At 44.8% G+C, this 144,179-nt stretch overlaps 1 protein-coding gene and 1 pseudogene across 6 annotated transcripts; one reads left to right on the top strand and one right to left on the bottom strand.

The window, feature by feature from the left end:
- The first annotated feature begins 30,568 nt into the window (after positions 1–30,568).
- SEC31B (SEC31 homolog B, COPII coat complex component) lies at positions 30,569–116,164 on the top strand. Of its 6 annotated transcripts, none has more exons than XM_066600542.1 (27): positions 30,569–30,708; positions 39,893–39,974; positions 41,303–41,426; positions 43,799–43,994; positions 46,395–46,490; positions 50,018–50,158; positions 52,602–52,744; positions 52,933–53,032; positions 57,795–57,956; positions 58,935–59,087; positions 60,322–60,552; positions 63,175–63,249; positions 70,774–70,863; positions 71,909–72,011; positions 73,087–73,265; positions 77,576–77,702; positions 77,933–78,078; positions 82,311–82,484; positions 84,521–84,679; positions 85,419–85,617; positions 92,815–93,111; positions 94,584–94,622; positions 96,746–96,807; positions 100,657–100,800; positions 101,994–102,110; positions 103,118–103,189; positions 111,890–116,164. In XM_066600542.1, exons 2-27 carry the CDS (start codon positions 39,896–39,898, stop codon positions 112,067–112,069), a joined length of 3,588 nt encoding a protein of 1,195 aa, XP_066456639.1. In that variant the 5' UTR covers positions 30,569–30,708; positions 39,893–39,895; the 3' UTR covers positions 112,070–116,164. The 6 variants fall into 6 exon arrangements, with proteins under 6 accessions (XP_066456639.1, XP_066456643.1, XP_066456644.1 ...); XM_066600546.1 differs by having other exon boundaries at positions 96,749–96,807; XM_066600545.1 differs by lacking the exon at positions 30,569–30,708 and adding an exon at positions 30,785–30,802.
- On the bottom strand, positions 99,198–99,783 carry LOC136624971 (peroxiredoxin-2 pseudogene; annotated as a pseudogene).
- Positions 116,165–144,179: the final 28,015 nt, after the last annotated feature.

The following is a 144,179-nucleotide window of genomic DNA, read 5'->3' on the forward strand; positions in this document are numbered from 1 at the left end:
AAAAACAGGAAGAGATTTGTTTCTGAATCATCCAGTGATAATGTGATAGACCATATAGATTTCCATATATTGTGGGGACCAATCACTTGCTTTTCCTTCATTAACTCATTTTGATGGTGAAGTTTTATTACATCTGATATTGACTGAATTTGGTCTTCAGTGAGAATGGCGTTGGTACTGGTGCATCTTGACGCCACTGGAAGTGTGGGTGGCGACTAGATGCAACCAGTTTGACAGGGTGTTCACGCCCCCAGGAATGAATTGGCTGGCTTGGCAGCCCCTTCACGCCCCCAGGAGCTGATTGCCAGGTATGTTCGCTGCAGAGGCCGGCAAGCGGGTGCATAGAGTACACAGTGGCTATGGGGCCAGGCAGACACCCGGAAACCGAGCAGGCAGCAGGGCGGCCACATTGTGGCGGGGGAAGGATGTGGCTGAGAATCAGCAAAATTATTGTAATTTTTATAAAGTTTGTACACGATATCTACATATTATACATTTATTGTCTAAAGGAAAACACATTTTAAAAAGTTTAGACCAGGTTCACAACACCATTGGCCATTCTGTTTTGCTGTTTCCTCATGGGAGCAGAAAAACGAAATGCCGAAACCATCAAACCCAATGTGCAGTTTTCTACATTATTATAAAGTTTGTACAGTATTTGTTAGTCATGTGTCCCCACAACCAACTAACAATTACAGTTAAATCAAGCTGATGTTTTCCAAAAAAATTGAAGAATATTTTCCGTCATTCCAAAACTGTACAAATGACAACAAGACACCTGTGACCCCAACTAATTGGATACTTAGTCAGTAAGCGTACTTGCATCATGGCTTCGGTTTATGACATAATCCAAGATGCTGTGATGAATCCATCTCACATCACAAGCAGTGACTAAGAGACCCCGTTGGCTTATTTTGGGATCCGTTACGATTTTTGCAAAATTTTGTATAAATGACAAATGCTGATGGAAACGTGAAACACATAAAGGGGTTTTCCAGACATATACTGTTAATGACCTATCCTTATTTCTACCAGATCAGTAGGGTTCCAACTTCCAGTAGCCCCACTCATTCCTTGTTTACCAGGCAGAGCGCCGTACATTATGTATCCATATACTGTTCACTTTAATGGGACTGAGCTTCAGTATGGCCGTGTGAGCGATCAACATGACATTACTCACCTGAGAACTGCGGCCTCTTCAGTCAGCTGATGGACCTCCACTGATCGAGTGTTGATGATGTACAATCTTTTATGGATACATTATCAATATTAAGGGCCTGGAAAACCCCTTAAGTCTCTGCCCTATTTCTCCAACGTAGAGACCCCCATTAGGATGGAACTGGGTACACAACACATATGTAGAAGATGTGAATGTCCAAGGAATCTTCTGTGGGGAGAGCATTGCCCTATGTTTTGCAGCTCCTTTTTGTGAATCAGACGGCAATGAACTGATCATAATGCTTCTCAAACGAAAGGGTTGTTCAACTTGCCGACAGCTAGATGTTATTATTACTGCTGTCAAAGGGGCGTATTCCTACCCATCTGTAAAAACGCCCTTTTACCCTTAACAATTATTGTTCAGATTCTCACTGGATCGTGTGTGAATGCTTGCATGGTTTTTGGAAAAAAATCAAACAAGGATCGGCCCGAGTTAACAGGCAGTCCTCCATCTATGAACAACTGCCTGTTTACTGTGAATGGAGAGGGGTGGGCTAGAATGATCCCCAGTCCACTCCGCTTCCATTCACCGAGCGATGATTGCTCCTGTGTAAAAGCCGATCACTGGGACAACTGTTGGCGCTTCTATGCTCAACAGTCGTCCCATGTAAAAGGGCTCCAACAGCCAATAGTCAGTTTATTCATACATTTCTAGGCGGGGGGGGGGGGGGGGGTGAATAATGAGGTTTCCCATTGAAAACAAAGGGAAACACTTGCTTATACTCCGGTGCAGCTGACAGCAGTGTCAGAGGATCACTAAGTCCCTGAAGTGATGGGAGGCATTTTTCACACAAAAAAAATGTTTTCATCTGTGGGGAAATCGCATGTTCCTAAGTGCGATATATCGCTAACACATGTGTAATTAATTAACCTTATGGGCAATGCATGTATTTACAATAAAGCCTTAAACAGATGGGCGCATGCGCTAATATACTCACCGCTGCGAAGCATATTAGCGCTTGAATCAGCTTTATTTATTTTTTCTGACTATTGAAAAAATAAAAGCTGGAAGGTCCTGACCTATCTTTCTCACATGTATACACAGTAGATGCGAGATTGATGGGGCAAAACATGTTTTTCTCCCCTTCTACAGCCGTGATAAGGCTACTTTCATACATTTGTCATTTTGACGCTGAGTAAGTACGTCAAAAAAACGCATCTAAAATAACCTATGGTTTCCTATGGGTTTGTGCATGATTTTTTGGCACACCCAAAAAGCTGTGCGTCAAAAGCTAACGCAATTTGCGCAATTATTTTACGCTGATATTTCTCTACATCAAAAGATAGGATCTTATCTTTTGCAGCACGACGCTGGTGACTCTATAAACTCCTATGAGAGACTATGCAAACCGGCAGGTAAAGGGAGATAAAGGGAGTCCCCTGCTATGGGGATTTCCTTCATCCCCAAGGGGACTCCATTCATCTCCACGGGAATGCCTTTCATTGTTCTGTCGGCCGAGGGATTTCGGGGCTGTGGCATCAATGCATTGCAAGATACCGCAGCCAGTCGTGTAAACTAGCGGGGAATAGCCACAACCTGGTGGCCGCTATTCTTCTTTCACACGATTTAGCGCTATGATAGCTGTCGAAGTGCTAAAACATCAGATCTCAAGTGTGAACTTGCTCTTATCTATGAAGGGATCGGGGAAGCTGCCAAATCTTGTCTTCTCTGGCAATTGCAATTGAGGCCGCACGGTGCTGGGCTGTGAGCACAGATGCCACTACAGGATGTATGACAAAATAACGCCCATGTGTTACAGGCCCGAGGTCGCTATTGCACTCTACTAAACATTGCTACTGGTATTAGCACTAATTGCAATGCGGCAACTGTGCTCAGAGATGACTGTATGTGCAAATATGCTCGTGCAGCGCAATGTATTTGCGCATGAATGAGGTTGGATGTGGTACATTTGCGCACATGTCTGTATATAGTACTGTACTTTTTGCACACGTAGGGCCAGTTCACATTAAGGATGTCACGGTGGCACCATCTGGAAACCACCTGGACCTCATTAGGCTAAATAACCTTTTAATCCACAGAAAGGGGATTAAAAGGTTATTTAGCCTAATGAGGTCCAGATGGTGCCACCGTGACATACTTAATCGCTACCCCGCCATCCCCTTAGTGGTGCACCCTACGGCTCAGTCACTGCAGACTACCTCTCTCTTCTGGCGGCATGAACAGGATAAAATCTCTGAGCCTACAGTCTACACAAGTGTCCGCCATCAAAATGTCTCATCCCAGTACCCAGAAAGATTCAGGAGAGTCGGGGCTGAGTTAGCTGCCAGAGCAGCAGAGTGTTCAAGAAAATTCCTCTCAAACCGTCGTGGCAAGAATGTGCTACGTGATGAGAGATGATATTGTGTTTTTGAACCGTGTACAATTGCTTGACTTTCTTACAGAGGCCAAAAAAGATTGCAAGATGGACACTCAAAATGGCGCCCAGCTGCCTTCTTCTTCGTCTTCTTCAGTTACTTCAACTGGGAAAGTTTCCCGCTCTTTTTCCCCACATTGACTACAGAGAAAGTAGTGGGGAGCACAAACTCCACCAAGGTGCTTTGGCGCGAGTCTCAGGATAGCCGTCATGGGGAGAAGTCTTCTACTGATGAGGAGCCTCTGGATCTCTCACCACTCTCGACTTCCTGCTCTCAGCCTGACAAGATGTCTTCTACCCAAAGGACTGCTCTCTCAACAAATTCAAGGAGTACCTGCTTTCCATGGGTTAAAAGGCTATTTAGCCTTATGAGGTTCAGATGGTTTCTCCTCTTCTTGCGATTTGCGCTGTTTCATGCATCCTCTTGCATATCTGCACACTATAGTAATAGTAATGGGTAGTAGTGGTCGTAGTGGAGTAGAGAGTCTTCCAGAGAGTTTGAAGTGAGAGTGCCAGCCACATGGAGGTATCTTCAACCTTCATGTGGTGAAGTATGGAAGCTTAAGAGAGAGGTATCCTGGAAGTCGGTATTATTGTATCTAGTCACCACCAGGAAGTAGGGGTGGAGACAAGATTGTCTGTGGTTGACAGGCCTGTGACACCACCTCTTTGTGATTGGCTGCACGGCTGCCTCCCCTTCCTTGGCCTGCAGTGGTAAGTGTTCTGCTGACATCTACCCTTGCGTGCTGGCTGTTGCCGCCAGAGCCCTTCCAGCACCGCTGTGGTCAGTGTGTCAGCCCATCCCCCCGTAGCATGTCCCCTTAGCTGCCCCACTGTCACTGTCCCTGGGGGCTATAGTATCGCAGCTGCGGGGCCCTTCACCCGGCGCTCTGTAACTGTCCGTGTCAGCTGTAGTCTCCTACCTCCTGGCCTGCTGTCGGCTGTCCTGCTCCTGATGCTGTGGAGTAGAAGCCACCAAACACAGCCAACGGCTGTCATATGTGAGCGCTGGTGAGCGACGCTGGGTCACCTGATGCAGTGGTGGAAAAGTGTGCAGAGTACAGCAGGAGGAGGACAGCAGGGAGTCTGTACAGCACAGGGGAACGTCACTCACTGCCCGTGGTCGCAGACTACAGGAGGAGGACAGCAGGGAGGCCACAGCGGCGGGGAACAGTGAGTGACAGATGGCACACACAGCCAACTTACACTGAGGCCGGGGAGGAGACTCACACACCTGAGAAAAAAGCATCCTAGGACCTTCAATGACCTTTCGCTATTGCACCAATCGAGAGATAGGGGTGTGACAGGGGCGTTCCTCAATGGAAGCCCTGTCAAACCCCTAGCTTCCGGTGATGACAAGATACAATAATACCCTGGAAGTCTATGCCCAGGACCCCTACCCTGATGTGAGTGGAGAGAAGGAGAGAGAGTATTCTGAGTCTACAGCAGCGAGTGAGTGACAAGTGGAGTGTTCTCATCCTCCTACAAGTGTTCAGGAGCAATGTCTTACAGATAACTTGGACTGTAGGCCCGGGGTCATCCTGTGTTTCCTCCCTGACTTCCTTGATATTTTCCTGCACTAGTGTGTGTATTTTCTACGGACTGTAATTACGTATTCGAGTGTCCTCTACAAGTAAAGTTCGGTTGCTGACCCTTCCCAGCAACTGAGTGTTTTCAAGCTAACCTGTGTGTGTAGACGTTATTCTTTAATGTCGGATTCACCGCGGAGTAAGGAATGGTGGCGTCTCCCGTGGCAAAGTCTAAAGTTCATCTACCTAAGAGTACGCAGGTAATTACTGCACCAGCGTTGCCCGGAGAGGCCTGTCAGGATTTGGTAGTGTCACTGTGACATTCCTAATCGCTAGCCCGCCATGTACCCTGCACCTCAGTCACTGCAATTGCATATATACATTTTTGTGTGTGTTTGTATATATTGTGAGGATATAGCTCAGTAGGCATGCGGGTTTCTTGATACACAGAGACGGAACACCAGCGGATGCAGTCCAAATACAGACGTGGCCTGTGTTTATTTTTTATACCAGCAACATAAAAACTCCAACCTTAAAGGGGTTGTCCCGCGCCGAAACGGGTTTTTTTTTTTTTCAATAGCCCCCCGTTCGGCGCGAGACAAACCCGATGCAGGGGTTTAAAAAAAAAAACGGATAGTACATACCCGAATCCCCGCGCTCCGGTGACTTCATACTTACCTTGCGAAGATGGCCGCCGGGATCTTCACCCACGGTGGACCGCAGGTCTTCTGTGCGTTCCATTGCCGATTCCAGCCTCCTGATTGGCTGGAATCGGCACACGTGACGGGGCGGAGCTACGAAGAGCCGCTCTCCTGCACGAGCGGCCCCATTCAGAAGGGAGAAGACCGGACTGCGCAAGCGCGTCTAATCGGGCGATTAGACGCTGAAAATTAGACGGCACCATGGAGACGGGGACGCCAGCAACGGAGCAGGTAAGTGAATAACTTCTGTATGGCTCATAATTAATGCACGATGTATATTACAAAGTGCATTAATATGGCCATACAGAAGTATATAACCCCACTTTGTTTCGCGGGACAACCCCTTTAATTTCAGGCAAACAAAGGATAGTCCATAACCCAGATATCAGGTAAACAGGCAATAGTCCAGAGCCCAGCGCTCAGGTCGCACTGAGCCGGTGCAGCGCACAGCAGGGCTTCTCCCTCCAAGCCGGTCACACAGGCTGCCAGGGTCCAGCAGCCATCTTAGTCCCCTCTGTGTCCGTGCACCTGCTATTTAAAGGCACCTTTAGTTTGGCTCAGCCTCCGCACCTGGGCTGATTGGCCTTGCCCACACCCTGGAGTGGAGGAGGTGAAATGGACAGCCCCACTACCAACTTGCCATCCATTCCAAAAAAAAAGGATATTTTTAAACAACAGATCTCCAGCAACTACTTGCTGGAGACCACATTACATTCCCAGTTTCTTATGTCTCTGAGAGTGAGACATGACCCTCCTCCAGTCCCCTTATGCATAATACCGGAACCGAGGGGCGACGTAGCGACCATCCACCACTACACCCCTCAGTACCTCACAATATATATAGTAATTAGGGAATTATAGTACCAGTGTTCCTACCAGCTACATGCTACATCCATTCTGATCTCCAGACCTCACACACACAGCCCTACTACATCCGTTATAACCTCACACATCACACAGCTCTACTACATCCATCCTGATGCCCACACATGACACAAAAAGCTCTACTACATCCATACTGATTTCCACACATCACATACCGTTCTACGGACCTACTGAACAAACTGTCAACTGTAGGTCCCCTCCCCAATGGCACCATCCTGGCCACTATGGATGTGGAATCCTTGTATTCCAACATCCCACACGAGGATGGACTGACTGCCTGCCAGGCGCACCTTGAGGCCAATGGGGTCGCCTCTGATGCAGTGCTACAGCTCACAAGATTCATTCTCACACACAATTATTTCTCCTTTGGCAAAGAGAAATTCCTGCAACTCACAGGGACTGCCATGGGCAGTAAAATGGCACTGCAATATGCCAACCTTTTCATGGCAAAACTGGAGAGTGACTTTCTGGCCTCTTGCCCCAGCAAACCATTGGCCTACTTCCGCTACATTGATGACATCATGATCATCTGGACCAACAACGAACAAGAACTAATAAAATTCCATGAAAGATTCAATGCATTCCACCCCACCATAAACCTCACATTAAGCTACTCGCATACAGAAATCAACTTTTTGGACACCACCATAAAGATTTCAAATAACTCAATACAGACATCCCTGTACCGAAAACCGATTGATCGGCCCACATACCTCAGATGGGACAGTTTCCATCCTAAACACATCAAAAAGTCCATTGTCTACAGCCAGGCCATCAGATACAACCGGATCTGCTCCAACCCAACAGACAGAGAGGAACATTTGTACCATCTTAAAAGAACATTTATAAATCAGGGCTACCATCCCACCTCAATTGATGACCAAATCACCAGAGCCACCAGGATACCCAGAAGTCAACTACTCCAATACAAGGAGAAGGAAAGAAACAATCGTGTCCCTCTAGTAGTGACCTACAATCCGCAACTAGAGGTACTAAGGAAAACCGCAAGAAAACTCCACCATACCCTGCACAAGGATGACCGTCTGAAAACCATATTCCTGGACCCTCCGCTTCTGTGTTACAGGCAACCTCCTAACTTGAGGAACTTTATAATCAGGAGTGCATTACCCTCTGACACACAAAAAGGAACTTATCCCTGTAATGTAAGGAGCTGTAAGACCTGCTCACATGTACTGACTGCGGACAGGATACGGATCCCCAACACACAGCAGGACTATAAGATCCCAGGGACATTTACATGTTCCTCGTCCAATGTTGTGTACCTGATCATATGCAGTAAATGTCCTGTTGGGGGTCTTTATGTTGGAGAAACAGGACAGAAACTGAAAGCCAGGATGAGATCTCATCGCCACACGATTGAACACAGAAGAAGAGAATTACCTGTGGCCGAACACTTCTCTAACCATGGACATGACATAGGAGATATGAGAGTTTTGATATTGAAGGGTGGTTTCAAGTCACAAAACCACAGAAGAATTTGGGAATATAAATTGATAACAACCTTTGACACGCTGAATACTGGGTTAAACTATTCCCCAGGATTTATGCGTGAATGGGAAGTGTGAGACTTGATTGCACAGATAAGACCCCCATCAACAGTAATTCAGGGACCATAAACTTTCACTCCCTTATCAGTATTTAGCTAAAAATGTTTGTGTATCTCTTATAACAATTCGAGCCTGTTGACCTTTTCCCCCCCTCCAACAGTAATTTAGGGACCATAAAACTTTCACTCCGCTATCAGTGCCTAGACAAAAAAAGTTTGTTTTCTGGTTTGCAGAATTCCTTTTAAGTGCGAACCAATCACATCCATATCTGTGCCTTGTCATAAGTATGTATGTTATAAGTGTGTATAAATATGCATGCCTCTTCAGATCCAATCCATTTAAGCCGGAAGAAGTACCCTGCGTTGGTACGAAAGCTCGCTATTATTACATCATGTATTTTTGTTAGCCATTAAAAGGTATCATATCTACAAGATTACGTCGTTTCTCTTGCTGAGAACAATCACATACCGTTCTACTACATGCATTCTGATTCGCAGACATTACACACATAACTCTACTACATCCATCCTGATTCACACACACACAGCTGTAATACATCCACATCCATGCTGATTTCCAGATATCACCAACTCAGCAGACTCCTGGATACAGTGATCAGCCGCTGGTCATGTGATCCCTGACCCCAGCCACACAGGTGATCACATGACGGTGACGTCATCACAGGTCCTGGTAGCTGCTGTATGCTTATCCAGTATTCAGTACTTTCTACCAAACTGCAGAATGGCTCCTCCCACAGCAGTGGCATCACCATAGGTCCTTCAGCCCACCAGATCTCTGTGGTGGCAGTAGGTTGGTGTCTTCTGTCAGACTCTGAGTTGAGTCTCAGGTAATAATGGCTTAATTGTATTCTCATTTTGTTATTTTCGTCCTCCCCTTCCAAGAGCCCTAACTTTGTTCTTCTTCTGTCAGCCAGGCTTTGTGTTTTATATATGGTGTAAGAACTTCGATGGCGTCACCAGGGGCGGAGCATGAGAAGCACCCACACACATATATACATATAACGGACAAGTGGTCATTAGCAGTTTGATGTATCTACACTGTATATATAAAATACATACATATTAGGGCTTAAGCAGACAAATGCAGGCGCAAATATGCGCACAACAACAAAGTGTTTTTGTGCTTGAACAAGTTATGTCTTCATCAATATATTTTACTGTTCAAACCAAGCGCTATAGTGCGCACAAAAAGAAAAAGAGCAGAAAGATAGGGCAAAGTCTATATTTTCTCGCACGTAGGAACTAGGTACAAGATACATGCTCTTGAGCACGGACCCGTTGAAAACAATGGCTTCGCTTCATCGCGTTTTGTGGGCCTTTTTTTTATGCGTACAAAAAACTCGTAAACTTAGTGCGTTTAATGGAGCCATCTGTCTTCTTTTCCTAGCCTTGGATGCAGCTAAACTCCCTCCCCCTTCCTTTTTCTGCAGCTTCCATAGGAGTCTATGGAGGCTGCAGCGATTTTCGGGCCAAAGATAGGCCAAGACCTATATTTTTCAGCAGCAGGAAATTTCAGTCGCTGATTTCGGTCTCCAATGGGCTATATTTTGGGGTCCGATACTTTTGCGCGGCTAAAAATTGTTCATCTGAATGAATCCATTGGAAACCAGTGCTTCAGATGGTCGTGATTTTATTGCGTGGCTAACTTAGTTAGTGGATACTATGTGCAGGAAAGATAGAGCAGACCCTATCTACCTGCATTTTTTTTCAAACTCCTGCGCTATGGCACGAGTTTGAACAGTTGATGAAGAGGAAGAAATTTCTCTCATTCATGTGTAACCTCGCTGTGTACCGGCGAGGGAAGTTGCATGTATGGCTGTCTGTTTTCGCCCTTTACTAGAGCCGAAAACTTTAACAGTATGTTCACGTGTTCTGAAAATTTGCACCAACTGCAGACTTTGTTCCCTCATTTGAAAGAGTGAAAATCCGCAATGTGCGTCAATCACACAGGCATATTTGGTTATGACCACGCCTCAGTGCATCACATTTGCGCCATGAACAAGGCGCTTTTGCGCACATGTCTGCACATTGTGCTGTGCTTCTGCAGAGTATTCGCAACACGTGAACACAGAGCATGTTCATATGATTTAAAAGGCATTTTAGCCTAATGAGATGAAGATGTGTTTTTTTACTCCCGCAGATTTGAGCTGTTTTTTGCGCATCCCCTTGTGTGTTGCATGCTATTTTCACACACCCCATGGACTCCTATTGGACCCTTTGGTGTGCATTTGTGGCCAAAATACAGCATGTTCTGTTATTTGCATTTGCGAGATATACGCAAGCAAAAAAAAAAAGAAAATGTAAAAGATCCCATTTCAATGGGTTCTATCCACTGTGTAACTTTTGTACTTGCACATATGCTGAAGCAGCCCTCAAAATCCCATCCACAATGTTTGTATTGTAAATGTAAAATCTGCAGGAATTCCCACTTGAGTGAACGTAGCCTTAAAGGGGTTGTCCCGCGAAACAAAGTGGGTCTATACACTTCTGTATGGCCATATTAATGCACTTTGTAATGTACATTGTGCATTAATTATGAGCCATACAGAAGTTATAAGAAATTTTTCACTTACCTGTTCCGTTGCTAGCGTCCTCGTTTCCATGGAGCCGTCTAATTTTCAGCGTCTAATCGCCAAATTAGACGCGCTTGCGCAGTCCGGGTCTTCTTCTTTTCTCAATGGGGCTCCGTGTAGCTCCGCCCCGTCACGTGCCGATTCCAGCCAATCAGGAGGCTGGAATCGGCAATGGACCGCACAGAAGCCCTGCGGTCCACCGAGGGAGAAGATCCCGGCGGCCATCTTCAGCAGGTAAGTAAGAAGTCACCGGAGCGCGGGGATTCAGGTAAGCGCTGTCCGGTGTTCTTGTTTAACCCCTGCATCGGGGTTGTCTCGCGCCGAACGGGGGGGGGCTGTTGAAAAAAAAAAAAAACCTGTTTCGGCGCGGGACAACCCCTTTAACCCCTTCTCCTTTGTGACGTGTGGATAGATTTTGCTATGTAGAGGGTTAAAAGTGAGGACGGATTCAGATGAACGTGATAATCACACCCGCATAATGGAACAAAACAAAACCACTGATTTCAATTGATTTCAGTGATTTTGTTTTCACTATTGGGATTTCTTAGCCATTAATTGTACAGCCCAAAAAAATGTGAATGCATCGTGCGGGGAAGATTGGGCAGCCGCTATCTTCCTGCTTCTTTTTTCAAACTCCTGCGCTCTGGCAGTTTTTTAGGATGGGAGTAAGGGCCCATTTCCACGGACATAGTTCCCATCTGTGTACTGTCCATGTATTTCATAGGCAGCACACAGCCCCTTTATAGCCAATTAGGCTACTCACATAGGCGTTCTCTTACATGGACCAACGGTCTCCATGGAGAACATTGCAGCAGGTCCTGTTCTAGTCTATATCACAAACCAAAATCAGACCTGCAATGTCTATTGCCTGTGACTATCGGACAGCACATGGATGGGGGGTCTGTGCGCTGTCCGATGTGTGTTGTGCCCAAGAATATCTGGTACAACTCGCATACACCGATGTGAAAGGGCCTTATAAATAGGAATCCCCGAATATAATATAATAGAAGTGTTTTCTTCAGAAGAGTTTTATGTTATTCTTTATAATTTTAGAAATGATTGTATATTTTTATATATATAAGTGGTGCCTAATAAGGCCTTCATGTGTTTCAGTTCCTTTCTCATGTGCCACTCACCTTGGACTGGATACCATGTGTACCCCTCACCCCTAGAATGGGCACAGCATGCAGACATGAACCTGGCAGCAACACATCCATAGTGAGGTTAGTCCATACTTCCAGCTCCCAGTTATTGGGGTTATTGTCCAAAGCGTAGGATGTGCAATGGGCATAAAGTTGAGGGTCTCACAGGGGCCTTTTTCTTTGTGACGACCCTTTGTGGATAAACTGTGTATGTCTGTATGTATTAGGAACAGTAAATGAATATTTATGGCACTTTGGCTAAATTCACATCTGCGCTAGGGGTTCTGTTATGGGAGCAGGAAAGCGGAATATCCTGGAGGAACAAACCCCTCTCATAACGGAACCAAGCTCTGCCGAACAGACAGCATTGCCTATTATGGGATCTGTTCGGATGATGCATCTGTCCGACATTTTTAGTAGATGACAAAGTCCTGCATGCACGACTTTTTCATCCCACATCTCATACCGGATCTGCGCCGGAGGCTCCCAGCTTGTGACGCGGATGTGAATAGAGCCTTATTTAGTTACTCCATGCTTTATTTTGGTGGCGATTTCATAATGAACTACAGGACACAAAAGAAGACGCAGACACCGTGAATAGACTAAATGACTCTTTATTCCTACGTAATATTATATTTAGACTAATTATTACCATCCAGGACAATTTATAGAATTTACTGCATGTAAAGGATGTGAACCAGAGGAAGGCGAAACAAAACCCCCAAGTGAGGGAAAAATAAATTCCTTCCTGACCCCAAGTAGTGGCGATCGGCTGATCCCTGGTTCACTGCAGTGTTCCCACTGGATGGGCTGTCACACATATATGTAATATATTTCCTATATAGCTTATCTCTATATCCAGCTTCTATATGACTTATATCTACTAATAATCTTATCTTAGATTATCTTATGTCTTATATCCACTTAATAGCTTCTTATATCCTCCTTCATTCTTATCTTATATAACCTTAACTGGTCGTAGACACGAGAGGGAACTGGCTGACGGATGACTTAGCTGTTCATTCGTTGTATTGGGCGGATGACATTATAAAGCTATATGAGCCCCCACGGACAAGAAATATATGATGTCAGGATACTCTCCTGTGTGCTGGTTTATAAGGTCTCATCAGACCCAAACTGACCGGATACGATTCATACTAGATTATAGCCAACTAGCAGCCATAACTGCGGCCCATGATGTTGGAAGACAGATTGTTGGTGGTGGAGGAAATTCATAAGTTCAAAAAGAGTCAGAATCGTATGTTTTGCAGAAAATGAACATGTCTACGACCAACTTTACCTTCTACTTGTGTATTTATCTTATATTTCCTTTATTCTTGTTCTATAATTATCTTATATACTTCATGGGGGAGATTTATTATCTGCTCAGCTTTGGTGTGATTATTTGATGTGACTTTTTGGCTGATGTCTAAGATGCGCCTAATTCTTCATAATGTCGCACGCAGCTTGTTAAATTAGGTACAAATACCGTCTCTCTCTGCGGTGTGAAAGTTCATGCTGAAGACAACCTCTCAGCACTGGAGGAGTTGTGCGACTTTTTATACAACTTTTTAAAAAGTTGCACATTATAAATCCGGTCTAAACCTCGGCACCAGCTAAACCTCCTCCACAAGGTTAGACTAAAAGGAGAATGACATGACAAGGCGCAAAGAATAAATAAATAGGTGTTTGACTTTCAGAAATTTACTTTTATGTCATTTAGACCAAAAAAAGTAGCATTATGGGCCGAAATCGTGCATGAGCTTCCATAAATCTCCCCTTATCTCTAGTTTCTATATAACTTATGGCTCCCCTTTGTTTTTTCTCTAATTTACCTTCTATCTTATACTTAAAAAATCACCGAGAGGCGGTATCTTAATTATCAAAGGGCCCTTCACAGAGAAACTCTCTAAAACCATACCTTTATTAATGCAGTATAACATTGGGAGTATTATCCTTCTGTGGAGCAGCGTACAATATAGAATTGGCTCCTACCTGCGTTTGGTTTGTGCTCTTTGTTGTATTTGCTCTTCTCTGTCCTGTAGCCCAAATTTTTACTGTATTAATAAAGTTATTGTTTTAGGGAGTTCCTCTATGAAGGGCTATCTTATACTTACATGTATATTCCCATCGTTACACATTTCTGGCGCACCTCCAGCCTGACGGGTGCAGTTGGCACCTCTGGGACCTCGTCACCCATTCAACAATTCAGACTGGATGCTTTTTCCATTACAAGTCAATGGAGAAGAGTGGAAATGCCAGAAATGTTTAAGGGGGTAAAATACCTTTATTATATACTTCTATCTATCTGATATCTAGCTTATATCTGAATGAATATTCCTCTCTTATCTGCGGTCTAACTTGTTCATATCTTATAACTTTATGTTTAGTATTTATCTTATTTTGCACCTATAATGACGCTATAATAACTTTTATCTTACATCTAATATATTTATATTCTAACATATCTATCTAATGTCTAAGCTTTTTTTAATTTCATGTCTACGTTATCAATATCCTATCTTACTATGATACATCTAAGCTTTTTTGTGTTTTTTTGTTGCTTTTCTTATATTTTATGCCTATATATGCATCTTATCTTACTAAGTTACATCAGAAATGTACCATAACTCACATAGATTGTCTAATTCTTATATAAATAATGTTTTTGCATTTTAATGTTTTAATTCTAACATATCTATCTAATGTCTAAACTATTTTTTTTTAAGTCTACATTATATATACTTTATCTTACTACCATATATTATATCTAACCTTTTTATTCCCCTTTGTTTTATGCCTATATATAACTTATCTTACTATGTTGTATCGGAAATTTACCATTACTCACAGATTTTCTAATTCTTATATAAATTACATTTTGATCAATATATATTTTTCTATTATCTATATTACCCCAATCAACTTACTGCTTATGTAGTTTATACCTATATTATGCCTTATCATATTAAAGCGAATCTCCAGTCTTTCCTATTAGAAATGTTTTCGTTTTGAAAATCCAAACATCATCCTGTATGTAGAAGTAAAATGTAATAATATGTGCTGCAAATTACTGCTTTTCCCTATGACCGAGGGGGCTGAAGTATTGGTGTAAAGTCATGACAACCCCTGCGGTCACAATAACTGCTGTATGATTTATATGCATATTTAATGTTATGGCTGAATTTACTTCCGCAGTTCCTAGCATTCTCCATAAATGTGCCCCCCACCCCCACCCCCAACACTGGAAAGTCACTTTAATTCAGATAAGTCCATCCCCTACCTATTGTTATTATCTTATAATTACCATATACCTATCGTTAATCTGTATTAGTCCAGTCTCACTCGGGCAGATGCCAACTACAGAATCCGTGATCGGCGGCCCTACGGAGGATCCACGGCAAGATGTGGGAATTGAAAAGCATGTAAATTCGCTTTTTCGTTCACAATTGTGGATACTAACTGTGTTCTGCGAGTGGAGAAAAAATCGCAGCATGCTATATTTCGCTGTGGATTCTGCATGGACGGCCTCCATTGAAGTCGATGCAGGCCGTCTGACCCGCAGCCCATACGCAATTAACATTACGTATGGACTGCGTCTACCCACATCATCGCTAAGTGATGGCACTGGAAGTAAAAACAAAGGAAAAAACTGTACTGTACATTGACTATTGATGAGCTGCCGCAGTTATCTGCATTACAGTAAATTCAGGTATGCATGCGGAATCTGGTCTGCCCGTGTGAGCTCGGCCTTAAACTTAGTTTATAGCTATACTGACCTGTTTTATGTCTAATATTTTATACTTTTTTATTATACTTATTTTTACTTTATCTTCTATAAATATGTAATTTCCTTAATACCTATAAAGGGGAGTCCTAGTAATGCAGTATATTACATGGCTGCGCACTAACACTACATGTTCTGCTGTTATCCGGCAGCTCTGACCTCCTCGGACCAGTTATTTAGTGAGGTATAGATATGATGACATGTATATAATACAGCTTGCCCTGCTCTAATGTATGCCAGCCATACACTGCATTACCTATAATTAAGATAAATTAAGACAGATTTTTTTTAATTACTCTTTTTCACCATAAATACAATATTATCTATATATAATTTTTTTTTCTTTTTTTTTTTTTAAGCATATTCACTATACATATCACTACAGTATACTTCACATACTTATCCTTATCTATACTTATCTGAACATGGTGTTTATGAAGGAGGTGATCCCGGCCCTCACTCTTCTAAGGAGTCTTCTAACTGGAATATGGGGCCAGGCGCAGCAAGATGTTGTCTCCTCCTCCTCTGTAGGGGCGCTGCTTACCTCTTCCGAGTCCTCCATCACCGGCTCCTCCTCCCCAGTAGCAGAGACGTCATGTTCTGCAATCGTCTCCATCTCCAGTTCCTGGAAACACAAGTACGATTAAGGACCGTGTGATCTTCAGTACAAGAGAATATAAAGCTCATCAGCGCTGCGGTGGATCCTGTTTAGCAGACTAATAATGGGAAGAGGGGCATTTATTACACCAATATATAACTAACAAGGATAAATCATGTAACGGGCTCCATGTGGTTATATATGCTGTATATAGTACTGTGCAGTCTGGGGTACATAGTGCTGGGGGATCTGGGGTACATAGTGCTGTGGGATCTGGGGTACATAGTGCTGTGGGGTCTGGGGTATATAGTGCTGTGGGATCTGGGGTACGTAATGCTGTGGGGTCTGGGGTACATGGTGCTGTGGGGTCTGGGGTACATAATGCTGTGGGGTCTGGGGTATACAGTGCTGTGGGGTCTGGGGTACATAGTGCTGTGGGGTCTGGGGTACATGGTGATGTGGGGTCTGGGGTACATAATGCTGTGGGGTCTGGGGTATACAGTGCTGTGGGGTCTGGGGTACATAGTGCTGTGGGGTCTGGGGTATACAGTGCTATGGGGTCTTGGGTACATAGTGCTGTGGGATCTGGGGTACATAATGCTGTGGGGTCTGGGGTATACAGTGCTGTGGGGTCTGGGGTACATAGTGCTGTGGGATCTGGGGTACATAGTGCTGTGGGATCTGGGGTACATGGTGCTGGGGGTCTGTAATGCAAATCATGTAATTTCAGACCAGTATGAAGTGATGATCTGATCACTGGTGATCTCACTTACTTCATCCTCAGGGATCCTGATGCCGTCATCCAACTTCATGTAGATGTGCTGCAACAGAACAGGTAAGAATTAGTGTTGTTATGTTCATTTTGTTTTCCGTTAGCAGTGCTTCTGATTTCTGTCACTTTAATCCACTGGAACTATAGAATAACCTTAGGAAAGTATTTGAAGAAATGCGATCAGAAAGTCCCGCTATACAGGGATTGTCTGGTAATTAATGAAATTACCCAGTAAGAAACCTCAAACTGAGATTCAGTCTCTGATCAGTCAGTTCTGGTTAAAATACTGTTTTGGGATATTTTCAACAAAGGCTCTTACCCCATCATCATCTTCATCATCATCCGAATGTTGGTCCTTATAGAAGAATAGGAAAATAAATTAATTACCACAACAGTAAAGTTTAGCTGTTATTGTATTTGGTTATTTTCAAAAGGTTAATTGAAACTTGGGGTTTAGAGATGTTGGTGCAAATTCTATTCTAAGTGCACGTTCTACAATGTAACTAATGGAGTCTGTGAAAGGAAATATTTAGGTTGCTTTCTAGTTTTTCTACAAATTTTGGATGGAGAACTGTAACAATTTAGCTACAAAATGTACAACTTTTCTGGTTGTTCCTCGCTGTCAGGTGAACAGGCATCACATCTAATAAGAGACTTACAAACTTTTACTAAATCTAGCGCCAATCACTCCAGCTATCTCCTTTATTCAGACTGTATGTCAACGACTGCGATTTCTTTAATTTCCATCTTTTCTAATGTCACCTAGAGGTTTTTATCTGATACATTGTAATTAATGGCTTTACATATTCTGACTTGGAAATAATAAGATTTGCTCATTTCACTCACATAATATTCATTGATGCGATATCCGTAGACTCTCATCTGCGCCAACAATAGCAAGAAGAGAAAGAACATTGTGAGCTTTATGTTATCTGGTAACATTTATTAAAGGACAATACAAGATTATGGGCGGAATAGTTAAATGGTAAAATGACCCACAAAGTAATCACTGTGATCTTGTAAAGCTGTAGGGAGAAGCGTAGTCGGAGACTCCTCATACACCCCGGTGGAGGCAGTACTAGTTATCTGTAGTGTAGTGAGTGTAGTAGATGTAAGTAGCATTAATTTACATGTATCTGCCCTCTCACTTCCGGATTATCACTATAGACCACTAGCTATGTGTTGTGCATGGTAAATATAGGATAATGGGGACCGCCGAGTCGGGTGACCTGAAATCCACATTGTGGTCCATTAATTTACAGACTACTATTAAGTGACAATTCTGTATAGAAACCCCTTCACTACTAATAGCCTCGGCTGATCGCTCATGCGGATATCTGGGATTTGTACTGCCATTCTGTCCTGTGTTTAGTACTGATGTCTTCCTGCCCCTATTATACCATATCATGTGCAGTAATGCGTCTCTTACCGACTCCAGGGTGATGTCTTCCTTGTGCAGATTCTGGAAGAACTAGAAGGATAATACATCATTTAGATATCATGCACCAGAGCCGGGACAAAGGGTAAGCAAAAGTATGATGCCCTCACCTAGGGAGCCGTACAACTTTAATATAAGGGGGCACAGTTTCATCAAGAAAAAAAATGTTTTACATTTTCCCTTCAGCTGCTCTATGCTACGTCCCAGCGGATGGTTATACAGTGCAGAGTGGAAAGTACTTCCCATGCACTATAGCCCTTCCCTTGCATTATAGCAGTGTATCTGCACTATAGCACTTCCCCTGCCCTTCGCCTGCATTGTAACCCCTCCCCATGCACTATATCATTCATCTGCGCTATAGCACTCCCCTTGCACTATAGCCCTTCCCTTGCATTATAGCAGTGTATCTGCACTATAGCACTTCTCCTGCCCTTCGCCTGCATTGTAACCCCTCCCCATGCACTATATCATTCATCTGTCCTATAGCACTTCCCTTGCACTATAGTACTTAACCTGCACTATAGTACTTCTGCAGCACTATAGCACTTTCCTGCCCCTCCCCTGCACTTCAGCCCTCCCCCTGCACTATAGCCCTTTCCCTGTACTTTAACCCCCTCCCCATTAGAGCCCTTGCCCTGCACTACAGCCCATACCCTGCATTATAGCCCTCCCCTTGCACTATAGCCTTTCCCCTGTACTATGGCCCTTCCCATGCACTGTAGCCCTCCCTGCATTACAGTCCTCCCCCTGTATTACAGCCTTTGCACTGCACTATAGCTCTCTCACTGCATTACAACCCTTTCAATGCATTATAGCCCTTCTCCTGCACTATAGCCCTTCCCCTGCACAATAGCCCTTCCACCGCATTATGGCCTTTCCACTGCACTATAGCCTTTCCCCTGAACTATAGCCCTTCCCCTACATTACAGCCCTTCTCCTGCACTACAGCCCTTCTGCAGCATTATAGCCCTTCCCCCGCACTATAGACCTCCCCCTACATTACAGTCCTTCCCTTGCACTACAGCCCTCCCCCTGCATTACAGCCCTCCCCCTGCATTACAGCCCTCCCCCTGCATTATAGCCCTCTCCCTGCAGTATAGCCCTTCCCCTGCATTACAGTTCTTCCGCTGCATTACAGCCCTTCTGCTGCACTAAAGACCTCCCCCTACATCACAGCCCTTCCCTCACACTTTACCTCCCCCTGCACTATAGCCCCCCCCACATTACAGTCCTTCCCTGCCATTACAGCGTTTCCACTGCACTATAGCCCTTCTCCTACCCTATAGTCCTCCTCCTGCACTATAGCCCTTCTCCTGCACTATAGCCCTTCCCCTGCATAATAGCCCTTCCACTGCATTACGGCCTTTCCACTGCACTATAGCCCTTCTCCTACCCTATAGTCCTCCCTCTGCACTATAGCCCTTATCCTGCACTATAGCCCTTCCCCTGCACAATTGCCCTTCCACTGCATTACGGCCTTTCCACTGCACTATAGCCTTTCCTTTAAACTATAGCCCTCCCCCTACATTACAGACCTTCTCCTGTACTACAGCCCTTCTGCTGCATTATAGCCCTTCCCCCGCAATATAGACCTCCCCCTACATTACAGTCCTTCCCTTGCACTATAGACCCCACCCTGCATTACAGCCCTCCCCCTGCATTATAGCCCTCCCCCTGCAGTATAGCCCTTCCCCTGCATTACAGTTCTTCCGCTGCATTACAGCCCTTCCCCTGCACTAAAGACCTCCCCTACATCACAGCCCTTCCCTCGCACTTTACCTCCCCCTGCACTATAGCCCCCCCCCCACATTACAGTCCTTCCCTGCCATTACAGCGTTTCCACTGCACTATAGCCCTTCTCCTACACTATAGTCCTACCCCAGAATTATAACCCTTCTGCTACATTACAGCCCTTCACCTGCATTACAGCCTTTTCACTGCACTATAGTCCTACCCCTGCACTATAGCCCTTCCCCTGCACTACAGTCCTACCTCTGCACGATAGTCCTACTCCTGCACGATAGTCCTACTCCTGCACGATAGCCCTTCCCCTGCACTATAGCCCTCCCCGTACATTACAGCCCTTTCCCTGCACTTTACTGCACTATACCCCATCCTCTACACTCTGCTCTACTGGATCACTTAATGTGATTCTTCTAAAGCTGTGAATAGTTGTAAACATGCACTATATGGCTACATTTAGAAGCAGATTGGTAATGACCCATACTATAAGACTTATACAATTAATGCTCCATTTGCTGCGCACGGACGGGTGCAACAGATGACAGCAGTTTAGTTTTAGACCACGCCTCCTCAGCACTGAGATAGTGTGGACTGACACAAAACTGTTGTCATCTCTCGCACCCGTCCGTCTCTGTTCCCACTAAACAATGGAGAAAATAGCCACAGCATTTTAATTACTGATGAAAGCGTCAAAATATTTCCCTGGATGTGTTGAAAACCAAGTTATTACTACGGCGACGCAAAAACTAATGGATTTTTGATGATGTTTTTATTGTGTAAAAGTAATAAAACATAACAGATAGGTGCGCTTGGTATTTATAATGGTACAGACCCAAAGAATGAAATTACTCTGTCATTTATGGTGAATGTCATAAAAACAACACTCAAAAAGAAATTTTGAAATTGCCATTTTTATCAATGCCCACCCAAAATCTTTTTATTTTTTTAAGTACACTATATGCCCCCCTAAAGCTGCACTAATAACTAGCAATCATCTTGCACAAAACAGGCCCCTTTCACCCCACACAGCAATTTTATAGCTAGGGGTTACATCACACGGCTCTGTTTGCACACGTATTTGCTCGCGATAAACACAGAGAATAGAACCTATTGATTTCAATGGGTTCGTTCTTATTTTGTGCGCATTTAGTGCATGTGCAAAAAAATAGGACCTGAACTATTTTCCTGCCATAAGTCTATAGCAGGTGCAATATTATGCAAGAGGAAGGGTGTGACATTGTGCAAAATGTAGGGAAAAAGAGGCAGCTGGACCTAATTAGGTTTTAGATAGCGAGTAATTTCCACGAAAAAGGTGTGTCATGCATGTGCGAACTGGCCCTTCACGCAGAAAATTTGCAGTAATATGTGCAGATATACACGCAACAGGCCAATTATGGTCCTCTGCAACCTTGTTCATGCCCGAACATGCTGCGTTACCCTTAGACTTGCAGATTTTGAAGCAGAATTTTCCGCACTAGGTGAACTTGCACAACGTCCGGGTGCGCAGGGTGCATGCAGGTCTGCAGATTATGTATGGAGTACATGCGGGTGAAGAGTACTTGTCTACATGAACTGTCACAAGGTACAATACCTTGACGCCACCGGAAGCTAGGGGCTGAGCTGAGTTTTGAGGAGTTAACGGCCCCTGTCAAGCCCCTAGCTTCTGATAGGCTGTTTCTGTGAGTGCTGTCCCGTCACCCCAGCTGCTTCAGTAGGCGGACACCATGCATTCTTTCCTGTATGGAGCGATGTCGGCCGACCTGTCGGCACTTTTCAGCTGCTGCAGCCAGGGGAGTTGCTAGTGCGCCAGGGAGAACAGAGTAAGAGCTGAGCTCCTGGGGCGGCAGCATGTAACATTGACAGTGGGGCCAACAGCAGCAGAGCCACGGATTATGGTCCGTAGTACAGCATCGGGGACAGTTAGAGCCACTGCGCTGGGGTAAAGAGTCACAGGAGCGGATGACCAGAGCACACCGCCAGGGAACACTGTGAGGCACAGTGTCAGCGTGAAGACTGGCAGCTGCAGAGGGGCGGACTACATCGCGGACCCCTGTGTTTGCAGCAGCAGCGGCGGCATGCTGAGTTACAGCAGTGGATCAGCGGAGCACAGCAGCAGTGAACACTGTGAGCCACAGCGTCAGCGTGCAGAGTCGCATCAGTGGAGGCACATAGTACATCACGCCCCACTGTGTTTGTAGCTGCAGCGGGGTGGTGATTGACACAGCTGGGGGGACGGGACAGCGCAAACACAAATATCCAATCAGGAGCTAGAGGCGTGACTAGGGGGGGTTGCTCTATCTAAGCCCTGTCAAACCCATTGCTTCCGGTGGCGTCAAGGTACAATAGTACCATGTCACGATATACCCTCCTTGTCTGATGCCGGCATTGTAGAAACTTATTGATAACTGATGTGTAGGAGTGTCTGGCTCTACAGATTTGTATGGTGTGTTATCTGCTATCACTTACCTTGTCCTCGGCGGTCCTCAGGATGTGCTGCATGATGAAGAGTGGTGGAGGCTGCAAGAGAACAGGAAATACTTGGTTTTTCAGACATTTTTAAAGAAATTCCACATAGTCTACAGTCCACTTCTTAGATGAGAGACTGGACACTTGCATCATCTTTAAAACAGGCCAGCAATACTGAAGCCATCATCGTGGATACATCGTACAGTCCATCGTCCTGCGGCTGGCGGTCCATCTCTCCGTTGGAGGCCATCAGGCTGGCCATCGCTGCTTCCTGGGCAGAATATATAGTGTCCTTATAGGAGATACAAAGGGAGGTGAGAAGTTGTAGAGGTGCGGGCAGTAATGTACATGAGCCGCAAGGAGTTATATTTACCCCTCTGATGTTCACTACAGATAGTGGAATATAAGGCTGGGTTCACACAGGGTGGAATTGCAGTGGATTGGCCTCAGAATTTCCACGCAGTCCTGATGTGGACATTCCACAAGATTATTGTCCTGTGTGAACCCGGCCTAAGAGATTCACCGGAATATTTAGTCATTAACCGTTCTTGGTGACTGCATAGACGTCTTTCTTCTTGCCCTACATACTATATTACACAGCGGCTGCTCCGGGATTCACGGTCTCAGAAGACTCAGCCCTCAGTCTCAGCATTGGGGCTTTTACCCACTAGGGTTTTTTAACGCTGCAATATCGTTGTGTTTTTTTTTTACTGCAAATGTCAATGGGACTTTCTAAGGTGAAAACTGCATCGCACAAAAATCGCAGAAGCGCAAACTTATGATTTTTGGGCAATGCTATTTTAATATTAGAAAGTCCCATTGACATTTGCAGTAAAAAAAAAAGAGCGCAGCGATATCGCAGCATTAAAAAAACGCTAGTGGGTAAAAGCCCTTAGGCAGCAGAGCCAATATTAGCGGAGGGTTCTGTGCTGGTGGGATAGGACTGCTATATTTCAGCACCTTCCACCTTTAGGGCTTTTTCCGCATGTCAAAAAATTTGCACTAGATAGAACCAATGCTTTTCAATAGCAGCGGTCACATGTGCGAATTTTACATGCGGAAAAACACCTGCGGCGAAAATTATAGGAAACAGGTTTGCAGAACGCATGTAACTGCGTTCTGCGGCAAACCGGTGTTCTGTGTATGTGGAATCCCTGGATGCTGTTGCATCCAGGGGTTTCACCTTGCTCTCAGTGGGGACAACGGCAGCAGAGCCGACCCCATTGAGAACATATAGTGAAGATCGCAATCCTCTGCCACAACTGTCACAGCTGTGGCAGAGGAGAGCGATGTTCTCCCATTGAATTCAATGGAGCCGACAATATAGCCGGCTCCATTGAAAGCAATGGGGTGGCGGCAAGCACTGCAGTGATTTTCGGGGAAGGGCTTAAAATATAAGCCCTTCCCTGAACATGAATCCAAAATGTGTGTAAAAAAAAAAGATCTATACTCACCTCTCTGCAGCTGCCGAGGCTCAGCCGTGTCCAGCCGACTCTTCTCCTGCACAGCTCTCAGTAGTATACAGCAGGCGGGGATTTAAAATCTGCTGAATGGGCTGCCTCTGATTGGCTGAGCAGTTTGACCAATCAGAGGCAGCTCTCAGCTATTGAATGACAGCTGAGAGCTGCCTCTGATTGGTCCCTGCGCTCAGCCAATCAGAGGCAGCAGTCACCCATTTATGAATTCATTATTGGGTGTATGTATTTGGGTTTTTTTGTTACTGGGATGTGAAAAAAAATTGCAGCATGTCGTATTTTTGTCCGATTCGCGGATGTACATTTGCAGGCGTCCCAGACATTGAACAGCACATGAACACTGTCCGAGCTGAGCTGCGCCTGAAAATGTCAGGTGTAAGGCCTCATGTCCACGGGGAAAATCAGGCCCGCTCCGGATTCTCCATGGAGAATCTGCAGCGGGTCCTTCCTGCTCCGCGGACATGAGCGCTGAAAAGAAGAATTTAAAAGAATTAACTCACCCGCAGCGGGCCGGAAGGGTCTTCTCTTCCTCATGGCCGGATCTTCTTTTTCGGCCGGCGGATGAATTCGGCACGCCGGCGGCACGTCGCCGACGTGCCGCGCGCATGCGCCGGGCACATCCGCCGAGCTGAGGCACGAAAGATCCGGCCGTGAGGAAGAGAAGACCTTCCCGGTCCGCTGCGGGTGAGTTAATTCTTTTAAATTCCTATTTTAGGTCTCCTGTGGATCCGGACGGCTTCCATAGGCTTCAATAGAAGCCTGCGGGAGCCGTCCCCGCGGTAGACCCGCACGAAAATGGAGCATGGTCCAGATTTTTTCATGCTCCATTTTTTTTAAAATCCCTTTTATTGACCATCCGCGGGTATTTATCTACCCGCGGGTGGTCAATGCATCCCTATGGGGTGCGGATCCGCGTGCGGGAGAAGAGTTAAAATCCGCTGCGGATTTTAATTCTTCTTTTGCCCGTGGACATGAGGCCTAACTGTTCTACAGTCCGTGTACAAGTAGCCTAAGAGCGCGTTCACACAGCTGATTGGCTGCAGATTGTAAGATTCTTCAGACGTCCGTATAACCAAATCTGCTCGCCTCGGCGCAACATTTCTGCACATGAACAGGTCACTTTTGCTTGTGTATCGGGTGCAGTACTGCAATTGTTTTCAGGTTTCACCCTTTCACTTACATTTTGATATGGATTCTGAAGCGGCTCCACACCAAAATCCACAGCGCAAATTATGGGGTAGATTTTGGAACAGATGTGCATCACAACCCCCATGTGTGATCGCACTCCGAGACCCTGTTGTTTTATGCCACAATCTACTTATTAGTGATATTTACATGAAGCTTTCATGAGGCTCTGCAGTTCTTCAAACAAAAACCATTGTGACCCCCGAGATGGGTCCTCATTACCGTTCACATAGAGCTCGTATATATTTATGTTTGGAGGGGTGGAGGCGGGTGGGGGAGCAGTGAAACGTTTGGGGTAATATATGGTACAATTTAAGGAAAGCAGTGTGTATAATATACCAGAGTGTGTACAACACACTGGAGCGTGTATAATATACTGCAGCGTGTATAATACACTAGTGTATATAATATATCGCAGCGTGGGCCAGCCTGTGACCAATATACCGCAGCGTGTACAATATGCCGCAGCCAGCCTGTGACCAGGAACGGTCGGTTACACGCCGCTCCCGGGACCTCTAACGGATATCTATACTAATCTACATTTTCTCTGCACTATGACAACCAGAGGCCAGAACTTCCTTCCCTGCTCACACAATGATTTATTACTTCTCTGATTTATAGGTTACCCCAGTTATGGCCTCTATAGAGTCCAGACACTACATGGGGGATCTATATCCTAGTAGATGGGAATATTCAGTGCTCTGTATGTAATATAGTGTGTAGAGACTGACACCTACCCAACGATGATCAGTCACGTATGATGTTATCCTGTAAGGAGGAAAAAACAGCAAAAACACAAAAAACAAATAGGGAGAGGGAAGAGTAAAAGGGGAAAGTGGGGAAAAACTGGGAAAACGGGGCTTTTCAGGCTCAAAACTCTCCAATTGCTCCTTGTAGTAGACAAGTCACTGCGGTCGCTCTGACTGCTGAACTGGCAGTTAAACTGTCATCTGAGCTGCAGATTCAAATCATAACACTGGTCACATGATCTTGACATTCAAAACTTTATTGCTTCAATGAATGACAGTGTCTCTATAGTCTAATGCAATGTACTAGTTCTAGTTGGCGTGATACACTGATGGAGAATTGTATGACTATACAGGAAAGTGATCCTGATGGTCACATGCCTTTCTTCAATATGCTGTGAAATGTCTGGTTTTTGGTTATTGTAATTTGTACTTTGTACTATTTAAAAAAACCTAATAAAAAGAGTTATAAAAGAATGAATGACAGTGAAAGGAAGTAACGGAGATAAGGCGATGCCATGTGTGACCTATAACACCCACCGCCTACATACTGCGCCCACCGGCCCGCTAGATACAATTATACCTCCGACCTCATCCTGAGCAGACATCCAAAGGCCGGATGTCCAGTAATCTCTGGAGATCCCACTGGTATGATGGCAAACCTTACCCCACGCAGCATTTATCAGTAAGGTGAGGGGTGGCAATTCAGATATTTGTAATTCCTGGCCCCCCGAAGCTCGCTGGGTCTGTATGTCTTTTATATGTACGGACTTGTTTTATATAAATGGTTTATCTGGTTATTATTTAATCTTTGTTGTTTGTTACTTTTGGTTGACATTTTGGGAGCTTTGGAACCAATTACCAGTTTTCAATAGAGTTCTGGTTTCCACCTACAATATCTTCTGCATACAATGGTCGTCTGGAACCAATTACTATTGTATGTGGCAGAAACACTTTGTAGTCTAAATACGTTTCAGAAATATCATCTTAAAGGGGTTGTTTGGGACTTTGGGTATTTTTTTTACAAATGTCCTATTCTTAGGATAGGTCATCTATAGATGATCTTTGGGGTCAGCCACTCAGGATCCCTGACGATCAGCTGATTCCCAGTACCGCTGTCAGTGTGGACAGTGCTGGGAGCAGATAGCATGGACAACATTGCAGCCGCTCGGTTTGGTACAACATGCACACATCCATTGTGCACTTGTTGTACCATGTACTTGGGATCATCTATATCCTGAGGATAGGTCATCACTAAAAACCACCAAAAAGTCCTGAAGAATCCCTTTAAGGCCGCCTGCAGACGAGCGGAAATCCCGCCGCGGGATTTCCCGCGGGATTTCCGCCGCTGAAAGTCTGCATAGGAGTGCATTACAATACGCACTCCTATGCAGACGGCCGCGGTTTGGCCGCGCGAAATCTCGCGCGGCAAACAAACCGCGGCATGTTCTAATTTTGTGCGGAGCACGCACTCACCTGGCCGCCGGCTCCGGTCTGCGCATGCGCCGGCTGCGCGGCAGCCGGCACATCAAAGAGCCGGGGCCGCCAGGCGCGGGTGAGTACGCGCTCGCCCCTGCAGGCTCTGGGGTCGGATCGCGCGGCGAGATTTCTCGCTGCCGGATCCGACCCGCTCGTCTGCAGGCGGCCTAATGCTGGAACTGTGTTATTGGGCCTATTTGTATAGTAATATACAGCATTGCTCTTTTTCTTTCCTGTCATTGCGTTTGTCTACACAGCAGTGCTTCCAGCCACCCACCTCTAGAGGGAGCTAGATGAATATCTCAAGTTATGCAGCAATGTTTATTCTTCCACTATATAAGGCACTTGTCAGGCCTCACATGTATACTGCGTACAGTTCTGGACATCAGTGCTCAGGAAAGATGTAGCAGTGCTTGAGGGGGTTCAAAGAAGGGCAACTAAATTAATAAACGGAATGGGAGGACTAGAATACCCAGAGAGGCTATAAAAATTGGGATTATTTACCCTGGAAAAAAAAACGGCTAAGACCAAATAACAATGTATAAATACAATAGGGGACAATGCAAGGATCTCTTATGATCTGTTTACACCCAGGACTGCGACAGTAACAAGAGGGCATCCTCTATGGTTGGAGGAAAGAAGGTTACATCACCAGCACAGAAAGGGGTTCTTTACTGTAAGAGCAGTGAGACTGTGGAACTCTCTGCCTGAGGATGTGGTGATGGCAAAATCCATAGAGGAGTTTAAGAGGGGACTTGATGTCTTTTTAGAGCGCTATGATATTACAGGATATAGACATAAATAACCAGAAGGGTTGTTGATCTGAAATGTTGATGCAGGGATTATTCTGACTGCCATTATGTAAGGAATTTTTACCCCCCAAAATAAAGGGCAAATTAACTTCTGCATCACTGGGGTTTTTTGCCTTCTTCTGGATCAACAAGAGGGGTGAAAACAGGATGAACTGGATGGACATTTATCTTTTTTCAGCCTAACATACTATATAACATATGGTGACCAAAACAGCTTAAAGGGGTTTTCCAGGCAATTTTAATTGATATCCGATCCTTACGATGGGTCATCAATAAGTGATTGGCTGGGATCCGCCACTCGGGACCCCAATAGATCAGCTGTTCACAGGGCAAAACACACAGTACGGAGCGGAAGCAGATTGCTCCAACCACTGTGTAGTGGCCGATGCCAGGAATTGCAGGCACAGCTGTCTTAGAGCTTCTTTAGACGGACGGGTTTTAACATTTTGATTTTCACACTTGCAAAACTTGATACAACAAAACCATTGATTTTTATGGCTTCGTTTTCAGCAGCGAGTCTCACGCAATATTCTTACACGCGAGAACAAATAGGCCTTGCCCATCTTTCTGGCTCGTAGTTATCATATGTGTGAGAACAGATAGGGCAGGACCGCTCCTCCTGCTTTTTCTCCCCGTGCGCAATAGTGTTTGAACATTTAAAAAATAGACTTTTGACAGGTTCATGTGCAAATACCCTCCGTAGTGGCGAGCGTATTTGTGCATGTGCCCGTCTGAAGAAGCCCTCAGTGCGTATTACCCACAGAGATAACGGCGCATTGAATCAGTACTTGTGCACCTGCTGCGTATTTAGGTAGGAAATCAATGCGATTTCATGCGGGGTTTTTATTATGCTCGCAAAACAACTACAAAACAGGAAGATCGGTCCTCCCCCATAGAAGAACTACGGGCGGGAAAGGCGGAGCGGGTCCTATATGGTCTCACACGGAGTATTACCGCGCGAGAATCTCGCCAGTGAAAACGAAACCATTGAAATGAATGGTCTCACTTCTTCATATTTGCGCCGCAAAGCGGGACAAAAATACGGCGTCTGAAGAAACCCTGAATCAGCGTATTTCAGTGTGTGCATACGCTGTGTATTCACGGACTGAAATACACATACGCCCGTGTGAAAGAGCCTTTAGACCGGTGCCACATGAGCGTATGCATATTTACGTGCGCATGAGTGTGGCGGTTTTGCAGAATGAATGCTTTTTGGCTCGCGCATCGGCGTATTGTACTGTACTTTTCCTGCGCACAAAACAGGGAAAATACGTACCGATTGATATGGCTAATTAGTCTAACGAGTTCCAAATGTTTTTGTTTCCTGCGCGATTACACAGCGTATTACGCACCTCCTAGAGTATTTGCGGGCATTTGCACCCCTGTGGGGACTTTGTGGGCAGAAAAATAGAGCGTGCTGGTTTGTTTTTTATGGCGTGAGTGACATGCGCAGGAAAATCCGCGCATATGAAGAAGCCAACTGAAATCAATGGGTTCTATCGTCTGTGGATTTCACGTGAAAATGTTGTGCGCAGAAATACCCCCGTCTAACGCCGGCCGTGGGGTATTGTCACCCGGGGAAGTTGCCCTGGAATTTTCCCCTCATAATCCGCCTGTAAAACCGCGACACAATCCCCCACCTATTCCGCCGCACGGTTGTTGCCCCCGATTCCTGTCAATTAGACGAAATCCGTGTGCAGAATGGCACTTTGTCGCACGGATCCCTTCAGAACCACGTCGGTGATTCCGCGCGCACATTTGGCTCGCTGATAGGCTAAATCCGCGTGCGTATCCGTGCGGCAGTAACACAGTTTTCCGCAGCGGCTTTGCAGGCGGACTCTGTTGTCTGAACATCCCCTCAGGGGCCACTGACATGTGGCAGCCATTCCTGTGACTGTCTGGAGCTCTTGGCAGACCTCCCTGTACCCGGCCCCCTCAGAGTCACCCTGTGGCAGGAACTCTATCCCGCCTTAAATGCGAGCAGAAGACAGGTTGTTGCTGGGTGTTGTGGCGCCTGGGTGCCAGCAGATGGCAGCAGCTCCCCGTCCTCCTCCCTTGGCCTTGACCGGCCAGCCCCGGCACACAGCGCAGGCAGGGCAGCGGCTCGCTGCGCTCTACTACAACGCGTTTGTTTCGGTGCGTCCCGTTGCGGCCGCCGTAAATCCCCGGAGCAGGAGAGCTGCCACACCGAGAGCGGTAAGTGACGGCCGCGGAGGATGACGGGAGTAACCCCGAGTACTCCGGAGTTCTGCTGGCCGCGAGTGACGTAGTTCCCGGGCCTGTCAGAGGGGTGAGGTGTGCCCGGGGTGCGGGGGGCATGGTGCCCCCTGGCATGCTGGCTGTGCATGGAGTAGTGCTGCGTGGCACATTGTTACCCATACATGGGCATCAGTACGTTAGGAGGTGGCACACGGGGTGGTCTGCCTGCTGCCCACCTCCAGACAGCCTTCCTCACAGGGCAGTGCCAAGCTACTAGTCTGCCATCCAGTAATCCAGAATATTTGTTAATCTGGCACCAGAATGCTCTATTAGGATATGTTTACACATAGTGGAAATGCTGCACAATGTTTGCTATGTGTAAACATACCCTAAAGAGGCTGTCAGTGGCGATGGAGCGCAATCTTTGGCGCGACCGGCTTGTCATCTGACTTAAACGGGTCTCGCCAAATGTGTGCCCTACCCTTGGGAGGTGGGGGCTGACTGCTTGGACCCCTGTTTGCCCGTCCCATGCCCCTCTGTATAAATGGAGCCCTGGTGGAGTTTTGCGCTGCCGTGTCATTTATCGCGATGGAAGAGAAGTGAGCGCCATTCTCATCAGTCCATAGAGATAGAGTGCAGCGAATACTTACCCACGGCTCCGGAGGGGCGTGGGACCCCCAACAAACATGATCGCAGTCAAGATCCCCGTGGAGAGGGTATGTCATAAATTTGGCGCAGATCCTTTAAATCAGAGGTGTCAAACGCATTTTCATCGCGGGCCGCATCGGCGTTATGGCTGCCTTCAAGGGATGTTTATAAGGGCTCATTCACACGGGCGGATTTGCGCTGTGTATTGTTTACACACATAATACGGATCACGTAAACGCCATTGATTTCCATCGGGGGAATTCGGACGCGACCTGTGTATTTTACACACGTGAAAAAAATCGCAATACATCCTATTTGCTGCGGAGCGAATTTGCGCATTGGCAAGTCAATTTTTTTTTTTAGTTTCGTGTTTTTTTGTGGTTTTTTTTTTTGCACGCCCACAAAACATGGCAAAGTCCTGCTCATGTGTTTAAGCCCCTACAGACTGATATGGGCCCTTAAAGTTAACGGGATCGCTTAAATTCTATGTGAGTACTCTGCGTATTTACGCACGAAGGCAAGAAAAATCTATGGGACCGCCTTACTTTGCGCATGTAGAAAATGCATGCGCCCGTGTGACTGCGCCAGCCGTGTCTAATACTTCTTACACTGCCCTGGCACTCTCTGCACTATGATGGGGTTTCTCCCCTTCCACCTCTTTAGCACTGAGCTTACTACCTTGGAGGGTTGCCCGGTTAGAGGGTCGGAGCTGTGCTGCCCACTGTAAACGGCGTGGAGCTCAGAATCCAAGATGGCACCCGCTCCCTGTGCTGGCGCTGCCCCCTCTGCCAAGTGCTGGCTGCGTCTTCCGGGAAAATCGGAAGAGCCGGTACTTCTGCATCCGGACTTTATCAAAGGCCACATAAAATGTATGGAGGGTCAGATTCGCCCCGCCGCCCCCCTTGAGTTTGACGCACATTCTTTACCGGAAAAGTGTCCGGTTGTTGCCGGATTATCGGACTTTTATAGCAATTTTACATCAGCAGAAACTAATCTCCGCATGTGTAAACAGGGCATGATTGCATATCTGATGATCGGCCGCCCGGGTGACCGCAGGACCTCGCCTCGCAGTAAGTTATCCCAAAGCAAATAAGACTTTATTTACCGTCTGGCAATGAGGAGATGGCGGTGACATAACGGCAAGGTTTGGAGGCCGCAGTCACCATGGAGGTAACCGCACCTTCATCACCGCTCACAGGGCAGAAGAGAAGTTCCAGCAGTTAGATATCGCCTCTGCTCTTAGGCCGGTCTCACACGGACGGGTCGGAGCCGCAGAACAGTAGAGATTTAAAAAAAAAATTAAAAAAATTAGTATTTCCCGCGCCATCGCTAGGTGATAATGCGTTACCCGCAGCCTATCTGCAATGTTAGTTGCGGATGGGCCGTGGGTCGGATGGCTTTCATGGACTTTAATGGAAGTCGTCTGTGTGGATGTTCTATCTTCTTTTTAATGTATGCAGAATACCACAGATCGCCTGTGCGGGTGACGATCGCAGATTCCACAATTCAGATGGGGTTTTGGACAACGCCTGTAACTTTGTCGCGGGTCTGATGGTTTTCTTATATATATATATATATATGCTTACGGTTTCTTGGAAGCGATCGTTGTGCATTTATAGATGTGATGATTAGTTGATTAGTGAGAGCGGCTCCTATTGGCTGTGAGACAAAGCGAATGTCTAGGACTTTGGGTATTTCTTCTTTTCATGACCTTATTAGGTCAGGTCGTCAGTAGATGGTCGGTGAAGGTCTGCTGTTCGAGATCCCCGCCATTCAGGCATTTATTTTTTTGCCTTTTTCCTTCAAGCACCGCTGTCAATATAGTCAGTGGTGGAAGCAGATAGCGTCTTCAATATCGCAGCTGTCTAGTTTTGGTACTACAGGCAGAACTTGTATTGAATGCATTGCAAGCTGTGCCTGCAATACCAACCCAGGCCACTTCGCTATGGACAGCGCAATGGCAGGGATCCTGAGCGGCAGACTCCCACTGAACAACTATTGATGACCTATCCTCATGGATTACAAAAAAAAAAAGTTCAAAGTCCGGGACAACCCCTTTCAATCTATGGTTTTTGTTTGTTGGAAGCCCCATCGGGTGATAGGGGTACCCTGTATTAGCACTTGTATTCACTGCAGAGGGGCTTTTGAAAGCTTAGTGAAAACAATGGCTACTAGTGGTGGTTACTGGGTAGCCCCCTACCTTTATATGACCTGATAGGACACGTCACTGATCCTTATTACAGACCTATGGGGACTTCTTGTACCTCTGTAAGGTGCAATATATTGCGCTATAAGCAGTGCTTATCTGCCAGAGTAACGTCACTTGCTTTGTTGACAGCCTTTGGATTGTCTGGGCTTCAGTATGGTGGCCCATGTTGTTACATCCCCGCAGCCTATAATGTTAAGGCTTCTCTCACATCTCCACTTGTTTCCATTGTGCGACTCTGTTATACGAAGCAAACAATGAAGATAACCTGAAATGCCGGATCCAACCTGATGGACCCCATTGACCATAATGGGGTCTCTTGGGTTTCCGTCATGCCACTCCGAACTTTCGTTTGACGGCTAATGAAAGCGTATGGGCACACTTAGACACCTATGATGTATTCATAGGATATGTCTGAAATGTCCTAAAGACACAGGTCCTACTATCTGGTCACAAACGTCTCTCCAGAATGGGAGACCTGCCTGTTGAAGTGGGCGCTGAGAAAAGGGAGATGACCAGGATTAGCGATACAGCCGAGCTGGCGGTGTTACACAGTTTCCGTAATCCCGCATTGATCAGTTATTTATGGCAGAACCCTTTTAATATGAAAATGGTGTCCATGCACATACATAATAGAGTATTAATGCATATGAACGTCATAGTGCGGGGTCCCGAATCTGTGGGAGAGCTGGCCCGGTCCTGGCTGACCTGCTGCTGTCCTGTAATACTAGGTTTCCCCTGCAGTGGCGATATCAGGCTAGTTGCAGAATATCCTGATAATATCCGCTGTTTGCCAGGGATCATCCACACAGGTTGTGCATCTTCACACAACCCCTTTAAGATAAGAACATCTCTTTATGGAGGATCTAAATGTCTTCCAACAACCCGTTCTCCAAGACGACCCGCAATCTTAAGGCTTGTTGTAAATTTTAAAAATGAACAGAAACGGCGCTCCGTCGTACAGAGGGATCCGAGTAGAAAGAATAATCCTATATAAGGAGTATTGATGCCTCCTGAAACCGTGCAGCACTTCTATAAGCCAGCCCGGGACGGAATAACAAAAACCCTCCGTAGATACAGGAGAAGGGATAAAGCCAGACCGCGGTGCACTTGGAAAGGCAGGACCAAGGCTAGGAGATGTGGTGGAAGAAATATATTCAGTGACGCGTTTCGGTGCCAGAATGGTAACTTTCTCAGACCAGTTAACCATTGTAGAAACTCATTTTGGTGCCTGAATGCTAAGCAGCCTGAGGAAGGTACCAAACATGTCGTTGAATACATTTCTTCTACTACAGCTCCTGGACTTGGTCTTCCCCTTGAAACACGTCGTGGCCAGTTTTACCCATTCTCCCATTTCCCACCTCTTGTCTTGAAAGACTAGGAAGTGTTCTCCTCTTATGCCATTGTTATAGTAGTTGCTCCAGGAAGCCCCTTGTTCATCGCCAGAGCAATACTAGATGTCGCTCTGACCACAGGCTGTGAATGAGATGGACTATCTGCCTACCATCTGCTGGAATCTCCATTGAGTATGTAATGGGGGTGGAGTGGGTTTGCATGGTCCCCCCCACACCCCCTTGATTACACCTATGTGTCGGGACCTGCGACCGATGACGATCTTGTTTTAGTCGTTAGGTGGAATTTTCTTTAAAACTCCTCACGTAGGGAAATAACGCTGACATTTGTGACTACTTGCTGGTTCTCCTTGATATTTCAATTTTTGCAGCGAAAAGGACAAAATAAGAAAGTAGCAGCCGACGTGTTACAGCCCTCGTCGGACTAAGAGGTGAGATGAGAATCACATACAGAATTACTTATTTCCCTACCCATCAAAAGCAGTCGGTAAAAGGACCCCCCCGCAGGAGAGCACGCGGCCCCCGGGCCAGGACTTCTACAAGAATGTCAGATCTTCATCTCTCAGATAAGATAAAAGACATCTCTGACTGCTGCGCTTTCTTTGTACGAGCCAGAAAAAAGCACATTTCCTCCAGCAGAGCTTCTGCCTCCGGGTCGGCATGTGACAAATGTGATTTATCGGAACAGTTCGCCGCGTTGGTGCCTGCAGCGCGCTGACTCCCAATGAGCATAGCCTCCCTGTCCCAGGTATGAATGGCGGCTGTCATCCGCGATGAAGAAATGCCGCCACTGCACAAAGCAGAGCGTCACGTTACATCTCTATCAGTCAGTAGGCGACAGATGGAGATAAAGTGACACGTTTTCATTTACGTTCTGTTATCTTACGGCAATGACAGGAGCGGAAATCAGGCCGATGCACAGCAGGAACGCAGGACTTCTCTTCCAGTCCAGCGTCAACGGATAAGACTCGGATACGCGGTTTTTGTCAGGCGGAGGAGCGATGAAGCCTCGGGGCGCTTTTCGACGGAACGATTATTGTTCACATGAGCGAAAGTCAGCGTTAATTGTTTAGTCTACACATGAGCCAACGACCAAAAGAGAATCATTCGCTTCTCCTTCGTAAATCAGCTTTGGCGCGCTGACTCGTCCTTTTGTTTAAACACTTCTCACTCACTGTTTCACATGGGGAATGAGAAGTGAGCGATTCTCGTTGAACAGGTCAACGATGATGAGTCTGTCTAAGCGGGCTGCGGGAGCGAGCTGGTGATGATGTCACCAATCTGTGCAAACGAGAATCGTGCAACGTAAAAGCGCTGGCGCATTTTAGAACACCGTTGCAAGTTACAATGCAGGAACGACGCTGATTTGTGTTGTCCAGCATTGTCCTCTGCATGGAGGTGGGTGGAGGCTGGCTCGTGTGTACTACTTGCCTCCGCTACTTCTGGCCCTGGCTAGTGAGAATAGGAAGATGGCGGCCAGTCCATAGGAAAAAGATTCAGACAATTCATAGGGCTCCATTCAAGTGTCATTTTGGCCTCCATCGATGTGGTATACTAGCGTATGCTTACACAGTGGCATACGTCAAAGGCTTCCTGACCGCTACGTCTGACAATAGGCTCTGTGCACACTACATCCGAGCCTACAATAGGTGTCGGCTTTTACTGTACTTGTATTTTGTTTCTGAGCCATGAGGCTGAGAGGGAGAAAAAAAATCTATTATCACCTTAAAGGGGATTTCTGGGACTTTAACTATTGATGACCAAGATAGCTAGCTCATCAGTAGTTGATCAGCGGGGGTCTGCCTCTTGGGATCGCTACTAAATAGTTGGCTGCTGAGTCGCAGGTAGCGCTGTAAACGTTGTAGTGGGCCGGTCTGGTACTGCAGGCGCAACTCCCATCTGATTCAGTTCGGAAATGGTGCTGCAGTGAAGGGAAGTGCAGAACAACTTGTCAACAAAGTGGTCAGATGAGCGTTCATTACAATTGTATATGTGTGTGTTCTGTTTTGGCGGATTGATACATGTGTGTGGTGTATTGTACAGGTCTGAGACCACTTGTTTATTAGAAGCCTTATTCTAATAGTGGAGAGTCTGTCCATGAGAAGATCCTGAGTCCCTCCTTGCCACTTATTACATGTGTGAAGCCGAGTGCCTCCACCTTCTGGGACTCGTACAACAAGTTTGGACACTTCTTCTTGTACCACTATAGAAACTGGGAGTAAACGCTGGAGCTCATTGTCTGCATTTCTATACATCCTCCTCACTTTCTTTCATGATGGTAGGACGGGTGTCGCTTCAGGAACCGCGGTTATCGTGTTTTGACATCCATCCTTTCTGCTTAGTGGCTGAACAAGCTTTAACCCATTCCAATCCTGTGTCGGACATCATCCAACATTGGGAATTCCCTGCATAGCTCCTGTGTTGGGCGAGGTCCGACACATGTTTCTAATGCTAAGCAGAGGTGAGATCTGACATCGGAGTCGTGTGTGTGTGTGTGTGTGTCCTGTTTAATTTTTAAAAAAATTCCTTTTTTTTTTTCAATTTAAAATCCTCATGACGGATCGTTTTTTTAATGTGTTTTCTGTTGAGTAATTCCAAGGATTTTTATTTATTTCAAGCTTTCTTGTTAAAAATAAGTAAGATCTGGGGAGCCTGCGGGTGGCAGGGAAATTGGATTGGAAAGGGTTAAATATTTGTAGTGAAAAGAAAGCTGGATCTTGAAATGAATGTAACCGTGGAGGACTTGCCCCCTACCAGGGTCGTCTGCTTGCTTCTGCGATGGGGTACATTCACGTGCAGCAGATTTTATTACGTTTCTGCACCAACTTTGATACGGATTATCAGACTGTATTTGACTCTTATTTTAGTAGGGTTTTTCCATCTGCGGAAAATCCACCAATTTCGCTGTGTGTGAACGTATCGGGTGCCTTCATACTTGCGATTAAAATCGCACAATGCGAGAGTCAGTGAAAACGCATAAAACGCATGATTTTTCAGTGGTCTCATTCCCATTTGGGATATTTTCACCCATGTATTGTGGAGTGGAAAAAAAATCGCGGCCTGTCCTATCTTTCTAGGATTTTTTTTTTTTTTTGTTCCTTTTTTCTCCCATGGTTCCCTATGTGGCCTCTTCCTTTTTTTAATTTTTTTTAATTCCGTCGCAAAGCACGAACTTGCGTTTTTGTTTGTTTGTTTTGTTTTGTTTTTTTTTAACATTAGAAACTCCATTGTCCACTGGGAGAAAAACGCCCGAGAAAATCGCAAGCAGTAACGATGTTTTTGCAAGACAAAGCATCACCTGATGTTCGGACATCTCATGAGCATAATTGCAACTTTTTTCACGATTCTCTCTAGGCAAAATCGCCAGTGTGAAGGGGCCCTCGATGAACAGTCTTGTAGAAATCTTGCAAAGAGAAAGGGAATTTTTCTTGCACCGTTACTTTTTTTTTTGGGGGGGGGTCCGCGCACGAATGAGAAGATGTGGCTTGGCTACACGGTGGGGATTATGGGTAATAGTCAGCCTCAGAAATAGCAGTAGGGAGAGGCTCCTGCTGCAGCTAGTTCTCCTGTAGCCAGCCACAAATTGGGGGAAAATGTCTGATATCCTTCAACAGAATTCTTTATCCGTTTCTCTGGGTAAGACTATACATTGCATGTGAGGTTACCATTGATTTCACCCCTGTAATAGAAGAGTGACAGTCCATGCTTTTCAATAAAACCCTGTCCACATGTGCTTGCTGTAACCTACTGCGGGCTCATGAACTTGGCCTAAGGGAAGATTTGCTTGGTGTGTTTTTGTTTGCAATATATCTATGTTTCTTGGCGTTTTGGCATAGTGGCGTATTTATCCAGTATAAAAAAAAAAAAAATGCGTCTAGATAATTGCAGAGGGTCAATTGTAAAATGAGGCATGTAAGGCCGGTCTCGCACAACTGGATTACAATTGCGGTTCACGATCGCTGTCCACCGCGGGCATTGAAAGGCATGCATTTTCAAATTTTCCTTCACACTCACAGATACGAATTGCGTATTCTGTGAGCGGAAGAAAAATCAAAGCGTGCTCTATTTTACCGTGGATTCTGCGCGGATGGCCTCCATTGATGTCGCTAGAGGCGTCCATCTTGCAACCCACACACAATTAACATTGTGTATGGGCTGCAATTACCCTCGTCATTGCCAAGTGACAGCATGGGAAGTACAAAGAAAAAAAAACCCAAAAACCTGTACTGCATATGACCGCCTGCGAGCCTCTGTGGTGATACGCAATAAAGTGCCGTACGCAGGGTGACTGGCCAGGCACACAGCAAGAAATCCGTGCATGCGGAGTCCGACCCGTTTGTGTGAGCCCGGCCTTACACAAAGGTCGCTGCGTGCCTCTTCCACTCTGACCTCTGTGTAATTGCGGCGCTGTCAGCGATTGTACAATCAGCTGATCGGTTGGGGTCCTAAGCAACAGACCCCAGCCAATCAACTCTTAATGACCTAACCTCAGTATTGTACCCGGAAAACCCCCTTAACATCCAGAATGACTATCTTTAGATGGTCTGGTCGTAACTTTCTACCACCTATTAGCTGGCTAAGTGTGTGCCAAAGTTTTGACACAAATTTTGGCAAAACTTGTGGTAGATGCTAGCCACGCTCCTTGTCCAACGACTCCTAAAAAGTGTTTAAAAACACATAATAAATGTAGTGCAAGCTAAAAAACTGGTGAATTTTCATCAGTAAGTCTGCCCTGATGTGTCTGCAACAGAAAAGCGCTCGCTCTGCAATCTGCATTCTTACTGACACTTTCTGCCGGGTGTCGGTTTCTGTAAGCCTCATTTCCATGCGTTGGAGCGTATTCTGTTATGAACTGCTTGTGGATTTGCATTATAAAGCTGGAGGAGGATCAGCGCAGCATCCCGGGTCCTTGAGGACGGAGGGTGAGGAATTCCATTTCTGAAAATATAAATGGATTTCTTTTTATCTTCCCTAGAAAATGAAGTTGAAAGAAATAGAACGATCTGCTGTCCAATCCTGGAGCCCAGCCAAACAATACCCAATTTATATAGCTACAGGTACAAATTTTAATATGTTTAAAATGTACAACATGAGTTAAAGGGAACCATCACTTTGAAAATTCAATCTTGTCTGCAAGCGATATGATATAGAGCCAGAGGAGCTGAGCAGAGTGATATATACTTTGTGGGGAAACATTCAGTACATCTTGCATTTATTCCTCCAACTTCCTGCCCTATATATACTTAGGAGTCCGGTGGGAGGTCCTATCAGTGATTAACAGCCTTCCCTGCATCAGTGTACATACAGCTGCAGCTGTCAGTCACTTATAGGACCTCTCACCGGACTCCTAAGTATATAAAGGGCAGGAAGTTGGAGGAATAAAATGCAAGTTATACTGAATCTCCATAAAACTATATATCAATCTGCTCAGCTCCTCCTGCTCTGTAACATCATGCCTGCAGTTTGGATTGCTTTTTCATCATTGCGGTGCATTTAAATTGAAATGAAATATTTATTAATACAGGATTAACGTGTGTGAAAATATTTTGCTATTCTGAGATCTCTATATACAAATATATTCTCTCCAGAGAGCACTGACCTGCTTTTAGTTAGTATCTTAGGCGTCATGTCCATGGGCATAATTGAATTGTGGAATCCGCGTGATTCTCCCGCACAGATGATCCGCAGTTCAATATGCCCATAGAGTATCATTGGGCATCCGCAGGTATTTAAATACGCAGCGTGCTCCATTTTTCTGTGGATCCTGCAGGGACCGCCTTCATTGAAGTCAATGGAAGCTGTCCGCCTGTGGCACGCACGCAGCTGACACTGTAGACGTGCCGCGGATCTGCAGGAAAGCAGGAGATTTAAAAAAGGCATCCGCCGTGCAGAAGAAAAAAAGATCCAGTTGCGACGGAGGAGAACCGCGTCGCGTCCGGACAGGTGAGTAAATTTATATTTTTCCTCATGTCTGCGGGCACATCAGGAATCCGCTGCGAGATTCCACACTCAGAATCCGTGCGTGCCCGTGGACATGAGGCATTAGGATGCTTTTACATCCACGTTGGGACCTCCAGTCGGAGGTTCCGTCACTGATCCGGCACAAGATATCAGAAGAAAAAGCGCTGCATGCACTGCTCTTTCTTCCGGCTCAGAGACAGGCAGCTGAGCAGAAAGTGAACGGACCCCATTCTAGTCAGTGGTGTCCGTTCGGCGCTGTTCAGTTCTGTCCTGAGACAGACCTGTTCGGCCACAAAGGACCCCGAGTGCAGATGTGAAAGCCCATAGTGCTTCATTATGGACTGTTCATAAACCAAGTGAGTTACTTTATTGTTCTGCAGCTCTTTCCATAGTCTTTCTAAACGCTGCTCTCCATTTCTCCAAGGTACATCTGCACAACAGCTCGATGCCACCTTTAACACAAGTGCAGCTCTTGAGATATTTGAGGTGGATTTTGGGGACCCTCACCTTGAAATGAAACGAAAAGGTATCTTCCCAGCAGACAACAGGTATAACACTGAATTCATGGACTCCATTATCGCATCTTTTGATATGTTTGTGACTTATTTGTGGACTTTTTTTCTCCCTTTCTTGCTCATGTGTATCACCCCAGCGCACAAATCTTGCACGATTTTTTTTCGCCCGTGTGAAGACAGCCTAAGGCAGTGATGACGAACCTTTTAGAGACCAAGTGCCCAAACTGCAACCCAAAACCGTCTTATTTTTCGCCAACTGCCAACACTTTAGGGGGCGGGGCTTATCACAACATATGATTTTTACCCTCGTCGTGCAGATTTTGACTGCTTTTTGGATGCAGAAATGCTGCAGAATGTCCTCAGTGGAAATTTCTGTGGAAAATTCTGCAGCATTTCTGCATTCAAAAAGCAGTCAAAATCTGCACGCTGTCTATTTTGAAACAGCGGTGTCCATTTCCGCCACAGGTAAACCTTCCCCAGTTGTAATAGTGACACAGCAGCCCCCAGAACAATAGTGACACCCCAGAGTGGCCCCCAGTAGTAATAGTCACACCCCATGCTGGCATTCACTCAGCTGCACTGCTAGCGTCGCTGATCCCTGTGCACACTGTAACGTCAGTGTGCTGCCGGATGCCTCCTCCCCCCGCTCTCGCAGAATCTAAGAGGAGACGTTGGGGGGGGGGGGGGGGAGGATCCTGGCTGCACAGTGTGCCCCAGGATCAGCGCCGCTAGCAGCGCAGTGAGTGAATGCCGGCAGGGGAGCTGCCGGTATTCACTAAAGTGTTGAGCAGTCAATGGCGGCGCGTGCCAGCAGGGAGGGCTCTGTGTGCCGCCTCTGGCACGCGTGCCATAGGTTCGCCACCATTAGCCTAAGGGCTCGTTCACACTGGGAAGTATTTCACACGTCGCATGATGCAAAAAACCTGCACGAATATGAAATCCATTCTTTTGAATGGACGTATTCACATGAGGAATATTCCACCCCACCCCTTGATGCGAGGAAAAAAAAATTGCTACATGTTTGATCTTTGGGCGTTCGCCTTGCTCATTGTTTTCAATGGAAACTTAAGACCTCACATGCCATGCGATGTAATGTTATGATCCTCTTACTCGCGTGAAATACGCGCCTGTGGATCGCAATTGCACAGAAGTGATGAAAGGCATTTTTGAATAAAAAAAACGCACGTTGGCAAGCACGATAGCAGGCCTGGTTTTTCGGCCCGATATCGCGCTCACCTGTGTGACTGTAGCCCAACTTTGAAAATAGTCTGGAGGTGAAAGAAAAGCTGAAAAATGTGAACGCCACTAACAAACTTTTAATGTGATTAGAAAGTGAGTGCTAACACCAGTTTACTGGAGTGAAATGCAGCTGATATCTTGTATTGTAAGGCCTGGTTTTGACGGACTTTGATATGGGTATTTCTGCATTGCAGTTTTTAAAAAAAAAAAATTGTCGCCCCTTTTCCTTCCCCAGTCATATACAGTTACTCCCCGACTTGCTAACAGGTTCCGTTCCAGGAGCCTGTTCGCAAGTCGATTTGTTCGCAAGTCGAACAAATGCTTGTATGGAGCAGGATCGCGGGTGGATCCCGCTCCACACAACGTCGGGTGCAGGCTGTTTTTACAGCGGGCACCCGGCGGCAGCAGTTCCGACAAGCCGCGCTGCTCGTCTGAACTGTTAACACTTTAAATACCGCTCTGACAGCGGTATTTAAAGTGTTAACAGTTCTGATGAGCGGCGCGGCTCGTCGGAACTGCTACCGCCAGGTGCCCGCTGTAAGAAACAGCCTGCACCCGACATTCAGGGGGCCCGTACAGCGTCCTACGATGAGCTTGCGGGACGCTGTGCGGTTGCTAGGCAGCCGGGGACCTCCTGAAAGGCCCCAGGGCTGCCTATGCAGAGCGCCTATCAAGCGCACGGCTTGCTAGGCGCTCTGCATAGACAGCCCTAGGGCCTTTCAGAAGGCCCCCGGCTGCCCAGCAACCGCGATTTGACCGGACAGGCTTCTATCAGGCTTGATAGAAGCCTGCCCGGTCCCTGCACAGTATGATGTAATGCCATAGCATTACATCATACTGTGCAAAACAGGTAGTTCGTATCTTGTGAAATTCGTAACTCGAATTTTCGCAAGTAGGGGACTATCTGTATAAGCTTTTACTTTTTTGTAAGACCTATTTCTGCTGTTAAACATTGATCCGCACCCTGTACAAATTCACTGTACTTTGGAAGCTATAAAAAGTGTCGTAGAGGTCATCGCTCACTGCTGACACACAAAACTCCCCCCCCCCCCCCTTTTTTTTTTTGCACTATGTGAAACATTGATATATACCAATTGTGCGCTCCTCTTTATTGACTCTTATCTAGTGAGCTGCCTGCTGATTTCCTGTATCGTATTCTTTTTCAGATTTCATAAGATCATCTGGGGTAGCTTCGACGGAGATTCAGTTGGCCCGTCTGGAGTTATTGTAGGTGGAGGAGATAATGGAGAAATAACACTATACAGCACGTCACAAATTTTGACTTCTGGGAAAGAACCAGTTATCACTAAGAACGGGAAGCATACAGGCCCTGTCCGTGCACTTGATCTTAACCCATTTCAGGTACTACAATCCTTTCTTGCAAGTAGTATTACTGATGACTTCTGGAAGGGTACTTTCACACTTGCACTGGGGATTCCACTTTCCTGTTCTGTTCAGGGGGTAGGAAAGGGGAATCCCCGCAGCCGAACTGTTCAGTCTCTGACCAGAACCGAACAGCTCCGGGCGGACCCCATTGACTATAATGGCGTTCACCCAGCTGCCCGGTTTTGGGATCCCAGTATTTGAAATCCATAACATAAGTTGTTTGGCGCGTTATTTCAACGCCAAAACTTCTTTATGTGCTAGAAGATAGGACAAGACTTATCTTAGGATCGCACAATGCAGGAGGCCCCATAGACTACTATAGGAGCCATCTGGAAAAGGGAGGGCAAGGGAGCTTACCAGCAGCTACTGCTGCTAAACACTGACAGGTGCCTCTAGTTGAGGGATTTAAAAGTCATTAAAGTAGTTCTGCCAACCAAAGGATTTTGGGGCTGCAGCGTTACTTCACTGCAGCCAGACTTAAATGGACTGAAAAATAGCTGCGACTTGGTCGTGGCTATTCTTTGTTAATGCTATTTGCTGCTCTGATGGTCACTTTTTTTTGACTTGGCTAACATGGCTTCAAAATAACGCTCATGTAAAAGAGGCCTAAGAAAAGAGGATCCACGGAGCTTACTGGAGGAACAGGACCCGAAGGAATTCTTTATTGATATTCCAAGGTGTTCTACTGACGCCTTCATCTGGTACATACATCACTGAAACTTGTGGTCCTTAGAAAATTCCACAGGTAATTGAACATTCCTTCAGGTCCTGTCCCTCCAGGAAGCAACAATGAATCCTCTTTTCTTACCCCTTCTTATTGTGCTTTTATCCGTAACGATTATTATTCAAATGAGCGATAATCGTTCAGTCTGAACATGAGCCAACAACTGAATGAGAATCCTTCGATTTTCATTCATTTTATGCAGGCATAACAATCTTCGTTGGCTCATTTGTTTAAATGGCTATCATTCAGTCCCTCCCATTCGTTTCTACAGGGACTAAACGATTCTCATTTGATTAAGCTAATGATGCATTTGCCTGTCTAAACAGCACGCAGGGTTTTCTTTAAGGCATCAGCAGACCCTCTTTAGAAGTAAAAAACATAATTTTATTTAATCCATTTCTTGCTTAAAGCCCGCAACGGCAATGATCAGTCTGTGATGTGTGAGATGCACTGCAGTGCCATATAATCAGTCTGTGATGTGTGAGATGTTCTGCAGTGTTGTAGGATCAGTCTGTGATGTGAGCTATTCTGCAGTGTTGTATGATCAGTCTGTAATGTGTGAGATGTTCTGCAATGTCACATGATCAGTGCGTGATGTGTGAGATGTTCTGCAGTGTTATGTGATCAGTCTGTGATGTGTGCGATGTTCTGCAGTATTGTATGATCAGTCTAAAGTGTGAGATGTTCTGCAGCGTCGTATGATCAGTCTGTGATGTGGGATGTTCTGTAGTGTTATGTGATCAGTCTGTGATGTGGGATGTTCTGCAGTGTTGTATGATCAGTCTGTGATATGTGAGATGTTCTGCAGTGTCGCACGAGCAGTCTGTGATGTGTGAGATATTCTGCAGTGCCGTATGATCAGTCTGTGATGTGTGGGCCCATTATCGAAGACTACTGACAGCGGGATATACTAATGTAATCAGTCTTTGCAGCTGAGGGGTAAGTCAGTCCTCCAATAGTGTCGATGATCCTTTTAACAAAGGTGGTATTGGTGGTGGTGATTGGTGTTTTTAATTAGTGTGTTTAATTATATATACCTCAGCGTTGTCTGTGGTATATACTGGCTTGATAAAGACTGGGAGCAACAGTTGAAACGTTGCGGGCTTTAAGCAAGAAATTGATTAAATAAAATGATGTTTTTTACTTCTGAAGTGGGTCTGCTGATGCCTTAAAGAAAACCCTGCATGCTGCTTACACATAGGTTTTATGGAGGTGACGTTTTTGGATATTTAGTCCATATTCGGGTAAGCTGACATTTTATGAGTTATTCTCCCACCTTGTGTCAAGCAAGGGCAATTGAGTGCGGCAACCATATATTGATATATTATTTGCCTGTCTAAACGGGCTGCACGAGTGCGAACAATATAGCAATGACCTCACTCGTTCAAACGAGAATCAGCTTGTCTAAAAGGACCCTTAGATATGGCTCTCTAGGTCTGCTATACAGTGGACAGACAATGGATGGACTTGAACCCTTCTGTTAAATCCCATTTCTGCTTGCTTATTTGAGACTAATTTGAGTATCTTGGCCGTGCCAAGCACACTTGGCAGGACCTACTTTGGATGGTTGATTTGTGCGAGGATTTACTAAGCAATAAAGCATTAGGATTTTCACTGTTACTGTTTGAAAATAAGTATATTTCCATTTACAGAATAACCTCCTGGCCTCTGGTGCCAATGATTCAGAAGTTTTCATATGGGACCTAAATAATTTCAGTGTGCCAATGACCCCAGGAGCAAAATCCCAGGTAAGCCGTTAATGATGCATAGGACTCTGCCTTGGAAAAAGAAAGTAAAAAAGGCCTTTTATTCATTCTCCTGAGAGAGAATTGTACAAAAAGATACAATGTTTTTTCGTAGTGACGTAAAACGTAACAAAGTTCAACTAAAGCGGCTGTTAAATAAAGAGCTATCGTTTACTAATGCTGTGTATTCTCAAAAACTTCTTCCTTGCCCAAATTTGAAAATGTGTGCAGAATGCGAGTTCCTGAATACAGCAGGGGAAGGTATGGCACCACAGCCTCTAATACTGCTGCCAATGCTCACACACCCCATCCCGCAGCATTGTGTGCTGACATGTCCCGGCAGGTCATAGACGCTGGGTGTGAGCAATGAGGCCCCGCGCTGCTCAGATAGGAGTGCACCCATGTTTCACATGTGCACTTTTTGCCCTCTGATGGAGCTTATAGCAGAACTCCCAAGTAGGGAAATACCCTTTTCTAGCAATTGCAGCTCTCTTCCTAGAGTCATTTCCCTCTTCTTCACCTCATTCGGCTTCAGTCAATAGCAATGGAGTTTTGGTCTTTCACAAAGTAAATGGGCTGAAATGTCCACAATCGCTAGTACAAAGTGTGTGCGTGCGTGCGTGTGTGTGTTCGTGTTTTTTTTTTTTTGGTTTTTTTTTTTCCCCCTGTAAATTCATTATTCGTTTTTCAAGTTAGAGGAACATTTTAACATTGTCCAATTGCAACTACAAAATGCAAGGTACATATTTTCATAGGCTTGCCCCTACGGCCATAGACCAGGACAAGGGGAAGGAAAGAGAGAGTGAGAGCAAGATGAGTGCATGGTCCGAGAAAGATATGTTGTTTCTGTGCGCAGATGTGATGAGAAGGAGACTTGAATGTTGGACCAGGAAATAGTAGTGCTAGAATATGCGTTGTGTGGACGGGAAAAGAAGGTGTAATCTTTAGTGGAGGGATGGAGGGTTCTCCAAGCATCTACCAATTGATGTTAATATAATTTCTTGTGGAACCGACTATGTGTGGACGCAGGCCAACTACTGCCCCCCCACCGTGCAGGTATCTGAAGATGGATTTAAAGGTATGTTTAGGTCACCTGCCCCAATATAACTATGCCCTACCGGAATTCCTCCAGATCCTCCAAGGCTCCCTCAAGGAAGGAAACCTGGGCGGAGTTGGGGAGATAGAGTGACTGCAGTGTTTGCCTGCTTACCCTTGATAAAGAGATATCTACCCGCACCATCCTCCCGCGTGTCCATGTGCTTCCAGGGGGTGGAGGCAGTAATCAGGATAGCGACTCCTTTGGTTTTGGAGACGGGGCAGGCACTGCGGTAGGTGGGTTCCTGGAACAAAAGCGACGTGGGCTCTTTTCTACCACAACAGGCGAAGGAGAGGGGACCTTTTCTCTGGAATATTCAGTCGCTGTGCGTTGATGGCAACAATATTAGGGTTAGAGGTGTCAGAGGACATGACTAGGATGGAGGAAGTATCTATATTAGACCCTACAGCAGGTCATTTAGAAGAAGGGAGAACAGAGCCCACCTCTACTAAAATAAATAACAAAGAAGAGACCAAACAAAGGAAAAAAAAATTGTGATGGGATTGAACACACTGGGATACACTGGAGGACAGGAAAGAGTTGAGGGGGTAGGGTGTAGGCGAAAAGGTAGCAGGAGAGCAGAGGTAAACAAGCACTACCTATTGGCCAACTCAGATATCAGACAATCCGTCCTGGGCAATGGGTGCTGGTTAAGTTGTCTTAACTTTAAAACTTCTTAAACTGGGTACATGGCTCCAGCCAAAATTGGGTGGGGTCCCGACCCAAGTACCCTACATGCGTAACGTAGAACAGCAAAACATTGCCCTGGAAAACGGGCCCATATGCTGAGAAAAATCCAGAGAAATGGATAGCTCCGCAATCCACTAAAGAAGAAAAAGAGAGAGAACAGAGCAGTAGGCCCAACAAGAGAAAGAAAGAGAAAAAAGAAAGAAGGGACAGCCCATCCAGAGGTGAAGAGACAGGATGGAAGTGCGGAAGGACATCTCAAGATATCCTCTCCCCCCCCCCCCCCTTTTCCTCTCGCCTCAGGAAAGATGAATCGTGCCGTGTAAGATGGTGCAGAGCACAGTTGCCATGCTTAGGTCTGGGATTGTAGAGATCTTCCAGACTCTCCTCTTGGTATCCTGACACTGGGGGCAAATTCTTCCTACGATGGCCGGTTGAAATCAGAGGGAGGAGTCCAGTTCGGTTTAGGGACAGCTGGAACCTCCAAGAATAAGAATGCACCTTCTAGGTCCGCTGGGGACCTAACTGTGAAAGTGTGGCCCTGTCTCCTAATAATGATATAGAATAGGTGGCCCCCATCTATATGTGGCATCCTTTGATTGAATGGCTTCCAACAGGGGTCTAACGACCATCCACATGTGTAAGGTTAGTCTAGAAACATCCAGTAGAATGGAAATCTCTGAAATTGACCAGACCTCTTTCCCAAGCACAACGTTGATGTCTTCCTTTTGTCTATAAAAGTGTACTCAACAAATAACATCTCTTGGATAATTAGGGTTATGCTTCTGCGGTCCAGTCCCCTCACCCGCCCAAGCAGTGGACTCTATCTAGCTCTCTTACCCTATCCTCGGGTCTGTTTAGGGGTTTGTTAAAGATGGAGATAACAGTGTCATTGAGGGCATTTGGTGGAATGTCCTCAGACAGGCCTCTGAGCTTTACATAGTTTAGACGGATCTGGTGTTTCAGGTCTGTCTTAGTTGGCAAGGCGCTGACCATTTTCCACAGTTCCTGCATAGTGTGAGTCAGGCTGGAGGGGACTCTGAAGTGGGACATCTGTCATCAGTGAATCTGGCTGGAGGAGAAAGGTCGTACTTCTTGGGGGAGATGTAGTCTCCGTATTCTGTGGGAAGTTTATGGTGGAGGTATAGGCACTTCTGTCTACAGAGAGAGCGCTCTGCGAAGGATCTGGTAATAAGGGAGCAGTGGAGGGCTGGAAACCATTCTGTCCTGTCTGCCCATTAGCGTCCATCTGGTGGGGGGGGGGGGTACATCAGTCTGGAGGGAGAAGCTGCTGGGACCTGTAGTGGCACAGTTTCCAGTGCCTTCATGGCCTCCCCCCCACCACCACCACCACCACCATCACCACCACCACCCCCGTGCGGAGGAGGGAGTATGACACCATTCTGCAGAGATTGCGATGAAGCATCTTGTCACCCACACAGGGGGGCAGAACTGAGGTCCCCTGAGGGTCTCCCTGCAGTCTGGCAGGCTTAGTGGGGAAGGTGGCACTATGTAAGAGTCCCTCTCTCTTTTCCACTCTGCAATGCCTCCGTTGTGCTGGTTGCTATGAGCAGTGAGGACACTGCAGTTATAAGTTTCACTAACCCCCCCCCACCCACCCATAACTTTTTATGTATCAGAAAATACAGTACTAGTGCCTTTTAGAGATGGGGATGAACTGCAGTGGGGAAAATCATGAGCATTTCTTCTCTTATTAATGACATTTGTAATATTGTTATACATTCAGCCCGTAGAAGATGTCAGTGCGATTTCCTGGAACCAGCAGGTGCAACACATATTATCCTCCGCTCATCCTAGTGGTAAAGCTGTGGTATGGGACCTCCGTAAGAATGAACCAGTGATTAAAGTCAGTGACCATACTAATAGGGTAAGTGCATGGCCATAAAACTTTACATAGTGTTTTTTTTTTTTCCTGTCTTTCATGTAGGTGTAGTATTTTTAAAAGCATTCAATATAACAGAAACTGATGACATCCCTTTGATATGCCATAACTTATTTGGACCTCCATACCACCCCCCCGCCCACCTCCCAATTCTCAAAATAAAGGCGTTGCAGCATTGGTTGAGTGCTGTTTCACTATAGAGTTTCTTGACCCCTAACTGTGCTGAGATATATGATACAGACCTAGTTTATTTAAAGAGAGCATGTCAGCAATTTTGGCAACCGTACGTAGGTGACGGGAAGAGAGATGTAAACGCATTTGGAGTGATGGGCCCTAAACAGGAAGGGACTACCTGGAGGCCATGGCGCCAGGTGGGTGCCTGGAAGTTGGGCTTTTCAGTCCTGCAGCCCGCACGACCATCACCTCAGGTGTGTTTATACTGCTTTCCCCGTCGTATAATATATATAAAGCACTGCCGAAACTGTTGAAAACCTTTTTTTTTTTTTTTTTTTTAAATTGTGCTTTGTACCTGTTTTCTGCACGGCAGATGCCCAGGATTACTACTGTACAAGAAATGGGCAAGGGGAACCTTCATTCGTGTGATTGACACAGGTCTGAGAGGTCGGACCCTCAGTGATCATAATGTTAGGACAAATCCTAGTGATTTTTCCCGACCCGACAAGGTATTGCTTAGTCGTCGCTAGTGGCGTTGTCTCCACTCAGACATGAAGTGACTAGGGAGCGACTACTCGCTCAGTGTATACCGACAGTTGGGGGGTCGGAAAAAACATCCGGCATGCTCAGTTCACTGAACTACTGCCACTCCTGTGTCAAGGCGCAGGAGCGATGGTCATCCTGTGTAAAGACGCCCTAAGCTCTACTGCCTGTTATAAGGTTGTGATGTTTAAAAGAGCTTGGCAAGAAGTGCAGCCATATTAGTTGTCACTTTTTTGATCTAAAGGGGTTATCTGGGGACATCATTTTGTTCAAGAACTTCTGCAGCCTACAGTAGTAAAATAAAAATCATATTTGCCCCTCCACGTCCCCACACCTTTATCGGCTCTCCACTCCACGTTGAACTTTTACTTCCTGGAGGGGACTGCTGATGACCGGACACTGGTCACGTGAGTGCAGCAGCTGTTCACCAGCTGATGTGACCCAGTGATTGGCTTCCTTCTGTCATGTGGCCCTTTTGTCAGGTATGACATCATCAGCTCCCTGCATGGGAAGTAAAGACTGGTGGAGAACGTCAAGACGGCAGTAGCGGGGGGGACGTGGAAGAGTGAGTATGACTTCTGTTGTTTTACTACTGTAAGTTTTTCAACAAAGCTATGTTCCCGGATAACCCTTTTAACTTCTCAGACACAAACTCAAATCAAATTCTTTGTAATTCAGTCCCTATATATTAGTTTGTTAGATAGGCTCTGTTTAGGTTTCTATCATTTTGATAGATCTGCCAGCTGTCTTATTTTCACTTTTTCTGGTCCATAATGGAACAAAGGAAAAGAAATGTGAACAGAGCCTTAGGCGGCCTGTCCACGGGCGAATTTTCATTGTGTTCCCTGCGGCGATGATCCGCCCGCGGGGAATGCAGTGAACACTTTCTATAGCGTTGCTATGGAAAGCGCAGCCCCCCTTTTCACGAGCGGAGAACCATATCGGGCGGCAAATCGCTGCATGCTGCGATTTGCCGCTATTCTCCGCAGTGAGCCTATCTGTCAGATTGGCTCAGTGTGGAGAACCGTCAGCTCTCCCCTGCTCCTGGGTGGCGGAGATCCGCCGCGGGATATCACTAGGCTCGTGGACAGGCAGCCTTTGGGGTACATTCGCACGGCAGAATATTCAGCATAAATTCCACCCCTAAAACAGTGACTTTTTGATGCACATGGATCTAGGCCTATCAGTTGGGCAAAATCCGCTTGCAGATTTCCAACGTGCAGATCATCGCCAAGCAGTAACATGTCACTTTACGTGGATCTGCGCTGAAACACATCGCATTCCGAAAATTGATTTTGCCCATTAAAAGGAGTAAATGCACATGCAAATTTGTCAAAACAGCTGCGATTTCCACAATGTGAACATGTCCTTAGAGGATGAGCCAAAGTTTGTTTTGGGTGGAAATATTCTTTTAAAGGTTCCAACTTGCCCAATACATGCATACAAGGGGCTGTCCGGACAAAGGGGTGGTCCAATTGTAAACTATTGAACTAGCCTTAAAATAGGCCATAAATAGTAAATCGGTGGGAATTCACCGCCTGGGACTTCCACTAATCAGTTGCCTGCCGTGTCTGTGCGCTCGTGCAAAGTTGGTCCTACAACTGGACTTCTCCTTTTACTTGGTGTTGTGTTTTTTGTGTTTGTTTTTTCTGTGTCCTTTTTGAATTTTAGTCATGTGTAGTTCAATTTTTTTTTCTCACCCTTTTTAAAGATGCACCTTTCAGGAATGTTGTGGCACCCGGAGATAGCGACTCAGCTTGTCCTTTCATCTGAAGATGATCGGTTACCAGTTGTTCAAGTTTGGGATCTCCGCTTTGCTAGTTCACCACTGAAAATGCTAGAGAATCACACAAGGTAAAGAATAAGGCCTCATGCACATGGCAAGTCTGGATTCCAGCTATGTAATCCCGCACGGAATCTGGCCCTGACCGCAGCGGGTGACCATGCGTACCTGTCGTCTTCTTCGCCAGTGTCTGTGAAGCATATAGTGCTATATTGCGAACTACAGCGGTTTGTAACTGTTTTATATTTCCTCTCCATAGGGGAATTCTGTCAATTTCGTGGAGCAAAGATGACCCAGATTTACTTCTCAGTAGTTCTAAAGACCATCGTATACTATGCTGGAATCCAAGCACAAGTGAGGTTGGTTATTCCCTTTCATTCTTGATCTATGTTTGTATGCCTTCTCTGAGTAAGAAGAGCTGTGCCATTGTAAATCATATCTTTGGTATTGCTCACTTAAAGGGGTTGTCCGCCGCCGAAACTGATTTTTTTTTTTCCCCATGAATGCCCTGCGGAGGAGAAGCATCACACACTACAGCTTTACCCATAAAAAATGATATTTTCCTCACCTTTTAATTCCTTTTGTTCCCCTTATAAAGTTTGCCTGAAGGATTTTTCAAAGATGGCGCCGCTGGGTAGTTCCCATGATGCACTGCTGCCTCTCTCTCCTCAGTGCGTGCTCCCGATGACACCGGTCACATGACTGGAGGACCGGCGTCATGGAGACGCACGCTCCACAGCAGTAGGAGCAGATCGTGATCTCTAGCAGCACTTTCAATAGCAGATGATGGTCTGCTATTGAAAGTGAAAGTAGCACCAAGCATGCCCCCCCCCCCCCACACACAGCCTCCCCTTCACAGTGCCCACATACAATGCACCCCCAAAGTGCCCACACACAGTGCCCCCCCCCCCCCCCCGCCCCCGCGCACCTGACAGCCTGGCCGCTGGCACTACTAAGCGCACACACACTCCCCTCTGCCCCCTTCAGGTTCTTACCTTACCAAGAAGATCCAGCAGCAGCGCGTCCCCTGCAGGCAGACCAGAGCTTCCCAGCCGCTGAAGCTCTACTGCACATGCGCAGTAGAGAGAACAAGAAGCGCGTCCCCAACGTCCCGTCAAGACCTGGAGGCGGCCCGACAAGAAGAACAGAAGACTTGTCGTAACCATGGACGACAGAGGAGCAACACGGGGGGGCACCCCTAAAGGTAAGTCAATAACTTCTGTTTGCATCATTTTCCATGCACAATGTATATTACAAAGTGCATGGAAATGGGCAAACAGAAGTAATGAGATGTAATGTTTCTGGCCGGACAACCCCTTTAAGCGGAAACGTTAGAGAACTATTATTGTAATGGTGGCTGTATTGAGAAGCTGGCCACAAGGCCAAAAAAGACATATGTCCATTTAGTTCAGCCTATTACCCTCCAATGTTAATCCAGAAGAAGGAAAAAAATGGTGAAGTAGAAGCCAATTTTTCCCATTAAGGGAAAGAAACTCCTTCCTGACTACCTTCCTAACTACTCCCAATGGTGCAGTTATGGTTTACGGCCTCATGCTGATTACGCCATATATTGATCTGCCCAACCATATGATTCAACGGGTAATGGGACTCCTCATGTGAGACATTGTTGGCAATAATGCAGGGGCGCCCTTGCTGGTCTTTTGGCTATTGAACCCCACTTAATGCAAGATACACCACATGATCACTGTGGAAATTTTTCTAATATCCCCTCTGGACACCAACAATCTGCCTGTGGCCAAAGTCACTCAAGTCACCACGTCTACCCATGACTGTCAATGTTTGCGGTGTCAGTTGTGTCTTGGGTTTCTAGGGTTGAAAAATTCCATTGGTGTGAATGAGCCATCGCATTGTCGGCTTACTACAGATTGTGCTGTACAAAATAACGTCATCTGGCTGAGCATCTTGAAGACATATTAACCCTTTCCAATCCAATTTTGGATTCAGGTTTTCCTAGAAGGCTTTCTTTTTTTGCTGTTATACAACGGTGCCATCTGCTGGCTAAAGCCAGTGTGTGTGCGCCACAGAGGCTCCGACAGCGGAGTGGCTGGCCATGTAGGAAGACGTCAGACAGTGGATGGGAAAGGGTTAAGATGTAACATTACAGCACTTCATATGAAGAGTACAGCAGCGGGCTGCGTCTGCCTTTTGTCTCCCAGCTATGTTTTGCTTCAACCTTCACATAAAGCACCGTTATGTAATAAACTAACAAATGTGTTCAAAGCTATTTTATATCCAATAGTCCAAGTATTTTCTGTGTTAAATGGAATCCTGTTAGCGAGCAGAAGTGGAAGTTGGTTTTACTCTTTTATATAAGCCTTACAATCACAAGAATGAGCAGGGAATTGAATACAGAACTGTCATAACGTCATTTCCCCCCCCCCCCCCTTTTTCAGGATGATTTCTTTCCATATATTGAGACGACTATATTGAACACTTCGGTGCTCTGTGCTTACAATGACTTGTACAATAAGCGCTCATGCCTCCCTGGCGTAGTGCATATTAAAAGCCGGGGGCCAAGGTTGGAGATGTCTATTAAATGGCGTTAGTCATTAAAGTACTTTTTAAAGGGAACCTGTCGTGTCCTCTAACTGCGGTGTACAGTGACCGACCCACTGAGTTCTGCTTCATGTCACTTATACTGATTGGCTTAGTGCTTTTGCAAATATTACTTTTTGAAGCTTTGCCGAGCCAGACTGGAGTCCAATGAAGCCGATGTATATTCATACATGCACGTTCTCCACCCTCCAAATGCTGATTGCCAGGTCCATCCATGTTACCGTGTAGTCTAAACCAATCAGTGCAACGCCGGGTGCACACGAGTGGGTCGGATTTTATATGCAGGAGGTCAGTAGCAGATTCAGTCTGTGAGCACAGATGTGGACCCTGTGTACGGCACTAACCTGTATTGCAGATGACCGGGGAGGCTCGCAGGCGGTCATGTCCAGTACAGGTGTTTTTGGTTTTTTTGTTTGTTTTTTTTTTGTCTTGTATTTCCCACACCTGCTTAACGGTGACACAGGTACCCACAGCCCATACGCAATGTTAATTGTGTATGGGCTTCGGGTCGGACGGCCTCCATCGACATCAATGGAGGCTGTCCGTGCGGATTCCGTGGCAAAATAAAGCATGCTGTGATTTTTTTTTTTTCTTCTACTCGTAGAATATGCAATTCATGTCCGCAAGTGTGAACAAAAAATCGAAAATTCATGACATTCAATGCCTGCGATTTACCGTGGATCGCCCATGCAGACAGCAATTGCGGAATCCGCAATACAAATCCGCTCTTGAGAACGGCCTAAGTGACAAACTGCTGAAATTAGTGTGTCTGTTACTATACTGTGCTGCCTACAGCCCGGGCAGCTTAGAGGACCTAGCAGGTTCTTTTTTTTAAAGGGGTATTCCCTCCCATTTTCTAGCGTTATGACATTTCACTACAATAGTCCATAAACGTATGATTGGTGGGCATCCACTTATAGGATTACATTCTGAGTTCCCTTCTGCATTTCTCCTGCAGCAGGGTACTCAAGTGAATGGAAGTCTGCAGAGATCCCGCATAACGAGTCTCCCAGCCGCCTGTAGTTTCTGTAGTTAGGACCTTACTGATCATGGAGGGATGTTCTATTCATAATGATATGCCAACACTTTCTGAGGCACCGTATACTAGAAACCTTCCATAGAAATCCATGGGATCAGAACTAGCATCTGTATCCCTCTGGTGTTTCTGTACCGTGTCAAATGGAAGCTGCTTTAGACATATGGGAATCCAGCCATAGAAGACCTTCATGTTAACGTTAGTTATACTAGTAGGAAATAAGACTTAGACTAATGCTTCACAGACTTTATTAACCCATCAAGGACATGGCCTTTTTTGGCCATAAGGACGCAACGATATTTGGGGGATTTTCATTTCCACATTTCAAAAGCCATAACTTTTTTTTTTTTTTTTTTTTCCATCAACAGGGATGTATAGGGGCTTGTTTTTTTTTTTTTGTTTTTTTGCATCGCGAACTATAGTTCTTATTGGTACCATTCCTGGGTGTATATAATGTATTTTTTTTTTTGTGTGCGAGCAGGAAGAGAAAATACATTAAATCTGCCATTGTGTTTTTTTTTGTTTTTTTTCCTTTTATTTATTTATTTTTTTTATTACAGCGTTGGTCATGCAGCATAAATGACACAAGACTAGAGATGCGCGAACCTACTCGGCCACGCCCATTTTTTGCCCGAGCGCCGCGATTTTCGAGTACTCGGGTGAAAAGATTTGGGGGGCGCCGTGGGTGAGTGGGGGGTTGCAGCGGGGAGTGGGGGGGAGAGGGAGAGAGAGAGGGCTCCCCCCGGCGCCCCCCCCCCCCCCCAAATCTTTTCACCCGAGTACGGAAGTACTCGAAAATCGCAGTGCTCGATCGAGTAATTACTCGAAACGAGTATATTCGCTCATCTCTACACCAGACATTTTTCTATGGGGCAGTATGATTACGATACCAAAAATCTACAGGTCACAGTAGTTGATTCATGGGGGTCTGTCGCTTGAGATAATTTAATAATAATCTTTTATATAGCGCTAACATATTCTGCAGTACTTTGCAAGTCAGAGGTAGCATAGACAAAAGAAGACCTAACATACAGTATTAGTTCAATAGACAGTTTGATAAGCATGTGGGCCCTGCTTACAAGAAATAGGGGTGATAGAAGAGGTACAAGTGCATGTTCTGTGTGATGGGCCAGCTAATTAATAAGGCAGTTTCTATACTGCAGGCACAGCTCCCATTGTATTCAATGGGACCTGTGCCTACAGTACAGAACTGCTGTAATATGGGCAGCACTGCCTCTAGAACTCGCAGTACCCTGGGAATCGCCTGATTGGCAAGGGGTGACCCCTGACCATCATCTGCTGAAAACCTATCCTGAGAATAGGTCATCAGTAGAAAGACACAGAAGTCCCGGACGGCCCTTAAAGTGAACCTGCCACATTCTGCCGAAACCCTTGGACAGTGTGAACCCAGGACAGGTTTCCATTTAACCCTGTCTTGTTGTTACTTAAATAGTGCTAGCTGTATGTAAAGTCTAACACCTCATTCCTGTTTTCATTTGTAATTTTAGGTGGTGTATGAACTGCCGGTTGGAAACCAGTGGTGCTTCGATGTCCAGTGGTGCCCCCGAAATCCATCTGTGTTTTCTGCTGCATCGTTTGATGGTTGGGTCAGCGTGTACTCCGTCATGGGGGGAAGCCTAGAAGCTCAGCAGAGGAGCCAAGCTGAAAAGGTGCGTAACAACATGCACTTTTTTTCCACTGACTATTATTAATTTTTTTTAATTATTTTTTTAAAGTTTTTATTTAAAGTATTAGGTGTAAAAAGCTGTATTAAAAAAAAATCCTTTTTAAAAAAAAAAAAAAAAAAGTATATTTATGCTAACATAAGGATGTGCCCCAGTTACAGGGGAACAACGCACACCCCACCCCACCCCCTGTAATAACAGTAGCGCTATGTAGCCTGTGAAGGAGAAGGCACAAGCCGTTAAAAACCTCTTCTCCCTACTTCTCTGGGTCCACAGCTGTGACTAACGGCCAGGAACCCGGGCTGCTCCTGCTTAATTGCAGGAGCTTTAATCCCGTGCCGTTCTGATATCGTCCGGGAGTAAAGTCCCGGGAGTAAGGGGTTAACAAGGCATAGGCAAGTATTTAAAATTTTTCTCCTATGACTTTTGGCCAGATTCAAGTGCTGTGTGATATTTCCTCTTCCGCATTGATGAAGGTGTCGGTGTGAACAGAAAGGTGACCAATGCTGTTTTTACCAGCAGCAGTAGGAATTAGCAGGGTGTTCAGGTCACACAGGACACGATTTCTTTCCTATGTTGGTAGTTACTCCCAGAATGACTAGCTTGCTATTACTTGCATTACCCCTGTGAGGTGCCACCCAGCTCTGGGTGAGGCACAGCTTGGAAGGCAGTTTTCACTGAGTTTCCCCGGTATTTTCACAATACTTTCTTTGGTTAAACCTCATAATAGAAGCAACATTTTACATTATGGCATGAACTTGGTGAGAAAGTTTGAAAAGCTCTGCTTATATAATACTTCTGTGACAATTCCAGCCTCCGTGTTCTGTAGCATAACAAAGCTAGTGTAGCTCTCCTCGTTCCTGCTCCTTTTGTGCTGTCTTAAGGCTCATTCTAATTTGCCAGTATCAAGCATTAAGCGGCTTTTATAATTGGTTTCATTGTGATTTTATTTTATTTTTTTAGATATCTTCCTCTTTCAACAACTTGGATCCGTTTGGGACAGGACAGTCTCTACCTCCTCTCCAAGTGCCACAGCAGGCCACACAGACCACTGTAATTCCTCCATTGAAAAAGCCTCCTCGCTGGGTTAGACGACCAGTCGGAGTCTCTTTTGCTGTGAGTTAGTGTCCTAATACATGGTTTTTAGTTTTCAGATTTTTGAGAATTTTGGTATTTGAGGAACACAAATTTATCGGCACTTATAATTACACATTTTATCACCATCCGTATGGTTCGATCTGTTTTGACCATGAAAGAAGCATTTTTTTTTTTTTTAGATACCGGCTGTACTTCTTCAGTCCGTTTTACACAGACAAGTTTTATGCCTGTTAACCATTGGCGCTCAGTACTTCTATTTACATGCTGCAGATCATTGCTAGCATGGGGATGAATGATGACTAATACAATCATTCGCCCCCGTTTATCAGCGGCTCATCGTTTGTTTGCCAAATGAGCATTGTTTTTATTCCCTTCTGCATATACTCTTCAATCAAATGAAAAACAACCATTGTTGACGTGTTATGCACCATTTACACGGGATGATTATCAATCAAAATTTACTAGTCATTATCGCTGACTCCCGGTCAGCATAAAAGCCATTGCTGGCTTCTCGTTCTGAGTAAACGCTCCCTGCGCAGCGCTTCAAGTAGAAAGTGAAGTGCAAAGAGAGAAACCCACAATCCAGCAGTGAATCTACCTTTCTAAGAACTCTACACGAGCGCTAACAAACTTAGTGGTGACCTTGGTGCTCCTTGAGTTTCTACCTGACTGTCGTCCCGTGTAAAAGGGACATTTATTGGGAATGAACATTTTGCTTGCCCAGTCATTGGCGTGTGTAAAAGCACCTTTTAGACATGCAGTATAGTTGCATTGCTCCTCCAGTTTTGAATATCCCCAGAGGTTAACCCTTTCCAATCCATTGTCTGACGTCTAAAGACATTCTGATTGAAGGCTGTACAGCTCCAATGTTGGAAGACGTCCAACAGGGTATTCTTACTGTAGATTACTGGCCGCTCTGTTGTCGGGGGGCCTCTTCAACATGTCCCATACCGCAGTACTGGCTTTAGCCAGCAGATGGCAGATGGCGCCATTGTATAATGGCAGAAAGAGAAAGCACCCTAGGAAACCCTGAATCCAAAATTGGATTGCAAGGGTTAAAGTAGAAAACTTGATCCCCACATACTTGAAGTTGTTTTTTTTATACAACAGACCCTTTACAGTGTCATTCACCGCTGTCATTATTTTCATTCTTTGTGGATTTCATGCTGATTAGCTTCCATGGTAAATATTTGTAATGCAGTTTCATAATTTTGCTATATTTTATTTTATTTATTTTTTGTTATTCTTGCAGTTTGGGGGAAAACTGGTTACTTTTGACTGTCCCAAAGCAGCGGTACAACAAACGCAAGACCACACGCCTAGTAAAGTGTACATCAGTCAGGTGACCACAGAGAAGGAATTCCTGATGCGCTCCAGTGAACTACAAACCGCTCTGCTGTCTGGCAATCTGCTGAGCTTCTGCCAAAGTAAAGTTCAAAACGCTTCACAAGCTTTTGACAAGAGTATCTGGAACTTCCTCAAGGTATTGTAATAAATAATACATGCACAACAGTTAAGGAAATTTATCAGTGCTTTTCCATGTCGCTCTAACAGCCACTTTAAATCAGACCATTACTGTGATGCCCTTGATGTAATTCATCCACTGTACAACCTTGTGTACATTGTTTGCCTGAAATATGTTGTGAGGGTTTCCCAGTGTATATCTCAAGCGGATGCCAATGTGTAGGCTTTGGGGTTTTTTTCTCTCCCTTTTTCAGTCCCCACTTCAAAGGGATGGTTATTAGAGTCTGTTACCAGCAGCGAAGTTCTATTAGGGTGTCATACTGAAAATCGCTCTGTGATGGTGACAGGTTTTATTAAAATGATGAGAACCTATTATGAACAAAGTAAAAATGTTAATTATATTTATTGGCATACAAATTCCCACTGACGGATTTCTGTCGTGTTTTCACACGGTGGAAATCCACAGAGTTATCCTGGAGCTATTAGGTTCTATTGAACCTAATCGCTTTCTGCCTTGCAATGTTCATGTTGCGGAATTCCACGATAGAATTCCGCAGCGTGAAAGAGATCGCAGCATGTTCTAATTGCCACGGAAAAACGTGTGTTGTCTGTCCCGCGATACTTCCACCGTGAGCACAGCGGAAGTATTGCGTGATTACGTGTCACCGCCAGCACGTCATGAGCTACACTGTGCATGAACGGTGGCCCACTGGAAAGGACCCTCACAGCGCATCCGGAGAGGTGGGTATGGGGTCCTTGTGGGGCGCTGTGTCGGACTCCGCTACGATATTCTGCTGGTGGGGTCTGCCACGGCCGTGGGCAGGGTGTTTTAGGGTGCTTTTACACGGGACGATCTGTCGGACAGCATATGATTGGCAACCCATCCCAGCGACAAGTGTTCATGTGCTCTTACACAGCAACAAGCATCGCTTATGAATGGAGGCGAAGTGGGCTGGACCGCCTCCGTTCATAGTAAGCTGGCAGTCATTCATAAGTGACCGACTGCCTGTTTACACGGACCGATCTGTCATTCAGTCGGTGCTTGTATTTACACAGAATGATGATAGTTTAGATTCTTGCTGTATCGTGGGAATCCAAATGATGATTGCTCCATTTAAAAGCACCTTTTTACCATTTATCATGCAATGCTTGCAGTCAAAAGTTCTCTCTTAACCCCTTAACTGCCCTACGGTGGTTTTGTGGTGGCAGTGCATGGTAGTTCTTCTGATGCACTGTTTTCTGTACACCGGAGACCGCTGTGCACCCAGAGGAGGAGGCACAAATGGTTTTTATCGATCTGCCTTCTCGATCTCCATAAACGCTGTGTGTGTATAATAGATGCTGCAACTGTAACATGACTACTTTTGGGTCTAACTAGAGGCACTGCCCTAATTGTGATAATCCGGGCTGGGTAATATACAGTGTAAAAAATATAGGTCTTCTGGGGGACACGTTAACTCACGAAGGGCTCCTATCCACGGGCATTTTAGCGTTTGTGATGCCGCCAGAGAGCTGGCAGAGATTGCGTATGCGCAGCGAGTGTAATGCGCCTGCCTGCGTATCTCACACACGTGGTCATGTACAGTGTGACTTTGTCTTTTTTTTAATTTTAATTCCCTGCTCTTTCATAGTGTGGTTGCATATTAATTGCTGCTGATACGCAATGTATTGTGTACAGACAGCGTTTGCATATGCTGCCTATGCAAAAGTACAGGGCTCGCTTTGTGCGGTACGCCGAGAAATAGAGCATGCTGCAATCTATTTTTTTGCATATGTCTACATCCTCGTGTGCATGGATCAATGAAAGTTCACTGACTTTCACTGACTCCATTCACCGCGTATCACGCGTCCGTGCAACACGTAATATGTGGTGAAAACGCCCGTGGAGAGCCTTTAAGAAAATAAATGTAAGGTATTTACTGTGATATAGCAGTTTCACACAAGCGTATTGTAATATGGAATTGTGACAGATGATATTGCAACTGTGTCTCAGTATTTGATCTGCATTTCTTACCGTTCTTACCGTTATTTTACCGGGCAAATACAGATCTGTATTTGCCTAGTGGAAAGCATTACCAGTGAATGCAAATGCGGACCATAAAACAGATTGTGGGGTGCAAACAAATCTTAAGCCCTAGTCCCTATGTAACTCCACTGACAGGTAACACCTATATGTAGATAACACGGGATTCACCATTCACAATAGGTATAAGCTGTGACTAGCTACTCCCTTCCTGCAAAATGGGCTTTAAGTAGGTCGCAGAGCATGTCTAGAACTGTCTCCCATACAACTCAATGGGTTTCCTCCTGTCCCTTTTGTGAATGGCCCATGAAGCTGCTGTAAAGTTTTGCTCTAAATGCATTTAAATGGAGCTCAGGAAAGATGCCCACTCCCATAGTCGGCTACAGACAACAAAATAAAAAATTCTAACAGAAAATAAAAACCAATTTGAAAAATAAAATGTTTCTCTATCTGGTTTTACTTAATAAAAAGAAGCCCACAGGTGATATTCCTCTGTATTTATGAAACCGTAGTATGCCTGTAATAGTTAGTGGATCTGTTCATGACACTGCTTGGGTTTGGGGGGTTACCAGCCTTTGTTTAATTCTGTTGTATTTACTTAATCCTCTTTTATTTCAGGTTAACTTCGAACAGGATGCAAGGGAAAAATTCTTAAAATTGCTTGGCTATAGCAAGGAAGAGCTGGATAAGAAGGTCGGGTTTGTTGTGTTAGATAAATGTTTACAAGAACTCCCCTTTTCTAATATAGATCAGGGGTGCACACCATGCAATTTGGAATTCACATGCAGCCCACAATGCCTTTCTGTGCAGCCCCAATCATCTGGAGACAGAAATATCAATGCATGAGTGCCCACATGTAGTTTCCATGTCAGAGGAGTGGCACATAGCAGGGCAACAGGAATGGATAAGTGCTAAGGCTGCTCTGTGTAGCCATGTCTGGGTCCTATATATTAGGACAAGTACTAGGGGTGCATTGTGTAGCCATGTCTGGGTAGCTATATATTAGGACAAGTACTGAGGGTGCACTGTGTAGCCATGTCTGGGTCCCCTACATATTAGGACAAGTACTAAGGGTGCACTGTGTAGCTGTGTCTGGGTAGCTATATATTAGGACAAGTACTAAGGGTGCACTGTGTAGCCGTGTCTGGGTCCCCTATATATTAGGACAAGTACTAAGGGTGTACTGTGTAGCCATGTCTGGTTAGCTATATATTAGGACAAGTACTGAGGGTGCACTGTGTAGTCATGTCTGGGTCCCCTATATATTAGGACAAGTACTAAGGGTTCACTGTGTAGCCATGTCTGGGTCCCCTGTATATTAGGACTAGTACTAAGGGTGCACTGTGTAGCCGTCTCTGGGTCCCCTACATATTAGGACAAGTACTAAGGGTGCACTGTGTAGCTGTGTCTAGGTAGCTATATATTAGAACAAGTACTAAGGGTGCACTGTGTAGCCATGTCTGGGTAGCTATATATTAGGACAAGTACTGAGGGTGCACTGTGTAGCCGTCTCTGGGTCCCCTATATATTAGGACAAGTACTAAGGGTTCACTGTGTAGCCATGTCTGGGTCCCCTGTATATTAGGACTAGTACTAAGGGTGCACTGTGTAGCCGTCTCTGGGTCCCCTACATATTAGGACAAGTACTAAGGGTGCACTGTGTAGCTGTGTCTAGGTAGCTATATATTAGAACAAGTACTAAGGGTGCACTGTGTAGCCATGTCTGGGTAGCTATATATTAGGACAAGTACTGAGGGTGCACTGTGTAGCCGTCTCTGGGTCCCCTATATATTAGGACAAGTACTAAGGGTGCACTGTGTAGCCATGTCTGGGTAGCTATATATTAGGACAAGTACTGAGGGTGCACTGTGTAGCCGTCTCTGGGTCCCCTATATATTAGGACAAGTACTAGGGGTGCACTGTGTAGCCATGTCTGGGCCCCCTATATATTAGGACAAATACTAAGGGTGCCCTGTGTAGCCATGTCTGTGCCCCTATATATTAGGACAAGTACTAAGGGTGCCCTGTGTAGCCATGTCTGGTCCCCTATATATTAGGACAAGTACTAAGGGTGCACTGTGTATCCATGTGTGGGTGCCCTATATATTAGGACAAGTACTAAGGGTGCACTGTGTAGCCATGTCTGGTCCCCTATATATTAGGACAAGTACTAAGGGTGCCCTGTGTAGCCATGTCTGGTCCCCTATACATTAGGACAAGTACTAAGGGTGCACTGTGTAGTCATGTCTGGTCCCCTATATATTAGGATAAGTACTAAGGGTGCACTGTGTAGCCATGTCTGGTCCCCTATATATTAGGACAAGTACTAAGGGTGCACTGTGTAGCCATGTCTGGTCCCCTATATATTAGGAGAATAACGTTTCTTGAACTGTTTTGGCACTACAGAAATGAGTATGAGTTAGAGGCATCGTATATACATGTGGCCCTCTCCATTTGTAGTTTATAGGACTTGCGAAACTCTAGACCGTTACCTTGACATCCATCATCTACAATGGAGAGACACACAATAGGTGGGAGTCCTGAAAGGGGAACTTTGATTTATTATGGGATGCACCATAAGTGTCTCAGATGGAAATACTCTTTCGGCCTTCGGTGGTGGTTCAGTATGGAAATGTGTTCCTCGGACCAGAAAAAGTTGTGCACCCCTGTTCTGATGATTGAATTGTAGAGACCATGATAAGACTTAGTGTTTGAATGTTTTTGGTCTTGGAGAGAGGGAGGTCGATGGCTGTTGGCAAAGGAAATAAGCATTGCCGTACGTTGTATAGCAAAGAATCTGGCTTGTTAAAACCCAAAAATGCCTGATGCTTCCTTTCTCCAACTGCACATGTTGAGATACAGTCTTGCTGCCGCACACATGCATTAGATCCTCGGGGGTCATTTAATGAATGTGTATTACAAACTGAAAGGGCCACTCTGGTGCAAACACATTTCCCATCACCTCATTGCCTGTCCTATGGATATTGCAGTCCTTTTCCTGCAGTGCTGCCTCCTGCCTGATAATTATCAGGCACCATCTTGATGCTGAGATATCTACCTGCTTACTTACTCTACGCTCCAACACTCCCATAATGCATTACCACAGTATCCCATAACCAGCTACTGCCATTACCATCTCTGCCTGCTGGTAGGACACTGCCATTACCTTCTGTATTTTATATTCACGTTAATAAACTACAGACCATAATTATACAGTCAGGAGGATGAGCTCTGATATCTTTCATTATAACTGTGTGACCTGAACCTTTAATCACCAGTAGTAACTGTTATAGGAGTCTCTGTCTCCTCCTATGAAGAGCTTGTATGATGGAGTCACTGTAATATCACTCAGGAATTACGCTGACTGAAATACTGACTTCTTGAGAGAATATAAAGCCAAGTAATTCTCAGGTGGTCAGAATGAGATCACATGACCCTACAGAAGAGAAGAACTCCAGGAAGTAGTAACTAATTACTGATAGAGTAACTAACCAATGTAATACTAGCCGGCTTACATATACTGGGGACTAGTTACGAAATGAATGAAATTAATTAATTTTATTTATTTATTTACCAGACTAGCCCTCTAAAAGCTCAAGTTGTCTTTGCTGTCCAACATTAGCCATTGAGGGCGAATGAGGACACTGGCCACCCACCCAGCATACATATTAGATGGCTGATTCACTGAATTGTTCAGAGCTCCATTGTAACTTTTCCCTGCAGCTGAGAAAAGGCCGCATGCATGGTAAAATGCTGCTGATGTAACGTTCCCCTCCCCCCCAACCTTTTCTTGTTTCCCGCTAGTAGTCCATTATATCTTGGGGAAATGACTATTGGGTTTTCAGTTAGGCTAAGTAAACCTCACGTTCGGGCCAGGACACACGTCTGCATTACAGACGCAGAAATGCAGCTGTAATATGCTAGTCTGAACCTGGCCTAAAGGGTTTTCTGGCCCAATACTACTGAAGACCTACCATCAGAATAGGATGAATCCTCAATAGCAGTTCGGCAGGGGTTCACCACTTGGGACCCCCACCGACCATTTTAAAGTAGCTGTGCGATGACCAGAAGTGTCAAAATGCTATCTGCAGCTTGGTGGCCCGGTATGGAAGTGCATTGCTCTTCCATTCACCTCAGAGAGTGAGCGCTGCACTACCATACCATGCCACTGCAGTTGGCATTTTCAGCCCACTGGCCAGTGCACACCTACTTCAAGTCAACTGGTTGGTAAGAGTCTCAAGTGGTGAAGCCCTGCCAGTCTATTGATGACCTATTCTGAGGAGGATAGGCCATCAAAAGTATCAGAAAATCTCTTTAATGGTACAATGCCTCTAGGCTGCCACCTATTAGAGTGCTTTTTAAATAAGGTACAACTGAGTGGCGATGACAGCTGTTTACTGAATGCGGTGGAACGCATCGGAGATCTCTTCCGGCCGCCTCTATCCAATCACAGTAAACGGGCTGATTGATTCTCGCTTACTTACCCTGTTGGGTCCCGTGTTTACCTGGGATGACTAGCTACAGTAATCGCTCATTTGAGCGATTATTCATGCAACTGCCGGTACGCGTAGCAAAACTGCGAGACAGTGACTTGCAATAATGCTACCTTCTAATAGATGGCGCTCTAGAGGCATTGTAATTACCTTGAGACATTCAAGGACAGAATTACTCTGCAGATTAGGAAATGACTGACTTGCACATAAATTCTGGGTAACTTGAAAACTAGGACTGTTGAAAAAGCTCTTTCTTTTGATTTTGTGACAGTGAAAACATTCAGACGGTGCTGGATCTAAGGCTTTTTATCCACAGAGACATATATTCTTTCATCTTGACAGTGTGAACTCACAAAGATATACATGTCACTGTGCTGGGGACCACAGAGGACATAAATCAGACCGTAAATTCCTTAGCCGGTACACACGGATTAGTCCATTGCTTTGTAGCACAGCGGAGAGATATAAACATGCTGTAACACCGCCAAACATAGTCCTGCAGCAATTCATCAGCACAGCACTTTCCTTGTAATGCTATCCAGCCCAGCAGAATTTAGATGCAGCTGACCTGGAGATTGGATGGACTGCACTGATCCTCATAACGTCATCTGTCACTGACTGCCTGCAGTAGGAGTGCATCTAAGTAATAAGACTTTGTGTGCTCCTATACATATATTCTTAATCCACTTATTATCTAAAGGGTCACGCCACTGAAAACACATTTTTCTCTCTGTGCATCCCTCAACTGATTAACTGTTACACTCTGGACGTCTCCTGTGTATATAGCATATTAGATGGCTGGATTGTTATGCTCTCCATTGTAACTTTTTGGCGCAGCTTCTTGATGCTGAGATTTCTACCTTCTCACCTCCTCTTCGCTCTAACACTCCCATTATGCATCAACACAGCATCACATGACCACCTAGAACAAGTACCATCTCTGCCTACTGGGAGGACACTGCCATTACCCTCTGTATTCTTCAGTCCCCTAAATAAGCTGCAGACTATAATTATACAATCGGGAGGATGAGCTCTGATCTCCTTTATCATAACCGTGTGATAGCAGCCTCTAATCATCAGCAGTATAACTGCAATGGGAGCTTCACCCCCTCCTATGAAGAGCTTGTGTGGTAGAGTCCATGTAATATCATTGCACAAGAAGTATACTGATTTGAAAAACTGACTTCTTCAGAGAATATAAAGCCAAGTAATTCTCAGATGATCTGAATGAGATCACATGACCCACCTGAAGAAGAAGACTCTAGGAATTTTCAGATAGAGCGGAATAACTAACCAAGATAATAGTAACCAGCTTGTATATACCGTGGGGCTATTTGCATAACGAATTGGGGGGAAAAAAATCACAACTCGCTGGAGTGGGTCTTTGTACAAATACATCCAGTTGACGAGTCCTACGGGATGGCCATGTAGTGTTTATGGGCGGCCCTACCAACTAGTGGGTTTGTCCATTTCAGCCAAAGACCTTGCTAATGGGTGCATAATGTAAACAAGAATTGACAGGGTAAAGCTCATTCTACTACTAATATTTGTCATAGAATACCACCTGTCTAACACGGCAGGCCGTCGTCATTCTGCTCCGACAGTACTGCATTAGTTAACTACATATGCATAAAAGCAGTAGGCCATATATTTTAATATAATTGAACAGGCTGCTTCTGGAGACAACATCGGCGTGAGAATCGCTTGTTAGGAAGTTCTTCAATTGGATTTTCATGGCTAAGGAGCCATGCATAGAAGCCTGATGTGTGAGTAGGAATGCTGTAAAGCACTTTGTAGTTGCAGCAGTGGAAAGTGTTTCTGTGCAAAGCAGCATGGTGTATTACTTTGGCAGTCTGCATCATAGTCTTGGACCATTTGAGTAGACGCTCACGAGCCATAATCCCGACACAGGTGCAACTAGTGTTGGACAACATATGGACACCGGACCATGGGCTGTCCAATATACATGGACACAGCACATTTCACATGGATTGACATGTCCTAAGACATAGAACTTGCCTTGAGTGTTTACATGCAGACCATGCCATTGGCTGCAGCCGTCTGTGACCTCCCGTACACAGGCTGACTGTAGCCTGTAAAACACCAGGCACGGAGGAGCAAGCACTGGCACAGGAGATGCAGGGAGCTGGGAGAGGCGAGTGTTGGCTGTTATGTTGTTGCATGGAGAACATTTTATTAAATTTTTTTTGTTGTGTTTTGTTTTTTTTTTCTTGGACAAGCCCTTTTAAGCGGGAGTGCAACAAGTTATCCACACATGGCGTATTTGGGGCATATTGTCCACCATGAATTTGTGTGTAGAAAAAATGATCAAACTACTAACAACGACCTGTCCGTCTGTGCGTGCATGAGTGGGTTTGTGAGTGACTTACATGCTCCGCCCCCAATTACATGACGGTCTTGTAAGCACATGACTGCTGTCCGGCTAGGTGTTCGTTAATGTTCCATAGCAACCGAGGCTGCAGGCGTTTTTTTTTTTTTGTTTTTTTTTTAAGTTCGATTGTAATCTGCACAAGAATGCAGGAACTTCGACATCCCTATCATATGATAAGAGGTGGACCATGTAATTCCCACACTGGCGATGAAGGCTCTATAATGATGTCGCCCTCATTTGATCAGGGGCGGAGCATGTAAGCCATTCACTCGGGATGATCGTCACCATCATGTGATCAGGGGCGGAGCATGACAGTGACATCATTACAGTTCCTTCATCTCTAGTGCTATGCTGCTTCTGATCCCTGTTGTATCGGACAAACTGTGTGTGTGAGTGAGACATGCATGTAGCACAGCTGTGTGGAGCATTGCGCCACCAGAAACACTGGTACTATAATTTCCTAATAATTAGGCCAAAAAATAGGCCAAGTAGTTGAGATTTAAAGGGATACTCCTTACATTATATTAGAGGGCAATACCTCACTGTACATAGTGGCTGGGAGCATGGAAACACCTGAATGGACTTTTGGGCTGTTTCCATAGAAGTGAATGAGAGGTATGGAAATGTAGTTTCTATGGGACTTATGAAAAAGGCCTAGCTCACTGTGCTACGTCTAGAACTGCTGCGAGCGTTATGCAGAGTAAGGCAGCCCATTCAGCTAATTACGTACTCCCGGCCACTGCAGACTGCCAGGCTGAGGAGGTCAAGTCTTGCGATGGGTAGAAATGCCATAAAAGTGCGAGATGGGAATCTTGTGTACATACCGCAGAGAAGTCCACTTTGTAAATTGACCTGCGGTGTGGATTATAAACTCGCAACATGTCAATGTATGCTGTGGACTTCACCCATTTAAATGAGTAGGAGGAAATCTGTAGATTTTGCTGCTAAATCATTGTGAATTTTACTTTGCGTAAAATGTTTTGTGTTGATGTACTCCGAAACGTTGTATCATCACTATTATATTACACCTGGCAGCCCACACTATCCAGACCCCCACAGCAGCGTAGGAAGGGTGCAAACAGGACAAGTACTGCAAGATGTTTAAAGGACATTGAATGAAGATTTAGATTTGCCTTCTTCTATCTGTGACATTCAGCAACGTTTCACTCTGTTCACAATTACTTCTGACTTCCAAACCATTTCAGTTACATACTTTTATTATCTTGTTTCTTATGTACTTTACTCAACAGCAATATTTGTATACAATCATTGCATGAGTTTAAATCTCCCTCCTGTGCTGAGGCATGAAATGCTGCTTTTTTTGGTCATCAGATCGCCATTGCTTTGGGGGATGCTTTGCAGAATAAGAGCCCGTCAGAAGGCGAGGATCTTGCCCAGAGTATCCAGTCCGTGTCTAGCCAGGTAACATGTTTTTACTGCAGAAGTAGAGAAACTGGACCCTCCAGACTTGCGTCATCGGCCTGTCACCCTCCCAACCAGAAACCTGCTGTACACTGACTAGGGGCAAAAACCCAGAAACAGTCAGGCTGGGCTCACACGAGAGTAAGATTACTGTGTATTGCGTGTGCAATATGCGGTGATTTGCAGGCAATCGAATACATTGCCTTACGCAGTTCCCCTCACATTTGCGTGTAAGGATTGCGTAATACGCAAGTGCAACATGTTCTGATTTGCCATGTATTACGCGCCAGAGAGCCCATTGTTCTCTATGGCACATAATCCACACCGCCCATACGTAAGTATATTATATACACCTATATACACACCATTACAAAAAGACAGCATGGAAAATTTAAGCAAAAGAATAAAAAAAACAGGAAGACTGCACACAACAGCATTCGTGAGATGCGGTATAATATCTCTGCCATACGCGGTGATAGGCCGGCTCACCACCGGATCTACAGCGGGAAAATGCTGCGTGACTCGCACATGGTTTTACGCATATGGCCATGTGAACCCGGCCTTAGGCTCTGCCTTTGGCTAATCTTCCCAGTCATGTTTCAAGGCCTGTAAAAAGGTGAGATATTGACCAGTAGTAAAGCTGCTTTGAAATAGGTGGCGCTGCAGAGGCATTGTACCGTCTGCCACTTGATAAAAATTGTCTCACCGCTTAATGCAATCTTGAGTACAGTGGAAGCCGCCCGATCCACAGCCCTTCCACAATTAACATTGCGGAAAGTTCACAGCTGATGCGGGAAAAGCAGGAGTTTCAAAAAATCATCTGGATTGCGCATGTGTGACGGCGAGCCGTGCGGACCATCCGCAGTATAGAGAAGATACAAAAAGGCAGGTACACACCGATGCCACTGCTGCCAGGGCCGGATTCCGCATGTGGAATCGGACCTGCCCATGTGCAGCGGGCCTTAATGCTTCTTTAATATAGCCTAGTTTTGGTCTTATGCATACATGGTAATATTGTCTGATATTTTTTTTTCTTTCTTTAAAGGCATCAAGTAGCTTTACTGGGCAAACTGCATCCTCTTCCTCCTCCATGGAGTTTTTTAATCTACCTCCTCAGGAGACCAAGTTTGATATCCCTGTAACATCAGGTATGTGCAAATGTAAATGTTTTGCACCAGGGTTATGACAGATCTTAACCCCTTAGGATATGTTCACATGGTTAGTTTTAAGTGGAAGCCGCATCAAATCCTGCAAATCCACGTGTCCTAGTGCTTTTAGTAGGAATTTGTTCCACATGTTGATTTGAAAAGAGGCTTAATCAACATCTGATCTGCAGTGAAATGAAGTGTAGATCTATGGCTCATTTTGTAGATTTTGAGGCAGAATCCACAAAGAAAAAAACATGGTTTTCACTTTCTGGATGTAGCTTTAAAGGGCTTGTCTAGCAAAATTAAACGTTTCTATATCTACTTCTATTCCTATCTCTTTTTAAGGACTGGGCTCAGGTTAGGCTTCAGGATTGCACTTATTTTTGTTGTCGCTGTTTGGGTAACTATTGTAAATTCTATGTTTTATCTTGTACTGACTTTTAGTTTATTATGTCCACACAGTAAGCTAAATTCAGAATTCTGCTGGATTCCTGAGAACGGCGAGTGGTACATTTTTGGAAGGCCAGAGAAACATTACCATTGCAACCAATGCCCCTTTAAAACCGGGCGATTCTCATTTGAATGAGCGCACGAGTGGGTGATGTCATTGCTGGTTTTTGCCTAATCGCGGTATAGCCACACTGAAAAAGGCAACCCCATGTCGGTACTAACCCTAATTAAGTAGCCCTAAGAAGGACATTCTACCAACAAAGTTATTAAATACTAGGACTAACCAACAGCAATCAATTCCTACCCGTTTCACAAAGCAATGTATGTGGGTTCATAAGGGATCAAAAGTTGAGTAGGGGTTAAAAAGATGTAGCACCAGTGCGCATTATGTGTGTATGTACATTTCTGTATATAGTTTCCATTTTTCTAATGGCCCACTGTAAAGAGTAGAGCGAGGTCCTGACTGAATCTGCTGCACTCATGAGAATTAATGCTCCTGCCTCCGCCTGCTCTTGTCTCCTAAGTAGCTGCTGCTGTATAAGCCTGCATACATCTTTCTTCATTTATTACGTTTCATTCCTGTTTTTGTTTACATCTTGCATTACAGTCTTTGTTACTCTTTCAGACACGGATGGCCTGATAAGCCAGGCGCTGTTATTGGGAAACTTTGAAGCGGCTGTGGACTTGTGCTTGAAGGATGGTCGTTATGCTGATGCCATTATATTGGCTAATGCCGGAGGGGAAGACTTGTTAAGAGAGACCCAACAATGGTACTTTGCTCGCCAGAAAAATAAAATCACTACGGTAAGGAGACAATATCTTCTTATTACAGAAGACACATTTCCATAATGAACCGTTAACATTAGCTTGTCTTATCGAGTGCTGCAAAGCCTGAGAGCTTTTATACATAACCAATCGGCCACTGCTGTTCACAGAAACAGGTATTTCTACTTCAGGAATTGGATCTCCGTTGCTGCTGTCTTGTGTGCATACATGATGCTAAAGTATGAAATGTATGAAAACACATGTGCAGATGATACAGACACCAAACAAAAGCTCAGCGCTTCATGCTATTTGCATAGCTCATTGTCGTCTTCTGCTTCCTGGACTAAGCAAATGGCGAGGACGCACTATGTGATTGGTAAAGATCTGTTACATTCTGTACTATGATCAGAATTGTTCCCTTTAGCTGCTTGAGCATTTTAATAGTTAACTGCTGGATTATATAGTTACATTCTGCTTCAGAGCGTGATGCATATGAAACCGCTGCCCATATGCAATGTGTTGCGTTCTGGACAACGTATTATACGCAGCCAATACAAATGTATGGGGATCACACTGCGAAGCATGCTGTGATTTATTTCTCTTACGTATCGGTACGCAGTGTCTCCACGCCGGTGTGCATGGATCAATGAAGGTTCATGGACTTTCATTGACTCCATTCACCGTGTATCACGCGTCCATGCAATGCACGCATAATACATGGTGAAAACACGGGCCTGAGCCCTAAAGCTCCCCACGGGAGAAAAGCTGATTGTAGCTAGCACTTGGACTTGTCATAATCATTGAACTGAAAAGACCAGGTGTCAGTTGCAATCAGTGTGCCTTTACTTCAAATTACCAATTACATACAGTCTCCTGTGGAAACGGCACCAAGCCAATCCTAAAAGTCCAAAGGATCCTGTCAGAATTCAACAAACCCAACCCTACCCACAGGTCTGTCATTAGGCAGTCCATGAGCACCTAGGGATTCTGGAAGTTGGTCAACAGGACCCTTTTGTCAAGGTGCTTTCTTGACAGAAATATGCTTGACGTATCCTCTCCAGAACTATGGTAGCATAAGCCGGATGATGCCCGTGTGGCAATCCTTCATTTGCCCTGCTGTCTCCCATTCCTGGAAGAAAGAGCGGAACCATCCCCAACAGGAGAATACTCTCAGAGGAGCCCTTTCTTGCCATATGTTGACTATAGATACCCCCCCCCCCCCAGCCTTTTTATGCGGTACATGACATTCTCTCCTAATTAGGTTCAACCTACAACATTAAGAAGAACAGGTCTTTCTTTGTCTGTATTGAGACGTGCTATGGGTTGCCAGTTCTCAATACAACTCTGATCTCTACCCTATGGCAGAAGGGATCAATGCTGACCTCCTCATTGACTTTGACAGAGTGCTCAAAGAAAGACCGTTATTGAATACCTAAGTCAAGAGGGGACTCAAAATGTCCTTTTAAAGGTCTTCTAATACCTAGGCGTTAAGCCATCTACACCTGGTGACTTTTTGAGCCGAAGCCCATTCATCGCCAGTCTAACTTCCTCTTCCCTGATCTCTTCTGTCAAAAAATTTTAAGAGCTATGTCATCCCCTGACTCAAGAACAGTTTTGGCCAGGAAAACAGACATCTCATCCTAATCGAGATTCTTCTTTCTCAGAAGGTGCAAGTAAATCAGTCCTGTGACGACTTTACAATTATCTCACATTTTGCAGTTTCATGTAAATGTTGGGTGAGTGGTACTGCCCACTGATGCATGCCTAGTATACTGGCACCCTTTTAAGTAAAGGTTTCACTCTGGAGATAAACATCTCGTTTTGACTGGAGGTAGCCATGAGGATGAGTTTCCTCCTCAGGCCTTGATACAGGTGGTACCTGCTCAGAATCTTAAAGGGGTTGTCCTGCGCCGAAACAGGTTTTTTTTTTTTTTTTCAATAGCCCCCCCCCCCCCCCCCCGTTCGGCGCGAGACAAACCTGATGCAGGGATAAAAAAAACAAAAACAGATAGTACTTACCCGAATCCCCGCGGTCCGGCGTCTTCATACTTACCTTGTGAAGATGGCCGCCGGGATCTTCACCCTCGGTGGACCGCAGGGCTTCTGTGCGGTCCATTGCCGATTCCAGCCTCCTGATTGGCTGGAATCGGCACACGTGACGGGGCGGAGCTACGAGGAGCCGCTCTCCGGCACGAGCGGCCCCATTCAGCAAAGGAGAAGACCGGACTGCGCAAGCGCGTCTAATCGGGCGATTAGACGCTAAAGATTAGACGGCACCATGGAGACGGGGACGCCAGCAACGGAACAGGTAAGTGAATAACTTCTGTATGGCTCATAATTAATGCACAATGTACATTACAAAGTGCATTAATATGGCCATACAGAAGTGCTTACCCCCACTTTGTTTCGCGGGACAACCCCTTTAAGGCTAGAAAGGGAAGCTGGCAGAAGAATTTTACAACCCTGGTCTTGAACCTCTCACAATACCGACTTACTGCTACAAAGATCCAGTAATGATACCTGGCTCTGCCGAAAATCCTCTATGGACCATCTTATCTTTGATTCCAACAGAAGTCACAAATTCAGCCTCCATAGGCCTCTACATATTCGGGGGGGGGGTCTCTGCAACATTAATAGAAAACAAAACCGGTCAGTGGTTGGAAAATTTCACCTCAACAATGGACATGAGTTATTTTTGAAAGAGGAAGCCATATCATCACCACTCTATCTCAGACCTAAAGCTCCTTTTTCTGGTCTGGGGTGTGCTGAATGTGCACATCCACAAGACTAGCTGTGCTATTAAGTGTGACACTATTGTAAGCCAGCCTATCTTGGAAGCCTCCCCTGTCACCAGTTCTCATGACTGTTAAAGTGACCCCCAAAGATCACCTGACGGCTGGTGAGAATAAAGATCCTTCTTGTCTCGCTTGCTTTGGGGACCGCAGATACTAAATAGCTGAAGCTCTTGTCCTTTCATGAGGATATCTAGGATCAGTCACCTCCCTATGTCTAACTCAATCTGTTGGCATTCAACCTCTGCAGTAAAAAGGACAGCCACTCCGCTGCATGGCTCGGCCGGAAGAGACCACAAAGATGGACCAGACCTCCCCTCCCTCTTTGCCTTTTGTACAGTTGCCAAATCTATTGTCTGCTTCAGTGCAGCCAAGAAGATCTGGCTGCATGCAGCACCTTATCTTCTGTCCCAAAACCATGCAGCTGGGAGGAAAGTGGGCATTTGGGGTTCCAGGACTCCCTGTGGAAACAAGAGGGACAGCAGGGGTCATACCGTTTCCATCACTTGCTGGACCAGGACCTGTTTTATCTTTAATTTATTTAATGTTACCACTCCCAGAGGGCAAGCCAAGGGCGTCTTCAGCTGACTAAGGCTGGAGACGCACACCAACAACACCTCAACCAAGTCCTGTAGCATTTTTTACACTATCTGCTTTAGCGTCTGTAGCTCTGCCCGCTTCAGCCACTGTAGGATTTGTAGTTCCTCTGACCTCCTTCATAGCAACAGCAGGACACTCAGGAGGGGTAGGAAGATCGGCAGGCCTGGCCACCACCCACTGCGTTGCCTCTACACATCACAGGCGTTTCAGGGACATGGGCAGGTCAACCAAGCCGCCAGAGATGCAACCCTGCACTGAATTGCCCCAACCCCAAACTGGGTGGTGACCAGCAGCGCCAAAAGCTCCCAATGGATTGTGACCCTTTATTCTGCTTTTTACATTGACTGAAACCTTCTCTGCCTCCTTAACTCCGCCGTTCTTACTACTAGTACAAGCTGGTAGGGAGTTTGTGGCTGCATTAACACTATCTTCCTCAGTCCACTGCACCAGACCCACCACAGAGCTCGGACCTAGGGGCATACCAGGGCTAGCACCCTGATTTGACTTTGCAGCCATACTAGAGTACTTGGTGACAGGAATGTACCTTTCTTGAACAAAGGCTTCATTCTTTTTACCAACTGGTATCTCCAATGGCTCTTTGGTCCTGTTTAAAAAAACAAATGGAACAGATTCAAACTGAAACATTCATTTTTTTTCCATCATTGATTTCAATGGGAAAAAACTTATTTGTTAAAATGAATTTAAACTTAATTTTCTCTGTTCCAAAAAAAGGACCAAAGAGACGGAAAGCCCTAACCGAGCCCAAACACAAATGTGAATGGGGCCTTAGTTGTATTGAGCTGTTTAAAATAGTTTTTGTTTTTTGCAAACAACTGAAAGTTTGTAAGTTTAGCAAATAAACCTAATTTCCAGTGGGTTTTGAATAATTTTAATTGCAACAGTAATACCTAATTTGTAAAGGTTCACTTACTGTAATTATTGTTGTCCTGTTTGCAGCTCCTCTCTTCAATAGTCCAGCACAAGTGGAGGGATGTGGTTCTCAACTGTAACTTGCAGAGCTGGAAAGAAGCATTAGCATTACTGCTTACATATTCCAAACCAGAGGAATATGCTGAGCTTTGTGGTAAGCACAAAGAAATATTCTACTGCTTTTATTGCGTTGCCTGCAGATCAAGTAGTTGCGCTGAATGTTAAACCTTATCCCCTATCCTCAGGATGGGGGGGGGAGTAAGTAGCTGACTGGTAGAGATCCAACTGCAGGCTGCAATTATAGGTGATAGAGAAAATGTGAGATATGATTTGAGTATTGGAATTTGTGCAAATTTGTTAACCGTACAAGTACTTTGCCTTTAGATACTCTTGGAAACCGCTTGGAATCCGAAGGAGAAGGCAAGATGTCCTCTCAGGCTTGCTTGTGCTATGTTTCTTCTGGAAACGTGGACAGGCTGACAGAGTGCTGGGTCCGAAACCATAAAACCTCAACTTCTCTTGCACTGCAGGTAAGAAAAGTGACGTTGGTGGGGGAGCGTGCGTGCGCGTGCGTGTGCGTGCGTGTGCGTGTGCGTGTGTGTGTGTCAGTCAATTTCAGTGGTAGTGCCATTAGTGTAAACTTTTAGTAAATGGCTTTAACATTTTATAAAAAAATAAATGTTCCAACAATAAATTGTTTCTCGTCCATTGCATGGGAGGACGCAGCCTAGGACCATAGTTATAGTTACTGCCACTAGGAGGTGGACACTAAGCAAAGAAAGTATTAGCTCCTCCTACTGACACCAAGCTAGCCAGTTTTAGCTTATTGTCCACAGGAAGCAGACTACTTCCTTCTGTAGTTTTTGGACCCCCCTGATCGGAGGACTTCAGGGCTGGCACTAGACTCCCCCTGATCACAGCCAAACCCTCAGAAGACAAGGAGGCACGGTCAGTATTAGTTTAACCTCTTCCACCAGCCATAGTGACTCCTACATTGAAGCACTTGCTTCCTCAAAGGCAGACGAGAGGTGGAGGGTACACGGCTGTAAATCTGAAGTTGGACTCTTTTCGACAGAAAGGTAAGTCTTTTCTCTGGCGGGGCAAGTATCCTCCTCCAACACTCTATTCTTCTGGAGCCTTCCTCTGCCCCTATCACCCCACAGGTGTCTCCCTCTTCCTCAGCACATACCTGTTTGCTCAAGGCCTCCTCTGCTACAAAATCCACTTTCGGGTCCTGTTTGTTCCTCTCTGTCAAAGCATGTTGCTTTCTGCTGCTGAGGATCGTTAGTGCACCTCACAACCTCCTGATTCCTATTCCAGGTTGTCATCAGCATCACAGCTGCACATCCACATCAGCCCAGTATTGGGTAAGCTCTACTTAGTGCCAAGCTCCCTTTCTCCTTTGCTCTTCCTGCAGCACTCATAGCAGCAGGCAGATTTAAAGATGCAGTGTAGCCATTATGCCCCAACTGTCTTTCACCAACACGGATGGCCAGTAAATCAGCGACTGGCACTCATTCTGTCCAACCTCCTCCATGTGCTGAAGCGAAATGGGCACGCTCCCTCTCTTGGGCAGTATCCAAACTTGCCAAAGCGTGCACCGCCATCGGACAGACTGGACCGCTCTTCTCATCAACCACCACCAAGCATGTCTGACTATGATGATTTTGCCACACACGGCTCTCCACACGGTAGATTTTAGAAACTGGCTAGGCCTCCTTGAGGCATCCTTCCAGCCGTCCCACCCCCACCCCCGTCCCAGCCTCAGGTGGCCCCTGATGCTGCATCTTTTAAGGACCTACAGGACAAAAAGCTTGAAACCCTTGCAAAGGCTTCCTTTTGAGGCTGTGAGTTTAGCACCTTGTCCTGTATTTGCCTCTATCTAGGTTATTGACGTCAGTCATAGGAACTCTCAGCTGCATGGATCTGGTATCTGGGATAGCTCACCTCCACTCTAAGGGAATAGTGGCCTTTCCTACCTCAACCACATTGTGGGAAAATCTCCAACTTGGTCTTCACATCAGTCTAGACACTTTGCCCCATTTTTTGCGATTTCCTACAAGAAGGCTTGGACTTGGGACTGGGCCTTAGCTTCCTGAAGGGTCAGGTTTCAGCATTGTCTGTTCTTTTTCAACGTTCTCTGGCCTCAAAGTCAGCTGTCCATACTTTTCTACAGGGAGTCGCATCGCTCCATACCGTTCTCCTGTCACTGCTTGGGACCTTAATCTGGTACTGGACGCGCTGCAGGTTCACTCTTTTGAGACGTTGCTGACCAACCCAGCTCGTTGTTTGTCCTGGAAGTCATTGCTGCTAAAATGGCTACCTTACATCTACAGGGTTTCTGAGTTAGTAGCCTTGTTGACCAAGCCTTCTTTCACTGACTTACATCAGGACAAGGTGAACCTATGTCCCATACCCTCCTTCTTACCTATGGTGGGTCTGCCTTCCACATCAATGAGGACATCATTTTTGACTTCCTTCTGTCCTTCAGCTATGCACCCGAGGGAATCCTCTCTCCATAAATTGGACTTGGTTTGATCCTTGAAGATTTACCTCTCCCAAACGTCGTCTTTTAGGCGCTCGGACGTTGTTTTTGTGATATCCGACTGCTCGAGACGTGGCATAGCGGCTACCAAATGCATTATCTCACATTAGATCAGATCCACAGTAGTGGAGACTAGAGATGAGCGAACATACTCGTTTAGGGCGATTTCGCAATCGAGCATCGCTTTTTTTTGAGTAACTGACTACTCGAGCGAAAAGATTCGGGGGGGTGAGTGGGGGTTGCAGAGGGGAGTGGGGGGGGGGGGGAGAGCTCCCCGCTGCTACCCCCCCCCCCCCCCCGCTCCACCCTGGCGTCCCCCGAATCTTTTCGCTTGAGTAGTCAGTTACTCGAAAAAAAGCGATGCTCGATTGCGAAATCGCCCTAAACGAGTATGTTCGCTCATCTCTAGTGGAGACCTATCACACCACAGGCAGGTAGGCTCCCTTCCATGTTACTGCACACTCTAATCAGGCGGTAGGTGCTTCTTGGGCGGTACGCAACGGCGCCTCCACCCTTTAACCCCTTGAGTGGCACGCCCGGAAAATTTCCGTGGACGAGCTCCACTGCTCATAGCAACATAGCCCGGAAGATTTCCGGGCTATGTATCACTATGGGAGCTGCAGAGCACAATGCCACAAGCTGTGGGAGTGTGCTCTGCCTGTACAGACCCACACAGAGCAGTGCAAGGGCTTTGAAAAACCAGCAGAAGATATTGCCGACATGTCGGCAATGTCCTGCTTTGTTTACAAGTTGCCATAGAGACCATCAGCTTGTCAGAAGCAAGCCGATGGTCTCTGTGGCACGGAGAGCTGGTACTTGGCTGTCAGAGGACACCTAGGTACCTGCTCTTACAGCAGAGATCAGAGAAAACCTCCGATCTCTGCTGTGTTAACCCTTTACATGCTGCAGTCTATGTGACTGCAGCATGTAAAGGGCTGTCACTGCAGCATGTAAAGGGCTGTCACCATCGGACCCCCGGAATGTGATCAGGGGTCCTAATGGGTCCCTGTGGAAGTCCCCTAAAGGGACAAAAAAAAAAAACATTTAAAAAAATTAAAAAAAAAAAAAGTAAAAAAATTAAAAAAACACTTGTCTCCCTTTACTTTGTAAAAAATCAAAAATACAATCACACATGTGGTATCCGTGTGCGTCGTAATGACCCAGAGAAGGAAGGTAATACATTATTTAACCCTTTAATGACATGGCCCCTTTTTTTCTTTTTTCCCCATTTCTTTTTTTCCTCCCCCCTGTTTAAAAAATCACAACTTGTCCCGCAAAAAACAAGCCCTTATATGGCCATGTCAATGGAAGAATGAAAACGTTATGGCTCTTGAGACGCAACTGCAAAATTAGTTGAAATTCAATGATTAGACCATTTTAAAAAACCTGCCCTGGTGGGCACGACAGGGTGGTAGGAAACCTGCCACTCAAGGGGTTAAGTGTGTAAGGCCGCTACTAGCATTTCTCTGCATACTTCTAAATTCTATTGGGTGCACACTTTCACATTTGCTGACACCTCTCTCGGTCAAAGACTCTTGCAAACTACCATAAACTGACCATGTATTTCAGTTTGCTCTTCCCACCCTAGAAGGATTGCTCTGGAATGTCTGATGGTCCTAGGCTGTGTTGCTCAATGCATCAGAGGAAAAAATCCAATTTTGTACTTGCTGTAAAATCTTTTTCTCGTCTTGTTCATTGGGTAACACAGCACTCTCCCAAAGCGATGTCAAACCTTGACCACCTATTTACCATGTTCTCGCACGTTCTGGAGTGTTCTCCCTGAAGTTACACCAGTCTGAGCTCTGTTGCATTGTTTATGGTTTCCCTTTTTTTTTCTTTTTCAATGTTGTTTAACCTGTTTTTATTCTACTTGCTGCTCCTACTGCTGGCATACAAACTGGCTAGCTTGGTGCCTGCAGGAGGGTTGTAGCTGGTAGGAGGAGCTAACACTTTCTTTCTAGTGGCAGTAGCTATACTCTTGGTCCTAGGCTGTGTCCCCCAATGAACGAGATGAGAAAGAGATTTGAAGGTTAGTACAAAAGTCTGTTTAGTTTTTTTTTGGTTTTTTTTTCATGGTGGTTGTTCTGCTAGTAAAATATTAGTTCTATGGTTATCAAGAAAAAGCGGTTGCAATAAAAATGTTAGGTACTTTTCATTACTGTTTATTAATAGGACTGCTTTCATATATTATGTAACTTCTTCTTCTTGTTTATATAGGATTTAGTGGAGAAGGCTATGGTACTGAGGAAATCCATTGAATTACTCCGAGGTTCAGTACTACCACCGCAAGGGCCTGTGTTAGCAGAGAAGGTAGCACAATATGCCAGTCTCCTGGCATCTCAGGGGAACCTAACTGCTGCCATGAATTACTTACCCAGTGACTCTGAGGAGGTATGTTATGTGATCAAATTGTTAAAGGAGTTGTCTCGCGGCGAAAGCGAAAAAAAAAATTTTTCACTTACCCCCGCATTCTGCCCTGTTAAAAAGAAAGCATAGGTTAGTTTTTAAAAAGCACATTGCACTTACCTGCATCAGCGTTCTGCAGCTTCTTCTATTCTTCTTTTAAAGATGGCGCCGCTGGTTTTCTCCCACGGTGCACCGCGGGTCTTCTCCCATGGTGCACCGTGGATTTTCTTCTCCTTCCTTGCGTTCCATTGCCGATTCCAGCCTCCTGATTGGCTGGAATCGGCACACGTGACGGGGCGGAGCTACGATGACGACGCGGTGAGCAGCTCTCTGGCACGAGCGGCCCCATTCACCAGGCAGAAGACCGCACAGCGCAAGCGCGTCTAAAAAAGCAAGAAGCGAGCGAAATTAGATGGAGCCATGGAGACGAGGACGCCAGCAACGGAGCAGGTAAGTGAATAACTTCTTTATGACTCATATTTAATGCACGATGTACATTACAAAGTGCATTAATATGGCCATACAGAAGTGTATAACCCCACTTGCTTTCGCGAGACAACCCCTTTAAATATTTTTCTCTCCATACAAGAGTTGTCCCATCAGGACAATTCCTGCACTTCTACCCTATTACATTATATGGATGTACTAAAGGGAGAGCAGCTAACAGGCAGCAGAATGGCCATCATGTACTGCATGTAGTTGGCAGTAGCTGAAAGGTCTTACAGGCTGCAGTTTCTACTGTGGGCCTAGTTGAGAGATCATCTAATTGCAGAAGCGGTCCCAATACAAAAGGGGTTGTCTGTAGAGATGAGCGAGCGTACTCAGCCACGCCCCTTTTGGGGCGGGAGAGAGGGCTCCCCACTGTTCCCCGCTGCTACCCCCCGCTCCGCCACACACCCCCCCCCCCCCCCCCCGGCGCCCCCAGAATCTTTTCACCCAAGTACGGAAGTACTCGAAAATCGCGGTGCTCGATCGAGTTATTACTCGAAACGAGTAGGTTCGCTCATCTCTAGTTGTCTGTGGCTTTTGAGCGATCATTTTGCATAATCTACTAATTGGTACTAATACCAATTAGTAGCATGTGAGCCGCCAGGAGCTAAATTTATTCAGAGGACCACCGGCTGTTTTCTGAATAAATTACTTTTGTCCTGCCAGCAGGGCTGACAGCTGGGAACAGCTGAGACAATGCAATCAGCTCTCCCTGGACAGAACACAGCGTGCGGTCCGTCTTATGAGCTGTTCTGCTGAAGACTGATTTCAAGGCAAACTGACATCCATCAGTATACCTATGAAGGTAAATTAGGATGGTTTCACACCTGAGCTCAGGGTTTCGCTTTCCTGCTGTGTTCTGGGAGCAGGAAAGGCGAATCCTTGTGATCGAAATATTAAGTCTCAGGACGGAAATGGACCGCACTGAACAAATCCCTTGACTGTAATTGGGTCGGTTCAGTTTCTGCTCAACTGCCCGGCTTTAAGACTAAGGAAAAAACGCTGCATGCAACGCTGCTTCTTCTGGGATTTTGACCGGATCTGCGGTGGATCCTCCAACCAGAGGTTCTACTGCAGATGTAGAACCGGCATAAACAATACTTTTTCATTGAAACTGGAACCTGCTAATAGATTGTATGAAAATAAACCGCTTTATGTGTTAGGACGTCATAATAATCTGTTTGGTGGGGGTCCGATCTCTGGTGAATGGCTTGTGTTGCAGTTCTCTGTGCAGCCAATGCCCATGAACGCTGCTTACCTAGCACTATGGCCCCTTCATTCTAAGGATTTCTGGGGTCCCGGCAGTCAGGACCTTGTGATCAGTTAGTGATGGCATATCCCATTGCTGTGTCATTACTTACCAGGCTGGGAAAACTCATAACTTTATGAGAAGTTATTACTAAACTGAATTTTTTAAATGTCTCAAGGTGGCTCAAAGGTAGGAAGTTTCCTAACCCTTTCTCTACAACTGCCGTCGTTCAGTGTTCTGGCACTTATTCTAACAGTTTACAATTTGTTCTCTTTCCTTTCAGAGTTCAGTACGCGCACTACGAGAGCGACTTTTGCACGCTCAGGGACAGGTTATAAATGGGCAGCGATACCCTTTAAAGACATCCAGTAGCTATCCATCACCTACAGCCAAACCAAACAAAGCATCAGAGGGCTTCTTGTATAAGGAAGGACACAAACAGGTTTGTATGGTAAATCTGTATACCACATATGTTCAATTTTTAAAACCATAGGTGAAATATAGCATCACATTGCGCTACTGAGGTTATAGCAGTAGGTGGCAGTACTGTGTCACATCATGCTGCACCGCCCTTATGTTCCACACCGATAAGTTTTATATGTTGGGAACTTTACATCCCAGCAAGCTGCCTGACTTTGAATACATATACAATTCAGTGGCATAGCCACTTTTGCCTTGAAAATCAGACTTCTTTTTTAGCATTCCCACCTTCTTATGGCAGCATTATGCACATTGCACCCAAAATCTTTATATTTGCATGTAATACTATATTAAGAGAACCTCTCACGTCTATTAGGTTCTTTGCCATTTCCATAGTCTCACAAAGCAAAGTCAATTCAATACATCATTTTTCTTACTTCTTATCAAAACTCCATAGAACACGTAACACTGGTTGTCATTTTATTATATAAAACTTCATATAATGTTCTATGTACTTTCCTCATCTACACTATTTTCGAGATCTACGCTTGCTGTTGTGCAATAGCTTGTAATCACCCAGGTGCTTGGCTTGTTAGTTATAGTGCAGTCATTGAAGCAAACCTGCAAAATCCTAAATCTATATACTATTTCACATGGAATGGTTTTAAAACTGTAATATATACATATATAGGAAATATTTGTACATGGGGTCATGTGTTTAACTGAATAGCATTAACTGTTTTTATTTCCAAAATTTGTAGGCTTTATCCCATTCTTCAATTAGCACTGTATTTCCGCCTTCAGTGCCTTCACAATTCATACCTCAGCCAATGCCTGCTCCAGTGCCGCCTCCTCCATCCATTCCATTCCAGCCTTCCTCTGGCTCATCTTCTAATATCTATCATAGATATGGAGCCTGGCAGCCTTATCCAGGATCACAGCCCCAGCCAACTGTGCCAGGTGAGTGCAGCCACAGGGAGTAGAATAAACCATAGAAAGGAACCACTATCAGGAACCTAATGCACACCTACATCTATACTATATTTTATATATCTTGGGATGCAGTAAAAGGGTTATTGCCATCTCATAAAATGATAGCATATTCTATTTTATATGCGATCACTTTGATCCTTGCTTATCCTGTGAATGAAGGTGCCACCATGCTGGTTCAGCGCTGCTTTCTCTGCACTGTTCTTTACTGTATTGCTGCTCCAAGGCACCCAGTTTTGTGGGAAACTATAGCCGGCTTCATTCACTTGAATATAGCTGTGTTGCAGTTTCCCTGTACAGCGAGTGGCCAAGGTGCAACTGTGCATTGAAAGACTGAAGAGCTTGCAGCGCAGACTTCGGCACTGAGATTCTCGAGATGGATGAGGGTCCCAGACATTGTTCTATCACCAGTCATAAAGTGTTTACATGTCCCATCAATGTGCTGTCACGTTTTGAGTTGTGAATACCATTGTAAAGCAATACCTTCAGTGATCCATGTAAAAAAAAAAAACTATTAGAAATCCGAAATTTAAAGGGGTATGCCCATCTCTGACAATCATGACTGAGATGAGTATGCCTTTCTGTATGTAGTTGCCGGACTAGTGGAAACTGCTGAGTTGACTGTTTCAGTAATTCCTATAGAAGTCATGGATAAAGTAGCACAGAAAGCTCATCTGTTTCGGTAATCCCGGCCATCTCTGGCTACCATATTGCTTTACAAATGATTAATAGAGATGAGCGAACGTACTCGTTTCGAGTAATTACTCGATCGAGCGCCGCGATTTTCAAGTACTTCAGTACTCTGGTGAAAAGATTTGGGGGGAGGCGTGGCGGCGCGGGGGGTAGCAGCGGGGAACAGGGGGGGGGGAGCCCTCTCTCTCTCCCTCTCCCCCCCCACTCCCCACTGCAACCCCCCACTCACCCACGGCGCCCCCCGAATCTTTTCGCCCGAGCACGGAAGTACTCGAAAATCGCGGTACTCGGACGAAAAAGGGGCGTGACCGAGTACGCTCGCTCATCTCTAATGATTAACCATTTTGAATCCAGTGTCGGATGTTGTCTAACATTGAGATTTCCATGCGTAGCTTCCATGTCGGGCAAGGACCAACACATGTTTCTAACACTATGCAGGACAGCGCTCCAATGTCAGAGCTCTCATCTACACAGTGTAATATACATTTATAGAAGAGAGCTCTTACATCGGAGCTTTGTCCTGCATAGTGTACGAAACATATGTTATACACATTGTATGCAGTTATAGGATGCCTCTGTATGGCACTGTATTACAGAGATATCGATCATTCGAGAAATTAGAAAAATGTATGTATTGTTTATAGAATTATTGCAAATGATCTTCCCGATGTGAAACACTGATACAAGTTTTTAATTTTTTAAAAATTGCTAATAAAATCATCATGATGGGTCACTTTTATGTGTTTCTGTTTACTAATTCTAGAGGAATCCGCAATGCACTTTCCCACCCAAAATAAGTAAGAGCTGGGGAGCAATGTGGTGGCAGGGAACTTAGATTGGAAAGGGTTAATCCCATCTCAGCTATGTTTGTCTAAAATGGAAATGCCCTCTTTAAAAATTGAATGCTCTTTGATATTTTATCTACTTGCAGGTTATTTCACTATAAAGCATAATAGGTGATCTGCATTATTTCCTCTGTGGCGGGAGATGGCTTGTAATTCTCCATTTTGGCAAGAATGCTTGTTTGTTCTATTTTCTTGTCTGTCTTTCCCCATCTGTCTGTAGAAGGCACTTGCTAGTTAATAATAGCCTGTGTTCACAGCAGCATCAGCGCTGACTATTAGTCAGTGTGTCTCATGAGGCCTTCAGGTAGGAGGTGTGTGATGGGAGGCAGCTGGCTTGTAGACACAGTGGAGCTGCGGTTTGAGAACAACTTTCTCTTTGTGTGTGTTTACTGCTGACCTCTCCTTCCTAAGGCCGGTTTCAAGGCGTCAGTCCAGCCTCACTAACAGATCTAGTAAGAGTTAGACTGCGGTTTATAGATACAGTGATATGTAGAAGCTGCAGAAGACAAACTACGCAAAATTTTTAATTAAAGCATATTGCAAACATGACTGAGGTTTTTCTCTTAAATGCATGTATTTTTGGCTGACAAAGATGTCCATAGCCTTTAATTATTGTAATGTTTATTCACTGTTTTAATTGTGTTTCAACTGTGAAGTGGTGAAAATTTCTAATATGTACAGTGTATATTTTTTTAAAGGGGTTGTCCAGGTATATATAAAAAAAAAAATAAGTGGACAGGTGATAAATTAACTAAAGAAACAGTACTTGCCTCTCTTCTTTTCCTGGGAGACAGCTGAGTGGAGCCAATCAGAGGCTGCAGTGTCACCACCCATTTAACTGGCATCAGCACTTGTACCTGGACGCCATGATGCTAGGAGTTCAAACAGTGATCCAGCTGGCTCTGATTCAGCGGTCGCCTTACTTCCGGTTTGTGCTGACAGCAGGATCTTCACCGGAGATGCTTTGCTGTTTCCCAGAGGAGAAGAGAGGGAAGTACTGCTTCCTTAGTTATATTATCATGTGCCAGGCCAGTTAAAAAAAACATTTTTTTTTTAAAAAATGGATACTCTAACAACCCCTTTAAATCAATCCTTTTTCAAGTTCTGTTTGAAGTCATTGAACAGGACACTTTCTTATTTACATGAAGGTGAGAATCTGTCCAGGGCTTGTGATGACTATATGGCTACATGGTTTGATACCAGACAGAGCTATGACAACGGCTTACCACAAGCTGCGTACCAGGACAGACTTTCATCCTACCATTCACTGACTACAGATTTTGGAAACTTTTAAGAAACTTTATTTAGGGAAAATTAACCATTGAAATATTAAGTATGTTGTTTTGCTACAGCGTATATTGATGATTCTGCTGATTGACATTGGAAACAGTAAACAAGACTGACAAATATATGGCAGGTGGACCACATTTTTATCCCTTTTCAGATTACTGTACAGTGATTGATGCAAGGACTACACTTCATACGGTGAACTCGTGAGAAGTGCAGTTCTGACATTGAACCAGCAAGAAATGATGGGAGATTTCCGCTCTGCAGTCTACAAAATTGTGAATGCAGCTCTGTACTAGAATTCAGGTTGTAATTTAGGACGAGTTTTTGAAAAGTAAAATATTTACAGTTGGGGTGTTTTCACTCCTGCCTCGGGGATTTTGCTTTCCTGCTCTGTTCAGGAAAGGGGAGGAATCCCCACTGTCATCCGGAACGGAACAACACTAGACCAACTCCATTGACTTGAATGGGGTCCGTCCACTTTCCGCCCAGCTTTTGGATGGAAGAACTAGCGCTCCATGCAGCACTTTTTCTTCTGGTATTTGGAGCCAGATCTGTGATGGAGTCTCCAACACCAATGTGACACCAGTACTCCATCTTTTCTGCAACTTACAGTAATTCTAATTGTTAACTAGTGTCCAAAGTTGTGAGCTTCCAACTGGATCCATGCAGAGATGGGCCTTATTCCTTCTGTAGGGGCAGCATTCTGCGTCACACGTGGTAACTCTTTCTTCGGCGTTGGTTAATAAAGATTAGCCGTGACTTGTATGTGCAGGTGCCACTTCTTTTGTTTGTAATGTAACACTGAAAGAATATTTTTTTTTATTTTTTTTTTTAAGTTGTATTAACGTCTGATTGAAAAAAATGTCGGGTTTTAATCCTTTAAATTTCTCCGCTCAGGCAAGCTGGGCTCCTTTTTCTAGTTTAATGCTCACATAATTGCTTTTACTTGCTCGGAGTAGACGCTCTGTAATATCGGTTTGATTCTAGACTTTTGCATGAAGTCTGTCACTCTTTGTCTGCAATCCATTTAGATCGATGAAAGACCGGTGGCAGGTGGGTGGGGAACTGGTCACATCTCAAGTGCTTAATCCGCCAACTGTTGCCAAACACTCCAGCGGCTGTGGGAGATTTCTGCAGGTCCTCGGTGCTGTTTTGTTCGAATACAATTCTCTTGTGTTGGCTCTTTGTGGCCTTCTCTATACAAGGAGCTGGCTATATAATAGCAATGGGGGAAATAAGTTTCTCCTGGCCTGTGACTTTGAGGCTGCTGACAAGTATATTAGCAAGGGAATTTCACTGCACTTCTTTATTTGACTCCCATAAAGATTTTGTTGCATGACCTGTGGTTATTGCAAACTTTCCTTGGGTGTGGGATTCTAATAGCAAAGAGGACTGTGGTAAAAGGGAAAGTTATAAGGGGAGAAAAAAAGTTTAAAGTTTTTTTTGTTTTTTTTCTTAACTTACTTTCATGGGTATAACATAGCCCTCAGTGTGTACAGCGTAGAAACTGTACTCTTCATGAGCCAGTAATAATGCCTCATGTGACCTAATAATTATACATGGCCATAATACAATTAATTGCATGAATACCTTCAAATAATTAAAAATGGAACAACTTTGCAATAGGTCCTCATAAAAAATTTGCCAGTTTTTTTTTTTTAGCAGCTCCTATGCAGACTGTCTCCATTGTAATGGGCAGAAAAAAATCTGTATAGTATAATCCTGCAGTCTTGCAGTCTCCTACTTTCTTCTATTTATAAAAAATAAATCTTGTTATTTGTAGAGCGCCAACTTATTCTGCAGCGCTTTCAGGTAATTCATTATATTCCCCACTGGGCTGGGTACTAATTTTACCGACCTCGGAACGATGGAAGGCTGAGTCAACCTTGAGGCGGCTACCTGAACCATGCAGGGATTGAACTTGTAACCTTCAGGTCATGAGCGATCGCTGCATTTCTGCTGCCTTAGCACTCTGTGCCACAAAGGGCTCTTTTATTTATCCCCTACTTTGTGCATACATGAGGTACTTTAGCCTAGGTTCACAGCGGTGTTGGTGGCTGTGTTTTTGGAACCTCAGGCACAGATGCGGCATGAAATCAATCACTGAAGTATTGCAGTATATTGTATAATCAATCAAATGATTGTAAATTCAAATCCCTTTTAAAAGATAATGTAAAAAGTGAAATTAAAAAATAAATAAATTCTAAAAAATAGAGATTAAGTCTCCCCACTCCCATATTTATCATAAAATAAAAAAAAAAAAAACACATGGTACCAGTGAATTCATAAATGTCTGGGATGAATAATGTGCTGTTTTAATACATCAGACAGTGAACGTTGTCGTAAAGAAGAGCCCGAATTGCAATATTTTGCGTGGTTGGTTTTTGGTCACCGTGGCTCCAAGAAAAAATAATAAGTAATTTAAAAAGTATCTACCAGTAGAAACCACAAGTTGTCCTATTAAAAAAAAAAGCCTCCACTCGGCTGCATGCACAGAAAAATAAACTTTTGGTCATCAAAAAATAGCAACAGAAAATGATGATTTTTATTTTTAAGATTTTAAGTTTTTTTAAAAGTACTACAACAAAAAAATGTACATATGTATTTGTATTACCGTAATCGTACCAACCTACAGAATAAAGTTATTTAGTGTCTGCAGTTTCCCTTGCATTATGCAGTATTTTAGCTTGCAACATTCTTAGAAGTAGGCTAGACTTTTCATAGTAACATAGTATGTTAGGCTGAATGAAGACCATGTCCATCTAGTTCAGCCTGTCTCAACCCCTCCCCCTTGTTGGTCCAGAGGAAGGCAAAAAAATGAGCCAATTTAGCTCATTTGGAGGAAAAAAAATCCTTCCCGACTCTGTATGGCAGTCAGAATATTCCCGGATCAACAGCCCCACTGGTCTCCTAATGTCTATATACTGTAATATCATAGCGCTCTAAAAAGCATCTAGTCCCATCTTAACCCTTTCCAATCCACTGTCTGACGTCTAAAGACATTCTGATTGAAGGCTGTACAGCTCCAATGTCGAAGGACGTACATCAGGGTATTCTTTCTGTAAATTACTGGCCGCTTTGTTGTCGGGGGCCTCTCCGGCATGTCATATACCGCAGTACTGGCTCTAGCCAGCAGATGGCACCATTGTATAATGGCAGAAAGAGAAAGCCCCCTAGAAAACTCTGAAACCAAAAATGGTTTGCAAAGGGTTAAACTCCTTTATGGATTTTTGTCATCACCACATCCTCAGGCAGAGAGTTCCACATTCTCACTGCTCTTACAGTAAAGAACCCCCTTCTGTGTTGGTAATGAAACCTTCTTTCCTCTTGATGTAGAGGATGCCCTCTTGTTACCGACGCAGTCCTTGGTATAAACAGATCATGGGAGAGATCCTTGTATTGTCCCCTAATGTATTTATACATAGTTATTTAGTCGCCCCTTAACCTTCTTTTTTCCAGGGTGAATAATCCCAATTTGGATAGCCTCTCTGGGTATTCCTGTCCCGTCATTCCATTTATTAATTTAGTTGCCCTTCTTTGAACCCCCTCAAGCACTGCAGCACCTTTCCTGAGCATCGGTGACCAGAACTGTACACAGTACTCCATGTGGGGCCTGACAAGTGTCTTATATAGTGGAAGAATTAGGTTCTCGTCACTCGCCCCCTATCTCTCTTTAATGCACCCCAAGACATTATTAGCTTTTGCAGCAGCTGACTGGCATTGATTGCTCCAGTTGAGTCTACAATCCACTAATACCCCCAAGTCTTTCTCCACTTCACTTTTCTCTAGCAGTATCCTATTTAGTGTATATTGGTGACACCCGTTTCTCCTGCCCATGTGCATAACCTTACATTTATCAACATTGATCTTCATTTGCCATTTTTCTACCCAAGCCCCACCAGTTGGATCACCCCTGTTCATATACTCCCTATCCTGTAGATGGGGGATAACTTTATAACTTGGCACAACCCCTTTTAAAGACTGATAAAGAGTTCCCCCACTTTCAGATGAGATCAATGCATTAATTAGAAACTCTCTCGTTTGGATGAACTGAACACTTGTAATTCTAGGAGCATGATTCATAAGGCAGTTATGATGAAACCTTCATATTGGTTCTGTTCTAGGTTTGGTCTTTTCCTAGCTTGTTATGGAACTTGGCAGAAGCCAGTGAAGTCTTCCGAATGATGGCGCTACTTGTAGGTTTGCCCAGTAAATGTAGATTAATACTCTGTAGTAAATTTTAGTATTTTGGGGTCTACCACTTGCTGCGAGGAAAAGTAAGACTTATGGCTTTTTGAGTGTTTTTGTTTTTTATATGAATTCTTCTTTGACTTTTCAGGAATTGTACAGCCTCCACCATTGAAGCAAACTCCCCCAATGTCAACCCACAGTACATTTCCTGCAGCTCCTTTTGATGTTCCTATGAATGTACCTGGAGTATCTAACACATACCCTCATGGCTCTGTTCCTCCTTTACACTCGTCTGCTTACCATCCTGCGTCACGACCAGTCATGAGTCAACCTCCAACACCACCCACAATGACTGCATCCCATGCCCCTTTTAACTACCAACCAGACCTTGGATTTCATGAGGGAGGACCTGGAGCACCAACCATCTTGCCACCACCTCCAACAGGTGTATTTTTATTCTACTACTGTTTTTGTGAAATTAATGAAAAGTGAAGCTAAACATAAGGAGTACAAGGTATAGCTCATACAACACAAATCATAAGTGGCTGCACCGATTAGCCATAATATTAAATTCACTGATAGGTGAAGTGAATAACATTGCTTTATCTCGGAGGCATCTTTCAAGGAGTGATATATATTGGCAACAAGTTAACAGTCGGCTCTTAAAGTTTTAGGAGTGAAAAATGGTCAGGGGGAAGGATCTGAGCGACTATCACAAGGGCCGAATCTTGCTGCATAGATGACTGGGTCAGAGCATCTTCAAAATGGCAGGTCTTGTGGGGTGTTCCCTGTCCACAGTGATTGGTACCTACCAAGCGTAGTCCAAGGATGGACAACTGGTGAACTAGTATCTGGGTCAAGGGTGCCCAACGCTCATTGATGCTTGTGGCGAGCAAAGACTCATCTCATCTGGTCTAATCCCACACAAGAGCTACTGTAATACAAAATACTGAAAAGTTAATGCTGGACACCTTCAGAGGTATTGTGGAGTCCATGCCTTGACAGATTTCAAGCTGTTTTGACTGCCTAAGGGGAACGTGTACCATACTGAGCAGGTAGATTTTGTTATTGTTGATTGGTGTAAGCGGCAGATGGTAAAAGCACAATGAAGGGACGAGGGAGAAGGACAGTAGAGCGAGGGCTAGAAAATAAGTGGACAGATGGGTAAGGGAGGAAGCAAGTAGAGCAGTCTAGAGGCAGTAGGGTACTAAAAGCAATACAATGGTACAAATGAGTTAAAAGGAAGAAAACCTATAAAAAAGGCTGTAGAGGGAAAAATAAATCTTAGACTATACTCCTAATGTAGACCAACTTGGGTTATGCTCTGGAGAGTCTTAGAGCTATGTAGAGAAGCTGTAATTGCTAGCAAGAGGCTAAATGACACGTGATATGGTATTACACACACTACCTAAATTACTGTAGAATATAGTTGTCTTTAAAGGGGTTTTCTGGGAAAAATATGATTGTTTGACCTATCCTCCAGATAGGTCATCAATAGTTGATCTGCTGGAGTCCGTATCTCAGAACCCCAACCAAATAGTTGATTGTGGGCCTGCTGATGGCGCTGCCATTACACAGGGGTCGAATTGGAACCGCCAGCATGGCTCCAATTGATTTCATTGAGAGTTGCGGTTACAAGTGTTAGCCACTACACAGGTGTCCGAGGAGGGATGACTTCTGCTTTTCTTCCGACCCCTGTATAATTGTACTGCCGCTAGCAGACACACAATCAGCTGATTTGTCGGGTCCCAAGCGACGGACCCCATCCGATTAACTGTTGATGACCTATTCTGAGGATAGATCCTCAATAGTATTTTCTCCGGAAAGCCACTTGAAGCAGTGCCTGGTATGGAGCATAGGGTGCCACTCTTCTGTCATCGTTGATGTGACATATTTGAATGACCGGTTAATTTCTAGGTTCCTTTCCCTGGCTGGAGAACAGGCAAGATGCTACAGGTAAGTATTGGAAAGTGCCATCCCGCTTTTGTAGTATGCACACATGAAAGGGAGATTTACTAAGCAAGCTCAACCAAAAAGAGGATTTCATGGTTAGGCCTTTTTATACTTGCCTTAATTAATTTATTTTCCCACTAAAAGGGGTAAAGATAACGACTGGCCGCACCTTCTTTCCTCTTTTAACCTTTTAAAACTTTGCTTTTTGGTGCAAAATATTAGTATCCAATTGGTCCCCGTTTTCACAGGCTGAATATATGTATCTCACAATGCTTTTAATAAATCTCCCCCACTTCTGAGTTTTGCTGCTTTTTGTCTACAGAGTAGCTTTTAGGTAAATTCATGTGTCGTGTCCTAGACCCAATGCAAAGACCTCACCGCTGTGGCCGCTGTGTTGTGTAGTAATGTGATGCTGTTGCTTTTTAGTTGATTTCACAACCCGTGTTCCCTGAAGCCATCATTGCAGCCCGCTTTCTTGAGATGTGACCTTTTGAATAGAAGAAAAAGGCTCCGTTTTCCCAGCATGTCCCAGCTATTTGTTACTGTGCTTCCAGCTGAATGACAGCGGTACATCAGTCAGCAGTACAAATGCAATAACCAACCAGCTTTTGTCCGTGCGTACAAGTCACATTTCTGCTTGTGCTTTCCGTGTGACGGCTTTACTTTATAGCATGCTTGCTTTGGAGATCCTTGCGTTGAGACTCCAGGGCAGCTTTTCCACATGGAAACAGTACTTAAAGGGGTTTAACCCCCTTTCGAACTATTGATGACTTATCCTCAGGATAGCCGATTATAATCTAACTAATATTATAACTAATGATTGTTAGTTGATCGGAAGGCGTCCAGCACAGTTGTGTGACGGAGCACCGAGCTAGCGTATGGAGCCGATATAGTGTGAGAAGCACTAAGCTCCTTAGGCCACTCTCACACAAGCCTTTTTTTTGCTGTATTTTACGTGCGCACAAAATATGCAGCACTAAACTTCCATGTATCTCAATGGGGCCTCTCACACTAGCATTTCTGCAAAATCACATGCAGCATGTCCTATTCTCAGTGTTTTTTGTATTTCATGCATAAATTGCCCATGGAAATGAATGGGGTGCATGAAAAACGCAGTAAATATGCAAGTTGCACACGTAATATTGATTTGGAGGTTTTTTTTTGGGGGGGGGGGGGGGTTCGCAGGTTGCTATGACACCATGGGGGGTGGGGGTGGAAACGGTCGTGTGAGTGGCCTTACGCTGTGCAGTGGCCTGGAATAGTCATGCAAACACAAATTCCATACCACTAGTGTCTGCAATACCATTTTGGCTACTGCAGAGTGTATGGATGGTATTTCTGACAGCACATTAGCTCCGTACACAAGAGCAGTGTCTCACAAAGAACTGATCACTGGGAGTCCAATGCATTTGACCCCACCTGCCGATCAGCTATTAATGACCAATTCTTAGCATAGGTAATTCAAAGGTGAAAAATTCCTTGAAAATTTATGGATGTTAGAATTGCATCTCTTGCTAAGCCCCATTTACACGCAGCAATTATCGCTCAAAATTCGTTCAAACGATGGCTTTTGAGTAATAATCGTTGTGTGTAAATGCTTCCATCTTTCACTCTTTGGCTGAACGATGATTTTTAGGTAAGCATAAAATTCATCATTCAGCTGGAGAGAGATGGCAGGGACCACATGCTGTGTTCTCCACGGGAGCAGCTGATTGCATTGTATTCAGCTGACAGCCAGTAGCATCCCATGTGAAGACCATGCAGACGACATGCTGGGATTTGCAAACAGCCGCTGGAGTCGCATATGAAGCTAATAAAGTGCACCCAAATGAAGCTAATAAAGTGCTAATGGTCATTAGTACCCTTTAGTACTTTGTGCAAAATGATGGCTAGAAATGTCAATCTTTCGCTAATTTCCCTATATACATTCTATACAGCGTTACTCAGTCTGCAATCTAGAATCACAGTCTTACGTCTAATAGAGCGTGTTAGTAAACATATGTATGAAAGACGTGCTTGCAAGGAATTGTACAGATTTGGAGTAAGTGACTTTAGGAGAAAGGCGCCCACTGCCATCAGATGCAAAGCTTGCCACGGACTTTGTTCTCACTGTTGGGTTTTCTTAGCAGGTGAACAGGAAGGTTGGACAGATTCCTTCCCCATGAAATCTGCTATACAACGGAAAAAGGTAATTAAAGGATTTGTGTAACATTTTACATGGGATAGACAGCTGCTGGCATTCATTTCCAGGGAAAGAGAAAATAAAGAGCTAACTGCTGTGTCCTAAGGCTCATAGACTTGTATGGGAGAGCTGTGCACGTGTGGTTACCTCTCCAATCTCCAGAAGGCCCCTTAATTGGGGTGACGCCACCACCCACCTCACCTAATCATACTTTTGGGGTATGGTTATATGGGTGGATACACTGCATATTTTCCACCACTGGTGTGCATACAGAAAATACGCAGCATATTGCCACACAAGCCAAGTCTATGAGATCCGCCATATACTGTGCATTTACAATTTGCAACACAGATCCACATGTTGCAGGAAAGAAATCTGCAGTGTAAATGGATTAGATTTCTTTACATTTTAAATCCACAGCATGTCTATTTATGCAGCGGATTGGTCATAGATTTGTGCACATATTTTTCATTGATTTTTCAATGGAGAAATCAAAATTTGCAACTAATCCATATTGTTGCAGATTACTCATGGATCTACATTCACAGGTACGGGCACTTTAAAGTTAACACCACCTCCGTTTTGTCATACAGAGGCCTATGTGTTTCCCTGCCATCCTCTGCATCCTGGCCAGCAGTGATGTGTCCTATTGTATATGGACATGTGAGTACTGTAGAGTTGTGATATCGCTGGAGGCTGGCAGGAGAGCAAGCAAGCCTTACTTCGGTAGTCTTCTACTGTTGAGTAATGATCCACAGCAGCAAATCTGCTCCAAACTGTTGATGAATTACCTTGAGATTTGCTGTGGGAAAGACTTGTGACCCAGCAAGGAGCACACGCGTCATCCCAATGCCATCTAGGAACATAAGTTTAGAATGAAGTTACTCTGTTGCTTCTTGTACAGTTCCAGCATGCAGATGGAATATGGGATGACTAGTATAAAAGCAAATACAGAAGCACTGATTGAAGTCACTTTGAAATTACAAGATAGTCTGTCTCACTTTGAGTTGTGAGAAAACGAGAGTACTTTCGTAAATCAATTTTCCACAGTTTTTTTTCCTCCTCCTTCTTCAGGCAGTAAAGTGTACAGTAACAGAGGGGAAAAAATGGTTGGAGCAACCCCGGTGGAGAAGTAAAAGGATGAAATGGAAGTTTAGAGCTTGGCTGCGGAGATACAATGGAAAAGCCTTTTTGTTTTCAGAAGATGCAGCCCACCCTGCATAACGTTATAGCCAAGGGGTAAACCTATAGAATAGCAAGCAGTGAAGGAAACTCTTTGTTTCGGAGGGGTGTATGTGGCGCGACCTTCAGACATAAATGACTATAATTGGGTATTTACCAAAAGTCCTCAGTTTATTATTAAAACCAGCTTGTAGACACATTTCGAGTTATGTCATTGCCGAATGAACGCTCTGTCAGATACACCCTCAGTTATCCAGACGTGTATCCCCAGCGAGTACTGAGGAAGAAGTTCACATACCTCGAAACACGTATACAAACTGGTTTTAATAATAAACTCAGGTCTTTTTGGCAAATACCCAATGTCACTTATGTCTGTAGGTGGCACCACATTCACCCCTCCGAAACAAAGCTTTTACTTGTTTGCTGTTCAGGCATTAAAGGGGACCTGTCATCAAGTCCATTATAGGTTGCAACGGTGAGGGAACGGGGAGTCTGGGTAGCGGTGGTTCAGAGCTGCCCGATTTCCCTGTGTCCCAGCGAGGTTGGTGCATGCACAGTGTGACTCTTCTCAGCCGGGCTCTATGTACACGCTCTCTCATTTTAGCCCCATAACAAAGTTTATGAGACTCTGGGGTGATGACTGGTTCTTTTTTAATTAATGCAGAACTAGTTGATCTATTCCCAACTATGAGTTAGTAGTATAAGGCCAGGATTACACGGCAGCTTTCAACATACAGGATTACCATTATGGCAAAACATTAGCATGTTAGAACCTTCTGTTATCACTAAGTGGCTGCACTCTTATCCCTGAAAGGAAGTAATAAAAGTACAAAGTTTTCTTCGCCTATGTAAATCACGTTGGAGGTATGAAGCATCCGTTCTGCATGGCGTTTATCTTCCTGTGTCTCATACATTGGGGCTTTTGGCTGTCTTTAGACGCCTGGCTGGGAATCGGCTGCAGGCTGTGCTTACTACAACAGGATTAGCTTCTCGTTAAAACCATCTCCTTTTGATGTGGCCTTATTGGGGAGAATCTTCCTGAACTACGTAGCTTAGTCGAATCACAATAATGCTCTCACCTTTGGATCTCACATGCCGTAAGATTCGTGTTTATAGGTTTAAATCCTCTAGAAAATGGACATTATAAGGCAGTTTACTAGTCCCTAATCACTTCAGTCATGAAGTTTTAACTACTAACTTTTTATTTAACAAGTCTAAGTTATTTCCCTGGACCGGGAGGGTGGAGGTGGCGGCAGTGGGTTGGTACCACAGGTCAGTGCACATGAGGATCCCTCAAGACACAGAAACACTTCACTGCGTAGCAGGGCGGCTCTGTGCTCCTTGGAGAAGTATTCCTTGCTATCCTTCACATTGGGCTTGATGGTGTGACTGCCAGCCTCCATCCTGCTGGACATACCTCTCCATGTTGGTCAATAAACTGGAATGCCTTAGAGCAGAGGAATGTTCATGGGTCCCAAACCTCCATCTTTGTGAGGAACATTTGTCCAGGCAAGGTATGTGAAGTGCAAGTCTAGAGAAGTGTCAATGACTTCACAGCCCATCTTGTGGAATTCCTCCGCACTTACTGAAGGCGATGATCTCCGTATAGCAGACGAAGGTGAAGTCCAGGGGGTAGGAGAACAGCCCTAAATATTTACCCCGTAGTCTGATAGTTTGACTTCCTTGAACTTGCCGTTCACCACCGCAGTGGCCTGGAAATCTGGCACAGGCTTCCCAATGTGAGCGTTTCCAGCTGCCATTTCTCCCTCTGCTGCGTCTCTTCGCACACTCATGCTGCAGTTTGACATGCGGCTGGGCCTGTGTTCTTGTTTAAACGTGACTGAGGCATTCCACACCATAAATACATCAAACTCCCTTAACACACTTCATCAGCTGCGCAGGAAGTGGGCATAGCTTAATGCAAAGCATGGCATTAATGCCTATTGTTACATATTAGAAATGATGACACCCAAGATTATACAGAGTATTTCTTGATCTTGAGGTGCAAAAGTGTCACCCATGCCAAGTAATTACTGCTGCATGGAATATCACATTGCATCAGCGGACTGTAGACTAATACAGCATGCCATAGGCTGGACATAGCTGGGAGGGGGGATAAAAGATGACTTGGGAAGGCAATGGCAAACTACCCCACAAAGACAGTCTGCCAAGAAAACTGACTTGGCGCTTACACCAGGGGACTTTATCTTCACCTACTCTAGTCTAACACAGACTCCTTTTGACAGAGCACAATCTTCAAGGACGTTTTTAGGAGTTGAGTAAAATGCTTGCGGTTTTACATGTTGCCTTTAGTTTGCTCCCACAGTCAAAGGAAGTGATTCTGGTGTTACCATTATAGGGAACTGCTTAAACAGCAATTTACAGGTGTATCAAGTGGCCACATGATTTTGCCGAGAAGCGGCATAAAACCATGTGGCTGATTGTAATGGCTTTGCGGGTGGAGCTACTTTTTCATTTTAAAATAGACAATAATGCGGCTACTTTAATTTTAAAAACGACATCGGCCGCGTGCCAACATGGTTTGTGGCCACAGCTGTGCCGCCCTGTGCGTCTACCCTTAAAAACCAACTTTTATAACAATTTGCCTTTTTCTTTCTCACGTTTTGCAAAATTGGTATTTGTAACCCCTCTAATAATGTGCTGTTGTTTCAGCCAAACCCTGTCATCCCTCCAGCTCCCATTACAACTCCGGTGATGAATCTGCCTTCCGAGCCAGAAATCCTCCAGCCGCATCTTGGCAGCAATCTGAATCCCAGCCAGACTCCTCCAGGAGCACCTAAAGAAGCAAGCACGCAGGTATATGAATCACAGCTTGATTTGCTTTAGTTTGTAGGAAGACCCCTTTAAAATTCACAATTTGGTGTATATTTTTGTAAAAGTCCTTCCTTCAGAATAGTTTTTGTCCCGCCTGTGTCTTGAAAATATGGGCGGACCCTGCGTCTTCCCTAGTGTGATGCTTCTGCACCAGAATACTCCAGCAGAACACACTGGCTTTCTCCCCTCTCTACAATTTCCCAAAAACAAAAGGATTGGGCAGTTGAAATCCAACTTGCCCAATCCTTATCACCCTTGATATGTGCCGTCGGGGATGCATCAAGAGACCACCATGCACATTAGTTGATCGGACTCGCCTGCCAATATTGACTTTCTTGCTGAAGCCTCTAACCAAATCATAAATCAAAAATGCTCTTGCCGTAAGAGTGTTATGGCAAGAATGTTTTTGATTTTGATTATAATAGGACTGGATTGGATACTGAGCCTATTTTTCCCTTTTTATGTCCAAATCCTAAATCTGACTGCTCATTTATCAATCTGTCCGGTTAAGATACCATTACACGGGCTGATAGTTGCCCGAATAATCATTTAAACGAACGGTGACCGACGGCCCATGTCCACACAACCCCCAACAGGGCACCGAAAGAGAAGTCACTCAGTAGTCACTAGCTGACTGACTTTTCGCTTGGTGTAAACAGGAGTCGCTCAGTCTCTGAGCGACTGCATGTTTGCAGTGAATGGAGGCGGACAGCCAGAGAGATCTCTAAAGCACTCCACCTCCATTCTCAGAACGACTATCGCTCCTGTGTGAAAACACAGGAGTGTTAGTTGCTGGAACAAGAACTCTTATACAAAACTAATAGAGCACATGCAGTCTGATAAATATTGAGCTTCAAGTATAACACTTTCCAAATCAATTTCCCTGCTCCCGCACGTTCCCCAGCGCTTATTTATTTTGGGTGGGAAAGCGCAAAATTGGTGTTCGCTTCTAATTAGAACCTCTATGTGCACCAAGAGTATCTTTTTATGAAAGTGAATACACAGCTGTGCATTTTCATTGCTGCTTAGGAGTAAGTACTGTGCAATATAGGGCACCTAGTATAGAACAGTACTGATGATCCACATCAGACCTGGAGAGGCTATTCACTTCTTTATTTAGGATGGTTCATCTTTTAGTAATCACAGCTAATTAATGCACAATTTTATGATTACAGTTCCACCGGATGCCAGTTGAAAAAATAGAGAAAAAAGAATTGCCTGCGGAGCATCTACCATTACAAAAGACATTCAGTGGTCTGGTCCAGCGCTGCTCCGCAGTGGCAACTGACCCAGTAAGTTTTTGCTTATTTGGGAAAAAAATATATACAATTTAAAGAAAAAATAAAAATTTCTTTCGATCCACTTGTTTTTCTTCTAATGCTATCTCTTATTTAACTGAGATATAAGACTCTTGCACTGCTCCTAAGGGTGCTTTTGCACAACAGCTCAGCTCAGGAATAATCATTCCAAACCAACGTGAAAGGCTTCTCGTTCGTCGTTCAGTAGGTGCGTGCATTTACATGGAACGATTCTCGCTGGATCGCGGGAATACGAACTATAATTGTGGCAAAGCAAGTAGAATCAAGCTGCCAAATCATTCTTTATGATGTCATTTTTGTATTTTAACTCCCCAAAACTTTCTGTGTTTGATCCCCGCCAGAATGCAAACCTTACACTTTATGACAGTCTGGAAGGGGGGGGGGGGCATTGAGTGTAAACTATTTCTGTGAATTTCTCATTACTATATATTAACCCAACAATGTCCTTTCCGCATTTTTTTTTGACATGGTCATGTAGTGAGCTGCATAACAGGATTCGTTACGGCTCTTACTGGATAATAAGAGGCTTGGGTTGCCGCCGTGCTCCGTTGGGAGGCCACAGAGCGATTGTTGGCCAGTTGTAATGGAATGTTAAATGACTAGAAGAGACGAGCCATTAGGTTGATTTACAGCGCTGCCTCAGGGAGGAGTCCAGCTAGGTGAAGCAGCAGGAAGGGCGGATGAATAGTGCTTTCCCAGGGCAGAAAACTGCTTGTATGAGATATTGAATGCAGAGACAAAAGCAAGCAGTGAATACATAGATTGCGTTGCTTCTATATGAGCCTGTATAGAATATAATTAAAGTAGTGTGTCAGTGGTGTTCCCTGTACGATAATGATCTTCCATCATCTAGACTACGTATCGCATCGAAAATGTCATTTTGTAAAGCCACTAAAGTGCAAACACCTGTGAAGTTGATGTCCTAATTAAAAGCCTTTTGCTTGCTTGTTTCTGTAATTCATTTTTGTATGTATCTGCAGAAAACGAAAAGGAAGCTTGAGGATGCATTGCAGAGGTTGGAGTGTTTGTATGACAAACTGAGAGAGAATACAGTGAGTATGTCACCGTCGCTCATTCTGCACACCCATGAGCCTTGTCGTCTTTCACATCAATGAGATCTGCTTTAGTACTGAAAAGTATTATGGGGGAATTTATCAAACGATTTGCGTGGCATTCAAAGTGAGAAATGTTGGTGCAAAAGTGGGTGGTGGTAAGAAAGAGGGGCAGACCCTCTATAGACTGATAGATTTACCTAAATTTGCACCAGAAATTGATGTAAATTTTATCGTTAATTTAGATTTCAGTTGCATCTGCATTAACCGGCAAAGATATTTATTAGGAATCACGCGCCTCTAATAAATTGGCCACATTTTACTCCAACTTAGGCCTCTTGCACACGGAAGATTTTGCCTCCGGATTCCGCAGCACTAACACTCCATAGCATGCTGTGGAAAAATGATTCTTCACGCACACGAGCGGAAACCGCTGATTAAAAATTGCGGCATGCTCCATTCTCCTGCAATTCCCATGCAGATGGAGTTTAAAAAAAAACAAAAAAAAAACTGCACTGTGTATATCTGACGGCAATCCGTGCGGACCATCCGCAGGACAGAAAAAAAAGAAGATAATACAGGTACACGCGGATGCAGGCTGGGCACAGGGTCTGATTCTGCTGCCGGCTCCCACATACAGAATCCGACCCACCCGTGTGCATGTGGCCGTAGTGTGACTTTAAAGCGACTCTCCAGTCAAGAGTTTTTAAAATTGATATGTAGATCAGTACCTATGGGGAATTATCTGCTATTTATTTTCCTCAGATCCTTCTCCTTGGCTATATATTAGGGCAGAACTGTGATCTGTGTCTATAGCTCAGCTACAGTGCCTAATCTGTAGTAGTCTTGGACACCCCTCCTATCTAATCATTGCTTCAGGCTGCCCCTTTATATTTTTGTGCACAGTATTCTGGCATGATGAAGATTGTAAGCATATTAAAAATATTAAAAAAAATAGTTTTGAATACGTAAATAAAATACACACAAATTAATTTAAATTTTTTTTTTCCTTTGGGGGGCACAGCTTTGACCTTGGGTATACAGCACCTGCTGATTGGAGGCAGACACTAAGCAGACAAACGAGTTGACTCCTCCCACTTGCTATATACGCTCTGCAGGTACTCAGCTAATCAGTTTTTAGCTTGGTGTCTGTAGGAGGCAGACCTCTTCAGTCAAGCTCTTCCGGACTACAGGGATGTGGGGACAAGCCAGGAAGCTCACTACCTGTTCCCCATGAGTGGCAAGTGTTTGTCCTCCTCCAAGAAGCGATTACAGATCGACGGAGCAGTATTGCTCTCCGATCTACCCCTACTCAGAAGGGCGAACGGCCAGACTGCTGTCCGTTGTCTGCCCTACCTGGAGAAGAAAAGGTGGCACGGCTGGGGTCCAGTTCGTTGCCCACCAGCCATAGGTTCCCCAGGGAAGCTGCCTCTCCCCTGCCTGCGGGGTATGGAAGCTGGTCGAGGGACCCTGCTGGAGGCAAGAAAGAAGATAGGTGAATAAAAAAAGCAGGTAAGAAAATAGTTTCCCTTGCTGCCATGCCCCTGTACAGGAGTCCCCTCCTGTGTCACTCTGTCTGACAGGCTGTGTAGTTTACACATGCGTGGTTGTATTGGCGCCATGCGTTTTGTGTTATGCCCACACTGGCCGCCTTCGGGCCATGCTAGGACTTGCTGCTGGGATCTGTGGTTTCTTAGTGGCTCAGCTTCACAGGTGTGCTTGATTGTGCTGGCTGGGTGTGGTGCTTCAGTCAGCCAATCCCCAAAGGCTGTGCTCATACATATACCGACTCCTTGTCAGTGTTTGCTGGTTTTCCTCTTGAGCAGTCCTGTGTTCCTGCATGTCGGATGGCTCTGTTCTGTGCAGGTTCTGTTCTGTGTGAACTGCGTCATACTTCGGTATCTCTATTCTGGTAGTCCTGGAGTGAACAGTGTCATTCTCCTGCATGCCTTATGTATCCAGGAGAAACTGATTACCTCCGCCTTGCGGTATGCCTGCGAGCCACTATGCGCTTTTAATGTGGAGCCGCTGTGCGGCTTTAAGGTATAGTCGGTATACAGCCTCTCTGCAGCTTTAAGGTATATTCGCTATGCGGCATTAACTGTGTATAGCTGCTGTGCGCCTTTAAGGTACAGCTGCACTGCATTTCAGTGCGTTTTCTTGTAGCCGTGCGTGTTCAGCATGGGGTCACATGGCTTGGTTTATGCTGCCATGGGCATTTATGTATTGGCCGCTGCACGTTGTATTGTGTTCATTTGTCGTTAGCCTCCAGCCGGACTGCTTCACCTACCTGACCGCTGGTCATGTATGGCAGGGGCTGCTGTCCCCTCAATGCACACCCCCGATGGCTATGTGCCCCATTCCTAAGCGCCACGGCTCTGCCTCCGCCTCCTCCTGCAGGTTTACGGAGCAGTATTACTCTCCGATCTACCCCTATGCAGGAGAGCGAACAGCCACATTGCTGCCCGGTCAACCGTGGTGTGATTCTGGACCTACTGAGACTTGTGGTACCTCCCATACTGGGAAGAGTACCTGCACCGGGATTATCTGGTTCTATGTGCAGTACGAGATTTACACCCAGCTAGAGATATCTTGTTTTATGAACAATGGTGTTCGAACTAATTGCTAGCATGGCTCCAGCCTTGCTGAGACCCGTGGTATACTCCATTTGGAAAGCGTACTCGCACAAGGGTTCTCTGGACTCATCGCTCCTTATGTCGGCTCCGGATCGGGTTGAGCCTTGCCTATCGGTAGCTGCCCCTCCTGCAGTTCCCTGCAGGCAGCCTTAGTGCAGTGTCAGAGTCCAGAATAACACGCGGACAGGGGGTGGCTAGAGCCACATATTATGTGTGCTCTCGCTACAGTATGAGATTTACATCCAGTTGGAGAATATCTAGTCTTTTCGAACGACTGTGTTGGAACTAATTGCCAGCATAGTTCCGGCCCTTGCTGAGACCTGTGCTACCCTCCATGTGGAAGGAGTACTCGCACAGGGAGTCTCTAGAACGTGCCTCGTATTCTCCCCTATTAGGGTTGTCTGGGCTGCTGCCCTTAGGAGTACTCTGTAGTCAGAGCATTCTACGACTTCGCTCCTTTCTTTCCACGTAGCCTTCCTACGCAGGTAAGAGTGCCGTCCGGGAGACAAAGCATTTAATCAGACGGAGCTAGTAGCGCTCTGCGATCCTCCTGCGCTATTTCCTCCTGCAGGATTGCTTACAGGAGACCATGAAACGGTATACACTAATACTGATTTCAATTCTTAGTGCTTGCCCTCCTGACTCCGGAGGTTTTCACAAAGGGACCAGCGAGACTAATGTCCGGGGTAATTTGGCAGTTATGCCACGTTTTGGGGTGCCTGGTTGGAGTCATGCGGCGGCAGTGACATCTTGGTAGGGAGCCACCCTGGCTTAACAACTGTGACACCTTTTTTTCCTAGGCCTAGACTTCTTCAGGGTCTGTGGGCTTCATGCAGAAGGTGGAGGCTGTGGCCATTGTTACAGTCTCAGAAGGCTGATACATGACTCCAAAATACCATTAGTGTCTCCATCTCCCACTACCTCTGGTAGTGGTAGCTCCCATGTATTCACCTGGGATGCTTCCTACTAACCCTTCAACAGCGGCGCTGTCGTTACAGCAAACTGCCCAGCTGAGTTTACAGTCTGGATTCCAGTGGACCCGGACTTTCAACAAGGTCGCCTACTAGAAGGCCTCCAAGCTTTTAAGTTTCACTCACCCTACCCCCCTTCTGATGGTGCTGATGTCATTTTTAGCCCACCCAGCTTACTCGTCTCTCTTCTAAGCATGAGGCACTATCAAGCGGAGTGTTTCTTTGTCATCAAAAGAATAATAATAATAATCTTTTTGTATAGCGCCAACATATTCCGCAGCGCTTACATAGACGGGGAATACAGAAAGACAAAAGTACAAAAAATTACAGAACCACGGTTACAATCGTAATCAGTTAGTGGAAACAATAGGGGTGAGGGTCCTGCTCCAACGAGCTTACATACTACAAGTAATGGGGTGATACAGAAGGTAAAATGGCTGGAGGTGTGCACAGTATCACGCGATGGAGAGTGAGGGATGCTATATACAGACAACAGTCAGACATTTAGCTATGCGACGGCAGGATCAATATGACTACAGGAGCAGTTTATGATGGCTAGCAGGGATTGCGGTCCGTAGGTCAGGGAGCATGTTATCAGGCAGTGCATAGAGGAGTTTGTTTAGAGAATGCGGTATGCATCCCTGAAGAGGTGCGTTTTTAGAGCGTGCCTGAAGTTTTTCGAGTCCTGGATTGCCCGGGTGTTCTTTGGTAGTGCATTCCAGAGGACTGGTGCTGCTCTGGAGAAGTCTTGGAGGCGGGAGTGAGAAGTTCAGATTAGAGGGGTGTGCAGTCTAGTTTCGTTTGCCGAGCGGAGAGTCCGGGCTGGGTGATGGATTGAGATGAGGGAGGCAATATAGGGGGGCGCTGTGCTGTGGAGGGCTTTGTGGATTAAGGTAATAAGTTTAAATTGAATTCTGTATTTAACGGGCAGCCAGTGCAGTGACTGGCACAGGGCAGAGGCATCTGAGTAGCGGCTGGACAGGAATATGAGCCTGGCTGCCGCATTCAGGATGGATTGGAGAGGGTAGAGTCTGGTGCAGGGGAGGTCGATCAGCAACGAGTTGCAATAATCGAGCCGTGAGTGGATGAGGGCAACAATAATCGTTTTCAGCGTGTCTATGGTGAGAAAAGAGCGGATTCTTGCGATGTTCTTGAGGTGCAGTTGACCGGTTCGGGCCACTGATTGGATGTAGGGGGTAAATGAGAGATCTGAGTCGAATATGACCCCAAGGCAGCGGGCATGTTGTTTGGGAGTTATGGTGGCGCCACACACTGAGATGGAGATGTCAGGATGAGGTCGGTTGCTGGAAGGAGGAAACACCAGTAAGTCAGTTTTAGAGAGGTTTAGTTTTAGGTAGAGAGAGGACATAGTGTTAGAGACAGCGGATAGACAGTCGGTGATGTTTTGGAGGAAGGGTGCAGAGATGTCACGGGCAGAGGTGTATAGCTGGGTGTCATCAGCATACAGGTGGTATTGGAGGCCAAAGCTCCTGATGGTTTGTCCAACAGGGGCTGTGTAGATAGAGAAAAGGAAGGGGCCAAGGACCGAGCCTTGGGGGACCCCAACAGCAAGGGGAAGAGAAGGAGAGGTAGAGCCAGCAAAGGAGACACTGAAAGAGCGGTCAGATAGGTAGGAGGAGAACCAGGAGAGAGCAGTGTCCTTTAGGCCGATGGAGCGAAGCATACGAAGGAGGAGTTTGTGGTCAACAGTGTCAAATGCTGCGGAGAGGTCGAGGAGGATCAGTAGGGAGTAGTCACCCCTCGATTTGGCTGTCAGTAGGTCGTTTGATACCCTTGTAAGGGCAGTTTCTATAGAGTGTTGGGGTCGGAAGCCAGACTGTAGGGGGTCGTGGAGAGAGTTCTCTGATAGATAGCTTACAAGGCGGGAGTAAACCAGCCGTTCTAGTAATTTGGAGATGAAGGGGAGGTTTGAGATGGGTCGGTAATTGGCAACGTCAGTTGCTTCAAGAGTCGGTTTCTTTAGCAGTGGGGATATGATGGCGTGTTTGAAAGAAGAGGGAAAGATGCCAGAGAGAGGTTGACTATAGTTGTGAGATGGGAGATGACCACTGGGTAGAGGGATCGGAGGAGGTGTGAGGGGAGAGGGTCGCTAGCGCAGGTGGTGGGGCGAGCAGAGAAGAGCAGTTTGGAGACTTCTTCCTCTGTTGCTGGTCTGAGTACAGACAGTAAGCAGGAGCTAGATGCAGTGCTGACAAGACTAAGGTCAGGGCTAGTCTGGGATTGGGAAGTTATTTCTTGACGGATGTCATCAATTTTCTTTTTGAAATAGGCAGCCAGCTCAACAGCACTGAGATCCGTCACAGGGTTTGCGGTTTAGGGCTGAGAAGAGTGAAAAGTATCAAAGAGTCGTTTAGGGTTGTGCGATAATGAGGAGACGAGAGAGGTGAAGTAGACTTGTTTGGCATAGTGGAGGGCGAGGTTGTAGGTTCTGAGCATGAATTTGTAGTGGAGGAAGTCTGCGGACGTTTGCGACTTCCTCCACAGCCGTTCAGCACTTCTAGAGCACCGCCGGATGAAGCGCATTTGAGGTGTGAGCCAGGGTTGGCGCGTTCTACATCGGATGGCTTGGATCCTGGGGGGAGCCGCTTAATCCAGGGCATGTTTGAGAGCGGTGTTGTAGCGATTGGAAAAGAAGGTCGTTCTCGTCCTGTTGCATGTTACCTCACTGCATGTGGTATCCTGGGTCCACGTCGTTAATGAAGTCTAGTTCCAAGGGATGAGCCGGTCACAAGTGATCTCAATCGTAATTTGCAAATTTACCTCTCTAGTGGCATTGTTTATTTGCCCTGGCTCTCTGCTGGTGCTCCCGACAACGCGAGTGGATCTTTGGGTTTCTGAGGTGGGTTCCTTGCAACTGGCACTGCTTCGCGGCAGTGCAGGTTTACCATGCCAGAGACCCCATATGTTCAGGCTGTGTTACGGCACATATTTCTCGGACAACGGGTGTCTCATTGGAAGGTCCTCGACGGGTTTTCTCAGGCCCCTTTTATGCTCTGTCTCTGAGCATGCTGAATGCCTAGGCACCCATTAATGATAGTCGCGGTTAAAGAGCTGATTACGCTTCTTTACACGTGCGGCTTCTTATGTTTTCACACACCTTGGGTACTGCTCTTGAAATGTTCCAAAGTCAAAGCTGTGTCCCCCAATGATACAGACGAGAAAACTAGATTTTGTAAGGAACTTACTGTAAAATCTTTTTATGTTCATTGGGGGACACAGCACCCGCCTAATAGTTCTTTTTTTTTGTTTGTCTGTGGTCGCTTTGGCATCCTCCTCAGTTATTTTAAGCACTAGCATTTGGTAACAAGCACTACTGGGGCGCTCCTACTGCTTGCGTACAAAACTGATTAGCTGAGTACGTGTAGAGGGTATATAGCAAGCAGGAGGAGCCAACTCGTTTGTCTGCTTAGTGTCCGCCTCCAGTCAGCAGTGCTGTATACAAAGGTGAAATCTGTGTCCTCCAATGATACAGATGAGAAAGGGATTTTACGGTAAGTTATCTACAAAATCTAGTTATTGTATTCCATGTGTGTGACCATCTATATAATGTAAGTGTACAATGGATTTAGGTCCTAAATGAACAGAGAAATGTGAAAAAACAAAGAGAAATAGTAAAGGTTTATTTTTTTCTTGTATTTGAGTCTCTAAAATTCAAGTTAATTCAAATATTAAAGGGTTTTTTTTCAAAACTTGAAAATCTAGCTAAAAGGACTTAAAATTAATAAAACTAGAATGATCCCCCTATCCAGGCGGCTCCCCGCCCAGAGCTACATTGCTGGTGCCTGCCGCATGGAACACAGAAGAAGTGGTGCGTGTTGTACATGTGACCACTCAGCCAGTCACAGGCTTCAGTGGCCATTGAAGAATTACCGCTGGAGTCTGTGAGTGGCTTAGCGGTCATGTGTACAATGAACGGCAAGGGACCGCCCGCCGCTTCTTCCGAGTTCTGGAGGGCACAGGGGCTGAAGCGCTAGGAGAGGTGAGTATTCAATTTATATTCATTTTATGCCCTTTTTCTTAACTTTATTTAGAAGTCCTAGTAAACCCCCTTTTAATGTACACATACTCCAAAAAATGATAAAAAATAGCAGAATTTAAAAAATTTACAACTAATACCGAGGCAAAATAAAATTAGCTTTTTGAGCCAAAAAAATGTTCTGGACCTCTTAGAAGGGTTTTCTTATCTGAGACATGTGTGCCACAGCCCTCCGTATGCCACAAAAGACAGAGGTGTGGGTTCAACCTCTGAGACCTGCACCCATCTAGTTGTGGCCCACCTGTAGAGGGTAGTCAGGATTATGTAAACAGCCCCGTGGGCCTTTCTTTGTAACTCCCATTGAACTCAATGGGACTTGTGCAAACAGCGTAGCACAATGTTTCTGTAAGGCCTGTGTACATCATTTTTTCGCACGCAGTACGCGCTGAATAGAACCCATTGATTTTCAATTGTTTGTTTACATAAGTGTGTTTGAGCACGCCTATAGTTCACACAAAAAAATGCACAGCACACTCTATTTTCCTACGCGTTTGCGCGAAAATAGCACATATTAAACGAATTAACTTAATTTCCCATTGCAATCAATATGAGCACACTTGTGTGGTGTTTTTTGTTGTTTTTTTTTTGTGCCTGCAAGTGTGCGCGACTTGCTTGCACAAAATATACAACAAAACGCATAGGCACGCGCAAAAACGCAACACCCATTGCAAAAATGCGTGTCTAACTGCACTAACGCTGTGTGACACCGGGCCTAAGTCCCAGTTTTAGTGAACCGTTGCAGCTTGCTGGGCTACGCTGTTTACAAAGCTCCCGTTGACCTTCAAGGGAGTTACAGAAACTGCATAGCGAAGTCCGCTCGGCTGTTTCCATCTTGGCCACCTTGTGCACAGTGACGTTCCCATCACGGTCATGTTTGGCTGAGGTGGGAGTGCACCTGCAAGGATTTAGTTTGCAGACTTTAACAGAAGTGATCACTGGATCATCTTATCTTTATGCAGTTTGTGATGTATCAGTGCATTCATGTTCTGTGTAGGGATACATTTCATGCTACCATTTTTTTTTCTTCTTTCTTCAGCTATCACCGAATATTCTGGCTGGGCTACATGACCTTGCGTGTTGTATGGAGAGTCGCAACTATCAGCAAGGTCTTGCTGTTCACACACACGTGGTCAGCGGCAGCAACTTCAGTGAAGTCTCCGGTTTTATGCCCATTTTAAAGGTCCTTATGACGATCGCCAGCAAGTTGGGAGTGTAGCACTAAAAACTGATGTGAACTTTTACAATGGCTCACATGGACCTGGCAACGTAAAACCTTTTTGTACTGTCGAATAGGTAATCGGTTGGTACCACACTAAAGCATCAGGTGCTTTCTCATATACAAACAGTACATGCGGAAGCAAAGCAATACATTCTTCTCCCTATAAGAACGTCAAAACGCCATATTGATATTTGTACAGTCTTTAAAAAGTTAGCGCTAACTTATTTTTGGGACTTCAAAAAAAATATATATAAAAGTACCATATTTATTCCGGTCCTAAAGGTTGTCACAAATTCAAGATGGTCCTGGTTTCTGAACGGAATAGTGCGGTGTGTCATCAGAAGGGAAAATGTAGTAACCGTAGCACTTACGGAGCACACGTCTGCTTCCAAAGACAATCTGGATGACCTATTTATTCTCTGTAAGGTATAGGGCTTGATGGTTATTGGCTTTGCGGCGATAATTATTATTAAGAACATCAGGAGAAGATGAATATTTGCTCATTGCTTGCTTGTTTCTGTACTGTATCTGCAGCAGGGCTTTTGTTTTTTGGTTGATTTCAGTTTTTTCTTGGCTGGTGCTGGTTGTAATAGTCCTCAGATATGCTGAACTAACAGATTCGAGTCCCGGACGACTTACTAAAGGAATATATGAATTTATCAGCCATGCAGGAATTCCAGCCAGCGGTGTGGACAATGTAAGCCTCATTCTTGCTTTACAATAGGGTGTAATTGTAATATAAAGTTAACACTCAGGTAGCTACTGCAGTGTCTATCCTTTTTAAGTTATTGCGTTATTTAAAATCTTGTTTATAAAAGCACAATATACAGAATAAACCATTTACCATGACTCTTGCTACTTAATTGGAAGTACAAGTGGGGAAAACAGGGTTACAATGGACTAATGGTGCCCGTGCACACCGCGGCCAAGGCACTGTAACAACATGCGGGTTACCGCAGATTGCCAGGCTATAGTGGCAGTAATCCACATAATGATACTGTTTAGCAGTCGCTGTGTGTACGGACACCAAATATCGGACTTTATCATCAACTTGATGGATTCATTAGTGAATTAGGACTGTTTGCTGATTCTGCTACGTAACGAATGCTGGTTACAACTGATGTACGGAAGTAACAGCCTTTAACTTAGATAACTGGCTGTGTCAAGTTAACTTTTACCATTGAAAACCTATCATTATAATACTCCGACGCCATTGAAAGGGCAAATAAACTGTCACAAAAAGTAATCTTAGTACATTAGAAGTCAAGTTAAACATTGCTACCTCTGTATAGACAAACACTGAAACATAATTTCTGTGGGTGTTTGAGTACAAGGCCAGAAATACACAAGGCATTTACTGTCCACTATAACAAAAGATTAGAATTTAGCAGTGGTATCCTTATAATTACCCACTGGAAGTAGAGATCTTGTAAACTAGGGAAGGAAAAGGAAAGAATCTATGTAATGAATTCCTTTAGTTTTCTGGCATCCCATGACCTGTTTTTTTTTTTTACTATAATTTTATGCCATGAACGGCCATAAATGATAGTGGAAATCTACAGTAGCTCATATCTGACATATATTGCACATTCTGGGGCTTGGACTGGCCGGAAATGCGCCAAACCTATTAAGTTATGTGTTAAGTTGCTTTACTTTAGTCCAGGGTGCTCTTTACCTAGACGGGGGTATAAAACCTGGTCTAAGTAAATTTTCCCCATAGTGTTTACACTTTTATAATACTTTCAGTTACTTTCTGATCCCCCTTTGCTGCTCTTCTGTGTTGATTTGAAAATGGCGACAGGATGTCCAAGTTGACATTACTTTGTATGACTTTGATTACCAACTATTGACATTGTGTCCAGTGGAAACTGGGACACAATTTGGAAGTGGCGACAGGATGCTCAAGTTGACATTGGTTCACATGACTTGGATAATTATGGGTATACATCACGAATCTAAATCACTACATGCTGCTTTGATTGGCCAGTGCTGTTCATGTCAGAGCTGTAGGTAGCGTCTGAGATTACTGATGCATACTAATGCACAGTGTGCATCAAGTAGTCGGAGAACTGATGAAGGCCATCTTTGTTTGTCCATGACCAGAGGTCGCTTTAACTCCATCTAGTGGAGGGTACAGGCAGATAGCATTCTATCATTAAAGAACTGAACACTTAAATGGGAATTTATTTTATGTATTACATTTTTTGTACTATACTAGGGGCCGCCACAAAGTGGGCGGAGCCTTGTGTTTCTTGTTCTGTACACCAAAAAATCGGCCTTGCAAACAGCCGATCGGCTGGGGTTCTGTGCGATGGACCCCTGCCTATCAACTATTGAGGACCTTTCCTAACAATAGGTCATCAGTTGTCCAGTCCTGGAAAACCCCTTCAAATTTTATGTAAAAGGGAGGAAGGGGATTTGAATGGAAAAAATACTCCAGCCCCCTACTTAAAATAACTAAATAATGGGTCACTTGAAAAGTAGCCGTATGAAATAGTGTATATTGGTAGATGCTTGGGCGTTTAATTTATCTGGTTACTTCCTTTATTGTTAATCCTTTAGCTGCTTACTTCCATCATTATTTCTATCATTCGTTTAGGATATTATGCAAGACCTTCAGCAGCTTATGTATCATGGATGGGTAAGGAAGATATGCAATCCTCTTTACTCCAATGTCCACGTGTTCTCCAGCCAAGACAGGGTTTTCAGTTATTTCGGGATTGGAAAATGACTTTCAGTAGTTTTACTGCATTCTTTCCTAGTTTGTAGTAAAACGACTGCTTGTTTTAGGCTACTTCGGGTGGCTTCACATCTGCAGTAGAGATTCCGCTTTCCATTTGGGGAGCAGGAAACGGCCGAAGAGTTTCATCTCTGGAAGGAAGCAAACAATGTTAGATGGACCCCATTGACCGTAATGGGGTCCGCCCAGCTGGCCGGCTTTTGGACAGAAGAAAAGGTGCTAAGTGCAGCGCTTTTTCTTCTGGTATTATCTGCGGCGGAACATCCAAGCGGAGGGTCTGACACTGATTCAAAATCGGCCTTGTTTGCACCTAGAATTACTCTTCCTATAATACAGGCCAATCCTACCTTTTATCCTCCTCCCTTGTCGTCTTTGTGTGTATATTTCCAGATCATTATTCAAGCCATAGCGATTGCACTTAAAGGGGTTTCTGAGATTTAAAAAGAATAACTTAGTAGATATGGGTACAGAATTAAAGGAGAGGGGGGGCGGTACTTGGCTTTTTAATATATCCTGGCGCTACATTGCAGTCAATTCATTCCCAGCTGCTCTGGTTCCAGAGGCTCCTGCCATGATGATGGCGTGCTAATTGTTCTGGTGACTGCTGTAGTCGATCACTGGCCTCAGCAGTCACAAGCCATTCATGCACAACTGTGATAATGCATACAGTAATGGCACTACTTAGGGTTAATGTGCACAGTGGTGATCACTGAGGATTGGTTTCAGTGGCCATGTGGAGGATGAACAACACAGTGACACTGAAGGAACTTCTAAGAGTGGGAATGGGGGACGTTTACCGGTGGTACTTGTCTCCTTATAGTGTACCCTCATCTATACCTTACACACCAATATTTCGGTGATGGTCATTTATAGTACATATTGTCGTGGATATCTTCTATCCATAACTACATAGAGGAATCTTATCCAGAGGAAGAGACTTTCTATAATGACAGCAAACGGTTTGCAGCTCTCTTTTATACATATCCCTCTGTATTTAGGACTAAGACTTATTATTCCAGCTCCTACTAGGATTTTTGTGGGTACTTCTGGGTCAATAATTCTCATTGTATCCTCCTGATGGCAGATACTCTTACTTTAAAGTATTTTACAGCGCTCTCTTAAAAAGTCCATGCTGTACACCGATTTGGAAAATGTATACCATCCATTGTTAGTGAAGATTTTGGTGCTAAGCAATGGGAAATTGGCGTTTGGCAATTCTTTCCTTTCCTTGTCAACGTTAAGTGCCTCATTTGTGAACCTCTCGAAGCATCCTGCCATTATTGGCAATTGTATAGTTCTTCATTTTAAATATGGTGTATTTTCATTGAGTAAAATAAAGTTGCTTTGCTTAATTGTTGTGTTTTTGTACTTCTCTACTTTTTGCTTTGTACTTCTGGCTCCTTGGTTTTATCAGTGGCATCCTCTTAAATCTTTCTAAAAATGTTTGTCATTTAACTCTAAATTGGTGGCCTCTACATAACAAAGCCGCACATGAAACGTGGTTTCTATAAAATGAAAATATAATTAAAATGGGATTTTCATTTGTATCATTGAATTCTTGTAACCTCAGGGGTGAGCTGAAAAATGTGGGCCTTTTTTTTGTTTTTTACCTTTTTTATAATAGGGGTGTGTTTATCCTTTTTAAAGGGCTGAGCTGACAGGATTACATTCTAAATAATTGACACTGCTTCATAAGTAGCTTATACAGCTTCTGGAAGGTCTTGCTTTGTGCCCTAATCAATGGACATGCCAGCTTCTTAGAAACCTCTGGTATATGAGCACTGGATCAAAGCGCTGGTACATGGTGCAAACTATTAATGCAAGTGTAATTTCCTTTCATTTCACTATTTCACCATGTATAGTTATATATTTAAACTAGATGGATAGCTGTAATGCCACAAAATAGTAATTGTTTCCATTCCACCATCCCCAGAAACTTTGTGGGGATGGTGGAAATGGGACAATCCCGAGTCAGATAAATCACTATGGGCATGATGACAAACTTTGTAATGAGAGGTCTTGCCCGTTCCTGTGTAGTTGCAACGATCTGACAGGTGATCACGTGACTTGGCCATTTTCGGACATCCTATTGAACTGCTTAGTTCTGGCCAGGGCAATGTGTGCCACGTCCCCAGTGACATCACATTCATTGACTAGCCAGATGCAGTGCTACTGCACATTTAATTATACCCATGCAGCCACTGTATGTGTGCTGACTTCTATCAGAATCCCAAAGTATTGTGCATGCAGAGGACATTAGAAAGTGAGATGAGACTGTGTTCCCAGAGGATCTAGCACTGATGTAGTAGCCAGTGCTAGTCCAGATGCGTAATAATCTCAAGAGGACGAGGAAGTGACACAGCCGGAAGCCCAACAAAACGACAAAATCAGTGATGTGGCAGTAATACGAGCAACAGAAAGATGGATTGTAAAAAAAATCCTGCTCAAAGCTGCACAGGAACTTAAATGGAAATATTGTGGACAGTAACTTCCGGTAAAATGAAAAAATCCATTATGAAGTGGAAAAACCCCTTTCACTCCCTTCCTGACATGAACCATACATGTACAGTGCAGAGGGACAGTAGTTCCTGCATCCCACTGTACATGAACGGTGCTGGTTACAAGGGAGCTCAAAAGCTATAGTGCATTGCTAGTCTAAAACCACCTAATCCTTAGTGCTTTGGTAGTATTAGATTACCAATATGCTAAACGCGTTCTCTGATTGGTCAGCGCTGATCATGGGAGCAGACCTGGCCAATCAGAGAGTAGTGCACAGTGTGCATTAGATATTTAGAAAATTGCAGTGGTAATCATGGATTGCTGAAAATGGGATCCATAACCAGTGGATCGGAGGACTGGCAGAGAACAACTACTGCTGAAAATATTCTTCCCTCTGGTCCCAGGACAGAATTTTGTCCCAAAATTGAAGGGTCACTTTAAGCCCTTAAAGCCACAGTCAATGGCAGCCACAGTACTCAGCAGCTCCAAACTATTTGAGTCTGAGCTAGAACTATTAGTTGCATCCTAAACTGATGACTATATACACACACGCACTCTGTATAAATGTGGGTGACACAAAAATGTGAAAGGAAACACAAAACCAGGAATATGGGGTAACTAACCCTAATCCTCTGATAAAGACAGACCCAACATATTAGCAGAGTACGCCCCAGATGAAGGTAACCCTGACTTTCCCTAGATAGGGAATAGTGGCAAGGATAAGATGACATTCAATGAATAATAAACCATTAACCCTTTCTAATCCAATTTTGAATTCAGGGTTTCCTTGATGTTATACAACAGTGCCATCTGCTAGCTAACGCCAGTGTGTGTGCGCGCCAGAGAGAGGCTCCAACAGCGGATTGGCTAGCACAAGACTGTAAGAATACCCTGTCGGACGTCTTCTGACATTGGAGCTGTACAAGCTTCAATCAAAATGTAGAAAGACGTCAGACAGTGCACATTTTGTTCCCTGCACTTTAACCCTTTCCAATCCAAACACCACAGATAAATAAGTAAATAACCAGCAGACTTATATGAACGGAGATGGCGGTCAGGACAAGGAGCTGCCAATGGGCAGCCTTCAGACAAAGATTATATCTGGCGTCCCCTGTAAGAAATAGCTGGAACAAACATACACAAGCTAAATGCTTCTTCAGATGAGAGTGATTTAGTCCTGTTATGGGGCCGTGACTAACAGGATGAAACTAAACCATTGATTTCAATGGTTTCGTTTTCATTAGTGGTATTCCCACCCGTTAATACTATGTGCAGGAAAGATAAGGCAGGGCCTATCTTCCCATTATTTTTTTTTTTTAGACTCGTGCACAATGGTGTGGAGTTTAAATGGCCCGAAAATAAAGACCCCCAGTTCATGCGCAGCTACGCTCCATAGCGGCAAGCATAGTTGTGCATACGCCCACGTGTGTTTCCCTTAAAGCTGATTGATGGATGTTACCTCCCAGCCAACTAATCAGTCCATAAGCCAGCCAAGAAGTGTCAGCATCTAACACCGAAATGGCAGTGAGCCTGCGCCGGCATGAGGGGACGACACCGTGACAGGAGCCCCACACATCATTGGACATCCCTGCCCCTCCACCATCCAATCATGGAGTAGCAATTGACAGTATGGTAGCCGAATGGCAACTGAGTGTGCCGTCTACATTGGCTATTAGTAATAGGCCTTACTAAAAATGAAGTAGTGCAGTGTATTCTCTAAGCAGTCAAGCAATTGTATCTTCAAGTTCTCTGTCGGACAAATAGATGTGGTAAAGTAAATTGAGATGTTTTCGTGGTTAAAAAAAAATATATATATATATATATATTTTCCAATAACTATGAGAAGATGCAAAAAACCTATACAATTGGTATTGCTACATTCATAACAACCCGTTCTACTAAGCCATTGCTATCTATTCCACACAGGGCATGCCATTAAAAAAAAAATGATAGTGATCATCCTGTTTTCAGGAATACTTAGTGAAAAAGAGATTGAAAAGTCATGTGCCACAGAAGAGTACCAAAGACAATGACATCTCAAGATAAAACCAGCCCTCATACAGCTTCTTGAACGGAAAAATACAAATTGTATGTCTCTGAATATGTAGTTGGTTGTTTTTTTTTTAAGTGAAAAATGCTTTTATCATGGAAATGAAATATGAGAAGGGGGAAAAAAACTACAAATTTGGTATCACTGTAATCCTACTGACCTGCAGAATAAGTTTAACATTCTCAACTATACAGCCTGGTCAATAGCATGTGCAGATCTACATAGCATTCAATAGAGTGGTAAATTTCGGTTTTGTTCATGGTATCTGAGTAGAATTACACCATGTGAATGGAACCTTGTTGTAAATTCCCTATAAATCTGTGCTGTTCAGCATGTCCTGTAGTAATTGGTGCTCTACCAATCCATGTGTCAGTACTGGACTCGGGAAGCCACACAATTACACTATTAGTATTTCCTAAACGGTAGTGCTATCAGCTTATATGTACATTGAAGCACAGGAGTTATTACCACAGCTTAGATGTATGAACAGCAATGATACTCTGCATCGAGACCATGCTGTCAGTGTGCAATATACACTAAGCAGGTGCCCCTCTGACTTGGGATAACGGAGTGCGGCTGTGAGAGTAATACACCCTGGCTGTAGTGTGACGTAGTGGCTACCTTCCAGCTTGCGCCACATACTGAGCCTGAACCAGGGGCGTAGATAGAGGCTCATGGGCTCGGGTGCATAAGTTTAGCTTGGGGCCCTCTACAGACCCCTCCAACCTCCACTCCTTTTCACGGCTACTACTTCTTCATCACTTTTAGCTCCATTACTGTTTTTTTTTAATTGCCCACCAATAGATCATTGGTAATCAGTGGTTTTAGCAGAGTTTTAAAACATCCAGAACACAAGCCTCAAGGCATGCTTCGCTTCCTCAGGAAAGAAAAAGAAAAAAAATATATATATATACATACACACACACATATACATTGGAGACAGCATAATAACAATATATACAATAGAGACAACATAAAGCTAACTTTATATAACATGTTTGGGGCTCATGTCCACGGCCAGGTTTTCACCACCTAATATGCGTGCGTTGCGCATACACACGTGGTGCACAGTGAACGCAGTCAATGAAAGTCAATGGACTGCATGTAGATATGCAAGAGAAATAAATCCCAGCATGCTTTCTTTCTTTGTGTACCATGCAACGTGAGCCCTGTACACTTCTATGGGCTGCATGTGATAAACCACCCATACGCAATACATTGTCTCCATACGCATTGACACTCTAAACACTCCCCATCACATGGAACGCCCCTTGTCGTCGTCGCCCCCCCCCCCCCCACTCCCCATCACACGGAGTGCCTCTTATACCCCCCCCCCCCCCCACTACACGGAACGCCCCTTGTTTTCCCCCCACACACTCCCCATCACACAGAACGCCTCTCGTACCCCACCTCCCACTCCCCATCACACAGGATCCCCCTCATTCTCCCCCCATCACACAGGATCACCCTTGTTCTCCCCCCCATCCCACAGGATCACCCTCGTTCTCCCCCCCATCACACAGGGTGCCCCTCGTTCTCTCCCCCCCATCACTCAGGGTCCCCCTCGTTCTCCCCCGCCCCATCACACAGGGTCCCCTTCGTTCACCCCCCCATCACACAGGGTGCTCCTCGTGCTCCCCACCCCCATCACACAGGGTCCCCTTCGTTCACCCCCCATCACACAGGGTCCCCCTCGTGCTCCTCCCCCCATCACACAGGGTGCCCCTCATTCTCCCCCCATCACACAGGATCACCCTTGTTCTCCCCCCCATCCCACAGGATCACCCTCGTTCTCCCCCGCCCCATCACACAGGGTCCCCTTCGTTCACCCCCCCATCACACAGGGTGCCCCTCGTGCTCCCCACCCCCATCACACAGGGTCCCCTTCGTTCACCCCCCATCACACAGGGTCCCCCTCGTGCTCCTCCCCCCATCACACAGGGTGCCCCTCATTCTCCCCCCATCACACAGGATCACCCTTGTTCTCCCCCCCATCCCACAGGATCACCCTCGTTCTCCCCCGCCCCATCACACAGGGTCCCCTTCGTTCACCCCCCCATCACACAGGGTCCCCCTCGTGCTCCCCACCCCCATCACACAGGGTCCCCTCGTGCTCCCCACCCCCGTCACACAGGGTCCCGCACACTGACCGCAGTTTCAGCCCCACTTCAGTAGCCTTGAGTACTTCCAGCAACCTCATTGGTTGTTGGGGACACACCTTCCTTTCAGATGTGCCCGAGGATACATTTACACAGAGCTGTGCACGAGAAGCAGGTGCTGACAGGAGTACAGTTACACAGATCTGCGGTGTATTCACTGCTTCTCTTGCTTCGTCAGCTCTGTGAATACACGGCAGATCTGTGTAACTGTATTCCTGTCAGCACCTGCTTCTCGTGCACAGCTCTGTGTAACTGTATCCTCGGGCACATCTTAAAGGAAGGTGTGTCCCCAACAACCAATGAGGTTGCTGGAAGTACTCAAGGCTACAGAAGTGGGGCTGAAAAGAAACACATGCGCGCGGGCCGGCAGCTTCTCCTGCAGAGGGGAGGAGTCTGAGCGGAGGTCCGGGAGGAAGCGCCGGCGAGTGCAGAGACCTTAATGAAAGTAACTGCGGTCAGTCCGTGCGAAAGAGGGCCCCCGGGGGCTCAGGGGCCGGGTGGCAACCGCGACCCCAGCACCCCCTATATGTACGCCTATGGCCTGAACTATCTTGCTTCAGGTGGTGGTCGGTGCTGGCAGGAGAGCAGTAGCTCATCCATAGTGGCTTCAAGAATAGGCAATGGACAGGATACTACGCATGCTAGATGGATCCGCTGATTCCTCATTGCTCTGCCTGGTCGTTCCTTCGGAGTATAAGAGGCGCAGACTTTTTAGCAAGACTTTCTCTTGTTAAAAAGTGCATCTTATAATCTAAAAAATCAAAAAGCTATACCAGTTTGGTATCCCGGTAATCATACTGACCTGCAGAATAAAGTAAGCGTGTCATTTAACATGTTGCATGGTGAATACTGTAAAAGCTAAGCCCGTTCAACAGTGAAATGAATTTGCTGGGGGGGAGGGTTCACATTCCCCATCCAAAAGAATTAAGCCCTGATGTACTCCGCACAGTCTACATACTATGGATTGGCATACCAGTAATACCATCAACAAAAACTACTAATACCTCTAAGTGAATACACCAAAAGGGGTGATTTCCAAAATAGGGTCGCTTTTTTGGAAGGCTACTGCTCTACTGTATACCGGATGGGCTCTGAAAATGCGACATTGCGCCTGAAAATTATTCCAGCAAAATCTGTGCACCTTCTCTTCTGAGCACTGCCATGCATCCAAAAAGCAGTTGGTCCACATGAGACATTTCTGTACTTGGAAATTGGGTAGCAAATAACTTTAAAGCCAAACCTATTACATATTTTTGAAAAAAGTGTAATTAATTTTCAAAGCCCAATTCTAAATACCTGAGGTTTCGAAACACTCATTATACCCCTTTTATGAATTTCTTTTAAGGGTGTAATTTCTAAAATAGGGTCTTGTGAGGGGTGTTTTCTGTGTCTTGGCACCTCAAGAAACACTTTTGCAAACCTGAAATGACACCCAGACCATATCCCAATTAAAGACCAGGCCTATAGTTCACAAGGTGCTCTTTCACCTCTGAGCACTGTTTGAGTCATATTGTGCGCTACACGAAACTGCAGGTTCAAGTTAATAATAAATATTGAGTTTTGTTTATCTGTTAATACAGAAAAATGTATTAAAATTTGCAAATATGCAAAGAAATGTTTTTATTTCTCCACTTTAAATCTTGTGAAACGCTTACATGGGTTGTGGTACAACCCATTTATCACCTATCCATAGGAAAGGTGATTAAAATGTGATCAGTGGAGATCTCACCATGGAGACCTCCACCAATCCTGAGAATGGTGGTCCCATGTGCCCCTCTTCTGTCACCCGCAGTGACATCAGATTGAATCTAGGTGTGGCCAAGAATGAGTGGCCACCGCTCCATTCATTTCAGTGGGGCTGATGGAAATAGCTGCGTGCTTGTACTCTATCTCTGGCTGTCTCACTGAAAAAAAATAATAGAGCAGCACTGCGACCGTCATTTTATTCACTTTCCTCCTCACTGTGGGGGTAGGGTGCAGTAAGCCCACAGTGATTTGGAGGAGGGAGAGAGGCACACAGCTACCTTGTTCTTGAGATTGTGGGGGATCTCAGGGGTAATATAGTGGCCCAGAGTTAATGGGGCCCCTCCATAAGTATGCATGTGTTTTGTCTTGTGCATTTTGTATTGTCAGTGTCTTCTATGTACATGAATTTGATGTGTATTGCACCTCTGCAGCACTGAATGGGTTAACGTCTAGGTTATGTCTGGAAAATGTATCTTGTGCCTCACGTGATTGTGTTACATATATGTGTATGCAAGGTGTAGTGCAAGAGTCTTCCTGCAAATTAGTCTAAGGAGGTCTTCTGGCAAAAGTTAGTCAGTCTTGCAAGCAAGAAAGACTAGTCTGCCAGTAAGTGAATCCCACAGACGCAGCTTGGTCTGTGTGGACAGAATGGAAGAAGCTGAGTGATTTTCCTTCTGCTTTGCCTGGAACCAGCCTACCCGGGATGTACCAGTGTTACCACTAAGCACTGAGTGAGAGTGAGAGGAGCCGTCATGTAGCACTGAGTGCCCATTTTCCAAATGTTCGTGTTGACCGCTAGAGAGCTGCAGAGAGAGGAGGAGAGTGGCCGGGAACAGAACCCCACAGATAACTGGGACTGTGGACTCGTCTGTCATCCTGTGAATCCTCCCTGTCACACCACCTTTGTGTTTGCACCGTTATCTTGCTGGCATATGTAAAGTTTGGACTATACATAGTTCTTTTTCCGGCAAGTAAAGGAGCTATACCGACCGTTCCCGATTTTGCTCATAACATTATCGCTGTGTGTGGACTACTATATTACCAAGAAGACAGAACAGTGGCGTCACGAGTGACCAAAAGGACTGAAGGTAAACCCGCGTATTGGGTTACCTTGTGACACTCCCCTAGCAGTAACTTGGATGGATCCCATGCTACCCCCAGGGAAGGAGATGGTAGAGCCCCGTGACAAGGCCTCAATCTACCCCGCTGTCTCCTCAGCTGTGGGCCCGCTCCTCGGATGGTGCAGTGAGACCGCCACAGATAACAACATTTTTAGGTGATAAATGTTTTCTGGTACAACACTTTTTTTAATGAATTAACAGCCTTTGTAAATGCCATTTTGAAACCCTTGAGGATGCAGTTTTCAAAATTGGGTTATGGGGGTTTCAAATATATAGATCCCTCAGTCACTTCAGAATTAAATTGGTCCCTTTTTAAAAAGTAGGTTTTGGGTAACTTTTTTTTTTTTTCAAAATTTAAAAAAATAAGCCTTCTGATATAAATAAAAAATAAAAGGATGCTTTACAAAATTCTGAAAATAAGCTACATGTTATTTATTAACTGTATTTTGTGATGAGTATCTATATTACAAGCGAAAAAATTTAAAGTTTGAAAATGCTAATTTTTAAAGATTTTTTTTTTTTTGTAAATTTAGGATTTAAAAAAAATAAATAAATATACACACACAAAGCATGTTGACTAAAATTGATCACTAATAAAACGTACAATCTCAGAAGCACCTAGATTGGTAATAACTTTGGAATGCTTGGTCAGAAGATGGAAACTGACTGCAGCAGAAAGAGATTAATTTAACCTACAGAAGTGTCATCAAAATTTGCTCATTTGGCTTCAGGAGTGTTATAAAAAAATACCTACAGGGTTTCTGTAAATTTTAGGTCACCCACTCTTGCCTGTAGATCTTTCACCAGAATACAGGCATCGTTTAGAAGTATTCTCCTAATGGAGAAATTCCTTGTGTTTTCTGCAGTTGCTACTGGAATACTTTCTGGAGTAATGCTAAGAATAACATTTTATTAGGGTATTACAATTTTCAGCAGCATTGGCTTCTGGTATCTGACCAGAAAAAAAGTGGCTTAGAAGCTCTGCAAGGGTCATAAATGACTTCAAGTGAAAACCAATGCCAAAGGCATAACTTCAAAAGGGTTGTTCATCTGGGGATTATTCCAATTGCCAGATTGGAGTCAGAAAGGAATTTTTCCCTTAAATGGGGAAAATTGGCTTTTCTCTTGTGTTTGCCTTCCTCTGGATCAACATTGGCGGGGAAGGGGGAGGGGGAAAAGGCTGAACTGTATGTGCATATGTTTTTTCAGGCTTTACATAGTATGTTACTACGATTAACCCCTATATCTAGTTGCCTAAACTAAAACTTTATTAGATGTAAATTTATATTCACTTTTCTAAAGGTTAAACATTAGAGATGAGCGAACGTACTCGGATAAGCACTACTCGTCCGAGTAATGTGCCTTATCCGAGTACCGCTGTACTCGTGCTGAAAGATTCGGGGCGCTCCGCTGCTGACAGGTGAGTCGCAGCGGGGAGCGGGGCAGAGCGGGCGGGAGAGAAGGAGAGAAAGATCTCCCCTCCGTTCCTCCCCGCTCTCCCCTGCAGCTCCCCGCTCCGCAGCGCGTCCCGAATCTTTCAGCACGAGTACAGCGGTACTCGGATAAGGCACATTACTCGGACGAGTAGTGCTTATCCGAGTACGTTCGCTCATCTCTATTAAACATCCATATTGCAGGCTCTTTGAAACAAATAATCACTAATTCGGTAAATCGCCCATATGAGAGTACAGTTTTGCCCAATTTCCCAGGGACATGAGTGGAAGACTCAAACTCCCTCCTCTTCGTAGGAAACTGCACTTGATTGTGATCATATATTTCAAGAAAAGGATCATATATAAGAAATAAGGGGGAAAAGTCATCAGGTGACACATCCAGGTAAAAAACTGTCCTAAGCTTCCCTATGAACCGAGTAGAAGACTCAAACTCCCTTCTCACTATTATTAAACAAGCACTCATAGCAGAGGGCAAAACGCAGCCAAGCAAGCTGCGCTACAAACACTGCTGTAGGCCTCCCAACATGTTTCACTGTCTTCCTGGTGCCCTCAGGGGATAGCCTTGATAAGGGGTTAATGTCTTTGGCTTTTGTTATCTTGCATCTCAAGTACACCTGCCTATACTAGGCCATCCTTATCAACAGACTGTGCAAAGAGGGCAGATAGGTGAGGGAAGCAACTGTAATAATTCAAATGTCATGCAAGTTTACATACTTGCCTACTGTTACAAAATACAAGAAAACCTGCTGCAGTCTGCAAACAAACTTGCTTCATGTTTGGGTTGTCTTGCTTCGAAATGACCCATTCTCTCAATGGCATTTCTACTTGGGGCCTTTTTCTAATGTACATAACAGATGTTCCTTATGCTTTGCATACACTGCACACATATCACTGCATATTTAAATGAGGGCACGTTTTGTCTTGTGACAAAGTAGCATTCACTGTTACTTGTGTCCCCAAACATCCGGATGCAACAGAGCTAGGCCAGCACTTACTGCATTCAGAATTGGGATTTGTTATGACAAAGGGTACAGAGAGGTGACAGAGCGTTAGTTGGCAGATCCACCGCATTGAGAGATCAGGCTTCTAATCCTGTTTTAGATAACATCATGTCTGGGGGCTAGAATGTTTTTGTGTCCATGTGTGTGTTTGGGAGGGAAGAGGGGATTGTTAGGCTGTATTTGTTTGTAAAGCCACTTGCTCTGTGAATAATACTTGCACTAACTTCTATTGAGGGAGTTCTACGAAACTCTGCAAAGTCCTTTCCCAAAGTGTCTTTGAAGCAAGAAGCCCATTGAAAGACATAAAGGAAGGGAGAGGGGATTAGTGTGTTCAGCAGCTGTGAATTTCAGTGGGAGGTTGATGAACTCCGAAGTCTTTGTTTAAATACGGGTTGAGAAAAAGTTATCCATCTCTGCTGGACTCACACACACATAGGGACCACAAACTTAATAAGAAACAGTCTGCCGCTTGCTTCTTGCTCTGTACCGATGGCTTTCCTTCTAACGCAGAATATAGTGGGGAGACTCCAGGATGGCTGGAAACCAATTTGTGAAACCCTTGCACTTCATTAGAATAAGTGGCTATATACATTCATCGGCCGGTGTAGATGTAGCCATAAACATTTTAGTTCCCGAGAACTAAACAGGCTGCCCGAGAGACATTGAACGAGTGAACAAACGAGAGATTGTTTGGTGTAAACGGACCATTGCAATTCTTCAAACTGTCCATATGTGTTCAGTGACATCTGGTGAAGGGCGAATGGCCTTTCTAGGTGCAGTCTTTGAAAGATCAAAAATTTCAAGCATGACTTCTTTCCATCATTGTTAAAGTGCAGCCGAAGAATTATTGTTAGCTTGAAATATATATATGTGCACATTTAAAGGGGTATTCCCACAAGTAGGTTCTATCATCTATCCACAGGAATGGGTGATAAAACTGATTGGGTGGGAGGGATGTCTCGCTGCGGAGCCCCCACTGATGTTGACAAAGTGGGCCCTGTATACCCCTCACCTCACTGAACCACATGTGCTGAGAAGGAGCTTGAATGGAGTGGTGGTTGAGCATGTGCTGTGCTACTCCATTTTCAGTGGGACTGTGAGAGTTGGGACTTATTTACATGACCGTATTTGTATTCAGTGTTCTGTGAGCCAAAACAAGGAGTGAGTCCAAAGTATGGAAGAAATGCAAATCTTTCCATTACACTTTTTCTTGACTTCTGCTTTTGACTCACAAAACATTGAAAACAAATACTGTCATGTGAATACAAGCCAAATACAAGCGCTCTATTTTCATCAGACCCATAGAAATTCAATGGAGCAGTTGTATGCATGCTCGGCTGCCATTGTATTCAAGCCCCTCCTCACTGCACCCCCTAGAGCAGCCACCAAATGGAACAGTAGGATGACATGGGACCCTTCTTCTCTGGATTGGTAGAGCCCTCAAAGGCATGATACCACTCCCCTTTCTAAAGATCAGAGCCAATCAGAGATCTGAGAAGAACTCTGTAAGGGTCACTTTATGGTGGATTCACATGTAGCATTTTTATTGTGGAATTAATGAAATTTGTGGCGTATTTTTATACAAGTGGAGTTACATATTTGCTGTGGATTTGTTAGGGGAATTTTGGTACTGAATTTCAAATAAAAGTGAGGAGGCTCATGTGGTGCAGAGTGCTAAGGCAGCAGAAGGGTGCGAGTTCAATCCCCACATGGCTCTGGTAGCCAGCTCAAGGTTGACTTTTCATCCTTCCAAGGTCGTTAAATGACTACCCAGCTTGGTAATAAATAAATTACTTGAAAGCGCTGCAGAATAAGTTGATGCTATACAAATAACGGGTATATGTATATAAGTTCATGATGAAATTCTGCATCCGTAATTCGCAACACATTTAGAAAATGCTGTGAAAAAATTCAACATGGAAATTTAAACCACATATGTGTTGCAGATTATTTTTTCCACCCAACTGAATACATTGGGTACATTTCCAAAGTGGTTCTTTGCTTGATAAAATGTGCTACTATCACCCTGACACAGGAAGACTCTGAGGGTCTGAAGATGGGCATACACCTTAGACGGAGGTTAGTTGGTGGTTAAACTGCTACCGAATGAACGTAGCTGAACGATTGTTTTGCCGATGCAGCCTTACACATTTTAGTCCATATTCGCTGCTGTTGTCATTCAAGTTGGCCATACATGCTTAATGACATCAAGTGAAGAATAAAAGCTCTTTCCCATGAAAATCATTTGTGAAATAGATAGAATTTCCAACATGGCTGCCCTAGTTTGGGGTAAAACGATCATCCATGGTGTATAATTACTCGATGCTGGCATGTAAGATGTAAGTTTGTGTACACTGTTTTCTTGCTAAGACTTTGTAGCCTTTATTTCGAAAAATTCCATAAAATTTTTGGAATTGAAAATTCCCCGTGACTTTTTTTTTTTAAATGGTTGAAGTCATCCATTTTTGGCAACATAAGGATGTCGATACACACACTGAAGTTGGTTAGTAGAGATGAGCGAGCATACTCGCTAAGGGCAATTTCTCGATCGAGCATTGTCCTTAGCGAGTACCTGCCCGCTCGGGAGCAAAGATTCGGCTGCCGGTGGCGGGCGCGTAGAGCGGGAAGGAAGGGAAAGGAGATCTCTCTCTCTCCCCCCTGCTCCCTCCTGCTCACTGCCGCAACTCACCTGTCACCCGCGCCGGCACCCGAACCTTCTCTGCCGAGCAGGGAGATACTCGCTAAGGACAATGCTCGATCGAGCAGTTCTCCTTAGCGAGTATGCTCGCTCATCTTTATTGGTTAGCATGGACCTGATGACATTTCCATTAGGATGATCCTCCCTGCCAACAGAAAGAAACAAACTTCACCCCAGTCATTGTGTGGCGTTGATGTCTACCGACGGCTCTTACAATGTAAATTAGTTATCGACAGCGTGATGGGTAGATGTAACTTGTAGCAATTCTTCAATTTGCAATGGGCACTGCCCATTGCAAATTGAAGAATTGCTACAAGTTACATCTACCCATCACGCTGTTGATAACTAATTTACATTGTATGGCTGCACAATTGATGAAGGACAGTAAACACTTCAAATATTGTTGATCTCTTCATGCAACCAATTATTGTACAGAAAAAGGAAACAAACCGTTTATGGTTAAGGGTCCATTACACAGATCGATCTGTCGAGCACAGATGCCCCATGGGTCATTCAAGCGATGCTTGTTCTTCGGCTTTTACACAGGAACAAAAATCACTGAGTGAATTGAGGCAGAGCGGGTCAGGGATTGTTCTGGCCCGCCCACCTCCATTCACAGTAAACAGGCAGTCATTCATAAGTGAACAACTGCCTGTTTACCCTGGCAAATCCCTTGTTTAGTCTTATGCATGCATGAAATGAGAGCTGGTTATCCATGTGCCATCCATCATGAGTTGTCCCAGAGTTACTCATGAGCAATTCACAATCCAGCCATGTGCATTCAGCCGTAATGTGTGAAGGACTTCAGGATAAAGCACTTTGTATTCTCTCCATCCACTGTTGACACAGGTATAATGATCTGCTGATGACAACCTGAGTGAGTAGATACAGACTGGTGTAAACAGGAGCTGCACTCTGCTGACAGCTCCTGCAGAGCAAGCTCCACTACATCATGCTCTTATCTGATCACTCACACTTGTACAGGGATCATTTGCAAAAATAACGTTTTATAATGGAATAGCTGACTTTATCCTGGAGGGTGAAGTTTAAATGGTAAAAACTAAATGCCATTTTCCTATTTATACAGAATAAGCTGCTGTGAGACTAGATGCATCACTGCTACCTGGTCTCTTAATGATGGCTATTTGTTACAGTGGTGCCTTATAAAGGCAATTTCTCCTGCACAAAAAATGACATTTGCCCTCACGAAAAATAGAGGTTCATTCGTGATTATCCCTTTCCATTCTAATTTCCCTGCCGCCCGCACACTTCCCAGCTCTGATTTACTTTGGGTAGGAAAGTGTATTGTGGGTTCCTTGGAATAACTCAACAGAAACACATAAAAATGATCCCTCATGATGATTTTATTAGTGATTTTTAAAAAAAAAATTAAATGTGAGCTAATATGTATAGTATATATTATTATATATGTATATTATAGTATGCAGGAGAGGTCCATCATCAGAGGTCTCTTCCACATATGTATATTACACTATGCATAGGAGGACTCCGACATCACACCTCTCTCCTGCATTCTGTTAGATACATGTGCAGAAGACAGGCATACTGTTGTAACTTGTCTCCACTGGAAGAATGAGTGGAGACATGGGTTGACCTGGGTGTGTTGTAGGGGAGGGCTTGGTGACGCCCACAACAGCGCTCCCATCTCCCCTGCTGAAGATGCTACTGTCAGTGTCTCGGCTCCCATCTGCCATGCTGAACCCGCCATGTCACGGACTCGCACTCCGTCACTCTCACCTGGTGCTGTCCTCCCCTCTGTGCTTCCAGTGTCCTCACTGACCGCTGTCACTCTCCTCTCCATGGGGCTGGCTCTCCCTTACTGTTCCCCGGCACTCTGTGCTCCCGGCTGCTGAACTTGCTGTCAGTCTCCTCTCCCAGGGCATTGCAGGGAGGCCAGCAGGGAAGCCACTTAAAGCTGTGCTCCCGTCTGCTGTCCGTTTTCTTGCTGGGGGCATTGCAGGGAGGCCGACAGGGAAGGCACTTGCAGCTGACACTGGAGGGTATCGCACAGCCCAGCCAATCAGCAGCTGGGGGTGTACCCTACACCTTCCAAAGCACAATGACAGGTCTCCACCCATTTTTGTGGTGGAGACAAGATACAACAGTACCAGTTGGATATCGGACCTCTCCTCTGCATACTGTAATATACATATACAGAAGAGACCTCTGATGACGGACTTCTCTTCTGCGTAGTGCTAGAAATGTGTATTGGACCTCATCCAACATGAGAGCTATGCAGGGAAATCTCAAAGTTGGAAGAGGTCCGACACTGGATTGGATAGAGGTTAATCTGTAAGACTCTTCTGTGGTATAGTAGAGGCTTTTAGGAGGTTTTCTGCAGCCTGCTAAAAAGCATATAATCTAATATTATGAGGGTCCTGGAAGTGTGCATGCTATTTTTCTGGACTATGCTTTCTGTCTGGCACATACTGCGCTGGGAAAAAGTGCTAATTTCATCCATATTTACATATTTGTCACACTGGAATGTTTCAGAACATCAAACTACTTTTACTATCAGACAACAATAAGGCAGCTGTCACATCTGCGGTGCCTGCAGCACTTTTTCATCTGGTAAAATACCGGAAAGCTGAGCGTAAACCAAACGGCGACCATGACTATCATTGGGGCCATTTGGCACTGTTCGATTCCATCATAAGATGGATCCGTTCGCCCAGGGAAATCCCCTTTCCTGATCCCATAACAGAGTAGGAAAACGGAATCCCTGACGCTGATGTGAAAGCAGCCTAACCCAAGTGAACACAAAATGCTGTTTTTTAAATAATTTCATTTAGTGAAGGAAAAATTTGGTTTATCCCAACTTGGCCCTAGGTGAAAAAAAGTACTTGCCCTTTTAGCTAGTAAATCAGCCAGCTAACAAAATTCAATTGACTTTTGGGCTCAGTTTCACTAGCCACACCCAGGTGTGATTATCGCCAGACGTACTGAATCTAAACTTCACTTAAGTAGAACCTGTCTGGCAATGTGAAGCAGCTAGAAGTTCTCAAAAGGCAGCACATGATGCCTCGTTATAGAGGCTCAAATATAGATGAAAAACAGTCTTTGAAATCTACCAGACTGGAAAGTGTTACAAAGCCATTACTAAGGCTCTGGGACTCCAGCGAATCCCACTACAGGCCATTATTCATAAATTAAGAGTAGTTAGAACAGTGGTGAGCCTTCACAGAAGTCATTAGTCTACCAAAACTTTATCAGCGACTCATGCAGGAGATCAAAAAAGAACCCAGATGAAGATCTAAAGGCCTCCGTTTAGGTCAATGTACACGATTTGACAATAAGAAAGGCACTGAGCAAAAATGACATCCATGGGAGAGTTGCAAGGTGCAAACCACTGTAGATCAAAGAGAACACAAAGACGTATCTTGCATTTGTCAAAAACATCTAAATGACCCCCCAGAACTCTGGGATAATAATCTATGGACTGACAAGTCAGAGGTGGAATTGTTTGGAAGATTTTTGTCCTGCTCCAATTGGTCTAAAGCTAGTGCCACATTCCACAATGAAAACATCATACCAAAAGTCGCATGCGGTGGTGATCATGGGATGGCCTAGGACTACATTGATTTTGCAGGACCTGGGCAACACGATGAAACCAAGGATTCTGCTCTGTCTGTCTTCTTTGTATTCCATTTAAGTCTAGATGTAATGTTCCCTGATTCATACATGTGAATCAGTGTCTGCCACCATTACAATCTATGCATTTCTCTAGCAGTCGATGAATGTGCCCTATCCTTTGGCCTCAGCCAGTTATTGTGGTGTAATTTTGGTGTGTGCATTCCACATCTTGGTCTGGTTTACATGTGCTGTATATCTCGACTCGTTCTTAGTCTGTTTTGAATTATGTACACTACCGTTCAAAAGTTTGGGGTCACATTGAAATGTCCTTATTTTTGAAGGAAAAGCACTGTACTTTTCAATGAAGATAACTTTAAACTAGTCCTAACTTTAAACAAATGCACTCTATACATTGCTAATGTGGTAAATGACTATTCTAGCTGCAAATGCCTGGTTTTTTGTGCAAAATCTACAAAGGTGAATAGAGGCCCATTTCCAGCAACTATCACTCCAGTGTTCTAATGGTACAATGTGTTTGCTCATTGGCTCAGAAGGCTAATTGATGATTAGAAAACCCTTGTGCAATCATGTTCACACATCTGAAAACAGTCTAGCTCGTTACAGAAGCTACAAAACTGACCTTCCTGTGAGCAGATTGAGTTTCTGGAGCATCACATTTGTGGGGTCAATTAAACGCTCAAAATGGCCAGAAAAAGAGAACTGTCATCTGAAACTCGACAGTCTATTCTTGTTCTTAGAAATGAAGGCTATTCCATGTGAGAAATTGCTAAGAAATTGAAGATTTCCTACAACGGTGTGTACTACTCCCTTCAGAGGACAGCACAAACAGGCTCTAACCAGAGTAGAAAAAGAAGTGGGAGGCCGCGTTGCACAACTAAGCAAGAAGATAAGCACATTAGAGTCTCTAGTTTGAGAAACAGACGCCTCACAGGTACCCAACTGGCATCTTCATTAAATAGTACCCGCAAAACACCAGTGTCAACATCTACAGTGAAGAGGCGGCTGCGGGATTTTGGGCTTCAGGGCAGAGTGGCAAAGAAAAAGCCATATCTGAGACTGGCCAATAAAAGAAAAAGATTAAGATGGGCAAAAGAACACAGACATTGGACAGAGGAAGACTGGAAAAAAGTGTTGTGGACGGATGAATCCAAGTTTGAGGTGTTTGGATCACAAAGAAGAACGTTTGTGAGACGCAGAACAAATGAAAAGATGCTGGAAGAATGCCTGACGCCATCTGTTAAGCATGGTGGAGGTAATGTGATGGTCTGGGGTTGCTTTGGTGCTGGTAAGGTGGGAGATTTGTACAGGGTAAAAGGGATTCTGAATAAGGAAGGCTATCACTCCATTTTGCAACGCCATGCCATACCCAGTGGACAGCGCTTGATTGGAGCCAATTTCATCCTACAACAGGACAATGACCCTAAACACACCTCCAAATTGTGCAAGAACTATTTACAGCAGAAGCAGGCAGCTGGTATTCTATCGGTAATGGAGTGGCCAGCGCAGTCACCAGATCTGAACCCCATTGAGCTGTTGTGGGAGCAGCTTGACCGTATGGTACGCCAGAAGTGCCCATCCAACCAATCCAACTTGTGGGAGATGCTTCTAGAAGCGTGGGGTGCAATTTCACAAGCTTACCTCAACAAATTAACAGCTAGAATGTCAAAGGTGTGCAATGCTGTAATTGCTGCAAAAGGAGGATTCTTTGACGAAAGCAAAGTTTGATGTAAAAACAATGTTATTTCAAGTACAAATCATTATTTCTAACCTTGTCAATGTCTTGACTCTATTTTCTATTCATTTCACAACGCATGGTGGTGAATAAGTGTGACTTTTCATGGAAAACACAAAATTGTTTGGGTGACCCCAAACTTTTGAACGGTAGTGTACCTAACCTGATTTCCCTACAGTTTATCCTGTTCTCTTGAACTGTCCTGATTCCTGGTTCTGACGTTGGCTTGCCTGACAACCCGTTTGGCTGCCAATTTGGTCCTTTTAGTCCTCCTGGTATTCTGCTTTGCCCGAAGCCAAAGTCTGTTTCGAGTTGAACTTTGCTAAAAGCTTGGTTCAGCATGAACCCAAACCTCGGGTCATTCATCTTGGCCAAACCCACTAAAATTCCTTCTCCTTACTACTTGTTCCGGAGGAGGAGATGGAGAAGAAGGAGAAATGTAAACACAGGGAGAACACATAAGCTTCATTCAGATGTTCACCTTGGTCAGATTTTAACCTAGGACCCCAGCACTGCAAGACAACAGTGCTAACCACTGAGAGGGGGACAACTACTTTTATGGCTCTTAGCCAATGTTATATACCAGTTTTATGGGTATTAGTGAAGTTCCAGTTTGGTTTGAGCTAAATCAGATCAAACTTAACCTTTTTCTATTCAACCAATTGAACTTTTGAAAAGTGACTATTCTGGGAATGCAACTTGTAGCAGCAAAGGGAAGAAAGGGTGAAGACCTGCGGTCCCTGGTTGCTACTAACCTAAGTAGTAAGCGCCAAGCCTGATTATGGACACATGGTTGCTGGACAGGCTATCCAACTCTTATGTACAGTGTGATAGTTATGCAGCAGGACAATGATCTAAAGCACAGAAGCAAGTGTACCTCTGAACATCTAAAAAGAAACAATTACATTTTTAGAATAGCCAAGTCAGTCCTGACTTGAATTCCATTGAGATGCTGTGGCAAGGCCTTAAACAGTCAGTTCATGCTCGAAAACCCTCAGAGAAAAGACGAATTAAAACAATTCTGCAAAGAGTGAGCCAAAATTCCTCAATATTGATATAAAAGACTCATCACCAGATATTGCAAACGTTTGCAGTTGTTACTACTAGAGATGAGTGAGCATATTAGCTAAGGACAATTGCTTGAGCGAGCATTGTCCTTAGCGAGTATCTCCCCGCTCGGAAGAAAAGGTTTGGCTGCCGGCGCGGGTGACAGGTGAGTTGCAGCGGGTTCAATCTTACTGATGCTTTCCTCATCCGACCCAGGTGCAGGAGAGGGGGATGGGACCAGAGGCCAGTGTAGAGCCTCCACAATAGGGTTCGGCCGCCTGCAGACGGGCGGGTCAGATCCAGCGGCGAGGATTCTCGCCGCGGGACCCGACTCGAGCGCCTGCGGAGAGTAGCACGTACTCACCCACGGCTCCGGCGGTTTGATGTGCTGGCTTGCCAGGCAGCCGGGGCATGCGCAGACCGGAGCCGGCGGCAGGTGAGTGACGTTTCTGTGCAGGGCTCGCAGGACATGCTGCAGCTTGTTTGCCGCGCGAGATTTCGCGCGGCCAAACCGCGCCCGTCTGCATAGGATTGCGTTTGTTAACGCAATGCTATGCAGGCTTCCAGCGGCGGAAATTCCGTGGGAAATCCCGCCACAGAATTTCCGCTCGTGTGCAGGCGCCCTTAGTCTGAGGTCATTCTTCTCAGGGCAATTGCCCTTTTATTCATTCATAGGGCATAGCAGCTCATTGGGTAATTCAGGGTTAGTGTTATCTGGTCTCATCTCCCTCTCCTAGACCTGGGCAGGGAGAGGAATTGGCCATTTCTTCCTTCTTTTTTGCTTTAGCAGCATTAATATTATGTTTTGCCTCCTTCTGTCTACTTTTATACACATCTCAGTCAGCTATGCTTCCAGTTTCTTTAAACCTTTTATAGGCAGACTTTTTTCTTTACTTTTTCTTCTTTTTTTTTCCTTTTGCTAGTTTGTTTGACATAAAGTTTAGTTGCCTTTAAGATGGCCATTTTTAATGGTGTCCACTAGGCACACACTCTTGCTGTTTTTATTCCACCCTGTTAATTCGTTTTTAAAAACTCGCCCATATCCTTGAAATTAATCTTTCTAAAACCTAATACTTGGGTTGTAGTAAAGAATTTCTCAAAGTATGTTCTTATGTCAAACCATGAACATTGGTAGTTGCTGGAACCCAAATTCTTTCCCACCTTAACATCAGACACAAGATCCCCATTAGTACATACTAAATCTAGAATGTTATCTTCTCTGGTTGATGACCCAACAAGCTGATTTAGAGATGCTTCTTTAAGTGCGTCTATCACATTTCTGCTTCTGTTTGTAAATGCACTAGGGATACTCCAAAGTCATCCATTGTTACAATATCTCCCTTTATTGCCATTTGAATATTTTCAGCAACCAACAGATTATCTTAATCCTCAGTTTGCCACAAAGGCCTCTATATGACATCAATTCTAATCACAGTTCCCTCTTAAGTCTGCATGCAAACCCAGAGAGTTTCTAGTTTTTTGTGTATATTTTTAATCACTGTTGACTTAAGACTGTCCTTGACATATATAGTTATTCCACCACTCCTTCTTTCTATGCTCTTTTCTGTACAGTGTGTACCCAGGCATGGCTATTTCCCAATTATTACAATCCTTAAACCAGGTCTCTGCTATGGCAACTACATCTAAGTTATTCCTGGATATAACACACATTGATTCTTAAGCTAAGAGAATTACTACACATTGTATGGAGAAAACTACTTTTTTATTTTTTTTCTTAGCAACTACACTAATTCCATTTCTTGACATGGAAAAGGACTTGGAGATTTTAGTAATTGTAAGCTTAACTGAAGCACTGATTGTCAGGCAGCTGCTGCTAAGGCAAATAGGATCATGGGGGGCATAAAAAGAGGTCTTGGGGTGCATTATGAGAACATTTTTCTTTGTCTTTACAAGTCACTGGTCAGAGCACACATGGAATATTATGCACAATTTTTGGGCACCGGTACTCTTGAGCTTGAGTGGGTTCAAAGGCGGGCAACTACAGTAATAATTGGAATTGCCAGACAACGATACCCAGAGAAGTTATCAAGATTGAGGTTATTCACTTTAAAAAAAAGACGGGTATGGGGCGACTTAATAACTATGTATAAATATATCAGGGGACAATACAGAGATCTCTCCCATCATCTATTTATGCCCAGGATTATTACTGTAACAAGGAGGCATCCTCCGCATCTAGATCATACATGTTAAAGACAAGGCTTGCGGGCTGAATCCGGCCCGCCATCTCATTTTATGTGGCCCGCCGTCTGTGCAGCAATCTATGGCCCCCTGTCCACGAACGTGTATTCACCGTCGGTAAACCGCTGGCGAATCATGCCGGCCGACGGTTTCTATAGCATTGCTATGGAAAGCGCCAGCCCCTGTCCACGAGCAGAGAATCATTGTGATTCTTCGCTCGCGGCGGGCAATTCGCAGCATGCTGCGAATTGCCCCGATTCTCCGCGGCCAGCCTATCTATCAGATAGGGCTGACTCGCAGAGATTCGGCGGTGGCTCCCACGGTGGAGATCTGCCGCGGGACTTCACAACGCCCATGGACAGGGGGCCTAAGGGCTACTGCACACGGGCGAGAGCCATATTGCTCTTGCAATCCTTCTGAAACCTCTGAATGTGAGACAATTTGACAGGGAAACAGCTCCACATCACAGCAGGGCTGAAGGAATCTTCTGCCGCAGCTGTCACAGCCACGGCAGGAGACCGCAATCTTATCCCATTGTTTTCAACGGGGCCGGCACTGCCGCCACCGGCCGCATTGAAAATATGTGGAGTTCCCTGAATGCGAGGTATTTTCCCTGCGGAGGGTTTCCTTCATTCCCGCCACGGCTGTCACAGCCACAGCAGGAGATAGCAGTGTTCTGCAATGTTTTCAATGGGACCTTCGGCAGCAGCGCCGGACCCATTGAAATCAATGGCAGAAGATCGCTGAAGGAATCTCCTGCTGCAGCAGGGATCGTGATGTTCTCAGATTAGTTTCAATTGGGTTGGCGCTGCTGCCGAAGGCCCCTCTAAAAACATGTGGAATCCCCTGGATGCGAGGTGTTTTCATTTGAAAACAACCTTTCATCCCGCTGTGGGTTCTTTTCATCTCTGCCGTGGCTGTCACAGCCGCAGCAGGCGATAGCGGTGTCCTGAAATGTTCCCAATGGGGCCGGCACTGCTGCCGCCGGCCCCATTAAAAACAATGGGCGATATTGTCAAAAGAATGAACATGCTGCAATTTGTTTTCTGCATTACATTGCAGGAAAACATCGCAGATGTGTATGACTCCATTCAAAAGATTAGGTTTCATATTTGTGCGCCTTGCAACGCACAAATCTCACACAATTCTATCACCAGTGTGCAGGCACCCTAACAGGCAACCCATTCATCCAGCCTGCAGCAGCGGTCCAGGAGTAGCAGTGCAGAGTCTGTGACCACTGTCCTCTTAACTCTGGTGTTGTGCACACCATCATATATGCAGCATGGATGCTAAGGTGAGAGGTCAGTGGTCACTAGCTCAGAGCAACTGCTGCCATCAGAACGGAGCTACAGCCTGAGTGAGTGGAATGCCTGTTGGGATGCTGGCCAGCTAGAGGCCAATAGGGAGGTCACTATTATTACTTGGACTACTATGGGGGTCACTTTTTACTACTTTGGCTATTATAGGGGACACAATTACTGCTGGACCCACCATGGGGGGCACTATTCCTACTGCGGCCACCAATATAGGGGACACTTACTAAAGAGGCTACTATGGGGGTTATTATTGCTACTAGGGCCACTACGGGGGACCCTGTCACTACTGGGCCACTATGGGAATCGCTATTACTACTGGGCCACTATGGGAATCGCTATTATTACTGGGGCCACTATTACTACTGGGGACAATATGGGACAATTATGACTTCTGGGGCCATTATGGGGGTCACTATTACTACTAGGACCACTATAGGAGCACTATGACAACCACTATGGATGACCCCATTACCATTGGGGTCACTATGAGGAACCCTATTACCACTTGGGCCACTATGGGGCTCACTGTTACTATACAGTCTTACAATTATAATCGTCCCTTTGAAGGCAACCATAAGGCTGATGTGGACCTCAGTGAAAATGAGTTTGACACCCCTGTTCTAGATGAAAGAAGGTTTTTAGACTGACATAGAAGGGAGTTCTTTCTTGTAAGAGGAGAGACAATGGAACTCTCTGCATAAGGACTTGGTGATGGTAAATTCTATAAAAGAGTATAAGAGGGGCCTGTAATTCACTGTGCCCTTTGAGGTAGAGCTAGCTGGTTTTCAGGGCTGCTTCACTGTCTGGGATAGCCGTATAACCTCAGACTGAAGAAAAAAGACTAAAGTCTGCAGCCTATAAAGATCACCATATAAACCAGACAACTGCATACATATTGGACAACATCCCAAATTCCAAAGGGTAATATGGAAAACAGCAGGCAAGCAGGTATTGCACTGTACCAAACTACTGCACTTATGTCGCAATGCACTCACAAGAAGTAAACTCACAGAAGTACACCCCCTGCACCAAACCGTATTGTGTTCATTCATAATCCACAGCAGTTTATGTCATCAATGCCATTGTTTGGTCATATTGATCGCAGTGTTATTTTCTTTATATCACATGCTTTTTGTTTTGTACTGATATTATGCATGTGAGTTTTGAAGCAACATCAGGAAATATTTTTTTACTGAAAGAGTAGTAGATGCTTGGAAGTAACTTCCAGCAGACGTGGTTGTAAAATCACTAATAAATGAATTAAAGCTGCCTGGGATAAGCATAGATCTATCCTAAGGGTTGGGTCAGACAAGTGTGTGTTTTGCATGCTTCTGAAAGAACCAATGGGTTCCTATAGAAGCGTTCATATGCGTGGAATTTGAAGTGCAAAACAGCGCAGCAGCAGCAGCGCAGGCCCCATTTAAAGCAATGGGATAGCATCGCGGTCCTCTGCACAGTTGTGGCAAGGGATTCGTCCCCGCGGGGAGTCCCATCATCACTACACACTGTGACAGCACTGTCACAGTGTTCAGTGATGAGGGGGCCTTTGTGGAGCAGCTGCTCCAGTGAACGGGCAAAGTTTCATACGCTGCGCATATAAAACTTTGCCTGTTCACGTGTTTTCCGCTTATGCAAGGAGCGCATTTTTTCACGCTAATGGGCGCACAAAAAAACACACTCATCTGACCGCGGCTTAAGAGTGAAATAACAAGGAAACACTATGGGGTCAGACTAAATGGACCATGTGACCTTTTTCTGACTACCACTATCTATGTTTCAATATTTCTGATGCTTTCCTCATCCCACCCAGGTCTAGGAGAGGGAGATAGATCTTGAAGTCTGCAAAGGGAAATGACACCAGATAACACTCTCTCTGAATAAATTTATGAGCTGTTATGCCCTATAAATGAACAGCGGGGCAATCACCTTAATGTGGAGACGATACACCAGCCTTAAAGGTCCCATCCAACAAGAAAAATGAAGAAAGCACATACAGAATGGGAGGAATTGAGCTAAGCAGCAGCATATGTGAAAAAGACTTGGGTATACTAATAGACCATAGACTGAACATGAGTCAACAATGTGATGCAGCAGACAAAAAGGCAAACACAATTCTGGGATGTATTAAGAGAGGCATAGAGTCTAGATCATGTGAGGTAATTATCCCCCTCTACTCTTCCTTAGTCAGACCTCATCTGGAATACTGTGTCCAGTTCTGGCCACCCCACTTTAAAAAAGACATAGACAAACTGGAGCAAGTTCAGAGAAGAGTTACCAAGATGGTGAGCAAATCATGTCCTATGAGGAACGGTTAAAGGATCTGGGAATGTTTAGCTTGCAAAAAAAGAAGGCTGAGAGGAGACTTAATAGCTGTGTACAAATATCTGAAGGGCTGTCACACTGCAGAGGGATCAGCCATACTCTCATTTGCACAAGGAAAGACTAAAAGCAATGGGATGAATCTAAAAGGCAGGAGATACAAATTAGAAGCTTTCTGACAGTGAGGGTGATCAATGAGTGGAACAGGTTACCACGGGAGGTGGTGAGTTCTCCTTCAATGGAAGTCTCCAAACAGAGGCTGCACAAACATTGGTCTGGGATGATTTAGTGAATCCTGCACTGAGCAGGGTGTTGGACCCGATGACCCTGGAGGACCCTTCTAACTCTAACATTCTAGGATTCTATGATTAACAGGGATGCCCAATGTTCCAATGCGTTTCAACCTGTCTCAGTGGACTATTATAAAAAATTTAAAAAAAAAACATATCAGCAGGCATACAATTGCTGTGGGGTGCATTTTTAATACGAAGTCCGGAGATGGGCTGCAGCAGTTAGTGCAATGTACAACAATATACTGCAGTAACACTAATCAATGGAGTGCCCAGAGGATATGCGACAGGTACCACAGTGGAGACTTACTTGTGTTGGTCATCCAGATGGCCAACACATGACATGTTGTTTTTGTTTTTCTTATAACAGTCCCTTAATGAGCGCCCAAGGAGGAAACATCGGGCATCTCTGTTGTATGGAACCTTTAAGGCCAGTTTAGGGTCTCCACAATAGGGTGAGTGTGCGGTCATCCTTCTCAAGGAGATTGCCCTCCTGTTTATTTGTAAGGCATAATAGCTCAAAGGGTTATTCAGGGCGAGTGTTATCTGGTCTTATCTCCCCTCCAGACTTCAAGATCCATCTCCCTCTTCTGGACCTGGGCGGGATGGGGAAAGCATCAGTAATACTGAAACCCCCTGCACCATGGGATGGGTAAAATGGTATTGTGCTTATTACTTATCTACAGCATTTTATGTCATCAATGCCATTTTTGGTCATATTGATTGCAATGTTATTTTCTTTGTATCATTCATGTGCTTTTGGTTTTGCACTAATATTAAGCTTGTGAGCATTGGTATCTGATCATCCATTTGCACTGCATCCTTGGCATTACGGCATTTGTGTTTTTTGGTGGTGTGGTTATGCTATGCCTTGGCATTGAGGTCATTACCTGTTTTACATAGCACCTACCATATATTTTAATTTCATTAATAAAAGTTATATTTTAAATAGTTTCTAACCCATTCCTGTTCTAGAAAATGTTTCTTCACAGCATTCAACTTGCTGTATCATAAAATGTGCTTAGATCTCAAAAGGGTTGATTCATTAAAGGTATTGGTGGCATATCACTAGGACTACTGTGACCCTCAACGAGCTTTAGATTGTAGTGGTAGCGGCTTTAACACAGTATGTTGTCATTAAGTCCCCTCTTGGTTTCACATTACCTTTTCTGAATGACTACGTTGACAGCCATTATTATGGTTCAGGCTGTTTACGTGACTGCCCGGACAAAGCCAAGTGGGACTGATGGAAGCCTAACCAGAACAGTGCTCTCCTAGCACCTCAACTGCTTAGTTAAAGTGATTGTTAGGGGTCACAGTGGTCAGACCTACACTGGTTGACTATATCTAGCAATATACCACTAATGTCTTCGATGACCACCCCTTTAACTTTAAATTGGTTTTCTAAAGATATCTACATTTACTCTGGTCTCCTACATGCCTTGAATGCAAATGTACCTTCAAGTGAACACAGCCTATCAATTTATTATCAATATTGTAGAGTACACTACATTTTTAACCTCTAGGCACAAAAAGAATCTTGGATTGCCTCAATCAGTTGACCTTTTGTAAAGTTGAAGTTTATTTGGGTACCTCTCTGAAAAAGAGAGCCTAAACATTTGTTACCTGGACGCCTGTTGGGTCAAGCCGCAAATAAACTACCTCTGTGTATATTTTCTTCCGAAGACAATCAATCACATTTTAACTAAATATCTGAGTGAAATATTGAACTATTGCTTTCTTAAAACACACATTTTTATATTTTCATTTAATTCTTGCAAGAAGTTGAGAAGAAGGCATCATTTCGTGGATTTCTATGTAGAACATTCTTTGCAATTTCTTTGTGGTGATTTTGGCTGCTTTGGCCTTTGCCCCTGAAACTTCCCCCTCAGTCTGTCACATTGTCCATGGGAAACAAATACCAGTACAACTGCATGACAAAGTCCGCAGCATGGTAATGATTTGGCGAAGCTACAGGAGGGCTCATAGTGTTTTGCTCTTGGCAGCAGGTGCCTCCATAGTGAATAGAAACCTCCATAGTAGGTTCACGTCACAAGAAAACATGACATAAAGAGATGTGCTACCAGGCACTGTATGAAAAGCATTGAGAGCTGCCCG

The sequence above is a fragment of the Eleutherodactylus coqui genome, chromosome 4 (assembly GCF_035609145.1).
Source record: "Eleutherodactylus coqui strain aEleCoq1 chromosome 4, aEleCoq1.hap1, whole genome shotgun sequence".
Lineage (NCBI taxonomy): Eukaryota > Metazoa > Chordata > Amphibia > Anura > Eleutherodactylidae > Eleutherodactylus > Eleutherodactylus coqui.

Coding starts and splice junctions, on each gene's coding strand:
- SEC31B (XM_066600542.1), top strand. CDS start 39,896: ATGAAGTTGAAAGAAATAGAACGATCTGCTGTCCAATCCTGGAGCCCA. Junction 78,079..82,310: donor CAACTTCTCTTGCACTGCAG/GTAAGAAAAGTG, acceptor TTGTTTATATAG/GATTTAGTGGAGAAGGCTAT. Junction 93,112..94,583: donor CTTGCCACCACCTCCAACAG/GTGTATTTTTAT, acceptor GTTAATTTCTAG/GTTCCTTTCCCTGGCTGGAG.